We start from the raw sequence: 142,659 nt of genomic DNA on the forward strand, positions 1-142,659 counted from the left end.
AACCTTGTCACTTGCAATGGAAAGAGTCTTGATAACAATGGGAGAGCCTGAAGTGGGAAGGGGAATGGGCCCTCTGCAGCAGTCAGATGAACTTCTATTCATCCAGCAAGACCCAATGAAAATGTTACAATCTTTGTTCAACCTTCCAACCACTCCTCCCTTCATAGCTAGCTGCTCCCTCCCCTCTTCCTTGCCTACTTAGGTTTGCACACATCTCTATTATAATACCTTCTTGTGCTAAAATTGTCAGGGTGGCTGTTTCTGCTATGAGGCAGTGAATAATTTTCCTAAATTGAATTCATTTGTGAATTTTTAGTCTTTAGGAAAAGGCCTGGCATAAAGTTGACGCTCACTGAATGTTTGTTGAATGAATAATCCAGTGAATGGGACCAAGGCAGGAACAAAAGGAATGGGCAGGAGGAGATGGATGGGGGGGGGGGGGGGAGGGGAGGCATCTCTGCAGTGCCAACAAAAAGTAATAGCAGCCTTAAATCTTTTTTTTGGAATAGACAGGCTTGAGATTAATATTAATAACAAAGCGTTATTTAGTTGACTTGGACAAAAATCCCTGGAGTAAAATTAACAATAGCTGTGATTTATCGCATGCCTTATGTGCCAGGTGTTCTGTGCACATTCAATTTAATATTAACTCCAGCTTGGCGATGGAGGTGTGCTGAATGTGTGGGACTCCACTACAACCCCTTTATCCTGGGGAGTCAAAATCAACTCCAGGGGAGTATTCTCATGGTCAGTCATAGCAATTCCATCCTCCTGGCCAGTGGCTAGTTCAGGGATGGATTGGCCTGCACCAATGAGGACCAGTAGGATAAAGTTTATTGTCACGAGAAAGGATGTGAGATAAGGTGCTCTCTCTTGCTGGATGCAAATGTGGATGTTTGTGGTTCTGGCTGTTCCTGGCATCCAACTTGAGGACAAGACAGATCCACTGAGGAGAGCAGAGTCAAGAAAATCCTAGAGGAATGGATGCAGGACTTCCATTACTCCCAGCATGAATCTGACCTATTTCTTTCCTTTTTTTTTTAATTAAAAAAAAAATTTTAGTGAGCTCCCTGCCCAATGTGGGGCTTGAACTTAGGAGCAGCCAGTCAGGCGCCCCAAACCTGAACTGTTTCCAGATGTCTGGTTATGGGAGTTACGTGAGTCAAAGGCATACCTCTGAGTCTGAGTTGAATTTCTGTTATTTCATCCAATTACACAGTGAGGAAGCCAAGACTTTGATTTAACATACCTCAGCTAGTGGTAAGAGCGGGGATTCCATTCCAAATCCTCTTATCCTACAGCCTTTGCTCATCCCACTAAGCCGAGCCAAGAAAGGTCAAGGCACTTGATCTCAGTTCTGAATCATCCATTTACCTTCTGATACGGATTCTCTAATACATGCCGTTTCTACTGCCTAGAAAAGTCTATGCCTCCTCTCTTTGCCCAGCAAACTACAACATGCCTTTCAGGCCTCAGCTTAAGTAAATGTCACTTCCCGACATCCTGCCCCTTCCAACCCTGGAAATCAACTTGGATCCCTTGGCCTTTAATTCTCATGGTGGTTTGTATTTTTCTTTCACACTCTTGCCACAATTATAATAACTATCACTTACCATATAATACTTTAAAAATAATGTCTACTTCAAAAGGGCACACGTGTATCTGCTTCCTCTGCACTGAATCCTCGGAAAAGTGGATGCCAATAAATATTTGATGAAGGAATAAACAAAAGCTGTTGCTTTCTGCGGGCTGGAGTTCTGGGAGCGGTTCTCCAAGCGTGGTCCCCAGGACCCGCGAGCATTAGCATCACCTGGGCACTTGTTGGAAATGTCAATCATTAGGCCTCACCCAGCCCTAGAGAGTTAGAGTCTCCGCGTTGAACAAGCCCTCCCCTTGAGTCTGGTTCTCTCTGGTTTGCAAGCCACTGGGTTATACAGATTTGCTCTCGTCTATGCAGCGCGCACACCCAGGGCTCAACCTCGTTTGATGGCGGGGGGGGGGGGGGGGGGGGGTCTCTTTCCTGCTTCTGTGTCTTAAAAATCAGGACTTTCACAAGTAGAGCGGTTTGGAGGATAGAACAGGAACTCATCATCACATGTCAAGCCCGCAGAACCTGTGCAATTGCTGTTCTTTCATTTTTTATTTTTATTTATTTTAAAGTCATCTCTATTCCCAAGGTGGGGCTCAAACGCCTAACCCCGAGGTCAGCATGTTCCACCGACTTGGGCCAGCCAGGCGCCCCCCACCCTTCCTTGGGCTTTTTTTTTTTTTTAAATAAATTCACTTTTTATTGGTGTTCAATTCGCCAACATACGGAATAACACCCAGTGCTCATCGCATCAAGTGCCTTCCTTGGGCTTTGATCCCCATTCCCACGACGGACTTCACATTCGCACCCCTCCCCGCCGCTGGCTCGTGGCGCTCAGAACCTTCAGGGCGGGCGGCCCTTCCTTCCGGCGCGCTCCTCCGCCTCCCGCCCGTGCCCCGCTGCCTGCGGCAGTCCCGGCTCGCGGGCCGGCAGCGCTAGCACGTGCGTCAGCGGAAGGGCTGTAGGGCTCCACGAGGGCAGAGGCTGCGGGCCACGGAGCCCGGGGCGCGGAGGGCGCGCGTAGAGGGCCTCCCTGCACGGCTGCGGAATGAATGAACGGGCCGCCCAAGTGAAAGGGAAACCGCCCCTTTACTAAGATGGCAGGCCCGGGCCCTTTACCAACATGGCGGCCGGCCCGCGTGGAGGGGCGGAGGGCGGGGCCGGCGGGGGCGGGGGGCGGGGCCGGCGGGGCGGGGCGGGGCCAGGAGGGAGCCGTCAGGTGCGGCTCCGCCCCGCGCGCCCCCCCACCTCCCCTCCCTCCCCGCTCGATTCCGGATTGGTCCGGTTCCAGCGCCGCAGCCCGGCGGCCGCGCCGTGGGGCCGCGCCGGGCGCTCGCCACTTCCGGCGCGTTGGGGCTGTTGGTCGGGGGCGGCCGTGCGGCGCGAGCGGGCGGCTCCGGGGCGGGCGCGCGCAGGGATGCTCCGGGGGGCGGCGGCGGCCGTGTGGGCTGAGGCGGCGAGGGCAGCGGGGGCCCCCGGGCCTCGCCCGTGAGCCGGCCGCCGAGGCCCGTTCAGCCCCCGCCTCTCCAGCCTCGGGCCGGGCCCGCAGCCGCTTCTGAAGGCGGAGGCCGGGAGCCCCTGCCTGGGCCCGGAGCCTCCCCTCGGGGGTCGGGCCCGGGCGGGGGGCCCCCCCGTCCCCGAGCCGCTGCCCTCCGAGCCCCATTTCCTGCCTTTTTTTTTTCTTTTTTTTTTTTCAGTTTCCTTGGGGAGGGGCGGGTGGGTCTAGATGAATCGTTCCCGGGGTCCTGGATGAGGCGGGCCGGGGGGCCGCGCTGTTTTTAGAGGGTCCCCGCGGGGCCCGGGCGGGGCCGCGGCCGTGTCTGCATGGGTGGGGGACTTCCCGATCCGGCCTGGACCATGACCTGAAGTGTGCGAGCGGGACGTGTCCGGAGCTCCAGAGCCAGCTCACCTGAGCCGCCCCTCCCCCGGCCAGCATGGTAAGTGGGGTCCGAGCCCCCTCTCCCCCCGGGGCGGGAGCGGGCCCCGGGACTGCTGAGCCATCGCTTCTCCCCGGGGCGGGGAGAGGCGCGTGCCGAGCCCGGCAGTGACACATGCGTGCAGGCAGGCTTTGCAGCCCCGGCTCCGCGCTCCCATCCCCCCCTCCCCCTCCCCCTCCCCCCCCTCCCCCCAGGGATGCCTCAGGACTGGGAGGGACCTGGAAGCGCAGCAGGCACTACCCTCGTGTCCGGGGTTCGCCCCTCTCACGGTGCAGCTGGTTTGACAGGAGCCCTCCTGTGCTTACGGAGGGCCTGCGCCGAGTGGTGGCTGGTGTTGCCTAATGAGCCCACCGGCGCTCTCCTGAAGTGGGGAGACCGAGGCACGGAGCCACCGACTTACCCAGCTCAAGGTCACTCAGGTGACAGTGGCACGATTGGGAGCTTCGGCAGTTCGACTTCAGAGCTTCTGTTAGACACAGCACGGAGTGGGAGGGGGTCTTGCTGTCGGTTTATACCGAAGGAAACACAGGCTTTGTGATTTGCAGAGGTCACTTATCCGGATCGTTGCAAAGTCAGGAACAGGAGTGTGTTGTTTGGACTCCCCAGTGTGCTGCTGTTTCTGCCTCATGCTCTGGCCCTTTCCCCGCTCGTGCCTGGAAAACTCATCCTTCCACATTCAGCTCAGAAACCACCTCTTGGCTTTCCACGCTTCTTCGGACCCAGAGACACTCTCAGTACTCCCTTAGATTTGTGTACTCACATCTGCTTATTAAGCTTTTGTCTTTATGGTCATCATTGTTTCTGCACCTTATCTCTCTGCAGCAGTAGGTTCAGTTCCCTCAAAGATGAAATTGTCTGAATCTTTTTATCTGCCCCAGCCCCTGGTACATGGTAAGCCCATGGGGGAGCGGTTGATTGCACTGCGTGTGTCTGAGCACCTCCAGTGAAGGAAGTGTTCTTAAGGCTGTCCATTTTACCCCTGTTAGAGATTTAGTAGAGAAAGGGACATAGTGATGACATCTGTGATGGAGATGTTTAGGCCGGTGGGATTTTTATTTCTTTTAAATTTTTATTATTTTTATTTTTATTTTATTCTTTTGCCAGTGGGATTTTTAAGACATTCAAGGGGCCTGTGGGTGTTGTGTTAGGTTCTGGGCATAAAAAGAAGGCCCGCAGTCATGGCCCTTTGTCCTCATGGGGTCACAACCAGTGGGGTAAAATAGACCATGAATGCTGAGCAGCACCGTGTAGTAGATAATGTATGTAGTGTAGTGGCAGATAGGTTAAGCTCTCTGTGTCCCAATTTCCTCATCTGTAAAATGTGGTGTTAGGAATTCCTTAATGAATAATCCAAACGTATGAGTTGGGACATTTAGTGAGTGATGAAAGTAGTACTCTACAGTATTCCTTTTTCCATTTACTCTTTTCAATTAATTTTCTTGTTTCTTTTTAAGTTGTAAAATACACAGAACATAAAATATACTGTTTTAACCTTTTGTAAGTGTTACAAGTCAGTGGCCTTAATTATAGCTGATCAGTTGAACAACTCGGGGGTCATGGGCACTGACACCCGCGCAGTGGAAAATTGCGTATAACTTTTGACTCCCCCAAAACTTGACTGTTTGTTATTCTACTGTCGACCAGAAGCCTTACTGGTAACATTAACTGTCGATTAATATTTATTTTGTGTGTTAGATGTATTATATACTGTATTCTTAACAAAGTAAGCTAGAGAAAAAGATCATTAAGAAAATCATAAGGGGGCAGCCCCGGTGGTGCAGCGGTTTAGCACCGCCTACAGCCGGGGTTGTGATCTTGGAGAACCAGGATTGAGTCCCACGTCGGGCTTCCTGCATGGAGCCTGCTTCTCCCTCTGCCTGTGTCTCTGCCACCCCCCCCCCCCCTCAATAGATAAATAAATAAATAAATAAATCTTTTTTTTTTTTTAAAGAAAATCATAAGGAAGAGAAAATACATTTACAATATGATGCTATGTTAAAAAAATCCATGTATAAGTGGACCTGTGTGGTTGAAACCCATGTTCAAGGGTCACACTGTACATTCATATATTGTTGTGCTTCCATCCCCAGAACTTTTTTCATCTTGTAAAACCGAAACTGAACAATAACTTCATTCCCTTCTCCCTCATCCCCTGGCGACCATACTCTATTTACTGTCTCTGACAATTTGAGTATTCTTGAGTATCTCATGTAAGTGGAATCATACAGTATTGGATCTTTTTGTAACTGGCTTATTTCACTCAGCACAATGTCAAGTGTGTTGTAGCATGTGTCAGAAAGTCCACTTTAACGCTGAATAATGTTCTGTTGTGAGTATATACCAATTTTGTTTATCCATTCATCTGATGGACACCTGAGTTGCTTCCACCTTTGGCTGTTTTGAGTCATGCTCCTGTGAACAGGGGGTGTACAAATCTTCAGTGAATTTTTTTTTTTTTTAAGATTTTAAAATTTATTCATGAGAGACACACGGGCAGAGACACAAGCAGAGGGAAAAGCAGGCTCCCTGCAGGGAGCCCGATGCCAGGCTCATGATCCCAGGGCCTGGTGATCATGAGCCGAAGGAAGAAGCTCAACCACTGAGCCATCCAGGTGCCCTCTTTCAGTGAATTTTAAGTTGCCACTAAACACCAGGCTCTGGGGAATGTCGGATGAGAAAGCAGAGGAGCTCCTCCCTCCAGGGAACTTGCTGGGAATGTGCTTTAGGACCTCTGGGCAGAATTTTATTGGTTTTTGACTCAGCTAGCCAAGCACCCTTGAATTCAGATTTCATTTTAATTAGCAATCAGAGCATTATGAAAATGGCCACTTTTGAGCAATCATTGTAAAGTAGTTGACTTCAGATTACAATGTACATTTTTTTCTTAGGGGTAAGTTTTGAGTCAAGGTTTTTGTAAGCTAGACCTCACATGCTTAAGCACACAGGGGGTGGCCACAGTGGCTGTGACGAGAATAGGACCTGCTAATCATGTCCTTTCTTCATTACTGACACTGGGGGTTCATATCCTGTAGGTGTCCCAGGGTCAGGGGTGTGGGTGGGGCAGGGCTTGTCCCCAGAATACAAGGAAGCTGTTCCCTGGTGTGTATCTTACAGGAGGAGGAGGAGGAGGAGGCGGCGGCCGCGGCGGCTTTCCCTGAGATCACATCTCTTTCTTTAGTCCAGGAACTTTTTCCTATTTCTTACTGACTTAACATTTTTACTTTTAAGAGTATTAGTTGACACGTTTGAGCCTTTTGAGTGCATGTGTGTGCACAAACGGGGTGGGGGAGGGTCAGAGGGAGAGGGAGAAGGAGACTCCCCGCTGAACAGGGAGCCTGATGCATTGTGGAGCTCTATCCCAGGTCCCTAAGATCATGACCAAAGCTTAAGTCAGACCCTTAACTGACTGAGCCACCCCTATTTGAGCCTTTTTTTTTTTTTTAATTTTATTTGAGCCTTTCTAATGTCTGTAAAACTTCAATCAGAATGAGGTAAAAATGGTGTAATATGATCAAACTACCATTTATCATGTGTCTTTTGTAGGGTAGCTGTTTCTCATTTGTTCATTTTTCTTATAGTCACTCAGTATCTGTATCTGCTCTGGTTAACCAGACCAACCCTGCTAGGTTACATTATGCCAGTTTTTCCAGAGGGGGAGGTGACACACCGACCAGCTGTAGGATACCTGGGTGGAGCCACATTTGGACCAAGGCACTCTACTCCAAATCTTGCGTTTTTGGCAGGATAGATCTTCCTCAATTTACAGTGGGGTTATGTCCTGATAACTTATGGGGACGTAAGATATCCCCATATCTTGATCTTATGATAGTTTCAACTATCATAAGTCAAAACTATCATAAGTCAAAACTGCATTTCATATACTTAACCTACCAAACATCATAGCTTAGTCTAATTTACCTTAAATGTGTTTAGAACACGTAAGTTAGCCTGCAGTTGGGCAAAACCATCTCACACAAAGCCTGTTTTATAATAGTGTTGAATATCTCATGTCATTTACTGTATAATGTACTGAAGGTGAGGAACAGAATGGTTATAGTTGTATTGGTGGTTGACCCAGGTGATTGTGGGCTGATTGTGAGCCGCAGCTGGCTGCTGCTTCCCAGCATCATGAGAGAATTTCGTACTGCATGTCACTAGCCTGAGAATAGATCCAAAGTCAGAATTTGAAGTATGGTTTCTATTGAATGTGAATTGCTTTTGCAGCCTCCTAAAGTCGAACCATTGTAAGTTGGGGTCTATCCATACATGTGCAGATCTTGCGTGGAAGATCATGGAAAATGATTGGGAGTGTCATCCAACTCTATTTTGTTTGGTTCTGAGGTAGATAGTGATGAGGGCTGGAGAGTATGGACATTCCTGTTCCTAGAAGAACAGTTTAACCTGCAAATTTAGAACCAGTTAAAAAAGAGATTTCTAAGGGCGGCTGGTTGGTTCAGTGGATTAGGCATCTGACTTAGGGTAGGGCCATGATCTCAAGTCCTGTGTCTGGCTTCCTATTCAGTGGGGGAGTCTGCTTGTCCCTCTCCCTCTGTTCCCCCCCTGCTCGTTCTCTCTCTCTTTCTAAACTAACTAAATAAAAATCTTTTTTAAAAAAAGATTTTATTTATTTATTCATGAGACAGAGAGAGAGAGAGAGAGGCAGAGACACATACAGGCAGAGACACATACAGAGGGAGAAGCAGGCTCCATGCAGGGAGCCCGATGTGGGACTTGGTGTGGGACTCGATCCCGGTCTCCGGGATCCGGCCCCGGGCTGAAGGTGGTGCTAAACCGCTGAGCCACCCGGGCTGCCCAAATCTTTAAAAAAAAGAGATTTGTCGTTGCAGTACAGAATTACTAGAACAGCTATACTGTAACTACATTTTATTAGATTATCGGGTTTTGTTGAATTCCCATGGGTTCTTTTTTTTTTTTTATTTAAAGATTTTATTTTATTTATATATGAGAGACACAGAGAGGCAGAGACACAGGCAGAGGGAGAAGCAGGCTCCATGCAGGGAGCCCCATGTGGGACTCAATCTCGGGACTCCAGGATCCTGCCCTGGGCCGGAGGCAGGCGCTAAACCGCTGAGCCACCCAGGCGTTCCAAATTCCCATGAATTCTTAAATGATGTAATATCTTAGAGGTTCCCACTACTCTGAAAAGTTCTTAATATTGAATGAGCTGTTGGTTATTATGGAAATTATGTGCAAAACCAAGTTCTTAAATTAGTGTTTTTCTAGTTGTTTGGAAAAACTGCTTTGGTTACAAAGACTTACGTTGGAATGTCCCCTTCTGTGACATTCCTGATAACGAGTGGTCCCTATAATGGAGGCAAAATCAGACCTTAGGTTTGGCCACTCAAATGGTATGTCTTCCACTTGTTCATCAATGGTGTTACATGATGCCGCATGCTGTAGGAGGCGTGAAGAAGCCATGGTAGTGTGGGGAGATGCCAAGGAAAGGTTCCGCAGTACTCAGAAGTTCTGTAGGCAGTCCCATAGTTAGAGCTAGGCCAGCTAGGAGGCTGGTTCCATGATCAAGAAATGACTTTAACAGCTTTTGAGAAAATTAGACATGTATGATTCAAATGATGGAATTACTTTACTGGTAAAGTAAACAAAAACACAATCTGTAATGTATAGAGAAGTAGTTCTCTACAGTAGGTGAGAGCTTTTTAGTGCCTCAGTTTATTCACTTGTGAAATAATTTATTGATCTATGTCAAACTTATAATCGTAGGTACTGTGGGTACAATATAATAATACAATAGTTAATATTTATAGAGGTTAGATTAAGCCATGTATTTTACATATGTTAACTCATTTACTTTTCCAGACAATGCCAGGAGGTAGAGACTAGTTTTATTTCTCATTTTATGAATGAAAACATTCAAGACCCTCCTACACTGCAACTGCGTGATGGACCTGGGATTCAAACCCAGGCAGTTTGGCTCAAGAGTCAGCAGAGTCAGAGCTCATAACTGTTAAACTTTGCCCCAAGAGGGTTAGCAGTGCCCTGCCTTCTAGGAGTCAGTTTAATGAGGCAGATGAGACTATTTTCAGGCTGTACAGAGAGGCTGTAATGAGGGGGATAGTAGAAGAATGCATTGGTACAAAGGTAGCCTATCTGAGATAGACTCACTGAGGAAGAGGGGCCAGGAAAGTTTTCCCAGGAGGCATATTTGAGTCTTGAAGGGTTAGGAAAAGTTGTTTGCAGATAGTTACAAAGATCAGATACATATCAGTAAAGATCACAAAATCATAGATGTCAAGGGAAAAGTGAATGAATTAACATTTGCTGAGTGCTTAGGACTTTTTAGGGCTTCAGGTACTTACAGGACACAAACAGGTTATGTCTTCCCATGGTAAATATCTTTACTGCTGCTACCCACATCAGCGGCTGCTCCATTTCTTTGTTCCCCTTTTCAATAGGGCTCTCTGATTTCTCACCTTCCATTCTAGCTCATGAATCAAGGTCCCTCTCTGTGGGTACTCCAGGTGGTGGTTAGTTCTCAAGTCCTCTCCAGAGCATCTACTCCTTCATATCCGCTTTACTTCTTTTTGTAGCATTTACTTTATGTATTTATTTAAAGTAAGCTTCATGCTTAACGTGGGACTTGAACTCATGACCCTGAGATTGAGTCGCGTGCTCTACTGATTGAGCCAGACAGGCCGCCCTGTGTAGCATTGACCATTTTTAAACATTTTACATACATAACGTTATTTATGAGATCTATTTTTATCTCCTTCGGCCAAAATATTGACTCCGTAAAGCTAAGGATCTTCACTTTGTTCATTGATGTGTCCCAAGAGTCTGGAACAATTTTTTTTTTTTAATTTTTATTTTTTTATTTATTTATGATAGTCACAGAGAGAGAGAGAGAGGCAGAGACACAGGCAGAGGGAGAAGCAGGCTCCATGCACTGGGAGCCCGATGTGGGATTTGATCCCGGGTCTCCAGGATCGCGCCCTAGGCCGAAGGCAGGCGCCAAACCGCTGCGCCACCTAGGGATCCCGAGTCTGGAACAATTTTTGGTACAGGAGACAGTTATGTTGTGGAGGTCTTGATGTTCAAAGAGGCCTTTAGAAGGTGGGAGTAAGCGAGGTTCCCTATGATGAACAGAACTTGCAGAGAGAGGATATTTCAGAAGAGAAGGGTGGAACTACTATAATGTTCAAACCATTGGCTAGACTGGTTTGACTGTGGTGGGTTTTGTCAAGTAGCGGTAGTTGGAGAGAAAGCCATAAAGATAGTTAATGGCTAGATTTTTGGAGGGCCTTCGTTACTACTCTAGGGAGTTTGGCTTTGTGGGCTAGTTTTTCCTACAAGGAAAATGAATCCATCTGCCTTGTAGAGGTTACGTTGGTATGGGAAACTGATGGGACATATTATGTGTATGGATGTGACAAAAGTTGGTTTTTGGGTGTGGAATTAGGGTGAGGAGAACTTGAGCAAGAGAGTTGTCCCTGCTTAAAAAAACTGATCCTGGAGTCAAGGGATAAAGAAAAGGGAAAAGCTCAAGCTGATTTTGGAAGCCTCTAACCTGGCAACTGGAAATAGTGTGTGTGTGTGGGGTTGTTTACTGAATTGGTGATTTGGATTTGGTAGGAATGGAGGAGATGACAGGTAAAGAAAGTGACAGGACGATAATATCGTTACGTGAGGTGGGCCGTTGCTGCTGTGTTGAGGTGCAAGTGATTGGCAATGGGGTCCTGATGATTTTGTGAAGGTGGATTGTCGACATACGTATCCAAGTCAAGGAAGATGTGACAGTACAGGGTGGGGTGAAGAGGGGGGGAGCTCCTGAGCTTGTAGCTGCTGCATTCAGCCTGCACTTTTGACAACCCATGGCGGATTGCCCTTCTGTCTTCACTGCTTTTCAAGATCACCTATAACTTCTGTGTGTGGAAGCCAGTATATATGGCTTCTTTTCAGCCGTTATGCCATCTGATTTTTCCCTTTGGCCCTTGGCAACCACTGGACTTCTTTTCTTTTCTGAAACATTTTTTTTTTGTTTTTTGTTGGCTCCCATGATATTACTGCCTTGGTTCAGTCTCCCTCGGTCTGTCTTATGGCTTCAGTTAGGATCTGGTGCCACTGAGAGCTCAGCCCTACTTCCGTTGACATCCACCTGAGCATCCTGTAGACATCAAATTAAACATGTCTAAACCAAGTCCATCATCTTCCCCTCAGGTTAGTGCCTCCTCCCCTGTGCCCTGGTTCTGTTCATGACTTTATTCACTTAGACTCTCAAGTGGTAAACCTGAGTCATCTTTAACTTCCTCTTTGCCTTCAGTCCCCACATGTAGACTTGTGGATGCTCTGCTGACTTGTGTTCTGACCCCAGCCTTTCCTTCCATTTCTCCCCCACTTTGGTCAGGCTGTGTCTTTTGCTTTTACTCTCAGTGTCTTGACAGCTTCCACGTCTCCCCCTTGCAGTTCATCTTCTATATTCCTGCTAGAGCCCCCTCACAGAGCTCAAGTGGGAGCATGTCATATGACCCCAAATCATTCAGAAATCATTCAGAGCAGAGAATCTCCATTGTCAGAGACCAAGTTGCTTTTTTTTTTTTTTTCTTTTTGAGAGAGAGTGGAAGGGAGGGAGGAGGGAAGAAGACAAGGTGGGAGAGGCAGAGGGAGAGAGAGAATCTTAAGCAGTCTCCATACCTAGGTGGAACCCCAACTTGGGGCTTAATCTCAGGACCCTGAGTTCATGATCTGATGTGAAATCAGGAGTTGGATGCTTAACTGACTGAGCCACCTGGGTGCCTTCAGAGACCAAATTTTTGGTCATCACAGAGTGGTGGAAAGCGCTTGGGCCCTGGATTTTCATAGTTTCACTCTTAGTCCTCTTGGTACGGATGCAGATGAATTATTAAATGCTTAAAGTGATTTATTTGGAATGTCTTTTAAAGACTTCTCAAATTATACCTGTTCTCTAGCCACAACAAACTGTCATTTCCAGAACATTGAGTACACTTCATACTTCTCTGCGCTTGTTCAGTGCTGTTCCCTCTGCTCTTCTGTCCTTTGCTTCATTTTTACAGGCCCTTTTGAGGGTTTCTGGCTATCATCTTTGATATAGTTAGGTTTTTTCTTTTGGCTTTTATTATTTTGATATATTTGTTTTTACTGTATAGGAATTAAAAGACTACGCTACATGCTTCTAGTAAGCGTCAAACAGTGCAGAAGTTTGAAGGGCACAGTGTGAGAGACTCTTCAGCTCCTGGACCCTCCATTCAGTCCCAGTCCCACTCCAAGCCTGTGGGTGGGGAGGATTAGTTCTTGCCTTTTTTTTTTTTTTTTTTAAATTTATGATAGTCACACAGAGAGAGAGAGAGGGGGGCAGAGACACAGGCAGAGGGAGAAGCAGGCTCCATGCACCGGGAGCTCGACGTGGGACTCGATCCCGGGTCTCCAGGATCGCACCCTGGGCCAAAGGCAAGCGCTAAACCGCTGCGCCACCCAGGGATCCCCATAGTTCTTGCCTTTTTAAGAGTCCGTATCAGGGTGAGTCTCAGGCCTCTTTGCATTCCCAGTGCGCCTTAAGCATTCTGCAGATAGTGAGGCAGTCAAAAAGAGTCAGGTGTGAAAAAAAATTCAATAAGGTCAAGGCAGGTGCTAGAACTTAGTAAATGACAATGATGGTATTTGAGGAGTGTGGTAAGATTGAAATAAAGGATGAATATAGTAAGCATCCTGCTTTCCCCAAAACTCATGCAGCCTGCACGCTCAGATTGTGGCATTTTTCCCCTGGGCAGGTGGAGGCTCAGGGACAGATGAGGAGGGGAAGTTGTTACAAGAAATGCTGTGTAGATGCCTGCTTCAGGGGAGGCTCCAGACACAAATTGCTGCTGCAAGAACTGCTGGACTCAGTGGGGATTGGGTGTGGTGAGAGAAGGGTTGTGGATGCTGAGGAAACTCAAAGCGCAGAGGGAAGTGAGTTAGGTGCAGGAGGCTGATGAGAGAAGGAAGGAAGCTGGGGGTCAGGGAGCAAAAGGTCTACGTGTTTCATAATTACGCTCGGCACTTGGCATTGTTGAGGGACCCTCGTATACACTGCATACGGTACCTCATTTAATTTAATGGCAGCCTTGCAAGGTAGGTCTTCTCTGTTCCCATTGTACGTTTGGGAAGATGAGGGTGCTGAGACTCCGGGAAGGTAATGTAAGGAGCTTGACCAAAATTGCACAGCGAGTTGATGGGGATGGGACTTGGAGCCAAGTTTCTAACTCCACAGCTTATGTTTTTTCTGTATCCGTAGGTTTCTCCGTAAGCCAGTGCACATTTACACAGGCATATATACTTGAAATATAGTCCACCTGGGTGTATTGTCCCAGGAAAAGTAGTACGTCTAGTCATCTAACCTTCAATAATTATTAGCTCTTGATAAATCCCTATAGGTTAAGGAAAAAGATCATGAAAGGCATTAAGAGGATGGCATAATTTTTATTTTACTTATTTTTAAGTAAGCTTTATGCCCAACATGGGGGTTAAACTCAATGACCCCAAGATCGAGTTGTCTGCTCTCTACTGACTGAACCAGCCAGGTGCTCCAAGAAGATGGCATTTTTTTTTTTTTTTTTTAGAAGATGGCATTTTTAATAAATATATTTCATGTTTCAGTTCTAGGTAATATCAGTGAGCTTAATATTAGGAAAAATAAGAACATTTGGACTCCTTCTCTTTACACCTTCTCATTCTTGGTGGTTATTTATAGTCTGTTCTATAACCATAATGTCTTTAGTATTTAGTTTTAGTTTTTAGTTTAGTTTTAGTTTTTTTGTTTTAAAGGATTCAGTGTTCCCCACTGGTTCTTTTAACTGTGGTCTTTCCATATCTGAAGTCTTTAATTCATCTTCCTGTTGGCTAGATTTTACTGTCAATTTTGATTGTCACTTAAGTGGTGAATTAAGAATGTCTACTTTTATGCTTAAAGGACATCTTGGCTAGGTATAAAATTCTTGGTTTGCACTCTTTCCTGCAGATCCTTAGATATTGTTCCACAATCTGTGGTTGAGTGTTTTATTGACCCTTTTAATCTATTCAGCATTGATTAGCTGATAATTTTTTTCAAAAGTTTATGGTTATTCTCTGAATTATTATTATTATTTTTAGAGATTTTATTTATTTATTTATTTATTCATTCATTCATTCATTCATTCATTCATTCATTCATTCATGAGAGGCACAGAGACATAGGCAGATGGAGAAGCAGGCTCCCTGTGGGAAGCTGTTGTGGGACTTGATCCCAGGACTCCAGGATCATGCCTTAAGCTGAAGGCAGTTGCTCAACTACTGAGCCACTCAGGGATCCCTTATTTCATGTTAGAATATGCCTGTTGTCCTTGTCCATAAATGGTAATACTCATGGGTCATATATTCTTTTCCTAAGAATTTTGTTGATATTTCTCCATTGTTTTCTGCCATTGAGTGATGTGTGGAAAAGGATGGTTAGCCTAATTTATATAGTGTTGTCCCTTTACCCCAGTTAGAGATAGCTCACCTTTATTACATGGTTATTAGAAGAAATCTGTATTGAAGTTCAGTAACTCAATTAGGATATCTTTTAGTGTGGATTTTTAAAAAGAGATTTTATTTACTTATTCATGAGACACACACAGAGAGAGAGGTAGAGACACAGGCAGAGGGAGAAGCAGGCTCCATGCAGGAAGCCCGATGTGGGACTCGATCCTGGGACTCCAGGATCATGCCCTGAACCAAAGGCAGATAGATGCTCAACTGCTGAGCCACCCAGGTGTCTCAGTGTGGATTTAAAAAAAAAAGATTAATTTGTTTTTTAGAGAGAGGGAGCAGGGGCAGAGGGAGGAGAGAATCTCGAGCAGACTCCCCACTGAGTGAGAAGCCCAATTTGGGGCTGGATTTCACAATCCTGAGATCACGATCTGAGCTGAAATCAAGAGTCAGATACTCAACCGACTGAGTGACCCAGGTACCCCACATGTGGATTAATTTTTTGTCATTTTGCCCTAAAACATGCCTGCCTTAAGGTATTTAGCTAATTCCCTAATGTTGGCTGTTTTAGATTTCTAGTGTTTGGTGCTAATGCTGTAATAAACACATTGAATATATCTTTGTCTGCTTTGTGAAACTGTAGGATAAGTCTCTAGAAGAATTGTGGGGCAATATCAGTTTTTACTCTCATTAGTAGAGTATTTCCTATTTCTCTGCCCTCTGGCTGACCATTAAAACTTTTTAATTTGAAAGGCGAAAATGGCACATCAGGCACATCATGTGTGAGCCTTTCTTTAGTTGTGAGTGAAGTGGAACATCTTTTGATATTTTATTGCCATGTGTGATGTTTTTTTCCCCCATGTCTGCTGACCATTCCTGGTCTCCTGATCTGTGTATATTTCTCAGTTGGGTCAGCCAACAATTAAAAAAAAAAAAATGTAATTTGGCTCTATTTTAGAATCAATAAAGTTATGTTTGGAATGGCTTCCACATTTGGTAGATGAATCTCATACTGCTGATTTTATTCAGAAAAAGAACACTAACATTTCATGTATATTGATATTGTGGACTTGACTAAAGTGAGTGTTTCAGTGATGGGACTGCATAACCTGATCGTTTTCTAAACTTTTGTCTGGTGATCCATGCAGTTTTTTTTTTTTTTTTTTTTTTTGATCCATGCAGTTAAAACTTCTATTCTTCTCCACACAACTTCATGGATGTCATAACATCAAGTAAAAACATATTTAATTATAGGAAAGCAATTCCATTGCCAGAAAGCTGTGGAGCTCACATGGTGAAGTGATTTTTCTGGTAATCATTTGTTAACTGGGTTTATGAACCAGAATGTGAATTTAGAATGCTAAAATATATATGAAGTAATTTCGTAAAGGAGTTTACCAGTCATGTGTAGTATGTCTCTGATTTTATTTTTTTCTGAAACTTCCCTGATGGCAGAGAGCCCTACATTGGTTAAAGGAAGGCACCTGTCCTGGGGCTATATCAAAGCAGCTCTTTGTAAATATGACATTTCTTAAAACTCTTGGGTTGTACCTTAAACATTTTTTTGTTTAAAAGTCAATATATATATACACTTTTTTCCTCTTATCTCTCCTCCCTTTCTGCCCTCCCCAGTCTTCACAAGCAAATTAAAGACCCAGGCACATATGTTATTTTTGAGGACACCAGGTGGCCTTCATATCGTTTTACTGTGGGAGTGACTGGTCCATGTTTCCAGACCTTTGTGGACAGATAGACTTGGCTGAGAAGTGCTGAAAATTCCCATCCTGGTGGAACCATAAAGGACAGTTCTTCTAAAGAGAAGATGCCTGAAGGCTTTTAAAGACCTTGAAGAAATGTCCGAAAACATTTTGAGAAAAAGAATACCCCTTTATACCTCAAAAACAAACAGTTTGAAAGTGAAAGGGCTTTGAGTGGACTGCTTTTATTGGCACATGCTCTGTAGACCCTTGACATTTGATGCTTTGGTTTTGATGATTGTCAGTGACCTTCAAAGTCTTTGATAAATCATTTGTTATTTTGTAAAGGTATGTCTTGCAGTGTCTAGAACAAGTCACTTAGCCGGCTAGTGAGTGGATCCAGCTGACCTAGCTCAGGGCAGCCTAGGGGTGCTTTACCGTTCGGGATTGTGACTTGGGAGATGTAAAAAAAAAGTCTACTTTGTGGAAGATAAACCCCAAAGAAATTCAACTAATGGAACTGATGATACAAGTGAAAAGATAAAAGGAAGTTAAAATTCTTAGTAAGGAAATGAAAGTTAGGGATAAGTCCAAGAGTAGAAAGTTCAGTTTGGTGGTGTCTTGGATTCACCATGCCCTCCGTGTAGAGAGAAAGGAAAGCAGTTCCTAATGTGGGAGGAGTGCAGGGCTGTTGCAAATACTGCTGATGATGGAGGGAAGGTTGAAAAGACTTTTAACTAATTAGGTGCCTGGGTGGCTCATTCAGTTGAGTGGTGGACTCTTGGTTTCGGCTCAGGTCATGATCTTGTGTTTGTGGGATCGAGCCCCATGTCTGACACTGTGCTCAGTTTCTTTTTGGAGTGTGCTTCAGATTCTTTCTCCCTCTCTGTCTCTCCCTGCTTGTGTGCGTGCGCGTTCTCAAAAATGAATAAAATCTTAAAAAAGGAAAGAATTTTAACTTGTGGTATGAGTCTATGCATGGATAAGTGTGTAATTTGTAATTGTTTACCAAAATGGAAAGTAAGGGGGAAGAAGCATTGCGGGTGAATTTAGGGGCTTGCTTATAATAGAGTTTGTGAAATAATTGGGGACTCATCTTGAGTTAATTGAATGTGAGGATGGAAAAGAGTGAAGAGAAAGTCTAGAAGTTTATAACTTCTGGAAGTTTCTAACCCTGGATGAGGATATATGCATGTCAACAAATGATTGCTGTGCTGGGAGATAAGTGCAGAAATAGAGCCTTGTAAGAGGTACAATTGTACTTAAAAAAAAAAAAAAAAAGCCTGTCCAAATTGGAGAGTTGTATCAGGGAAGGCTTCCCAAAGGAGGTGACACTGGGGTAAGATTGCAGAGCAGAATAGGAAGTCACTGGGCAAAGAATTGGGGCTTAAAGTGGAGAAGCAGAAGGGCCATTTTTGGTCAGATGGAGCCCCACATACATGCGGAAGAGTGGTCAGTTCTTGTAGACTAAAGTTCTGAAATACTGAAGAGTGAGCAGTCCTCTAGGCAATACCTGTAATCTCTGTGAAGGCATCCACTCCAGAAAAGGCTTTTAATTCATGACAAAAGGAGCCCCGTGCTTTAATCCAGCCCAGGAAATTATTCATCTGCATTCCGCATTCTGTTTTGAGAGAAAAATAAGTGGTTTTCCAAGGATTTATTATTTAACTTAAACATCTTATTTTGGAAGTACTTTTAGACCTTCAGAGGAGTTGCACAAATAAGGGGTTCCTGCATCCTCTTCTCCCATGGGGATTTAGTTTTTTTAAAAAGCTACTAAAAAAATAATCAAACCTTCCAAGATTTGTGGCCAGTGAATTAGCTCAGTTTCTGTGGCTTCTTCATTCTCCTGCATTTGGTGATTGAATTAGGTGCTGATGTTATCATAGAGTCTTCTCTGCCACCTCTTGATTTTGCCTAGTTATTTTTTTCCCTGATGGTAGTATTTTGAACTCTGTAGCCTACTGTGATAAAGTAGACAAGAGCTTACTGTCCTCTGATTCAGCCTCTTGGCTTTTGTTTCCTTCTAGTCTTTTTTCCTGTTTACCTTTTAAATATGGCTGAGATCACACTGTAAATGCACTTTTTTCCTTCTTTTTCCATGTAACATTATAGTATAAGTGGCTTTCCAAATGTTCAAATACTTCATAAATATATGCAGTGGCTGTGTAATATTGCATTGGATAGATTCTTGGGCAGTTAGATTGTTCCATTTTTTTTTGCCATTGTAAATAATGTGATTAATGTTTTTGCAAAGAGCTTTTTCTGTATTTCAGAAAATTGCCTTAGGCTAGATTCCCAGAAGGACCCAAGGGTATGAAGATTTTTAATAAACCTTTTATTTTAAAATAGTTTTATTTTTTTTTATTTCTTAAATTTTTATTTATTTATGATAGTCACACAGAGAGAGAGAGAGAGGCAGAGACATAGGCAGAGGGAGAAGCAGGCTCCATGCACCAGGAGCCCGACGTGGGATTCGATCCCGGGTCTCCAGGATCGTGCCCTGGGCCAAAGGCAGGCGCCAAACCGCTGCGCCACCCAGGGATCCCTTAAAATAGTTTTAGATTTACTATGAACGTTTTTAAGGTGTGTCATCAGATATTTTCCAGAAAGTTTACACCAGTTTACTTTTCCCATCAGCATTGGGTAGTCTTAAGAAAATTGTTGCAAATTTCATAGGTTAAAAAAATAGGGCAGCCCCAGTTGGGCCCAGGGGTTTGGCGCTGCCTTAAGCCCAGGGTATGATCCTGGAGATCCGGGATCAAGTCCCTCATCAGGCTCCCTGCATGGAGCCTGCTTCTTCCTCTGCCTGTGTCTCTGCCTCTCTCTCTCTCGCTCTCTGTGTCTGTCATGAATAAATAAATAAAATCTTAAAAAAAAAAAAAGCTTCATTGTTCCATAATATCTTTTTGTGCGGGGTGTAGGAAAAGTTATCACCAACTTAGATTTTATTTTTATCTGTTTTTTGGATTTTTGTTTGTTTTTGCTACCTATATCCTTCCCTATTTTTCTCTATAGGATTTATAGGTCACATTTGTAGGTTTATTTTTATGTTTATTTACTATTTACTTAAGCATTCTTTATATTTAATGTATTAGAAATGATGCCTTAACATATTTTCCCCCACAAAATAAACATAAAATTTACCATTTTTACTTTTAAAGATTTTATTTATTCATGAGAGAATGAATTACTATTTATTTAAAATTTACCATTTAAAAAATGTACAGTTCAGGGACTCCTGAGTGGCTCATCAGTTGAGCATCTGCCTTCAGCTTGAGGCATGATCCTGGGGTCCTGGGATTGAGTTCCACATCAGGCTCCCTGCAGGGAACCTGCTTCTCCCTCTGCCTATGTCTCTGCCTCTCTCTCCACATCTCTCATGAATAAATAAAATCTTTTTTTTTTTTTTTTTTAAGTACAGTTCAGTAACATTAAAATATGTACATTCACGATGTTGCATCTGTGTCCTCATTCCTAGCTTGGCGTTCGTTCAGGGGATTGTCACCTGTACCCCAGGTGGGAGCAGTATTGGAGCACATTCTTCTGAGCCCTGTCTTCCCCTTCTCATTTTTTCTTTCTCACAGGAAGGACGTATCTCCTGATTTATTTATGATGGGTGTTGGGGAGAGCCCACCACCATTGGCCCACATTTCAGGTGTGAGGTCACTGGCAGAACGATGCCTAGCTTTGTCCTTGGACTTCTCTCACCTGCTTATCTTCAAGAGAAGCTTGTTTCCTGCTGTACCTTCCTATTGTTATTAGGCCTGGCTGGTCAGTTCAGGATGGGAATGAGGAGGCATTGCGGCTTTGCCAGTCGTGAAGAGGACAGTGCACTTTGATCTGCACTTGATTGCTTGAGCCTATGTAGCAATTGGATAGAACCTGGAAGGGAGTAAGGAAGTGATTATGCTCCTTCAAATCCCAGCAGTCTGTAATACAGTCTGGAGGTTTTTTTGCCAAAACGAAATGTTATTTTAACTGATATTTAAAATGCCAGTGCTGTCGACATAATTGAGGATGAAGGTGTCATGGGTTTTACAAGACTTGCTCTTAAACAGTTGCAGGTAGTAAGACAGCTGACATGAAACCCTTTATGTGTGAGCTGTAGTGTTGATTGGGATTTTAGATTTGCAGTATGCGTTTATAGTGCTCTATCAACTTCATACTCATTCATTCCCTGCAAGGTAATGCCAGCTCACTCATCATCCTTAAAGCCCTAGAACTCTGTGTCCTTTAAGGGGGAGCTGTCGCTGAGGACTCTGCTTGGCCCTCCTCAGGGCCTTCACTTCACCAATAGCTGGTTGATTTTGGCAAGATACTCTCTCTGAGCTTCATTTTTGTCCTCTGTAAAAGGAGGTTGGGCTTGCTCTTCTCTGGGGATTGTATTTCTCTCTTAAAAAAAAAAAAAAAAAAGAGTTTGTAGTTCTGTTTTAGGATTTCTTGATAGCATGCCTTGTGTTAATGTGCCCGGTATCTCTTGCATTTAATTGACTAGGCACGCAGATATAAATATTCATCCTCCTGGGAGAAGTACCTGGGAAAATGCAGCAGATGGAATTGTGAAGAGAGAGCCTATTTTGGGCTCTATTACTCAGTTATATCTTAGACAGTTTCTTGCAGAATAACTATTCTTATCATTTGCTTTTTTTGGCTGTGTAATTAAAGCTTTCCACTATAATATAAATAAATAAGCATATCACTTATATGTATTTTAGCTGCTAGTGGGATATGCTTGCTGCCCAACCAGCAGATGCAAAATTTTTAACGCTTAGGTTATGTACTCTCCTTTTTCAAAAACTGTGTGATCGTAAACCTGGCATCTAAGAACTATCAGTTTCTCTTGCCTGTTGTATCCTTGTCTCACTTTCTCTTTCCTCTTTGCTCAGCTGGCTTGGAGCAGTGAGGAGCAAAGTGGGAGGGTACTAATCCAACAGAATTTTTTTTTTTAAAGATTTTATTTATTTATTCATGGTAGACATAGAGAGAGAATGAGAGAGAGAGAGGCAGAGACACAACACAGGCAGAGGGAGAAGCAGGCTGCATGCCAGGAGCCCGATGCGGGACTCGATCCTGGGATTCCAGGATCTCACCCTGGGTCAAGGCAGGCGCCGAACCGCTGAGCCACCCAGGGATCCCCCTCCCACAGAAGTTTTAAAAAACTTTTATTTGGAAATAATTTCAAGCTGACAGAAAGATTGCAAGGAATGAATAGTACGAAGGACACTCATACCTTTACCCAGACTCCACTATTGTTAACATTTTGCCCTATTTGCCTTATTATTTTCACCTTTTCTCTATATACACATGCACATACATATATAAACGTTTGCACACACATTTCTTTTTCTGAACTGTTGGAGAAGAAGTTGCCTACGTCATGGCCCAATGACTCTATGTAGTGTATTTTCTATCAGGGATATTCTCTTACAAAGCAGTTATCAACATCAGATAATGTAACATTGATTCAGGACTTTTATCTGATGTACCATCTGTATTTCAGTTTTGTCCTTTGGCCTAATTATGCCCCTTATAGCATTTTTCCTCCCTTCAGCACAGGATCTACCCTTAGAATCAAGTGTAGTATTTATTTGTCATAACTCCTTAATCTTCTGTAGATTTGTTTTACATTTTTGAAACTAGTGTTCCTGTCCAGTGGTAGCTAACTGGTTCTTCTGTTTTTATATATTGGCCAGTATAGTACATGGATAGGTTTTCCCAGCATAAAACATACTGTCCTCTGTGTACAAGATGTTTCCTCTAATTGGTCCCTGGGGGGACAGAAAATGCTGCATCGTTATCACCATCACAGTGGGACCAGTTGGGCTTTTTGGCCTAGATGCTTGGCAGTTATCCTTCTTCTACCTCCTAGTCCTCAGCAGTAAACAGACCCCTTTTGTTCTTAGAAGAGATGGAGAATCAACGAAACCCAAGAAATTCTGTGCAAACCCAAGAAAACTGGGAAGTACTTTTTGCCATCGGTCAACGCAATGGTTGTTTTAGACTAAAGCAGAAAAGTGCTTTTTAATGATTAGAATTATGTTCAGATGTGGCTAAAGTACATGTTTTTTTTTTTTTGTTGTTGTTGTTAAAGTGCATGTTTTAATCAGATATTAATCTGATCATCATGCATCAGTATCTGCATGATGATACTGTACTAAGCTATATCCATAATTACTCTCAAAGGGGAAATATTTTCAGGGTTAAGCTGTAGGCAAGACAACAAGCAGCCCTTCTGAAGTGAATGCATAACTTCAATAGTTAGTTCCAGACATGCGTTCATGGAATCATGGTAAGTGCAAATCTTCCCTGGCCTTCCTTTCCCAGAACATGGCGTGTCTCCGTTTCTTTCCTATAGTAGAAAACGTTTTTTCCTGTAGCTTCTGTACATAATTTTTGGAGTTAATTAACTTCACTGTACATCTGTAACTCTAGATTACCCCTCTGTTTAGACTTGCCTCTACCTCTTTGTCACGGGCAGGCTAAGGGACACCTGGACACTGGCATGGATGCACTGGAATCCGGATACTTGGTTTGCTGCTCTCTAGCTGTCTGCATGTGAGCAAGACACCCAGCACCCTGGGTTTCAGTGCCTGCCTTTCTGAGTGCTGGACTTCCAAGGTCCAACTAGTTTCAACACTGTTTTTAGAGAAGTAAAGTGAGATTTCTACTTAATCCTGATGTGTGGTTTTGATTCGTTTTTCTTTTCTTTTCTTTTCTTTTCTTTTCTTTTCTTTTCTTTTCTTTTCTTTTCTTTTCTCTTTTCTTTTTTTCTTTTCTTTTTTTTCTTTTCTTTTTTTTCTTTTCTTTTTTTTCTTTTCTTTTCTTTTCTTTTCTTTTCTTTTCTTTTCTTTTCTTTTCTTTTCTTTTCTTTTCTTTTCTTTTCTTTTCTTTTCTTCTTTTCTTTCAGGATAGTATCTACCATTTGAGAGAGCAGAGACAGAAAAGTGGGAGAAGACCTGTGAATGTTGCCTTACTCACTGGGGCTTCCTCTACAGTCTTTCCTGCTTTCTAGAGTTTTGACCTGAGTGACTTCAGAGGGGCCAGAGAGATGTCACATTGATCCCCATCATGCCTTCTTTTAAGCTTTATATTCATGTTTGTACTCAGGCCTGAAGGCCAGACCTGAAGGCCAGACCTGAAGGCCAGAGGGACTTCTTTGCTTATCTGTTTTCTTTGCCATGAAGAGAGTAGGGAAGAAAGAGTGTTTTTTAGAGTGTTTGAACACCCACAATAATTGTGGTAGCTTCCCAGTAAGTTTATATGAGATTGAGTATCTTTACTAATAGCATCTATTGTAACACTTCAGGTATGCTTTGCATACTTTTCAGCTTGGTCAGCAGCTAGTACAGAATCACTTTTCTCAGAAACCTTTATATACAGGCAAATGGAATAATATTGTTCTGGATATACCACAGGATGTTTGAATGGGACTCTGGGATGCTGGTCCTCATTTTTTTTTAGCTTTGGTGTCAGGGATCCCATGAACCTAAATACAGGAGGCTTATGTGATTTACCTCTGTGTAGGATATACAAAATGTGGCTTCTGGAAAAGGTGCCAGAAAGCTTGAGAAAAGCTTCCTTAAAAAAGTCATTAAAAAAAAAAAAAAAAAGTCATTTTTTCCCCCAGCGTTGATTTTGTTGAAAGGTTATGCTTTCTGTTTTTATTTGTTTATTATTATTATTTTTCTTTTCTTTTTTTTTTTTTTTTAATTTTATTTATTTATTTATGATAGTCACAGAGAGAGAGAGAGAGAGAGGCAGAGACACAGGCAGAGGGAGAAGCAGGCTCCATGCACCGGGAGCCCGACGTGGGATTCGATCCCGGGTCTCCAGGATCGCGCCCTGGGCCAAAGGCAGGCGCCAAACCGCTGCGCCACCCAGGGATCCCTATTATTATTATTTTTAAAAGTAGACTCCATGCCCAGCATGGAGCCCAATGTGGGGCTTGAACTCAAGACCCTGAGATCAAGACCTGAGCTGAAATCAAGAGTCAGATGCTTAACTAACTGGGCCACCCAGGCACCCTACAGGTTATTTTTTAGAGGGGGTGTTTTAGAGGCAGTTAGATAAAACATTACAAATTTTAGTCAGAGTTTGAGAAATCTGTCATGTAGGTGCCTTAAGGAATAAAGCACCATTTTATCCACCTTCAGTCTCAGTGTTTTTTTTCTTTTTAAAGATTTACTTACTTACTTACTTACTTACTTACTTACTTATTTATTTATTTATTTATTTATTTATTTATTTATGAATGCTAGAGAGAGGCAGAGACACAGGAGGGAGAAGCAGGCTCCATGCCGGGAGCCCGACGTGACACTCGATCCTGGGACTCCAGGTTCGCGCCCTGGGCCAAAGGCAGGTGCTAAACCGCTGAGCCACCCAAGGATCCCCTATTTTTTAAGATAAATTGTTAGCAGTCTTCTATTTAAAAAAAAAAAAAAGAAAGAAAGAAAAGGTTTATTGAGTGCTTGTGAGCAAAGGTCATTGTGGTCAGAGGCCATAAAGGGGGAAATTTAAATAGATGTATCTTAAATTTGGAGAGATTACCAGTATTCCTGAGAAACTAAAAATGATACTGTCTTCTTGTTCCTTTTTCTCTACTAAATTCAGACTAAAATATCTTATGTACTGGTCCATGCTGGGTGTGGCAGAAAAATACAGATGTGGTAGAAAATAGCAGAATCTCTTTCCAGACATTTTATGTTCTGGTAGGGAGAGAGGCCCATTACTGAAGAAGTGTTAACAGTTATAGATCGGGGTTTTGGCCCTTACTTTATTCCTGGCAGTGTGTTCACTGTGTGCTTTAAAACAGATTATTTAACCCTTAGGATGATCCCATGCATTGGATTCTTTTATCCCCAGATGGGCACAAAAGGGAAAAAAGTGACATTAAATAACTAGGCTGAGGTTGAGGTACATTTGGATTCAAACCCAAGGAACCCAAGCCCAGAGCCTGTGGTGTTTCATCGTGCCATGTTGAGCTGACCAGAGGAGAGGGCCACGGGCAAAACTATGGTACTGATTACATGACAAGAGACACGAGATACAAAGAAGGGAGCCATGCTGTAAACTTGGGTTTTGTGAGAAATTTCATGAAGGTAAAACTATGATTGCAGATCTAGGAGCAAATGCAGGATGGGAATAGACATGTGCTTAGGAGGCCACGAGTATTCAGACTAGAGCAATGGCTTCTTGTGAGTGGTGGTCAATCAGGCATGCTTTCCTTCTCCTTTCATCCTAGTAAACTTCTCTACCTTCTTCAGAACCCAAAGTGTATTATCTCCTCTGTGAAGTTTTCCCTCTCAGACAGAGTTAGTTCCCTTTTGGCTCCTGAAGCCATTTATACATGTGTCACTACTAGATGATGTAAACCATCATATTCTTTTTTGTTATAGGCTCTCCCCATTTCTCCCCCAGGCTACCTTCAGTTCCTTGAAGTCAGGGGCAGTCTTACTCATCATCATTATATCTCAGGGGCCTAATGCAGTATCATTACTTAGTGAGCATTGAACTTGTTTGTTTAATGAATGGCGGAGTTTCTCAGTCCAGATTCAGAGACCCTTTAAAGCTAGAGTTAGAATAACTGGGGCAGAGAAACAATATTTAGAAGAATTTATCTGGTGATGAAGTATAGATTGGATTAGCATTGGGAAAGCTGACATCAAGGTGACCAGGTTAAGAGAAATTATTAACCTAGGCTGGAGGGGATTAGGGCCTGGTAGAAGTAGTGAGGGAAAAGGTACAATTCTGGAAGCCAATGTAAAGCAGGAGCCAGCCAGCCTGATGACTTTAGTTGTGGGCATAGAAGATATAAGGAAGAGTCCAAGAAGATTTCAGATTCTGTGATCCTTCCCCTTTTAGGTTTTTCTTGTCATTCATTAGGTGATTATGGGTGTTGGTTGACTTCGTTGTTCCTTAATAAATGAGTCAATAGTAGATAGGTCTCTGAACTCCTGAACTGTGAGCAGTACGATAAAAGGAGCAGATAAAGTCAAAGCAGGCACAGCTGAAAGCTCCTCCACTTCACAGATTTTTACTCTTTTGGAACAGAAAACTTTGGTTTATTTTAGATACACAGCTCTCTGAGAGTATCTTCTGAACCAGGTTTATTTTCTCTTCTTACCTCAAGGTTTTAATTTGCTGCTGAGGTAAGCCAGCGAACTCTTGGGGAAGCATACATAGGCTTTTGGGATTGTAATCCTTTGTGTTGTTACCCTAACAGCCCTAACAGAAAAAAACATAGGTGATTGCTTCTAGCAGTTCAGGAGTCTCCCACTCAGATGTGACCTGCAGGCCCCCAATTCCTCTCAGTAGTTGTGTTAATGTAAGGAAAAAAACACAGCTTCTAAATTCAGTATCTGAAATACCAACCTGAATGCTAAAGATAAGTAGGACGTTAGTTTTTTAAATAATGTATGTGCATTTACAGAAAAGTACGCAAATCGTAAATGTAAAGATTCTCCTTGTTTGCCTAACACTCAGATCAAGAAAATAGAATGTTACCAACATTTCAGACTCTCTTTTCCCTAAAGATAGCCATTATTGCGATTATAACGCACCGCAGGTTCATTGTGCTTGTTTTTAAAATTAACATATAGTGAATAATGAAGAATGTGTTTTGGCAACTTTTACTCAACGTTGTGTTTGTGAGATTCATCTATGTTGTTGCATGTAGCAATATTTATTCATTCTTGTTGTCTTATAATATCTCCTGATGAATAAACCAGAATTGATCCATCCCACTGGTGATGGTCATTTGAGTTCTTTTGACTTTTTTGAATATTATGAATGATGGTACTGTGGAAATTTATGTACTTTTTTTTTTTGGTACACTTGTACAAATTTCTGTTGGGAGTTATCAAGGAATAGAATTGCAGGATCATAAGGTATGCATTGTTCAGCTGCCACTGGTTTTCTTTTTAAAAATTATTTTGTTTTAAATTCCAGTAGAGTTAGCATACAGTGTACATACATATATTAGTTTCACGTGTACAATTTAGTGACTCAACACTTCTACACATCACCCTGTGTTCATCATGAAAGGTGCACTCCTTAGTCTCTGTTGCCTATTTTACTCCTCCCCTCATCAACTTTCCCTCTGGTAACCATCAATTTATTCTCTGTAATTAAGAATCTGTTTCTTGTTTTTTTTTTTTTTTTTTCCTGTTTGCTTATTTTTGTTTGCTTGTTTCTTAATTCCACATATGAGTGAAATCATATGGTATTTGTCTTTCCCTGACCAGCTTATTTCACTTAGCATAATACTCTCTAGCTTTATCCATGTTGTTGCAAATGGCAAGATTTCATTCTTTTTTATGGCTAAATAATATTCCATTGTGTATATAGGCCACAACTTCTTTATCCATTCATCTATCGATGGATTTTTGGGCTGTTTCTATAATTTGGCTATAGTAAATAATGCTGCTATAAACATAGGGGTGCACGTATCCCTTCGAATCAGTGTTTTTGTATTTTTTTGTATATACCCAGTAGTGTGATTACTGGACATAGGGTAGTCCTATTTTTAACTTTTTTTTTAAAATTTTTTTATTTATTTATGATAGTCACAGAGAGAGAGAGAGAGGCGCAGAGACATAGGCAGAGGGAGAAGCAGGCTCCATGCACCGGGAGCCTGATGTGGGATTCGATCCCGGGTCTCCAGGATCGCGCCCTGGGCCAAAGGCAGGCGCCAAACCGCTGCGCCACCCAGGGATCCCTATTTTTAACTTTTTGAAGAACCTCCATACTGTTTTCCACAGCAGGTGCACCAGTTTGCAGTCCCACCAGCAGTGCATGAAGGTTCCATTTTCTCCACATCCTCACCAACCCCTGTTGTTCTTGTGTTGGTGTTAGCCATTCTGACAGATGTGAGGTGATATCTCATTGTAATTTTGATTTGCATTTCCCTAATGATGAGTGAGATGAGCATCTTTTCATGTGTCTGTTGGCCATTTGGATGTCTTTTTTGGAGAAATGTCTGTTCATGTCTTCTGCCATTTTCATTAGATTGTTTGCTTTTTGAGTGTTGAGTTGTATCAGTTCTTTATATATTGTGGATACTAACCCTTTATCACGTGTCATTTGCATATGTCTTCTCCCATTCAGCCAAATAGTTTTCTAAAATGATCATACCAGTGCACACTCCCACCAGCAGCACTATATGCATATTCCAGTTGCTCAACATCCTTACCAATACTTGCTATGATCTTTTTAATTTTAGCCATTTTGGTGATGCGTAGCACTGTCATGTTTTTAATTTGCATTTTCCTAAACTGATGGGGTTGAACACTTATTTTCTTGTATAGGCTTTTTGAATACCTTACGATGAATTTTTTCCCTGTCAAAAACATGGAGTCATTTGTTTTTCCTTATTGATTATACTCTAAGCCCTCTGTTAGTTATCTGTGTTGGAAATACCTTTCCCCATTTTGTGGCTTTCTTTTGCACTCTCTTTGTTGTGCAAGAAACGAAGAGAGGTTGCACTCTCTTCATTTGGTGAACGTTCTGATTTATCTTTTCCTTTATGTTTAGTACTTTTAGGTGTCTTTAAGAAATTTTCCCTACCCCAAGTTCATGAAGATAGTCTATATTATCTTGTAGAAGCTTTATTGTTTTACCTCTCATATTTTATATCTGCAGTCCACCTGGAATTTTTTTGTGTGACTGTGCCTTTTTTTTTTTTAATTAAAAAAAAATTTATTCATGAGACACATAGAGAGGCAGAGACATAGGCAGAGGGAGAAGCAGGCTCCATGCAGGGAGCCTGACGTGGGACTCGATCCTGGGTCTCCAGGATTATGCCCTGGGCTGAAGGCGGCAGGCACCAAACCGCTGAGCCACTCAGGCTGCCCCTTTACTTTGTTTTAATTTAATCTTATCTTTCCTTTTTTCTTCCTGTTCTAGATCTTAACTCCTAAGCACAAGTTGAGAAGCAGTTGGGGGGTATTTGAATCCTGAGTGTGCTTTATAAATTAGTGCATTGCTTGAATAATCTTTGGGATTTGGGGCCTTCTCTTCCTACCACATGACATGACACTTGGTTTTTGTTTGATGTTCTTTGTCCCTTTATTGCTGGAAAGTGTAGTCTGCATTTATTATTACTCTTCTTACTTGCCTTTAATTCCTAAACCCATGGCAATCTGGATTTTGGCTTCACCACCTGCTTGAAACATGTGGCAGAGGTTCTGGTAGCCTTCTTGCCGGTTGAAGTGACTTCTCCGATATCCTTTGACCGTTTGCAGGTCTTGAGTCTATCCTTTATGTTTTTTTTTTTTTTTTTTTTTTATCCTTTATGTTTTTAACATCTCTGTTCTAATTGTATGAATTGACAAGGCCTCAGCCTCCTTTTTATCTCCTGTAAACTTACATAATTTCAATTCTGAAATCCAGTTGGAAAAGCCTCACATATAGATATGTTTGGACAAAGCACAGAAAGCCTGAGGATGTGAATCTCCAGTTTCAAAGTTGGCCCAACCACTTCTATTTTTTGTTGTTATTTTTGGTCTGTTTTCATTTGGTATTTCAGACTGAATGCAAATGATAGCAGCCATAACTATGAATTAGATAATTCTTTAGAGTTTACGTAGCAGCTTTACAGGGGTCACCGTGAGGTAGGTATTAGTACTGCAGTTATAGAAGTGATTGAAAATGCAAGCAACATGCTGTTTGTTCTTGTTGGGAAACACCTGGTGATGCAACTAGATTAGGTTTTTAGTTTTTGATGTAACCATCATTTGATGGAGAGCATCCAATCTGTGATCCTTGTGGATATTTTTATCTTTTTGCTTTTCTGCTGGAATGCTTTGGTTGGAGCAGGGGAGAGATGGATGGGACTGGGAATGGAGTTAAAATTGCATTCTTTGGAGAGATTGTCCTGAACTTGCCCCAGTAGCATTTAATGCATGGCTGGTAATTGTCAGGTTCACAAACTTCTGCCTCAAAAACCAGTACAAAATAGACCTTGACGGTTGATTGCCTGAATGTGATTAGTTCAGGTGTTTTCTAGGATCATCATTCTGAAATGATTCACTACAAGAAAAAGTTGTGGGGTAGGTGGGATTTGAAGATGTGTCCTTAGTTTTCAGGGACCCATTTTGGATCCAGAACTACTGATTTATTTTAATAGCTGACTTAAGTGCAACAAATCTCTTAATTTATGTTAATTTTAACTTTAAACTTTTTTGCCAGTAACTTGAGATTTTTCTTTGATTCTTTCAGATCTTCCCAGAAGCTTTATATTTTAAAAAGATTTTATTTATTTATTTTAGAGAGTGAGAACGTGCACGAGTGCATGAACAGGAGGAGGAGCAGAGGGAGAGGGTGAGGGACAAGCAGACTGTGCTTATTAGCACAGAGTTCAATACAGATTCAATCCCACAACGCTGAGATCATGACCTGAGCTGAAATCAAGAGTTGGAATTTGACTGAGGCCCTTCAGGTGCCCTGAAACTTTTTTTAAAAACACCAAATCCTTTTTTCTTTTTTAAAAATTTTTATTTATTCATGAGTGAGACAGAGAGGTAGAGACATAGGCAGAGGGAGAAGCAGGCTCCCCATGGGACTCGATCCCTGAGATCACGACCTGAAGGCAGATGCTCAACCACTGAGCAACCCAGGCATCCTGCAAATCCTTTTTTCAAATGAAATGGGTGTACCAGGTTGATTTATGAAACAGACCAAAGCATTCTTTTATTTATATCGATTCATTTTCAGAATTTGAATTTTCAGCATTTTCCTAGAAAGTGAGAACAGTGAGGATGTTCTCATCAATGCAAAAACCTGAAACAGGTTAAAAAAGTTCGCAGGTTTGTTTTAGCCTGACATTCCAGTTATTTTTCCATTTGAAAACAAAAATGTGTAGTTTTTTGTTTTGTTTTGTTTTTTGTTTTTTAAAGATTTTATTTATTTATTGAGACAGAGAGAGAGAGAGGCAGAGACACAGGCAGAGGGAGAAGCAGGCTCCACGCAGGGAGCCCGACATGGGACCCGATCCCGGATCTCCAGGATCATACCCCGGGCTGCAGGCGGCACCAAACCGCTGCGCCACCGGGGCTGCCCTTGTTTTGTTTTTAAGTAGGCTCCATGCCCAGTGTGGGGCTTGAACTCACAACTCTGAGATCAAGAGTTATGCGCTCTCTCAACTGAGCCAGCCAGGTGCCCTAAAATGTGTAGTTTTTAATAAAACAGCTTAAGTTCCGATCCAAGGATATTTTTCAGTTGAACTGATGCGTTGGTTTGAGAAAAGTAAGATTAGAGGGCTGATCTTGATCATAAATAGAAAATTCAGACAACTCTCAAATGCCAAAGCTATTATACAGTAATTCATCGATCAGCGTGTCATTGTGAGTTGTCATGGCACAGCTGTTCATATATGACCGTGGCATGGAAGAGACAGCTGTACCTGACACTGCTTGAGCGGAGGAGCCCCTGTGTGCTCTGCAGTTGTTTGCATGTGTTGGTTGATGTAGGCGGGCTGGTGTAAGCCTGCCTCATCCTCTATAATTAATACCAGTCCTAAGAGACTTCATCCACAGAGATATCCCAGGTTCCTCAGTGTCTTCAAAAGTCAGTTGTCAAGTGGAGGTTCTGGTAAATATTACAGTTTGATACATACATTTGAGTGTGGTCTTGTTTTAAAGTACAGTTTTCACAGTCTGACCTCACTGGGGGCAATGGAGAGGGTATGGAGAAGGGAGGATGAGGATGGTGAGGAGACCCGAATAAAGAGATAATTAAGAAATCAGAACTTCTCTTGATTATCTCTGGGTAGATAACACCAGTGAGGATTCAGAAATGGTCTAGGAATGCTCACCTTTCTGCAGACGGATGAGTGAAGGAGTGTGGATTCCGGACTCCTTGCTTCAAATGATCCCTCCTACTAGTGTCCGAGAAGAGTCGTAGATTTGGGGCTCTACATGGAAGAGCGAGGAGATGGGCATTGGGGTCGAGAGCCCCTCTCCTCATTTGCCACCCGAGCAGCTCTGCTGAGAGTCCAGCGGGCTGTGGTTCTGTGGCTAGGATGTGTTCATGTTGAGTTCCTGCTCCACTTGGCTCTCAGCTGCCTTGACCTTTGTCTCTGCTGGTGGCTCATGCCAGACGGAGAGTTGTCAGAACAGGTGACTCCTGACATGCCTTCAGAAACCCCCAGGATCTAGGCAGCAGTTTAACTGCAGTTCTGAATCAAGAGATAGCTGATTATTTAGACTTGGGGCAAGTGTAATATCGACAGGAAGTCTATAGGGAGCCCTCACCTTCTCCCTGAGTCTCTTCACTTTGCCTGTTTAGTCAGGACCAGGGGCTATTAATTTGTCTTTTTTTTATTTTTATTTTAAGATTTTATTTATTTAATCATGAGAGACAGAGAGGGAGAGGCAGACATAGGCAGAGGGAGAAGTAGGCCCCCTGCAGGAAGCCCGATGCAGGACTCAATCCTAGGACCCCGGGATCATGACCTGAGCTGAAGGCAGATGCTCAACCACTGAGCCACCCGGGCATCCCTGTTAATTTGCTTTTAATATGTTTCCGGAATTAAATTTTGAGGTATTTGTTCCCTTTTCCTTAGCATAAATAATTGAAAATTGGTTGCACAGTAATATGGATTTATAGAGTATACTCAAAATTTGGGTTCTGAGCCAGCTGGGAAATTCCCTTCAGTTTTTCTGAATCCCATGCATTTGAAGAATGTTGAACCAAGATGTTTGAGGAAGTAAATTACCATTGCTGTTGAATGTGACCTGGAGGGAAGTGAGGAAAGTAGCACTGATACAGTTACTGATTTTTTTTCTTTCAAATTCTTTTGTTAGGCATCTGAAGAAGCCTCCCTCAGGGCATTGGAAAGTCTGATGACAGAATTTTTCCACGATTGTACAACCAATGAAAGAAAACGTGAGATAGGTAAGTGTTGAGTTGTCAAGAGTCACTTAAAATGAAAAGGCCCTAGTGAGGAGGAAGGAGTTTATTGCCTGGGCTGGTCAAGCCTGCTTGTTTCCCTTGGAATTCTTGCTTTTTTTGCTCTTGTTTTGCTGGTCGGTGGCATCTGCGAAATCTAGCTGTGTAAGGGCTATATACAGTCCATGGGCCCACTATAATCCGTAGCGATGGATTTTCTTTCCTTTGGCTAAGTGTGGAAAACCCTTCCTTCTGCTTTGTTCCTAATTTCAGGATTGTTGAACTTATATAAGAGAAACCTGAGACTATTAACTTAAAACTCACAAAAGTGTCAAAATGATGTAGTTTTGGTGTGTGGAAGTCTAATCCAAACCTTATCTAGTGTCCAAAGGTCCTTTAACTGGTATTCCTTTTGGGGGCTTCTTGCTGCTTTTTTCTTATCTCTACTATTGTCTGTCCCATTCTGTAAGTTTAATGAATAAAGGCTTCAAACAACAGAGAGATATAGATAAAATTACCTTAGGTCTTCTGGGAACCGTTAGCACCTTCTAGAACATCCTTTTGAATTTCATGTTTATTTACATGAACAATTCATTAAAGCATACTGTAAACTAGAATGTGTATTCAAGTGTCAGAGCTCTGCCTCGGAGACATGCTGCACTGGTCCTAGAGTAATCTTTTTTCTCTCTGTCCTCACTTAACCCCTGAATTTGAAAACAAAAAATGTTTTCTTCTCTATCCCAACCTAAAGGCTTTTCCCCTTGGATGTCTGGCTGCTCTCTACTGACCTTACGTTCATTGCTTTCACCTCTGGCGAGGCCTTTTTTCTGTCTCTAGGACTCTGGAGGCCCATCTCTCTGCCCCACTTGGCTTCTCTAAGTCTTTTGGCCAGTTGACTGTTGGGGCTGATTTCTTCCTTTGGTCTAAAACTTGGCTGGAGTCTCCAGACTTCCAGGTGGCCAGTAGACCTTTGGCTGTAGCTCATTTTCTCTTGGCATCTCTTGCATCAGCTCCTGGTAGATGTGAATTTCTTACTTTTTTTTTTTTTTTAATTTTTAAACTTGGTGGTCTCTTTTAGGCCTGCCCTATACATGCCTGTCTTTTCTGAGGGAGTATACTATAGAGAACTAGAACATTTATAACGGGATCGCTGACAGAAGCTGCACCCAATAGATAATCAGGCATTTGGTGTAGAAAATCCACTCTGCTTGCTTCCCTAGATTCTCTTACTACTCAGTTGAGCTAACTGTTCTACGTCCAGAGTCATCTTGTTAGGTTTATGCTACCAAAGTTCTTTATACTTACAGTAAAAATATCACTGGTGATTTTTACCAAAGCAAGTGAAGGATCTGTCCTTTACATCAGTCTGCTATATCCCAACACTGATATCTTAAAGTCCTATTTTTAGCTTATTAATTGAAGTGCATTTGGTTTTTCTCTAAATTCTTTGGTTTGCAAAGCAAACATTGCTCACCCTCAGTGTTCATGAATTAAAAGTGGAACCTCTGCACTTAAATCATATTCTAATATGATTTTAAAATAGTTTTAAATAACTAGATACTAAACTGTCTAATTTAAATGCAGGCTAAGGGGAAATCCCTGGGGGTTTGGTTCTATATGGTGTATGTGTGCCTTAGTTCTTTGTACCTAGTCTTTGGAGCTTTGTCTGAGTGTGTGGGCTGGAATGACTTGCTGCTTTTTTTGATATCTTAGGATAAACTGAAGGCTTTCCTAGCAAGGTGGGAGAAAGGAGGGAGGCGTTTTATTACCGGAGCTCTACTCACCCTCCACCAGAGGCGTCTTATCAGTGCCTAGAAGTACAGCTGTTTGTAGGGAACCTCAAGGGAAAATCTGGTCATTTTCACAGTAGAGCCTCAAAGAGGAGCAGTGATCACCAGGAATGAGTGGCAAAGTCTCTGGCCCGAAGTTCCTCATTTCCAGCCAGAACTCATTCTCTCTGGTGTGACTCCTGCTCTGGGCTTGTTAACAGACTTACCTGGTTGAAAGACTAGGCCATCAGCTTCCTTGTATGGGATTTTCAGTGAGGCTGCCTTAGTGCATTTAGCTTGTGTTGTAGAGTACTAGCAGAGCAGTAATTTTAGGACTAGAATAGGCTGCTGTACTTGTTTCTTTTCCAGGGGCTTCCTAGAATCTGTTGGGGTTGTTGCTATTTATCTTTTTTTTTCTTTTAAGTTTTTAAGTTAATTATTTTTTTACCCTTTTAAATTTATGTTTGTTTTGATTTTTAAAGTTTTCACCCTTTTTGTGTTATATTTCATGATCAGTGTAGCAGGTCAAGGTGATTAAGGGGCAGCGTGTCCAGAAGCATGGTGACAGACTCTTAGTGCTTGCTGTCTTGGGGTTTGGGTTTATGCTACCAGCAGCCTAAGGAGGAGGAAGATCATTTCTCAATGATTTGGTGTGAACAGGGCTGCTCCTGGCAACCTCTATGATTGCTACTCTTATTTGTAGACTTTTTTTGGTGTGGTATTTTAAAATAAAACCATATGGAAACCAAATAAAGAGAATTAGCTGTCTTTAATTCTCTTGCATTTTTTCTGTCCTGAATTTATAAAGTTAGCCTTAATGTTTCCTTTTCCTTTTTTTTTTTTTTTTAAGATTTTATTTATTTATTCATGAGAGACACACACACAGAGAGAGAGAGAGAGGCAGAGACACAGGCAGAGGGAGAAGCAGGCTCCATGGAGGGAGCCCGATGTGGGACTTGATCCCGGGTTTCCAGGATCATGCCCTGGGCTGAAGGCAGCGCTAAACCACAGAGCCACCAGGGCTGCCCGCCTTAATGTTTTCTTGTCCTGCTTTTGTAGCCATCATTTTGTGTTTGTGTGAACAGTGTGAGCCCTAAAGAAATATAGCTGGTACCCCAGAGGAAACAGGTTAACAATTAGCCATCATTTATAAGGTGAAATGTTTGTTTGTTTGTTTGTTTATTTATTTATTTAGAAATGATACTTTTGTAACTGTATGTCTATACTTGGGTTAAGTAAGAACTTTTCTTTCTTTTTTCTTTCTTTGAGGAGGGAGGGACAGAGGGATGGGGGTGACAGAGTCCATGCCCAGTGCAGAGCCTGATGTAGGGCTTGATCTCACAACCCTGAGATCATGACCTGAGCCAAATCAAGAATTGGATGCTTAACTGCCTTAGCCACCCAGGCACCCCAGGTTAAGTAAGAACTTTAACAAGCGAAAGTTTTTCTGCCTAAATAAGTGCCCATAGGCTATTGGATTGTAGATGGCTGAACACACTGTCCATGCTCATGGTCACCTCAGAGTCAGAAAAATGTTATATGGTCTGTCCTTTCTATCTTGAAGACACAGTTGGATTTTTTTAGTTGGTTTTGGCATTATTCACATGATATGGAGAGATATGTGTTTAAAAAACTAGTGAGACAGCCCAGCCTTGTGTTGGTTTCTTGTCTTTTCATAGCCTTCTTTTGTTGCTATTTAACTTTTCCAGAGGAGCTTCTTGATAACTTTGCCCAGCAAATAGGAGCCTGGAGACTCTGCCTGTACTTCCTCTCCAGCACTAGAAATGACTATGTCATGATGTACAGTTTAACGGTGTTTGAGGTAAGTTGTCAGATGACTTTCTGCTGTTTGGAGAAGTATTTTGTGGTCACAGTGCTGGGTTATTGTCACTAGACTTTAGCTTCAATGTGTAGAAGGCTGGGAAACAGTGGTAGCTCTGCTCACTGCCTCTTTCAATATGTCTGCTGTTCTGGGGCAGCTTTCTGTCTCTGACCTGAGAAAGGTGAGATAGGGCTGGGTCAGTAGGTGGGTTTTTTGCTGTAACATGTAACTTTTCCTTCCATGTTATCATTTTAAATAGAAAGATAATGAAAGAAAAACAGTTTGGGAGGAGAGAGATGGTACCCATAATACTGTTATCTCAACCACAGACATTTTCATTTATTTCAGCTCTCTGCCAATTTTTGTCTTTCAATTCACATCTCTTTTTTTTAAAGCCTAATTACAATCATATCACTCATGCCACCAAATGATTATACCATTATTCACCAAGTCATTCTCCTCTATTTTTGAACATTAAAATTGTTTTTTCATTTTTTGGTGGCCATTAGAAACAGTAGTGTTGTAGTATAGAAAGTTTTTGCCCATTGTAGCCTTTTGTTTCTGGGAAATTATTTAGCAGATCTTTCTAGCAATGAGATTGTTATATCACAGGGTTTGAATATTCCTAGTACTCTTATTGCCAAATTGCCCTAAACCTTTGTTTAAAAGCAGAGTTTTTTGTTTGAGATGATATAGCTAATCATTGGATGAAGACCAGTTATTTTTGTGTCTACATGGTTAACTAAAAAGATGTATATTTGTTTTTCAGAATCTGATTAATAAAATGTGGCTTGGGGTCCCCTCTCAAGATAAGATGGAAATCCGTAGCTGCCTGCCCAAACTCCTTTTGGCTCACCACAAAACCTTACCTTACTTTATCCGGAACAAGCTCTGCAAAGTTATTGTTGATATTGGCCGTCAAGATTGGCCCATGTTCTACCATGACTTTTTTACAAACATTTTACAGGTAAGGATATACCTAAGGAAACCTCATCTCATAAATTGTTTGTTTGTAGAAGTGATTATTTCCTTGTCTTGAAGAAGAGTTTTAAGATTAGCATTTTGGAACCATAGGAGCGAGTTCATTGTAGGATAAATGATCTCATTCGCTTAACTTTGCATTCTTGACACATGTTGTACCTTTGTGCAGTGGTGAAAGAGGAGGGAGAAACCCAATCACTTTGTTAACCTCCAGTGAGGTTTTGTTCAGCAGAGATTTGAAAGCCTGTTAGGTACTGTGCCAGGTGTTGGGGTACAAGGATGAGACCTCTAATAGTTATAATTTTGTGGGGGGCTAGCTGTGCAAACAATAATTATCCAGCACTGTGGTAATTACTGTGTGGAAGTGTGTTTGGAGTGCATTTAGCTTCCAGGAGCTGAGGTATTTTCAGTATTGTTGGGTGAGATGTGAGGTGGTGGGGTGCTGGAGTAAGTGGCCAGGTTGTGATGGGCCGGGGCCAGACCAGGCAGGGCCTTGCTTTTACATGGGGGCTTCAGTTTGTAATTCATAGTCCTTCTTTGGGAGTGAATGAAAAGTGTGTAGAACACTTGGCCACATTGTTGTGTTGGAAAGACAGCGATGGAACATTGAGGGTTGCAGAGGGGCAAGGCTGGTGCCCTGAGGCTGCTGTTGAAGTGTGAGTGAGACAAGGAGGACCTGGCCCAGAGACCTTGCTGCTGGATGGAGGTGGGGCACTTATGAGCCTAAGTCAAGAGCCTTTGGTCAGTGACTGAGTGGTAGGGGTGAAGGAAGGGAGGTTTCTGGCTCAGATGGCCAAATTTCCAGGCCAGGGGTTGATGGAGGAGGAAATGGATTTGGTTGGAAGATGGGGAATTCAGTTTGGCAGAGTATGCATTCAAGATTTGTGTGTTCTGCTGTGTATATCTAGTGAGACGTTGGGAGCTATGAATCTGGGGCCCAGGAAAGAGATCTAGCCGCAGGTCAGGATTTGGATGTCATTAGAGTGAAGGTGGGACTTTAAAGCCAGCCAGGAGATGCTGTTATTCATTTGAATCCTGTGATGAAGTTAAAAACATTTTTATATTACTGAGTTAGTCATGGGTATGCAGGAAATAGGTATTACATACAGTTCATAGGAGTAAAATTCTCTGAAAATCGGTATCTCAGTGACTGTAGGTTGAGGATTTTCTAGAACAGTACCATTTTCTAACCTTCTGTCTGCTCTCCCGACAAAGCATTTGAATGATGGGCCGCTGAAAAAAAAATACAGCATCCTTATAGCTTCTCCCAAATTGCCTCAAAGTGGCACAAAAATTCTTCATTCAGTTTTTTTTTTTTTCAGTTTTTTTTTTTTTTTTCTCTGTATAGCGATCCATTTATCTAGGGATTTGTTGGACTGATACTGCAAAGGAGATTCATTCATTTATTCAGTAAGGTATTTGTTGAATACCAGCCATGTCCAAACCAAACATGTGGTGGGGATATGATAATGAAACAAAAACAGCGTCCTTGCCTTTGTGGAGCTTCTGATCTCAAAGGGCAGACATCCATAAACAGTAAGCAAAAAGTTTATAGGTAGTTATAAGTATGATGAAGAAAATTAAATCCAGAGTAGGGAGAAGGGAATGTCAGGGGTTGTTATGTAGATGGGATGATGATAGAAGGCTTTTTTGGAGGGGCAGCCATTTGAGCAGAAACCTAGGTAGAAGTGATGGAGTGAGCCATGTGGGTATCTAGGGGAACAGTATTTGAGGCAGAGGGACTAGCAAGTACAAAAACTCTGAGGAATGGCAAGGAGGCTAGCAAGCCTAGAGTGGTAGGACATGAGGTGAGAGGTTTTACTGGCTTTCTCTGACACTCTTGCCTTCACTCCAAGATGAGGACAGTTGTGGTAACTTTCCACGGCCCCCCCGGAGGGAGAATGCATTCCCTGGGTTGGTTAGTGGCATGCCCTGTGAGAAGAAGCAGTGGCATGTGAGCTGGACATGCACTGTCCTACCAGTAGCCAGGTGAGGAGGAGAACAGACGATTCCTGTCTACTCTTGAAGTATAATTCATAGTAACAAATATCAGTTTGGAGTAGCATTTTTAGGTGAAGTGCTCATGGAGGTTTAAAAAGGCTAGTTTTCTTCCTCTGTTCTCCACGACTTCCCTCTTTCCACCCTTCAAAAGTGACTCCATTTACCTCATGCAACTCTGACTTTGAAACACCCCATCGTGGCAAGAGCACTGGAGGGAACAAGTGGGTTTGGGATTTGCATCCAGTTTTGTCACAAATCATCTTTGATTTTAGCAACACCTGCCAATTATTGGAGCCTCCATTTCCTTCTTTGTGAAACAAGAGGATTGGACTAAGTGATCTCTAAAATCCTTCAGTTGTGTTATTCTCTGCTTCTCATTTATTCATGAGAACCAATCAGTGGCATGAAAGCCATGTCAACAGTAAAGGTGCTCAGTTCTAACATTTCTGATAATGATAAAGTGAGCTTTTCTTTAGGTAGTGATAAATAAGAACAAACAGTTCTAGAGTCAACCTCACCTTCCTACAATGCTTGTTTTTTGTTTGTTTGTTTTGTTTTGTTTTTTAAATAGGCTCCATGCCCATTGTGGAGCACAATGTGGGGCTTGAACTCATGGCCCTGAGATCAAGACCTGAGCTGAAACCAAGTGTCGGATGCTAAACTGACTGAGCCACCCAGGTGCCCCCATCATACAGTCCTTTGAATAAGCCATCTGAAAGGTTTTTTTTCTGGCTCAGTTTCATCATGGCCTGCTTGCTGTCTGGGGTGCATAGTTGTTTGTTTTCATTTTTAACTCTGTGATGGTTGGTTGGTCGTCTATCCAGTTTCTGCCATCAATGTGGTGACCACCATAACAGGCAAGAGAGGAGCTGATTCAGGGCCCCAGAAGGATACTTGCTGCTTTGTGTGTTTGTTCTACCCTTTGTAGCCACTAGAGAAGGAAGTAGTTGAAGTTGAAATTGACCTCTGCGCCCACCTCCCCCCAAACACTAGCCCAAACGTCACACCTTTCAGGAGTCTATTACTCAGATTCCGGAAATCTGCTGAGCTGGACCTGTGATCACATTGTGCCTGGGACCAGATAATGAAGGGTCAAGCAGCATAGAAAGAATTGCCATTTCTTTTCTAATACAGTGGTATAATAAAAATTATTGAACCTTTTAAGAAGCTCACACTAAGAACCTGAACTTCAACCTAAAAGTGCTTATTCTCTGTTAAAGTAAATTGCAGAGAATTACCTGTAGTATGAGCTGAAATTATATATGTGATGATGGTGAAGGGAAACACCATTTTACTAACAAGCTGGACACAAAGCTAGTGAGAAAAAATATTTGATCAGGCTGCTCTTTCAGGTAAAGAATAACTTTCATATTTTGTTTTTTTTTTTTTTAACCTGGCTGCCTCCCTTTTTCCAAATGATGCGAGACTGGAGGGCTTTCGGCTGCACTTCCTATGGTGTAGGAATTTTTTACTTCCGGGAGCATGGAACATTTCTTATCTACAGGAAAATGTATTGCCAAATGGAATATTTGGTAATACAAGACATTCCTAGCTGAGGGATGCCTGGGTGGCTCGGTGGTTCAGTGTCTGCCTTCGGCTCAGGGCGTGTTCCTGGAGTTCCAGGATCGTGTCCTGCATCGGGTTCCCTGCATGGAGCCCTCTTCTCCCTCTGCCTGTGTCTCTGCCTCTCTCTCTGTGTCTCATGAATAAATAAATAAAATCTTAAAAAAAAAAAAAAGAAAAAAGAAAAAAACCTCAAGGCATTCCCAACTGAGAGAGTAAGAATGAGGGCTTTGGGGGAAAATAGTGACAAAAGACATAAAGGGGAAAGTCAGAAATGCAAGGGGTGGGGGAGTAATAAAAAAGTTTTATAAGTTTATTTTTTCAAAAATTTTATAAAATGTTTATTTATTCATGAGGTAGAGAGAGAGAGAGAGAGAGAGAGAGGCAGAGACACAGGCAGAGGGAGAAGCAGGCTTCATGCAGGGAGCCCAATGTGGAACTCCATCCCAGGTCTCCAGGATCAGGCCCTGGGCTGAAGGCGGTGCTAAACTGCTGAGCCACCTGGACTGCCCGATTTTTCCAAATTTTTATTTATTTATTTATTTATTTATTTATTTATTTATTTATTTATTTATTTATTTATAATTTTTATTTATTTATGATAGTCACAGAGAGAGAGAGGTGCAGAGACACAGGCAGAGGGAGAAGCAGGCTCCATGCACCGGGAGCCCGATGTGGGATTCGATCCCAGGTCTCCAGGATCGCGCCCTGGGCCAAAGGCAGGCGCCAAACCGCTGCGCCACCCAGGGATCCCTCCAAATTTTTATTTAAATCGTAGTTAGTGAACATACTGTGCGATACTGGTTTGAGGAGTAGAATTCAGTGGTTCATCACTTACATACAACACCCAGTGCTCATCCCAGCAAGCACCCTCCTCAACACCTGTTGCCCTCAGAAATATTTTAAAGTACAAATTGATAACCCACAGACCTCTGGGTGGAAGGAGATGTTTCTGAAGCCTCAGTTCTTTATTCTGTAAAGAAAAGCTGCTGCAGGGATTTCCTGTTCCTCCCCTCCTGCATTTTTTCAAGTTGTTAGAAGTAGCCCAAACTTGTGCAAAATGAAGGAAAGCTTGTGGAGGGTGTATTTGAAGTGGTAGCCTTTAAGAGAATTGACATAATAGCATTTTCAACACGCCATTACTGGCCACTGTTTTTACATCGTGCTACTCCCAAAGGCAGTTGAATTTTTCCTGAGTTCCCACCATTGAAGGCATTTCCTGCTCTTTGGGATGAGCTTTCCCTTCATCTGCAATGGGGAGAGCTGCTTTCAAGGGAAGGGCAAGTGCCCTGTACTGCTGGAAGCGGTGAAAGATATTCTGTCTGGCTGCAGTTCCTGGCACCCTCCTGTTCCCTCATTTTGTGGATTGAATAAGCAAATGGCTCATCTGTATCTGAGAATGAACTACATTTAAAGTTAATTATAAGCGAAGAAGATGGTCAGGTGTCTGTCTCTTCAGTTGTGTGCCCTCACATAGATTGTAGCCTATAACACAACAATTTTAGTGGCAACTTGCTTTTACCATTTCTGGAAACTAACCGAATTGAATAGTAATTGAATTTTGTGAAATCGATTAGAAAGCTCAAAGTAGTGTTATGGTGTTGAAAGTGTACCTTTCTCTGTGTCTTGCTTAAGGAAACTATTACAGCATAGTGGATATTGCAGGTGATAGAGTAAACTAAAATATGCTATGTCGGCGTTGGCAAAATCATAGCCATGTTCTTGGGGTATGCATGTTTCTGTTCTGCTACGTGTTTAATCTCAAACTTTCATAAAGCCTGTAAAGCATAGAAATGTAAAATTGATTTAACACCGGAATGTTGAAAAGATGTCATAAACTGGTTCACCCATTTCTCTGTGGCTAATACATAGATCGAGGCAGAGTGACCAAGGCTCTATTAGCAATGTAGATGTGTAAAAAAACTGTCACGTTAGATGTAAAAGAGCGTTGTGTTCACGGTTAGAATTTTGTCCTTAGAATAAGATGAGAATATACTTTGAATGGTTAAAAAGTTACATAAATGGACTATAGAGTCCTGAGTGATGTGTGGCCCGCTCCTGTGAGATTAAACGCGTGGAGGGACTTGGAGGGCTAATGTTCCTCTGTCCTCCTTGTATCTTTGTCAGCCTGACGGCCTTGCTCAGAACTTCCTTTTCCCCGCAGTTGATCCAGTCCCCTGTAACCACCCCCCTTGGGCTGATCATGTTGAAGACGACTTCGGAAGAGCTGGCTTGTCCCCGAGAGGACCTCAGCGTGGCTCGGAAGGAGGAGCTGCGGAAGTTGCTGCTGGACCAGGTGCAGACTGTGCTTGGGCTGCTGACAGGTGAGCATTGTGGTGCTGGCAAGGGGTGTAGGTGTGGGGAGCCATTTCAGGCTCATTTTGAGCAGCCATTTCAGTTGGACCAGGACAGAACTGAAAACCAGCAAGAGTGTGGCCTGTACTGTGTGCAGTGGGCGCAGTGTCCAACACTTTCTGAAGTGCCCTGCGAAAGTGCTTGTCACCAACTTCCTTTACTGTCTATCTGGATTGGGCCATCCTGTGACTGTGATGAATGAGGTATAGGTCAGACCACAGGGGTGGGATTGAAATGCTCAGCACTGCATTCTTATTATGGTGGGTGGCAAACACCTTATTGAAAATCATTTGACTTTAAGATCAGGAGAAGTTGGAGGAGGGGAAGATGGGAAATGTGTAAATTCTATGCAGGGAAGCAAGATCAAGTGTTGAATCAGCACCCTGTGCACTAGGTTGTAGTTGTAAGTAGCATTTTCTTCGTCATCTTGTCTGTTTTATCAGAGCCTCATGACGCCATGTGGGGAGTAAGAAACAGAAAGCAAAAGTAAACCACAGAATGAGACAGGAAGGTGCGGTGAGGACCAAATGCTTTGGCCCAGCAGGGCCTCGCTGCTTGTGAGGAGGAGGCACAGGTGCAGCTCTGGTCCTGGCACCCTTGAGGTGCAGAGGGCCTGGGCCTGCTGCTTGAGGGGATTACTGTATTGAAAAAAGTCTTTTTGTCTCCAGCTCCTCTGCCTGGCTTTCCTCTTGGGTGTCTAGGAACTTTTTTCTTTCGTAGGGTTACAGAAGTGCTTGGCATGCAGTGGGCACTTAAATCAGTGAAGAATGCTTGATCAAAGTGAACTTGTCATTTGCTCTCTGTTCTTCCCCACATCCCCAGGGGAAACCCATACCTCAGAGCAGTTATTCATTCACGGCACATTTATTGATGTCCCCAACCAGAGGCTTACATTTCTGTAGTCACGGACTATGTCTGATACTTCTGTATCCTGCTATGTGGACATTAAAATGTATTAAATTGCGATTAGTTTACATAGCATAAAATCCACCATTTTACAGTGTTACAACTTGGTGGTTTTTAATATATTCTCCAAAGTGAATGCAGAATGATCATACCATCTAATTCCAGAACATTTTCCTTACTGCCCTTCCCTCTTGAGCCCCTGGCAACCACTAATCTGTCTCTCTATGGATTTTCTTATTTGGCCTTTTCATAAAAAGAAATCATACAGTATGTGGCCTTTTGTGTCTGGCTTCCTTTTCTTAGTGTGATACTTCAAGGTTCATCTTCATTATACTATTAAATATTTTGAAAACACAGTATTTTCAAAAGCTTTTACGATCCATCATCTTATGTGGTAGGTTCTGTAAAGAGACACAGAGGAGAATAAAACAGTCTCTGCCTCTAGGTTGGGGTACTTTAGTAGGGGAGAAAGACAGCTCAAACCAGTGTGTTAAGAGTTCTAGTCGAAGCGTGTTTTACTCACAGGCAGAACTGAACAGACAAGATTTCTGGGAACGATGACAGGTGGGTAGAGCTCTGAGGGGTAGTTAGTAGCAGTGAGTCTGGCAGGAGTAGAAGGAGGAGAGGAGGTCAGAGGTTGATGTGGAAGAAGTAGCACCTAGGTTGGCATGTGCAGCCTTGTGTGGGGATGTGGGCAAGGCCAGATGGGCCAGCAGAGGCCTGAGGCTGAGATCGTGTGGGCTGGTGCTGTGGGCTAGGGGAGGAGCATAAGAGGAATAGTGGTGAGTTTGTGGGGGAAGATAAATTGAGTTTAGAACATCCAAGTGGTGTTGTCCAGGAATGTCCAGGTGGACATACAGTAGAGAGAGAGATGTTTAAATACTGATGTTTGATCAGGGATATCATTTTTCTAAATCTGATTTTCATAGGTTAGACTTTGTTTCTTTCTTAAACTCAGTTTCTCCTTTCTTGATAGGTATCTTGGAGACTGTCTGGGACAAACACAGTGTCACTGCTGCCACCCCACCACCATCCCCGACCTCAGGAGAAAGTGGTATGGTCTGCCCACCACATATGATGTTCCTCTTTTTAAATGCAGTTTGGGGTCTTGATGGGGTAGCAATTGCTTATCTATGTCAGATACATGTGCTGATTCTTCCTTAATCTATTTTTGGTCTTTCTGCCCATGTTTTCTGAGGAGCTAGCTCTGCTTAGTTCTTCGTAAGTACTTGTACTTTCTAATACACTTTGAGCAATGTATACTATTTCTTCCTTATCCATCCGAAAGATGGCACCTTTGATCTGTCATCCACCTCCATTCCCTTCAGTTTACAACCGTTGTTGTCCCTTCTGGTTGGTTTTTTGCTTTTTCTCAGATTTCGTGGCTGTATTGCTCATGCTGGGGTTGGCATGCACCCATGGGCTTGACAGGTCTGCTGTTCAGTTACGCAGGGGTCAAGGTTGCAGGGGCTGGTTAGTTTCCTGAAGGGGTGTGGGCAGGGGGAGGAAGAGGATGTGTTTAGTGCTTGCTTCCCTACTGGGCTGGGGGAAGATGGGATCAGTGTGCAGTAATCAGCATTGACTTTATATCTGTTCAGAATAATAAAGTATGGGCACATTTGCAGTGTCACTAAGTAGTTTACTGGTGGTTAATTATTCACAGTTATATTAATACCTTTTTTAAAAGTCCAAGTGCAGTTTGCCTAAAAATGGCTGCTTTCAAGGATAGATAGAAAGAGGAAATTGTGTCTGAGCAGAAACTTTTAGTTTCCAAATGCTTGTGTTTACACTGAATGATCACAAATGCTTTTCAAGTAGAGTACATCCTGTGAATTGCACACATTTCTTCCTCTACTGTAAATATTGGTATGGCTAATGAGAAAGATTTCCCCATCTTTCTCCTTTACCCTAGCAAACAGGCTGTTGAAATCAGACATTTCCAACCCTGAGCTGTTTCATGTAGCCTGTTGTTGTTAATAAGTGGAAGTTGAAATTCTTGCAGAGCTACTGTAGGGCTGAAAATATAGCATGACATTTTAGGGACGGCTCATAGTATACTAATTTATTCCAAATTCCATTTATCATAGTTGGTTTAAAAGCTATTAGAGAGTCATTTGTCATACTTGTTAGATTAAACACTTATTACAGAGCTTGAGAGTGTGTCAAAAATCAACAGGGATTTGAACTTTATTTGTACTTGGTGGCAGACTTTCATTTTCAACGTGAATATTTGAGATGACTTAGCAGATTTATATTTTGCAATATTTGATGTTTAAAGAAAAAAATTGCAAATGAGGTTGAGCTTTGATTTTTTTTTTTTTTTTTAATTGAGTGTACGCTTTTGAATCTTCTGCAGTTTGGCTGGTCTTAAAATGTGTCATTTCATTTAAATTATAGTTTACAAAAAGATTAGTTCTTTTGAATTGGATTTGGTTTTAGGTAGGTGAATACTGACTTAGCATCCAGTTCCAGTTAGCAGCAGTTTAGTAAAACTTGTTTCTCAGAGATCATTTTCCAATGCCAGAAGCTGTATGTTTTAGTTGGCTTAGTTCAGCTACATCTTCTGAATGAACTCCGTTTCTACTTTAATAGACCTATTTTCCTGGAGGCCGGGCTGGGGAATATCAGAATCAAAAATATATGCTTGCCTCCCTTCTGTGTTGCCGAGGTTTTGTTGATGAGGTGAGGTAAAATACAGTATGAACTGACTTGACATTTCCCTATAAACAAAACCTAACAGTGTGGTGCATACTTCTTGAAAATTGCCTCTTAGGCACTGTTAAAACATTTTTGAAGTCATGAATTTTAGTATTTGAGAAAAGGCAAAAAAAAAAAAAAGGAGACTGTAGGAGGCCTAGGAAGTGAAGTAGGCTTTTAAGCTGGCATACTTCTTAAAAAACAATAGGTTTACACGTTCATGTGATATGCCTTTTTTCCCTTTATGAGAGTTGCAGGCGAAGCTGTCAGATCTTGTTCCATTATTTGGACAGTGCTGATGATTTAATATTTATTTTGATGGTTTTGCTCAACTGCCTCTGTGCACTGAAGATACCAAGTGAAGCAGTAGTAAAACTTCTAGAAGACTGTTTAGCTTTGGTGACCATAAGCTCACTGTTCTAGAGGAAAGTCATTCTGAGAAAACTTAGGGCCCAGTGAGTAAACCAGATACCCCTCCCCTCCCCCGCCCCATCCCATCCCATCCCAACCTCTAGTCCGTGTCCGCCTCTCTCTGCCTGGCTGGATTTGCATGCAGCTCTCTGGCAGCCCCATGGCTTTTGGCATTTTTTTTCCCCTCATATGCTTTCTGGTAACATCGTTTTCAAAGAACAAACAAGGGCAGCCCGGGTGGCGCAGAGGTTTAGTGCCGCCTGCAGCTAAGGGTGTGATCCTGGAGACCCGGGATCGAGTTCCACATCAGGCTCCTTGCATGGAGCCTGCTTCTCCCTCTGCCTGTGTCTCTGCCTCTCTCTCTCTCTCTGTGTCTCTCATAAATAAATAAAAAATCTTAAAAAAAAACAAAAAAAACAAAGAACAAACAAAGCCCAGGTACTGTCCCTGCATCCAGACTCTTAACAGTCTGGATGTAGAAGAAGCTCTGAAGGGCGCTTGTGGTCTGCTTCTCAGAATAGTTCCTCATATTGTTGCCTTATCTTTTAAATACGCCTCACTAGACCAAAATCCTGTGAGGTAGATGACGGTTGTATCAAACAAATGGGCTCATGGGGGGATCCCTTTGCCAGTAAGTGATGGAGCAGGGAAAGAAACCCGTCCGAGCTTAGGTGCCTGGTCTTCATCCTAAATTTGCTTTCTCGTCCTGCTTCCTCCTCCCCCTGATTTAGAGCCCTAGCTCTGCCACGTACTTAGTGTGCCATCCCTGACCGCTGGCCCTGTGGGTTGTGAAAGGCAAAGAATGGAGGACCGAGTATGGGGAAGGCGTGGCTGAGCCCTCCGTATGCTGGGGTTGGGGCTGGGGCTTCCTGCTGCATTGGAGCAGCCTCAGCCCTCTTCCTTCCTCAGCCTTCTCTTGTTCTCACCTCTTTGCTTGGACAAATGAGGGGGGCAGGGAGGAAGCAGTGAAAAGAATGAAATGAGGTAAATACTGCAATTCTGAGTTCTCTCTCGTCATTCTGCAGTAAAACTTGAGACCATGGCATTCCCGTCTACAAGATGCATACTGTTGGATATGGATCTGTACATAAACGGACAATCGCAAGTTTCTAGAGTACAAGTACATTAGGGAGCTCAATTGATGGAGACCAGTTTATGCCTTCCTGTTTTCTCCTAGACTTTGCAAATTGCAGGTCTTTGTACACTTCCAAATCTTTTCGAGTATCCCCTTATCAGCTACTTGTAGGCAGATGGGACTGGGGAGGGCCACTCAATCCTGTGAGCTCATTTTCCCATTAAGGCTCCTTGAATGGAATTACTCCACATTTTGCTGAGGCCGCAGTGAAATCCCTGGTTCTCAATTGGGGTGATTTTGCCCTGCACGGGTTCTTTGGCAACATGGAGAGATATTTTGGCTAACATAACGAGTGGAGAAGGTACTACTGGCATCTGATGAGTAGAAGCCACGGATACTGCTAAATGTTCCATGATGCGCAGAACAATAAAGAATGATCCAGCCCCAAATATCAGTAGTGCTGTGGTTGAGATACTCTTGAGTTAGTAGATGTAGAACTGAATAGGAAACATGAAATTTTAATAATTAAGAAAGTAAAAAAGCCAAAGGGATCTTCGCATGAATGCTTAACACATCTGGATTGCTTCCAGGTGAGTAAATACACCAGAGTTGTCCACTACCTCTTGGCAGGGGTACGTACTGCTGCCAGAGCCTGGCCCAAGTCAGAGAACCTGAAGTCTCTCACAGGCTTTGTAAATTTGAGTTGTACCCTCTTGCACAGGTAGCTTATTTAAAGCTCTCTTAGGTTTGCATTGGAAATATTGGCAACGTGAAGCAGAGTCCCTCTGTTCTGTGGAAATTCCTTCCGCTTTGATTAAAATACAATTTTTGAAAAACTTTGTAACCTACTAAAATACTTTGGAACATTTAAAGTTGAATAAAATCATTTTCATTGAGAGCAACCTTAAAAGATTCTTGTTTTGAGGGGAAAAAAAGATAATAGGGATCATCTTATGCACTTAAATAATCTTTACCTTTGCATAATCCTGTTCAGCATTTGTCCTTTTGCCTATATCGTCCTACAGTTGCCGTCACGGTGTACATGCTGGTTTATTTAGGACTTCAGATCAAGCATATTTTTCTGCATTTGAATATTAGCTTCCTTACTGATCTCTTTTTCCTGGCTGCATGATCTTTCCAGTTGACCTGCTTTCTGGGAAGGAGCATAAACTTAGGGGCCAGGCTTGGATTTCCGTTTTAGCTCTACTTATTTATTAGCAGGGGAACGTGGGGGAAAGATTTCATCTCTCTGTGTCTTAGTTATTCTAATAGTTTGTAAATGCAGGTAATACCTGTCTTAGAGCTGTGAGCGTGAAAGGAGAATGTGTATGTAAAGTGCTTAGTGCAGCACCACGCATATAATAATAGCACATCAAATGGGAGCTGTTCATAATGTAATTATTGTTGCTTTGCTTTTCTTCGTCCCTTTAGCAATCCTATTCTGGAAAAGTTCTTCTGAACTAAAGAGTAGGGGCAACTTTTTTGTTTGTTTTCGTTTTTAAAGCCACAATTTATTTCTATTTAAAAATGTTCAAGAGACTTTAGAAAAAGGTCCAAGGGTCCAAAGATGTCCAGGTTTTTTTTTTTTTAAAGATATTTAGTTTGAGGCTTTTTTTTTTTTTAATTTTTATTTGTTTATGATAGTCACACAGAGAGAGAGAGAGAGAGAGAGAGAGGCAGAGACACAGGCAGAGGGAGAAGCAGGCTCCATGCACCGGGAGCCCGATGTGGGATTTGATCCCGGGTCTCCAGGATCGCGCCCTGGGCCAAAGGCAGGCGCCAAACCGCTGCACCACCCAGGGATCCCAGATGTCCAGGTTTAATAGAAGATCATACTGAGATGGTGTCTGATGGATGGTTGCTCCTTTGCTAAAGCCTCCATTTGATCCTGCTTAATTATCCACCCCCAAAATTCTTCTAGTTGGAGAGTGGAGAGTGGTGATTTCCTCTGACTCCAGCACCTTCCATAAATGGCCACTGGTCCTTGAACAATGAGAAAAGCGATACCAGAAACAGTTACTGTCATTGAATGAGAGAAAGTTGTACATACAGACTCAACTGAACAGCCACGGCAACAATTCAGAAAATAGCCTTATTAATCCAGTAACGAACTGGATAAATATTTGTAGATTGTACTTGAACATCCTTCTTGCATAACTCTTTGAAACTAGGTCTTCTGATTATCAGCATGGGTTGCTGAGATCATGATGAGTTTCAACTAGTATTAAATGCAGCTATTTCCAGGTGCCTGGGTGGGTCAGTCATTTAAGCGTCTGATTTGGCTCAGGTCATGATCTCCTCGGTGGTGGGATTGAGTCCCATTTTGGGTTTTGTGCTCAGTGGGAAGTCTGCTTGGAGATTCTCTCCCTCTGCCCCTTCAGTGCTCTTTCTCTTCCTTTATCTCAAATAAATGAAATCTTAAAAAAAAAAAAATGCAGCTCTTTCAGAATAGAAACCAGTGAACACCATACAAGATACGATGCCTAGGGACAACTTTTTAATCTACTTTTAACAGTAGAAATTAAGCCCCTTATTAATAAATTACAAGATCCTCGTTTTAATGGCTGAGGAGATGAGGCTGAGAAAGGTTAACTAATCTGTTCATATTCATCCTGCATTAGTGTAAGGCGGGAGTTCTCAATAGATCTGGGAGCCCTTTCAGGGGTCCCAAAGGTCAAATACACGTTCATAAAAGTACTAAGATGTTATTTGTCATTTTTACTCCTTCTCTCATGAGTATACTAAATAAAACTCATTCAGATCCCACATTGCAATTAACCTTTAAGAAATTACTACTAGTAAAATTTTTATATATTAAAGAACAGCTCTAATCACCTAGAAAGGCCACAGAAACACTTTAGTCTTTATCAGTTGCATATTTGTGTGAAGCTGTTTCCTTCATATACTTCAGCGAAAACAGCATATTGCAACAGATTGAAGCAGATGAGAGAGTCTATCTTCTTTTGAGCCAGACAGACATTATAGAGATTTCCAAAAATGTATAGTGCTACTCTTCTCACTTATTTTTTTGGCAGCAAAATAGTTTCTTCATTTAAAAATATTTTATGCTTACATGTCAGGCATTTATTATTAAATGAGTATTTAAAATATTTGAAACTTCAGTTTTAATTTCTATGTGATGAATATTAATAGACATAACCTGCATAAGTGAACGTTCTTTGGCTGGGCACCTGGGTAGCTCAGTCAGTTAAGCGGCTACCTTTGATTTGGGTCATGATCCCAGGGTCCTGGGACAGAGCCTCCAGGCTGGGCTCTGTGCTCAGTGGGGAGCCTGCTTCTCCCTCTGCCCTTCCCTGCTACTTGTGCTCCCTTTCTCTCTCTCTCAAATAAATAAAATCTTTTAAAAAAGTTCTTTGGCATTCTCAGTAATTTTTAAGAGTACAAAGGGTTCTGGGACCAAAATGTTTGAGAACTGTTGCTATAAAGCACAAAATACAGTATAAAAATTTAGCCAATATTCCACCATTCAGAAATTACAGCATTCTAGACTCCTCGTTATATGTAGTTGCAGTGAGGTTAAGCTAAATAAAAAGACAAAAAGTGTCATCCTACATTTTAATGTTTTTTTTAATTTATCTTGACCCTATCTAGAGCAAGAGTCTAATACTCTTCTGACTGAGCCAGCCAGGTGCCCTCAGTTTTCTTTTTAATAAAAACAAATTATAGTTTTACTTGAATTTAATGGGAGGTTTTAAAAACAGTAGGAATTGCTGACCTTGAGATACTTTTTCCACAGGGAATATTAGTTTGTAAAAGATAACCTCTAGGATTAAGAAAAAAAGAGGAAAACCAATTTCTTACTACGTGTTTTAATTCTAGCCCATATTATTTTGAGACTTCTTGCTTGTGAAAGAAAAAAGTTAGCTAGCACACCCTCTGTGATTCCTACATATATTTAGTCTTGATTCTACATTTAATTCAGTGCTTGCTCTAGTCCCCTTGCACAGCTGCTCCATTCCTTAATTCTGCATTTTTATTTATTGCTTTATTTATTGCTTTATTTGGTTTCTCTATGCAGTTTCCTCAAGAAGAGTTTGTGGAATGGGACATCTGGGTGGCAGTCAGTTGGGTGTCTGCCTTTGGCTCAGGTCATGATCTCAGGGTCCCAGGAATGGGCCCCTTGTTGGGCTCCCTGCTCCCGCTCCCAAGCAGGGAGTTTGCTTGTCCTTCTCCCTCTGCTCCTCTCCCATTCATGTGCATGCTCGCTGTCTCTCAAATGGATAAAATCTGAAAAGAGTTTGTAGGCAGTATATTATTTGAGTTTCTGTGTTTGGGAAAATGTTCCCTTCCCTTGTTACTCCAAGGAGAGCTTTGGATTAAATCATTCCCTGCCCCACCACTTGTGGACACAGTACCACTATTGTCTGGCTTCTTGTATTACTGTGGGGAAGTCTGAATTGGGTGTTTTCTCCTTTGTGTATGTGCTTGTTATACCTACATCTCTTCCTTATTCCTAAAAAGTCTTAGTATCGATTAGTCTTTATCACTTCTTCTTGGGGACAGAATAAACCCCTTTCTTTTGTATATACGCCTTTTATTTCAGGAATGTTTTCTTGTTATAGTTTTGAATATTTGTCTTATATCCTCTCTAAAATCCTTTTATAGCTTTTTGCAATCCCATTTCATTTGCATGATTTCTTTGAGTCTGATGCTTCTCAGAAATTAAGCATGTTGGAGGTTCCTTAGAAAGTTAAAAATAGAACTACCCCATGATCCAGCAATCACATAACTGAATATTTACCCAAAGAATAAAAAAACATGAATTCAAAGGGATAACGAAAGGGATAACGCAGTCCTATGTTTATAGCAACATTATTTACAATAGCCAAGATATGGGAGTCTATCAAGTTGATGAATGAATAAAAATGTGGTGTGTGTGTGTGTGTGTGTGTGTGTGTGTATGTATGTATATTGCCTACAATGGAGTACTATTCAGCCATCAAAAAGAATGAAATCTTGCCATTTGCAAAGACATGGATAGAGCTAGAGGGTATTATTCTAAGTGAAATAAGTCTGTCAGAAATGGATAAATACCATGTGATTTCACTCCTATGTGGCATTTCAGAAGCAGAACAAATGAGGAAAGGAAAAAGAGATAAACCATGGCTGGGGAATGGGAGAAATAGGGGTTGGGGAGTAAGGAGGGCACTTGTGATGAGCACAGGGTGATTTAAATAAAAACTTAAAAACCACTGAAAAACAATTAAGAATCACCTCTTGGAAAATGTGTAAAAACAGGTTTCTGGGTGACACCCCTCCAGGATCTACCACAGTACATGTGGGGTGGGGCCCGATAATTTGTATTTCTGACAAGCTCCCAGATTGTGCTGATGGTGCAGATTCACAGACCTAACCTAGCTCTGTAGTTCTCAGAGTTTTAGTCTCTGGACCCCTTTCTTCTTCTTCTTCTTTTTAAATTGAAATATAATTAACATGTAACACTGTTAGTTTCAGGTATACCACATAATGATTTGATAGATGTTAAATATTGCAAACTAGGGCAGCCTGGGTGGCTCAGCGGTTTAGTGTCGCCTTCAGGTCAGGGCCTGGAGATCTGGGATCGAGTCCCACGTCAGGCTCCCTGCATGGAGCCTGCTTCTCCCTCTGCCTCTCTCTCTTTCTCTCTTGCTCTCTGTGTGTCTCTTATGAATAAATAAATAAAATCTTAAATAAGTAAGTAAATAAATAAAGCAAACTGATCGTAACAGAAAGTTGCGATCGCAACATCCATTACTACACAGTTAACATTTTTTTTCTTACTGCTGAGAACTTTCAAAATTAACTCCCCCAGCAACTTTCAAATATACAGTACAGTATTGTTGACTAACTGTAAGTCCCCACACTGTACATGACATCCCCAGGACTTCTTATAACTGGAAGTTTGTACTTTTGATCCCCTTCACCCATTTTTGCCCACCCTATTACCCAGGACCCCTTTACTCTTAAAGATTATCGAGGTCCTCAAAGAGCTTTGTGAGTTACATCTATTGATATTAACACTGAGAGCATTTATTTACGTTGATTCATTTAAAAACTGTCGTGAACTCTGCATCTAAACAAATGATATGTTCTCATGAAAAATACATTACCCAAAGCAAACAAATTTACTGAGCACCGAGAGGTGTGAGTGACATTATTTTACATTTCTACAGATCCCTTTAGTAGGGAGCTTAATGAAAGATGGCTTTGGCTTTCTCTCTGTTGTAGGTAAACTTATTTGTAAGAGACTTGATAGCGTGTGTTAAAGGCTTTTTGTATTTCCAGGTGACTTACTGAGTAACCTGTTGCAGAGTCCTAGTTCAGCCAAACTGTTGAATCAGCCAATCCCCATCCTTGATGCGGAGAGTGAGTATATCTGTTCCCTGGCCTTGGAGTGCCTGGCCCATCTCTTCAGTTGGATTCCTCTGTCTGCCAGCATCACCCCATCCCTCCTAACCACCATCTTCCACTTTGCGCGCTTTGGCTGTGACATCCGGGCCAGAAAGATGGCATCAGTTAACGGCAGCAGCCAGAACTGTGTGTTGGGTCAGGAGCGCGGCCGGCTTGGGGTCCTGGCCATGTCCTGCATCAATGAACTCATGTCCAAGAACTGTGTGCCTATGGAATTCGAGGAGTATTTACTACGTATGTTCCAGCAGACTTTCTACCTCCTGCAGAAAATCACCAAGGATAACAATGCCCACACGGTGAAGAGCAGGCTGGAAGAACTCGATGAGAGGTAATGAAAACAGATGTGGAATCGGCTGTGTTCTGAAAAGGGGCCGTGACTGTTTATCACGCGGTGTCGCATAGTGTCTGTAATCCTCTTTGGTTTCAGAGTTTGGGGCTCCTGACAAGGAACGGACAGGTAGGTGTGGACCAGTAAGTCTGAGCGTAGCTGGAAGGGCTAGGGTGGCTAGAGGGATGAGTCAAGCTGGGAACATGCCTGTGAATTGTGTAGGTGTGTTGTCTTTCCCCCTCTCTGCCTCCTGTCCTCCCTTCCGCCCTCTCCCCCACCCCATCCTCACGATTCGCCTGCAGGTCTGAGGTGGCGCAGGAGCCGAGTCTGCTGCTCGTGCGTAGCCAGGAACGTGAGAGGAGGCCTTGGAGGTACAGGAGCTCTCATCCCCCTTTTCACTTGATATTGCCTGTCAGTTTTTACTACTTGACTTTTCCCAAGTGAACATCGTGCAGTGTATAGGAATGTTATTACCATGAGCTTTGCACGGATGGCACACTTCCATCAAAAGAAAAGAGATGTGGAAGAGGGCACGTATGAATGTGGCACACACTTGGGTTTCTTTGTTACCTCCTCTTGCTTGGAGCCAAAAATGACCTCGCTTTTCTTTCTGAAGTACTCAAAAAGATGACTCCATCACAGTACGCTGAGGCGTGGTCTTCTGGTCTTCCTCTGGATGATGCCATTATCTGTCCCACAGCTTTCATTGATGCGATGCCACTGCTGTGTAACAGCAAGAGGGAAAATTAAAGCATCATGTTGACTATTCAGAAACTTCCAGGTGGATAAATTGTATTGAGTTAGAAGATATTTATTGATTGCCAGGCAGCAAATGTTGTTAATATTTTAATCCATCTTTCATGGCTTGTTTTTTGTTATTAAGCTACACCGATTTAAGCCATTTTCCTTTTCCTTAGAGTAAGTAGCAGATATAAAGTCAAGTGCTTAAAGACTGTTTTAGTGCTTTTTTAAATATAGCAGTTTTATTAAGGGTTTTCTGAAGTTGAAAATGTGGATACAAAGATTCTTTTGGTTTGGTTCATTGTAAACAAGCTTTGTGTGAAATTTTCTTTGTATAATCACAAAAGAGCTCATAATCTCGTATGGTGGTATGTTGGTTTTATTTTCCATTATTTTGTAATCGCTTTCTGTATGAATTCAAAGGCATCGGTATGCAAACACACAGTTTTATATCCTTTCTAGCTTTGGGTTAAGAAAGGCCATATTTTCATATGTTAAAAAGAAAAGTTCAGCTGCTCGTACGGAGCGTCAGGTACCTGGGCTTTGAGTTTGACATGTAGCACAATGTTTGTGATGGCTTATGTTCGGGTGGTAAAGAAATATTGTCACCGGTTATCAATATACTGTTTTTGTTACGTGTAACCCTTGTGCTTTTGGTTTTATATTTCAATCCTATGCTTCCTCTTGCCCTGAGAAAGCTGAGAGGTACCCAGAAGCAGAAAGGTGACCTAAATAGTACTGTGTGCTTGCTTCCTGGCTCTTGAGCCCCTGACCACTAATTCTAAACAGCTAAGTCCATTCTCAGTTGTTTAGGAGCTTTTGACCCAGGGCCTCTGCTCCTGTCCTTCTCCCTCTAGTGCCTGTTTCACACCTTCCACTGCTCATTAGCACCTGTACCAGAAGGTGGGCAAGGGAAAGAAAATGAGGTGAAATAAAATCTAGACTTTCAGCTACCAAACAGCCATTGTTTGCTTAAAAAATTGGGTTGGAGATGAAAATAAAATCGAGGCAGTATGGCATTTACCCAAGACTTCTCTTTGTTTATGGGTGGCAGAGATTTGAGGGTGTCTTCCTAAAGAGCAGTAAAGTGGGCGATGGCTCAGAATAGCCATGGCTGAAGATCATGTGATACGTGGAGCAAGGAATGAGGAGCTCCTGCTCTTGAGTATTCATGATCTGAGGCATCAGAGAGAAGTCTCACACTTGACTCTAAAAACAGGCGATTTGAATGCCTTACTATGTTTCAAGTACTTGGTCCCATGATCCACAGAGACGGCCATTCTCCTTATCAAGCAAATTAATGTTTTTGTTTCTGTTTTTTTTTTTTTTTAACTGCACATGCTTACACATATGTGTTAGCTAGCTGTGCAGAGGCCAGATAGCTGGGTTGGCTGCCTCCAGGGTGCTAGGTCTCAGGAACAATACAGGACATTTTGTTTATGGGCCAATTTGCTCTTCTGAGTAGTAGTCTTTTTCTCCCCTTTTATTATTGCATAATCCTTGCTTTTAAAAAAGCTTTTTGCAGTGGTGAGTTTCAGAGTTGCCTGTAACCATGATTTAATTTTTGACTAAGGCCTGTAGTGAGTCTTTATATTGTTTATTGGTCTCCGAAATGTGATTTATGGAGGTATGTCCATCTCATTTTCTAATCACCTTTTGGTATCAAGGGGCTTATAATGCAGTTTCTGAAATGTGAGTGATGATGTGCTGTGTGTTTAGTAACAGCAGTCTCTTATCCTTGCAGCTGGGACTCACTCTCCTCTGGGAAATGATACTGGGAATACACATGAATTGGGGAGTCACTGTGCTGTGAAAGGAAAGAGCACTGGCGTGGGAGTGGATGGGGGGTCCCATTCTGCTGTGAGCTGGCCCAGCAACCTCAGGCGGGTCACTTTATCTCATTGGGCCTCATCTGTCCAATGAAGCACCAGACTAAATTGTCCCCGAGGCCTGTCCAGCCTGGGCAGCCCTCCTCCCTTATTTTTGCAATCACTTTCAGAGTGGACCAGGATGTACTTATGTTTAATTAGCACCAGGAGCTAGAGGGCGGGGTAAGGAGGTGGGAAGAAAGAGCATTAGGTTGCAAGCCTGCATATGCCTTACCTGGATGCCATGTCTTTGGTCTAGCCTTGTTTTGTTTTTGTTCTTAGCACATTCATTTTAATATTTTGGCCTCATAGCAAAGCCTCCCAGACTTGCCACATTGAAATGATGCACATGCTCTGCCCATCAACTTTTTAGTACCATTTCCTTTCACTTGAATGGGGTCATAATATGAAGGAGTTAGAAACTCTGAGAGCACTAGTTTATAAGATGCCTTACGAGATAGTGTCTGAGGATTAAAGTTGCTTTTCTGCTATGTTTCAGGTGGTAATGGAATGAAGGGTTGCCTGACCTGTAGGTAATTGTTGCAGGCCTTTATATTTTTAACTGAAACTATATTTTAAATCTATGTAGTTCTGTACTGAAAGAAATTTGGTTTGAATTTGAGTTCTTTTCTAAGGAGATGGCTGGGTTTCAGATTGTCACCCCTTGTCTTCTTGTCTTACTAGCTACATCGAGAAGTTTACTGACTTCCTCCGGCTCTTTGTGAGTGTTCACCTGAGAAGAATCGAGTCCTACTCCCAGTTTCCCGTGGTGGAGTTCTTGACGCTTTTGTTCAAGTACACATTTCATCAGGTAAAACACCAGAACTGCCCATCCTTTCCTCCCGCAAGAAGTCTACTCTCTCGTTTTCAGGGGAAAGAGCTTCTTTACCTCCCAAACATTTAGATAGTGCTTACTTACTTTGTGAAGATGAACACGTGTCTCCTTTACAACAGCTGTTGGAGGTGGGTATTATTAACTATCTCCATTTTCCAGATAAACCGAGGCACAGGGAGTACCTTGCTCAGGGTCATATAGTCAGTAAGTGATGGGGCCAGGACTTGAACTCAGAGTTTGTGTACTTAACCACTGTTTTGCTGGAGAAGCAAGAGATGGAAATAATCTTTCGTTCTATTCTGTAACTGTTGTTAAAACTTCCGATAAGGATGTTAAGTAGTGAAGCTCTCGAGAGTTAAGTTTTGGTGGATCCGATTTTTTTTTTTTTTTTTTTTTTTTTTTTTTTTAATGATAGGCACACAGTGAGAGAGAGAGAGAGAGGCAGAGACACAGGCAGAGGGAGAAGCAGGCTCCATGCACCGGGAGCCTGACGTGGGATTCGATCCTGGGTCTCCAGGATCGCGCCCTGGGCCAAAGGCAGGCGCCAAACCGCTGCGCCACCCAGGGATCCCGGTGGATCCGATTTTTACCTGCACTGGACAGATACTTTTTGAGCTCATCTTGTATATCAGGGGCTAGGCATATAACCCTCACAAGCAAAGTCCATGCCTTAATTGAGTTTGACCCAATGTCTTTTATACACACACACACACACACACACACACACACACACACACATTTTTTAAAAGCTTTATTGAAGTGAAATTGAAATTTACATCTTATGAACTTCACCCATTGTAATTGTATAATTCAGTGATACTCAGTTTATAGACTTGTGCAACCATTATCACAATTTGGTTTTAGACATTTCTTTTTTAAAATTTATTTTTTATTTTTTATTTATTTATGATAGTCACAGAGAGAGAAAGAGAGAGAGAGAGAGGCAGAGACACAGGCAGAGGGAGAAGCAGGCTCCATGCAGGGAGCCCGACGTGGGATTCGATCCCGGGTCTCCAGGATCGCGCCCTGGGCCAAAGGCAGGCACCAAACCGCTGCGCCACCCAGGGATCCCCGGTTTTAGACATTTCTATCATGCCCTATCCCTTATGCATTTGTGTGTGTATGTGTGAGATTTATTTTTAATTCCACTATAATTAATGCACAGTGTTACATTAGTTTCAAGTGTACAATATAGTGATTCAGTAATTCTGTACATTATTCAGAGCTCCTCCTTTTGTGTCTTTAGAATAAGTTTTTTATTTTAAAGATTTAATTTTTTATTCATGAGACACAGACTGAGAGAGAGGGAGAGACACAGGCAGAGGGAGAAGCAGGCTCCTCGCAGGGAGCCTGATGCAGGACTCAGTCCCAGACCTCAGGATCATGACCTGAGCTGAAGGCAGGTACCGAACCGCTGAGCCACCCAGGTGTCCCATAGAATAAGGTTTTTACTGAAATATCACACATAAACAGAGAAGCACACAAGTTATACATGGATAGCTTGGTGAATTTTCCCAAAATGAATAAATCCATGTCACCACCGCCTTAATCAAGAAATAGGACTTAGTGCCAGCACCCCCCTGTGTCCTTTCCCAATCACTTCTTCCCCTCTCCCAGTATGTAACCCCAACCCTGCCTTTAACATCCCAGATTAGTTTTGCCTGTTTGAGAACTTTTCTAAATGGAAGTATCCAGTATTTGTTTTGTCTGCCCTTTTCATTCAGCGTCAGTTTGTGAGATTCATCTGTGTTGTGTGTGGCAGTGGTTTGCCCTCATTGCTTATAATAAGTCATTATCTGCAAATCCATTCCACTTTTGATTTGGGTAGCTTTTGGTTTTCGGTGATCAGGAATGGTGTTGCAGTAGACATTCTTGTACATGCATTTGGGTGTACCTATATAGCTCTTTCTGTTGGTGTATCCTAGGGATGATTACTGGGTCAGTTAGGGCATGTGATTTTATAAATAGACTGTTTAGGTGGTTTAAACCACTAACATTGTAGCTTAATGAAGCTGGAAGAGAAACATGGGCCTAGGCTAGCAGGGGTGTGTATGTGGTTGGGAATTTAGAGCGAGGTTTTGGTGGTGAGCTAGGTTTTCTCTCAGGGCACATAGAAGTAGTGCCCCCAATGGGTATGGGTGAACTGTTCCTGGGAGCAGCAGGGAGGGTGCAGGTGGAGGAGGACCAGGGCTGAGGAAGTGTCAAGATGTCTGATGGGGCCAGTGGGTGTGGAGCAGGAAGGGCAGCATGCTGAGCTCACCAGACCTAAGAAGGAATGGAAGAGGTGTTGAGAAGTGGGAGGGTGAGGAGATAGGAGAGAAGCATTCAAGGTGGGAGTGTTGTGAGATGGATCCAAAGAAATGGATGCAAAGGGACCAGGAGGAAAGGATTTGGTAGATACTTAAGAGTCTGTAGCAGAAATGAAAGAGATGAGGAGCAAGTGGTGCGGTCAGGAAGAAGGAGTTTATGTGGAAAAATGGAATGAAAATATTTTGCCATTTTGCTCTATGTAAAGTTTTCTATCTTTTATGTGCGGTATAGAAAAAAGCTAAATACAAGTTTTAAAGTATGTAGGTCTTATGCCTACTTCTTTGGACCTGGACCCAACAAACAGTTCAGAGTTTGAGCTCTGGTTATTTCTTTGAGGCTTGTGTCCTTGGATGAGTCTTCTTAATTTCCTTAGATTAGTTTCCTCACCTAAGAAGATTGTGGTGGGCATCTTCACAATCTGGCCCAGTGGTTATCTTCTGTGATCCCCTCTCTAGAATCGTATGTGTTCGTTTTCCATTGAACTGTAGTGTCAGTATATATTTATATGTGTTGTATTTATATAGTGGGAAAAGAAATGGGTCTGGTCATGAAGCAAACAAGCTTCTTTCTTCCTCCATTACCTGAGTTCACTGTTAGCCAAGCTCCTTTGTACTCTCTTGGTCCGCTGTATGTGAACCTTGCTTACTAGGCGCAGGCTCTTACTCTGGGTGTCGGTGTCCTTTGAGGTCCAGGCTGAAGCGGATTTGAGCATCCGGTAGAGGAGCAGGAAGCTGGAAGGTGCTCTGTGCAGTTTGCTGTAGGCTGGGCTGCCCCTTACTGGAGAGGCAGGGTTGAAAAAAGGTGGCAGTGTGCACTCCAGGATCAGGAGCGAGTTCTTTGGGGTAAGATTTAAGAATAAGAAATGAAGTGCTCTCAGCTTTAAGTTCTCATCTATTCATTAACTGTGTGATCTTATTTTATTACAGTTTAATTATCTATGAAGTGGGAAAATGTTCTTTCCTCTTGTCTAAAGGGTTATGAGTATACTCAAGTGTTTCTGCCTTTTGTTTCTGAAATTCATAGAGAGGTGCCTGGCTAGCTCTGCAGTAGAGCATCTGCTGTCTGACACTTAATCTCAGGGTCATGAGTTCGGGGAGCCCTATGCTGGGTATAGAGATGACTTAAAGAAAATTCATAAGAAATTTTAGTACTGGTCATCATATATTGAAAGAATAGTAATGAGACAAAGATGATGTTAGTATCTTTCTGTGATTCTTTCCTCTCATTTCCTTTCCTACAATTTTTTTTTTTTTTTTAACCAAAGCATCTTGCTGCAGTGTCTCTAGCCCCTTGGGCTGAGCAGATATTTGCCTCCACCGTTGCGTTCCTTGCTGAGGTGTCCCTAGAAGCATCTGATTTCTGTCTTATTTCCATCTTCCTGCTCCTTCTCTTAGCATATCGTCAGCAGGGCATTCTTGGTCTTGCGTTTTTCACCCCCCACCCCACACCTGCCTGTCCTTCTTAAAATAGTGCCTGGGGTAGTGTGGCATGGGGGCGAGGGCTCTGGACCAGGAGTCTTAAGTTCCATGTTCTAGTTCTCTTTCTGTTTCTTATCTCATCACCTTGAGCAGGTAACTTTGTTTCTGAGCTTTGTTGTCTTTATCTGTAAAATGGGAAGAAGAAAAACACCTGTCTACTTTCCAGGGCTATTATGAAGATCAAATAGACCAATGCAGATAACCACTGTAAAGTGCTTGGAGAGAGAAGGGTGGTATCACTACCCTTCTTGAAGAAACTTGTTTGGATCTTTAGTGATTAGTTAGCCCTTGAGCATGAAAAATAAGTCTGAGTATAGGTACATTTTTAAAATGGGTCTGTGAGGGTTCTGAACATTGGATGACTGCAAAAGTGCAGCTTTTGGAGGTCATCTATGTGACCTTAATGATCTGTATCCACAGCAGTTGTCAAAGGTGAGATTGTGGGCAGCACACAAGGCCTCACAGCGGGCCCTGCAGTAGGAAGAAGTTTCAGGTCCTGCAGAGGGTGGATCTGCCCACCTTATTTTCTGGTCTTGAGCCACGTGATATATCCTCAATTCAAAGGCATGGAGAGGATGTGTGTAACGGTAAAGTACATTGACATAACCATAAGCCCTGGGTTTGTGTAGTGACTTTTACCAAAAGCACTTCCATATGCATCTGATCAGTTATGTTCTATGGAGGGGGGAAGGTGGGTGTTCTCAAACCAAGGAGGGACAACTGAGTGATTGACCTACAGGAAGCTCATCAAGCTGCAGCTAGTAAAGATTCCATCTCCTGGCTGTGCAAGTTGAGTGCCTGTCTATAAGCTACCCATATTATTTCCACATGGCTTATTGTTTTTTCTCCTTATTCTGGCTCATTTCATGTCCTGGATATAGTGGGTTTTGCAAAGGATGAAGTGGAGACAGGAAATGGTCATTTTGTTTTCTTGAGGACGGTCCTGTCAGTGGTCCTTACTGAGCTGTGCATTACAGTTCCAGGGCGACCCTGGGTGTTTTGAGGTTGGACTCTCTCCTAGTCTGCTCCTGAATAAGTTAGTTTTTCTGTCTCAGACTCAGCCTGGGTACAGAACTCCCATCTCATGCTACCACCCAATGCGTAAATCCCATATATGCCCTCGTAAGCCTCTGGATTTCCTAGTGGATCTGAAATGGAAGGAAACTGATCCCAGAAGATGATGGCATTGTTTCTTTTCCTGTCTGATCCTGCCACCAGACATGTGGTTCAGTGATGTAATCACAAAACCAAAGAGCTCTCAGAGGTAGCAAGAAGTTGAGTGAATATAGAAGGGATTGAGGGTCACAAGTTGAAATAGAATATGTGCAAGAAGGACTAGATTTTGGAGAATATAGTGTCTGGATTTTGCATGAAATAGAATCTGAGAAATCAGAGCATTAGGATCCTACAAAGACTTGCTCTTCTCTCTTTACTTTGTCTTTATCAACATCTGTTTAGAGCTTGCAATTAGTCTGTTGGACTACCTCTCCTTCTGCAGAGGATTTGATGCCCGAGGGCCAGACTGAAGCTCATTTTCGGTCTGCTCTGTAGGAACACTGCAGCTGTTACTTTCTTAACCTTCAGATATGTGAACTTGTCACCTTTGGAGCCACTGGAGCTTGTTTTTGGTTTTGTAAGGGTATGTATTGGGAAGAGCATTGGTTGGGGGTAGAAGGACCTGCTTCTACTCCTGACCTTGAATAGATTGTGTCTCTGGATCTAAGTTTCTTTTTCTCTTAAAACAGATTTGAATTGGATCATCTTTGAGGGTCCCTCCCCCCACACCCCAGTCAATCTCAGATTTAAAGGTTGGCGTCTGCTCTGCTTATTTTGTAATTTGGTTGTCCTGCCTAATGATGTGTTTGTTCCATGGCACCCTTGTCTTGTTAGGATCACCAGGGCCCAGTCATGAAGACCATCTAAAAGACACCAGTTGTGGTTACCTGGAAGCAGAGGGAATCTAGGCTTATGGTTGTACCATTCTGGTGGAAATAAACACTGGTGGGTGTGTTTCTAAGGAGGAGTCGCATTAAGTAATCTCATTGTCTGGATTTCTTTTGCATCATAGCCTACTCATGAAGGTTACTTCTCTTGTTTGGATATCTGGACGCTCTTTTTGGACTATCTGACAAGTAAAATTAAAAGCCGTCTGGGAGACAAGGAAGCAGTTCTCAACAGGTAAACCCCAGAAACATTGATAACTAGAAATAGAAAATTTTGCCAGTTTTTCCTGTGGCCTGAAGGGGCAGCCATGCAGCCCAACCTCTTCAGTGAGACCAGGTCACATAAGCTGGTTAGGTAGTTAATGTCATCGTGCATATCTGTATTCTTTTTTTTCTCCCTTTTATCTCATTTTCTTAAAACATTTTTTTTTACTGGTTAAAAAAGTCATTTGTATTGTTAATGTTTTAGATATGACAGTGTTTTCATGAGTTTGTTTTTAAATGGCCCTATTTTAGAGATGAAAAACTGAAGTATTTATTAGATGAAATGATACGACATCTGGGATTTGCTTTAAAATAATCCACTGGGGATAGAGGGAAAAGCAGGTTGGCCATGTGTTGATAATTGATGTTGACCTGTATTGATGCTAACTTGGGGTTTATTATATTCTTGCTCTTTTGGTATGTGTTTGAAAATTCCTTAAAGTAATAAAGGCTTGTTGTGAAAAATAAGTATTTTAAAAACTAGGAAAAGATAAAAAAAAATATAGTTACCCATAATCCCACAGTCCAGCGATAGCTACTTTGTACTTTTTATTGTATTTTTTAAAAACAAAATGGGGGGCAGCCTGGGTGGCTCAGTGGTTTAGTGCCACCTTCAGCCCAGGGCGTGATACTGGAGACCCTGAATCGAGTCCCACGTCGGGCTCCCTGCATGGAGCCTGCTTCTCCCTCTGCCTGTGTTTCTGCCTCTCTCTCTCTCTCTGTCTCTCTCATGAATAAATAAAATCTTTAAAAAACAAAATGGAGAATGTTTCTTCCCCTCCATGTGTTTCTCAGGTCATTTTTCTTACTTGCAGGCAGAAGGTGTATTTCCTGTATATTATAGTTAATTCATTTCAGAAATGAAATAATGAGCTAATGTATCTAGAATGCTTGGCACATTATGAATGTTTGCTCAGTAAATGGCATCAGTGGTTGGTGGTGGAGACAGTGAACACCCCTTCCCCAAAAATATGCCAAATGGAGATGGTGAGGCGAATCCCTATTTGGGAAGAGGTTGGACTGACCCTCTTAAAACGCTTTGTATTGCTGAGGTTTTATGAGTTTTAAACATTCTAAACAGATTATTTGCATTCCAAGTTTAAAATTTGCACTTTTGTTCCCAAAACATTATTTTTGTGATTGCAAAATAGCTTCTAAGTTGCTATGGTAACGGGTCAAATGTGCTTTATGGGTAGTATACTCCTGTATCTGAAACTTCATTACATAACAGTAGATCCTGTTTTTGGTGAATTTGCCAGCTATAAGTAATTGTGTTTTTGAATGAGATTCTTCAAAGAAAAGGTATTTCCGCCCTATTCTCTATTTTGTATGCTGAACAGTTGTGTCCTTTAGTTCTGGGACTGTGCCTGATTTTGCTATATTTAGTGGTAGATATTCTTTCACATCTCCCAGGCTTGTTGGAAGAATAAACTGAGGAAATGATTAATATGCAAATGCTTTTTAAAGCACAGTACAAATGTGTTTTAGGTGTGGAGAATATGGTTTCATTGAGAAAGTATGTGCTGGCAGATTATTAGTATTAAATATACACTTGTGCACATTATTGTACCAACAGAAGAAGCAGTGGTTTAGAATTTAAATTCCTTTGCTGCTTCATGGGAGCAGTATTACTTTTGGTCAAGTTATATACTGATCACATTTCCTGTTGCAAAATACGCATGCTGATATCTCTTGCAGGATGGTTAGAATTCAAGGAAATCTTGTATATAAACTGCCTGGCACAGTATTTACCCTGTTTAAAGCACTCAATCATTGGTCACAGTGATGCCCACAACTGTGATAATAAGTAACAGGAGATGTTGCTGCCCTTTGCCGATGACTGTGGAGTTAAGTGATTGGGCCCTCTATCTGCACATGTTGACCTGCCTGCGCAAGCGTCTATCATCTGATGTCACAGTTGTCAGGGGCGATGACTGACCACTTTAAACTCTAGGAATTTTTCTCATTGATCGTTTGATCATCATTCTAAATGAGACTTTCTAATTTTTTATGATATTTAATTTAATTTAAATTTTATTTATTTATTTATTTATTTATTTATTTATTTATTTATTTATTTATTTTTTAAAAGATTTTATTTATTCATAGAGAGAGAGAGAGAGAGAGAGAGAGGCAGGCAGAGACACAGGCAGAGGGAGGATAAGCAGGCATCATACAGAGAGCCCAACATGGGACCCGATCCAGGGTCTCCAGGATCATGCCCTGAGCTGCAGGCGGCACGAAACTGCTGCGCCACCGGGGCTGCCCTGACTTTGTTTTTTAAAGTATATACACTTAGAATACTTTTATGCCCTTGAAAAAACAAAACAAAAGCCCCAAACCTTCAAAGCTGGTCTGTGGGTTTTTTTTTTTTTTTTAAACCATTGAATAATAACCATCACCCTGGGAACTGGAAACTGTTGATCAGACATTGCCTAGGGTCTAGGGTTGCAGGCTGCAAAGAAGGGTGTATAAGGTAGTCCCCTGAGGGGCACAAAGAAAATAGTTGAATTTTAATGTCTATATTTTTCCTGTCACCTCTTACACTATATATTTATGCAGATGTATGCTCAGTTCTTTAAATGAAAGTTTTGAAATGTGGCAACCACTCTTCTAGGTTCTAAGAGACCCTAATATGTCAGAGATGTATTGTTCTGCAGAGGTAGCTGATAAAGAGTGCTGTCTACTGGTAATGACCCACTCATTTTAATAAAGCTCATAAATGGGATCAAATGTTTTTCAGCTGACAAAATTCATCTGAAAGAAGTTGAGGTGCTTTTGGAATCACATTTGTGGCTTGTGCCAGAATTTTAGAAGCAACTGATCTTGCAGGAATTAGTCAAGAATGTTTTCTTGGTGTCTTAAATGGGAAACGTAGGTGTGGTTAAGTGACAGAGGCAGCACTCAGTTCCTGTCCCTTGTGGTTTATAGGTTTTGCATCATTCATCACAACAAAGTGGTGTAGGCATTGTAGGCTATAAATTTAGAAGCACAAATGTACATGGATTTATTTTTGGACCTAGGAGCATTGGAGCTGTGCATGTTCTTTATTCACTGAGAATGCTCCAGAGTTTCTTGATCAGAGCTGCTGGGGACTTGCATCCCACTGTCAAAGGAATGTGTTCAGTAACATTGCCAGCTGAACAAAGCTACTGCTGGAGTTCATTGTCCAGATTGACCATTTTCAGGTGGTGGTTTGAGAAGACCTGAAGTTCAGGCTCCTTTTCCTCTGCTGTACTCTGGGGAGGGTTGTGCCTACTTACAAGCTGTTGAGAAAAGGAAGTGAACCAGTACATGTTTGGTACCTTGGCTGACAGTAGGTGTTTTGTGAATAAGTTCTGGTTTTCTTCTGTTCTCTCTCCCTCACTCCCTTCTCTGCTTGTCACTGTGAAAGCAGCCACCTGTGTAGAAACTTATTTTTACAGGAAGATGAGGAAACCTGAAGGGAGTTAAGCAACCTAAAGTTATTGAGTCATGTCCTGTTAGCCCCTTTGTCATGAGAGTACTGGCAAGTACTAGCCACAGACCATCCAGGGATTCCGGGTGACACTGGGTTGGACTGTAAACAACTGTGGGTGAGCGTGAGAAAACCTGCTGCCCTTTCTTTCCGGGTGGGTTTTTCTGCTTAAGAAAAAGGAAGTGCCATTACAGCACATGGCATTTTGATAACAGTTAATATAAGGTGTTAACTAGTTAACTAGGTTTGTGTCAGGGCTCTAGTAGATTTCTAGGTCCTGTGAGGAAAAATCCATGCTGTTGATGGCCCCAGAGAGTAAATGAGTAGAGTCTTGGTTATTTCTTTGAGTTGAGAAAGTGGTCCAGGGTTCTGCTCCAGTCCTTTGTAGTCACCTGATTTAGACTTTTGTCTGTTTCTTGCCTGTGCATTTATTCATTTTTTTTGCTCATTTGTACTTTGACTTATCATTTGTTTACTGAACACCTACTATGTAGTTGCCCCACCATGTACAGCTTTTTTTTAACTCAGACGTTAGAGTGCTTTGGGATCATATTTGTGGCTCAAGGCACACAGATCTATGGGTTTATTTCCATTGCATGTTTAAGCATGTAATGCTACAAATTTCCCTCTGAGCACTGCTTTAGCTGTGTCTACCAGATTGTCATATGTTCTATTTTCCTTTGTTTGCTGAAGAGATTTTCTGATTTCTCTTGGGCTCATCTCTTTGTTTAACTTCCAAATATTTGATTTCCCATCTATCTTGTTACTATTTTCTAGTTACTGTGATCTGCAAAGATAGTTTGTATGATTTCAGTTTTTTTCAACTTGCTAAGGTTTGTTTTATGACTTAGTTTTCTTGGTGATTGTCCATACTGCACTTGACAAGAGTGTGTATTCTGCTGTTGTTGGGTGAGGTATTCTGTAGATGTCGGTTAGGTCAGGTTGGCGGATGGCATTCTGTGTGTCCTCTGTCATGTTCTGTCAGCAGGAGAGAGGCAGGTTCTCTGGGTATAATTCTGGATTTACAATGTCTTCTTTCAGCCCTATTATTTTTGCTTCATTTATTCGGAGACTCTGTTAGTTTCACACAAATTTAGTTTCCCTTTTCAATTTTTTGTTGTTTGATGATACCTCTGAGTGTTGTAGAGGTCACTCTGGTATTATAGTATATCTGCTTTTCACATTAACATTTCACTACTGCGAGTGTATGTGGAAACTTCACCACCACATAGATCCTTTGCCCTCCCTTCTTTGTATTGAGGTTGCCATGTTTTACATCTATATTCATGGAAAACACCATCAATGTTTTACTTTTGCTTTCATCCATCATTAATATTTTTAAAGATCTTAAGAGGAGCAAATACTAGAGAAATGATATTTACCGAAATACTTGCCAATTCTCTTGCTTTTGTCCTTCATTCTTGAGGTTCCAGGTATCATTCTCGTGGTCATTTACCTTCTGTGTTAATCAGCTCAGGCTGCCATAACAAAATACCACTGGCCGTTTTATAGGCCTTATCTCCAAAGTTAAATGGGGTTAAGGCTTCAATGTAAATATTTTGAGTGGACCCAATTCAGTCCCTAGCACCTTCTATCTGAAAAGCCTTATGGAGGATGGTTGTAATAGCTGCCTTAAAAGTCTTTGGTAATTCCAGTGTGCCATCATCTTGAAATCAGCTTCTGTTGGTGGTTTTTCCCTTGATAAATGGTCAGTGCCTCCACATTCTTTGTATGTTGACTCATATTCTGGGTCCTTTTACCTGTTTATCCTACCAGCCTCAGGCATGACTTCCATCTCCAAAGTCACCTTGTGGTTAGAAATGGATGCTGCATTTACAGACCCCATACCCACGATTCTGATTCAGGTAGCAGGAATGAGAAAGGGAGAAATTGGACAAAAGATGCTCTGAAAGAGGCTTGGCCTAATGACTTCTCTTAGTTATATCCTCAACCACTGCCATCTACAGGGGAGGCTGGGAAATGGTAATCTTCCAGTTGCCTCAGTGCCAGTTGTCTAACTGAAGTGCCTCTTTCAGTTGTCTAACTGAAAGAGAAAGGAAGAAAGGGTATTGGGTAGGTCACCAGAGTCTGTTACACCCATACACTCTCCCCGCCTTCATCAAACACTTTGGGGGAGCAGTTACTATCTAAGTGTGCTTTAGCCTGGTTCCTAGTTGGGTATAATTTTTTATGTGATAATTTTTTTTTCCCCCCAGCTAGAGTTGCTAACTGCCAGTAGGGTTTTAGGTCTAATTTAGGATTATCCTATGCATACAAAGTCTTTAAATTCCCTTTTAGCAAGGTAATTTGTAGATGACAAGTTTCATCTGCCCTTTAGTCTGAAGTAGATTTTCTTTCCTAGAAAAATTGTGAAAATGCATTGGTCCATCATAGCAATTTATAGCATAAAACTTCTATAACTAACTTTAGGAATTTTTTGTCTGAGCAAATGGCAAATATAAGCTCCAGGCTTAAGTGTTTGATCTTAACTTTCTCTGAAGTCTACTGAAATAGGATTTTGAGACTATTGGCAATTTTTCCTTTAGATACTATTTTTTTTAAGATTTTATTTATTCATGAGAGACAGAGAGAGAGAGAGAGAGAGAGAGAGAGAGAAGAGACACAGGCAGAGGGAGAAGCAGGTTCTATGCAGGGAGCCTGACATAGGACTCGATCCTGGGTCTCCAGGATCATGCCCTGGGCTGAAGGCGGCGCTAAACTGCTGAGCCACCTGGGCTGCCCATTTTATTAGTGATAGTGCCAATAGATACTGCCTATTTTATTAGTGATTTTCGCTGCCAGCATTTGTTTCTGGGGCATGTTCAGTTACCCATCTAGCCTAGGTTGTTAAATCATTTGCAAACGCTGAGGGGGAGAGGTGGTCAGTGTTTCTGTCTTAGTGGAAAAAATGTGCTCTTACACTCACCAAACTGCAATGTGACAGTTCAGGAGGATCCTAATGGAGTTTTTAGACTGTCTTTAACGTGTCTCATTACAGGAGTTGTAACTTAGACTAGATGGTGTATTTGATCTTGGCATTAAATACGTTTTAGCTTTGGTTAGCTTGTCCTGGTACTCACCTGCATTGGATTAGATGGTTTATTAGGTAGGGTCCTGTCAGGAAAATGGAAACCAGACTTAATTATTTTAAGAATTCAGTGTAGGAAATTACCAGTTTCACTGGTGTTGGAGGATTGGAAGAGCTAGAAGGAAACACCGAGATTAGGCAGATAAAAACTACAGGGAGCAGCCCCACTCGAAGGGCTGAGGGTACAACGAAAGAGGTGGAGTTTTTAAAATCTAGATCAGAGGGATAGGCCTCATGCAGCCAGAGCTCAGGTCTCTGAGGAGAGGGTAGCACCCAGCTGCCATAGGAGCTCAGATGAAGGGCCCCATGGAGCTGATATTCAGAGGAGGGAGTGCAAGCTGGTATCTGCTGGTACCTGCTGGTACCTCTGAAAGTGCATGAGGCTGGTTCTAGGAATGGGGAAGTGGAAAGTGGAACCATTTATTACCGCCAGGTCATGGTTGACTGAAGCAGTTGTGCCAGAACAGGGAGCCCACAGGAGGATTGGTGTGCCTGTGCCCCCTCTACCTCTGGGTCTTCCTTCAGTGCCCCTGCTGCAGAACCTCCAGGCAGAGAAGTGTGCTCTGTGCACTCTCAGCCCCCAGCATCCCTAGGTATGCGGTAGATCGGTGCTGAGTGCCTGGCATGGGTGCCCAGCTTTATGAGTGGGAGTAGTCTCTGAACCTACCTTAGAAATGTTTCAGGACAGATAGGCAGCTGGTTTGTTCTTGAAAATTAGTGGTTTGTTGGTCCTTGTGGTGCAGTTGCTGCATATAACTTGGTGTCTTCTGAGGTGGGTTCTTACCACATGTGGGAAATATCCAGGCCTGGGGCTTTAAATGTTTCTTTGAGGAGTTCTTAGATATAGGTCAAAGGGCAGGGTTTCCCCAGACTTTTTCCATTTTTTACTTTAGGTTTTAAGTGTTCTGAAAAATTGACTGAAGGTAAGGTTTTGGGGAGTGGGTGGAGCAGGATCAAAGATCATTGTTGGTTTATGTGGAGAGCATGGAATGTTGAATTCTGGAGCCCCAACTTCAAATCACCTAGCTTGGTGACCTCAGGCAGTTTACTTAACTTTTATTAATTCTGATTTCCTCATCAGAAAAACACCAGTAGTGACACCTACTTCTCACAGGTATTAAAAGGATTGAATTATTGAATTGAATCATATATTGAATTAGTATAAGTTGATGTTTGTATATAATTACCTGTAATCCCCAGAGCAAACCATTGAGAAAATAACCCACAAATGCATGGTGAAAGAAATGACAAGAGAATGAAAACGGCACACTAGGAATTATCGGTAAACAAAAGGAAGGTGGTCATAGAGGAACAGAACAAAAGCTATGACTTGGAGGAAATAGGTAGCACAGTAGCAGAAGTCCCTCCTTTTCAGTAATGACATTAAACGTGCAGAATTAACTTCTCTGGTTTAAAAAGCAGTGATTGTCAGAATAGATTAAAAAAACATGTTCCAACTACATGTTGTCTATAGTAAGATTCCAGTTTCAAAGACGCAAATAGGTCGAAAGTAAAATCTGTTCCATGCAGGCAGTAACCAAAAGAGATTCAGGCTATGCTAATATCAGGTTGAACAGACTTTAAAATACGAGTAGCTGCTGGCAGGGCAGGGTGGGGGGTGGGTGGGTCGGTTAAGCATCCAACTCTTGATCTCAGCTCAGGTCTTATCTCAGGGGTGTGAGATGGAGCTCTGCATCGGGCTTCATGCTGAACATAGAGTCTACTTTAAAAACAAAAAAGTGGCTGCCAGGGAAAAGGAAGGATATCATCTAATGATAAAAGGTTAGTCCATCAAGAAGGTGCCGGAACATAGTGAAATGAATAACTACCCCTGCTACCATTGCACTTAGCCCACAAACTAAATCTAGTTAACATGCTGTTTGTATGTGATAATCCAACAGGGATGCTGTTCTTTCTCATAGTGCAGGAGACCCTTTCAAAATCCTAGGCTAAAAGCCTGCTGTCACCTGATGTTGAATTTCTCCCTGCCACATAGGTACGAAGATGCTCTAGTCCTCTTGCTCACGGAGGTGTTGAATCGAATCCAGTTCAGATACAATCAGGCCCAATTGGAGGAGCTGGATGACGAGACTTTGGATGACGATGTAAGCGGCATGTCCTAATCAACCTTAGTCATTGTCGTGTTTTGGTGTGAGTCCAAACGGAGACTTGGAACCTGTAAGCTCTCTGCTCTGGAGCCAAAGTAGCCTTACAGTTTGAGTTGTGCATATGAAGGTTACAGATGACCTTGAATGGTGCGGGGCTTAGGGATGCTGACCACCTGCAGTTAAAAATCTGAATATAACTTTTGACTCTCACACAACTGCTAACAGCCTAATTATTCACTGGAAGGCTTATCAACCAACGGTCACTTAATCTGTATTTTGTATGTTATATGTATTATATATGCTGTATTCTTACAGTGAACTAAGCTAGACAAAAGAAAATGTTATTAAAATCATAAGAGAAAATAAATTTCCAGTATTGTACTGTTTAGTAAAAAAAAAATTCCCATATAACTGGACCTGTACAGTTCACACCCCTGTTGTTCAAGGGTCAGCTGTATATCCTAGGCATCTTTTTGGGTTAATTATAAAAGGAAGTTGACAGGCATTTTTATCTGTATGAACTAGAGATATAAGCCGAGAAACCATATGCACAATGAGGAGAGATTTAGTAAGGGCTGTGCCCTCCTCTAGTTCCTCTGCCTCGCACCCACACCTCTGCTCCCCATTCTGGGGAACAAACAAAAGTCAGGTGGATGCAGGTGGAAATAAAGAACAACTTAAATGGTAAGCCTAGAATGGTAGGAAGTCTCTCTTGAGTATGTTTTGTAAATCAGTGTCTTAAAATCAATCTTGAATTTATTGATGCTGGTGTGCCCATCATGGATAAAGAAAATATGTTGAAGGACATAATTCTTATGATCCTTTTTCTTAACCACCATGCACTGTAGAATTTTCAAAATAACAGTGACAGTGGCATGGTTGAGACCTTAAGGGTGGCCATGTTTGGGTTAGAAGGAGCCTTATACTTGAAACCCAAAGGCCTTAGGCCCAAAGGAGATAGACATGTAGGCCTTCAGTATCTCTGAGCCTTAATCTCCTCTCCCAAAAGGAGAGGAATGTGTCTGACTAGCCTGTGCTGACAGTTATATGATGGTAGCTTATAGAAGGATTGGCTAAATGCCTGGCACATTGTCGGTGCTTGGTAAACGTGAGCTTCACTTCTTGTTAACCATATGATTTAGTACAGTGCTTCTCATATTTGAGCATGGTTAAAAATCACTGGGACAGCTTGTTAAATAGACTTTGCTTTGGAGCTGGGGACCACAGAATTTGTATTACCTATAAGCCCACAGGAGAAGCTGGTGCCGCCCAGTCTGTGGACCATACTTTGAGTGGCATTGATATAGTCCGTATACTGATTAGGAAGGTAGTGATGGACTATCTCAGAAGTTAAGGAATGAGTGACCACTTCCTATAGCTAGGACGTCAGAAAGGAGGCTTGAGCACTTCACAGGAGCTTTTTAAAATATCCATATTCCTGTGACCGTAAGAGAAGAATTAGATCATTCTTTGTGGATTCTGTGCTGAGGGCATAACTTTTTATGAATTCATTGGATTGAAAAAAAGTACTCTAGATTGATCTTTTTAAAGTACTAAATAACCCAGTGCCATCATAAGCCATTTCTTTAAGATCTTATGTCTGAGAGTGGACTTGAGGTTGTGGATAAATGGGCAGGGGAGATGACAGGACTCTGTCTTTCTGGGAGAGCTGATCCTTTTGTGTTTCCCCCGCAGCAGCAGACAGAGTGGCAGCGGTACTTACGCCAGAGCTTGGAGGTAGTGGCCAAAGTGATGGAGCTCCTTCCCACACACGCCTTCTCAACACTGGTAACTCACCACTTGGAGGGGAATGAAGAGCCTATTTCTTTTTCCCTGAACATGTAGCATGAGTAGTAAGCTTTATTGCTCATGGGTATTTAAAAAATAAATAAATAAAAATAAATCTATACACACGCACACACACACATTTTATGTGTGTGTGTGTGTGCATATATATATATATATATATATATATATGAAAGAGAATAATAATTACCATAACCGACCCTCAAGTTTAACAAGTTAACATTTCCCCCCAAATATTTTAAATCAGCTTTTAGAAGCACTGTTTTTCTTTCCTAAACTCTTGGATGTAATAGGAATTTTCCTAATGCCTTCATGCCTGCGTCAGTAACTCAAAAATGGCCAGGCCACGTAGAAGACTTACTTAAAAGCATTGCTGGAAAGTGAGCCTTTTGTAAAGCTCATCGCTAGCACTCTGCCTATATTTATGTGCTAGAATCTTAGTCATAAGGACTGCTTTCATTCACTAAGTGGTGCTTGTTATTTGAGGAGATTTCACTAAGCCCAGCTCTTCTTCAAGGGCAAGATGATTTGGGGGGCTTGTGTTCTCTAGGAGAAAGTGCTGTTGTGTTTTGCCAGCTGCCTTTCATAGGGGCCTGTCACATTAAAGTCTGATCTTTATCTTAATATTGAGTTAGCAGCTTTAGAAAGAAAATACAGCTTTGGTTATGAGGGTCCTGTCTGCTAAATGAGTAGGGGAATCTGACTTCCAAAAAATTTGGCCTGTCTTTTCATTTTGCCATGCACTTCAATAAGGCATATCTGGTAGTTCTTTCCAGAATAGAGTTTCCTTTGGAATTGAAGGGAGATAAATAGACCCTGTCTCTGAGCTATAGAAGGTATAGATCATTTGGGGTTTGATGTCCTCTTTTAGGAACATTGCAGTTATGACAGCCATACCCAGCATCCACTGCTTCACTTAGTTAAAGAGTATTGAACTGATATGTTGTTTTCTTTTTTATTCCAAACATTAATTGGTGGTGTGAATTGTAGAAATTGTTGAGAGCAGGCACCAAATGGAGACACTTCTGCTTAGCTGCCTGTGAAGGTTCCCAGAGAAAAGTTTCTTTTATCTGATGCCCCCCCCCCATAGATGATTGTAATGTTTTAATGTTAAAATGCTATTAAAATTTGCATTTATGTTTTTTTTTTTTTTTTAATCTTTGTTTCTTTGTTTTCAGTTCCCAGTTCTTCAGGACAATTTAGAAGTTTATCTGGGGTTACAGCAGTTTATAGTTACTTCAGGGTCAGGTAAACTGGTTTTTATTTTCTAATTTAACCAACATTAAGAAAAATACTGGGCTGATATTTAATTACTGCTGTCTTTGCTGTTGGAACATGATTTCTCTGCTGTTACCTCCCCACCAGAATAGAGTTTCCTTTGGAATTGAAGGGAGGGAAGTTATCTCTCCTCACTTCTACATAGGGAAAGCTTTTTAAAAGAATCATGGTCAAAAGGAGCTGTGGGGGGAGGTAAAAGATGAGGTTTTGACAGTGTGTTCTGAAGAGGTGGGGGGGGCGCTAGTTTGGAGCAGAGAGAGGGAGGACTTTGAAAACCCCCCCAGCAATTAGAATATTTACTTATGTCTTTTAAACCAGCAAGTACGCTAGGGAAAAATAGCCTTGGGCTTCTGTGCTTTGTGCTCTTTGCTCCCTGGTGTTCAGAAGCAGGAGGACCCAGTGGCTCTGGAGGAGGCACATGTTTCCAGCTTGTAACTCTCCTCTTGTAGATGGCCCATGGGAGGCCTGGTCATGGCTGGGTTGAAAGACTTAGGGTGACCTTTTGTAGGCTTTGCCTGCCTGGTGTTTAGGCTCTGCATTTTGGGGTTATTTTGTTGATAACAATAACAGCTTCCGTTTGGAGAACGTGCACTACCTGCCTGGCACTGTGTAGTATTGGTCTATGTTCTCCTTAACTCTTTTGGCTGTCCTGGAGCTTAGAGGACTGATACCACTGACTCCTGTTTTGTGGAAGAGGAAATTGATGTCCAGAGATGTTCATTTTTCCCAGGATGGTGTAAGAGGGAAGGATTGAAGAGTTGAATTAACTCAAATCTGACAACAATTTTGCTAGCTGCAAACACGGGAAACTTAATCATTGCACTTGCAGATGCACCTGTGCTCACCCCACTGCTCAGCCAGCCACCCCCCCCCCACCCCCAATCTCTGGTGGCCATGTCCTACTGCTCTTCCTCACAATGTCTCCCCTCTGGGAGTTGTGCCTGGCCTTGGCCTCCAGTCCCTCTGTTGTGTAACTGTTGTCTCAGCCTGGCACACAGCCGCCGTGGGTACAGACAATCTCCTGGACGAGCTTGTTATTCATGGCAGAGCCTCCATAAGAGGCTCTTTTGGAGGCTGCCCTTCTTAGTGGCCTGTGACGTTTGTTTCCATGACTCTATTAGCTTCTAAATAATCCACTGGGCCCCAGGAGGTTGATGGGACTTGGCATGCCCCAAAGTTTGTAGATAGGCTAAGAACAACTTAAAAAGAACTTTAAAAGACCACTTTTCAAAGCAAACATGCATGTAAAATATTCTGTCAACATTAATGAAAATCCTTTGACTGTGTACCAGTGCCACACGTTTCCAGCATCCATTCTTGGGGAAAAAATTGTGCCCTGGTGGTCTCTCCCTCAGGGCCACTCATCAAATTAGAATGTACTCAGCATCCTCAGTACATTATTCTTGATCTTTAAAAAAGTGGAGCAAACACCCCTCTCCCCCTGCATTGACCCCTATGTTCCTTTTCGGGATTGTAGCTGCCTTCTTTATGTTACATTGAGTCTGTCTTCAGGCAAAAATCTGAGTGATTCTTAAATCCTTTTTCTGAGAGGTAACTGGTAACTTAGAATTTCTCATCCGAGAAGGATAAGCTGATTTATTTTTCCCTACATGAAATATCATATACCTGGTTCTCATTGAGAGCCATTTACTGGCAATTTCACAGTGTACTTGGTATTTCCAGATCGTTTATAAATCTTATCCCTAACGCTGACCTTGGTGCATACTCCAGGGGCAAATCCTCTCAGGCCAAAGAAATATTTCCCATTTTAAAACAAGCTCTCTTATCCATGGCAAAGCATTCCCCATCCCTTGTTGGCTCCAAAGCCAAGTTTCCAATGCAAAGCCTACTAAAAAGATGGAAACTCTGAATACATTTTGTTCTCTGGTTCCCATGGTCATTCACCTTCTCAGATAAGCTCTGTGTTGTAATGGCAGCCTTACTGCCTCATAACAAACTGTGGTGTCTTCCTCTTGACAGGGTGCCCCTCACGTTAACATGTACTGCTTCTCACCAGCCTGTAATTCTTGGGTCTCCCCTGGAGCCCGTGTAGACTGGAGTCTTACTGCTTACCACTGCTGGTCTTCTACCTCCATGTCTCTGATTAGGTCCAAGGCAAGACATGTTGTCGCTGTGGTATCTCAGTGGCTACACATCTCTTCCCCTGGGGGGTCACTCTTTGCTCCCGTTGTTGATTGTTCTCACCGTCTGTGGGTTGAGAAGTCCTGTCTTTGGTTGTTGTGTATCTTACATTCTTTGTTCTGCTGGGGTTTATATACGACCTACTTGTTCTCTCAGAGTGAAATTCCTCAAATGCCGATTTTTACACCCCTACTTCCCCACTCCCCAACAGAGAGAAGAGTGAGTTATATTTCACATTAAAATGTTTTTTTCTCAGGGCAGTGATTTGCCAGGGAGCTGTCCTTTGGACGTGGTAAAGGGTGCATCTCGACAGCTTCAGGGTGATTTTGCTTTATGGGAGAGAGAACTTCAGTGTGGCCATGATATTTTCTCTTTCAAAAACCTCTGTAGCAGTAATTCCCCTCTGAGGGTTCCCCTTTGCAGATAATTCTTTGCTATTAGAGGGCCATCTAAGCCTTCACCAAATAGAATAAGATGTGGGTGGTTTGGAACAGTTTTCTCAGTGGGAACTCAGGCCTGCCCCTCGAGTTGAGGTGATTGCTTGCAGTGTTTTGTGCTACTGGTAGTATGAGGGTTCTAGGCCAGGGGGTGGCAACTTTGATTTGGGGTACTTCCTGTGCACTTGTCTGCCTTGCAGCTGCAGTTTGCATTAATGTGAACCTTCCATGGCACATGTGTATTCAGTTTAATTATATGGAATTGCAGTTTTGGTTGGTCAGAAATGGTTAAACATCAGGAATTTCTTATGGTTCAGACTAATAGTTTAAAATCACAGTAATCCCAAGCTGTTTTTTATTCTAAGTACTGCTCTTTGTTTAACAAATTCAGGTGGGTTTTAGGGGAACGGGTCAGGATGTCAAGGATTCTCAGTAGAGGGTGACATGGGAAATGAAGGGACCCAGGGGTGTATTTCAGCCAAGAGGAGAATCTTCTTCACCTCTCCCCAAGACTGCCATATGTCAGTCAGCAGGCTTAGGCTTGTTTTGTATTCCCTCAAGGGGTGGGACCAGGTATGATAATAAGGAATTGGCGGGTGTGGGGTTCGAATGGGGGACACTTTTCCCCTCATTGTTTCTGACCAAGCTGTTTTTTTTTTTTTTTTTTAAATATTTTATTTATTTATTTAGGATAGTCACAGAGAGAGAGAGAGAGAGGCAGAGACACAGGCAGAGGGAGAAGCAGGCTCCACGCACCGGGAGCCCGATGTGGGATTCGATCCCGGGTCTCCAGGATCGCGCCCTGGGCCAAAGGCAGGCGCCAAACCGCTGCGCCACCCAGGGATCCCCTGACCAAGCTGTTTAAAGATGGAAGACTCTCTGGAGAGGCATCGGGAACAGACCCCAGGGGCAGTTCTGGGAGGAGGCCCTGCCTCAGGTGTATTCATGTGGATCAGGCACAAGGGGACAGGCCTGCTCGGGATGACTTAATGACTATTAGGAACTGTACTCCAGTGGAAACCTACTTTAGGGTGGTATCTTGCTTTGGTTTTTAAAAGAGAAACAGAATGTTCCCCTTCGTGTTTATTTATTTATTTATTTTTAAAGATTTATTTATTTATTTATTCATGAGAGACACAGAGAGAGAGAGAGGCAGAGACAGGCAGAGGGGAGAAGCAGGCTCCACGCAGGAAGCCCAATGTGGGACTCATTCCGAGTCTCCAGGGTCACGCCCTGGGCTGAAGGCAGGCACTAAACCATATTGCCTTGGGGAAGGAGGGCTGGCCTTGTCTCTTTGGCCTCTACTACCCCCACATCCAGTTCCAGGGTAGAGTTTTCTTTTTCTTTTTTTTTTTTTTTCAGGGTAGAGTTTTCTTAAAGCTTTATTTCTACAGCCTTAAACTTTGTTGGTATGCAAAGGAAGAACACATTTTAGTTTACCCTGGGAATCAGTTACTTAGCTGTAACCTGAAAATCCTAGACATTCAGAAGGTACATAATTGTGGTGCTTTTGTTAGCTGGGAGAGGAGAGGCAGTGTTCTCTGCACGTGACCGAGAATACTTCTGGTTCTGTCTGTTCCCTGGGTTCATCTGGCTGGCCGTGTGGGGTAGCCAACCTCTTGTGCTGACTGGAAGAGCTGGCTTGCTCTCCTCAACGCCCACCCCCAGGCCTGGGCAGTGCTGCCTACAAGCTGAGAATCCTAGTTGTTGTTTACTGTTCCGAGGTGCTGCTCCCAGTGCAGGGTGGAGGGTGGAGGAACAGGTGATTTGGGAGGCAAGCAAAAGCCAGCCTTTGTCACTGGCTCTGTCTCTGAAAGGTCCTTCCTTGAGTTGCCCCTTCCTTTTGTTCTCCTGATCCTCAGGATGTGACCCACACTCTTATCCAGACTCCTGTCTGCCTCTGAGGGCTCTGTTTCCAGTCTCAACACTTGGAAGTCAGTGTAGGATCTGAGGCATCAAACTTGCTACTTCCCAGCACTTTCTTAGGTGTTCGGCCTTGCTATTTGCATTTCCACAGGTGTTGGTTATCCATAGTCAGGTTTAAATAATCAAGGGAACATTCCCAAGGGCAGTATGAGGAACTCCAGCACACCCTCCGCCCCAGACTCCCTGTCCTGCTCTAGTTTGCTCTGTGTTCTGTGGTATCTAATTCATTCATTCAGTGTGGCCACCTATTCTAGACCCGGCACTGGGCTGGATACTGACCTCAGCTCTTCACAGGGAAGAAGTTCATAGTCCATGAGTGGACTTGGAGATCCTTGATTTATTCCCATAAGCACATGAGGTGTCCTGGAGGGGAAGGCAGGGAGGGAGGAAAGTGTACATTCCTTCTGTTGGGTAGTGCAAAGGGAAGGCCTCCCAGAAGATATAGTGCTTATGTGAGTGTGGAAAATGTGTAAGAGCGTGCAAGGTGTGAGTGGCCAGATATGCAGTGGGCAGTCCAGGCAGGGACCTGAGGCACCAGGGGTTAATGGTGGGTGCAGGGAGAAATTGGAATGGCAGGAGGCATTGAGGTCACAAGAGTTCTAGAATTGATGCTGGGGGTGTTAATGTTCTCCTACAGAGCCAGGAGAGAGCCCCGGGAGTTTTGGCACCTTGCTTAAGGGGAGCTGTGTGCTTAGGTCTGGGTTCTGGGAAGATGTTTGTGGAATGGATGCCTTGGGAGGAGGGTTGCCTTTAGCCAGTTCTTGTCTCCTAACAGAGAGGAAACTCCTGAGATGGCAGTGGGACGGGGCTGGTATTTCGGGAGTGGTGGCATTACAGGTGCCCTGTGGGCAGGGGCAAGGGTCTCCCCATTATCGCTACTCTACCCTCCCTCTGACTGGGTGAGGACAGAGAACTTTTATCCATTGCAGAGCGAGCTCTCCCAGTCAAGCAGTTCCCACTGTCTTTTGTGGACCTTGGTGAAGAGGGGTCCACAGGGAGGGGTGGCCTAATAGCAGATATTTTTGTCTTTCTCCTTTGCATCTTCACTCAGTGTGAAGAAATCTTACTAAAAAGTAAGTTTCAGGCCTTAGAAAATCACAGGCTCTTTGTTATATATAATTATTACAAACATTAGTGATGCTTTATAGTTTATAGGGTTCTGTATATATTTTAACTTTGCCCTCACATTAGTGAATTTGATGGGAGCATTATTTTCCATTTTAAAGATAAGGAGCTAAGACTTAGAAGGGCTCACTGGGGCCTAGAGCCAGCAGGTGGCAGGGCACCTGTGTCTTCTAGGCCTTTCTTCCAGACTGCTGCTTGGGACCTGCTGACTACACCCTATTCTGTGAACAGAGGTGAATTCTAGCTGTCAGCCCATGGAGATTCCATTCTGTGACAGGGCCATGTGTAGAAGGCAAGCAGGTTTGCCGTTGAGGAGGCTTACCCTAGGATACCAGTTCTGCCCCAGAATCATGACCTGCATTGGGCAAATGACTGGACCTCCCTGCGTGTGTTTCCTTGGGTGTAAGATTGATGCTGTTACTACCTCAGGGTCAAGAGGAATCACATCAGACACTCAGTCCATGTTCTCATACCCCAGGCTTTGTGTCCCACTTGTGTTCACTCTCTCTGGCCTTAGAGTGCTTGTGGATATGGGTTTGGGTGGAGACAGGGCCTTGCTGTCCTGGCTGGTTACTGAGACGCAAAGCAGCATGTGGGTTGCTGTGTTTCACAATTGTTTTTGTTTTTTTTAAGATTGATTTATTTTAGTGAGAGAGAGACTGTGTGTGTGCACACGTGCAGTAGGGGGAGAGGCAGAGGGTAAGGGAGAGAGAGAATCTCAAGCAGACTCCCCACTGAACACAGAGCCAGATGCTGAATGCAGAGCCTGATGCGGTGGGACTTGATCTCACAATCCGGAGATCATAACCTGAACTGAAATCAAGAGTCTGACACTTAACCAGCTGAGCTACCCAGGTGCCCCTCAAGAATTGGTTTTGCTCACTGTAGTCTGCCTGGAAGAGCTATTCCCTGTAGTGGTAACTAAAGCATGTTCTTCCCAAGGGAAACCATTTGTGGTATTTATGTTACAGGTCACAGGTTGAACATCACAGCAGAAAACGACTGTCGGCGATTGCACTGCTCCCTAAGAGACTTGAGCTCCCTTCTGCAGGCTGTGGGCCGGCTGGCCGAGTACTTCATCGGAGATGTGTTTGCAGCGCGGTTCAGTGATGCCCTCACAGTTGTGGAGAGGTAGGCGGTGGTTCCTTGGCACCCTTCCATCTTCAGAACCCAGTTGTGCTTCTTGGGCAGCATGTTGCCAGGCATGAGGTGCATGTGGAGCAGATAACCTCTGAGAACTCAGGTCTGTTGTCTGTAACTTGGAGGGGGACTCTGGTATCTTGTAGCTTATTGTGAGAATTTAATGAGAGGAAGCACTTAGCACAGTGCTACTAGTCAAAGATTGAGTCTGTAGATAAAAGACAGGATTAGCCTCAGAAGAAACGAAGTGAGGTCAATCTTATGTCTCTGCCTACAAGGTAAAGAGACAATAGGAAAACTCTGGCAGGAGACAAATAGTCAGCATCTTCTAATTGGACAGCCATATGCCAGAGGTGGGATTTTTCTTAGTTCTGTTAAAGATCCTCAGGAGTTTAAGCTGACCCAAGAGGTGGCTGCCAACCTCTCCACCACCAGGCTTCTTTCATTACTCCTCCCCTCGGGTGCCTCTTAGGGTTGATAGCTGCATTTATTGAGGACCACTTCCCACTGCTCAGGCTTTCCCCGCCTCCCCCCTCATGAACTCATATGCTTAAAAAATCAGATGCTTCAAATGTGATAGGTTTAGATTGTCTAAAGGTAACGTGGATTGATTAGATCAAAATTGGATGGATGTGGGTCCAGCCAGCCCAAAGTCGAGACTGGATTCTTTCATTGCCCCATAGCCATATCATTGGTAACACACCAAGCAGAGCCAAGCCCGAAGCCAGATTAATATTAATAATAAAAGTAGCATGCAGTTGGACATTTTCAAAAGTGATTTTGTACATTTCATTTCATTCTTTACTTTGAGGGATGGGGATTGTCATGTTATCTGTGAGCAAACTATGGCCCAGAAATGGCAGGTACCTTGCTTCAGGTCACACTGTTCACAGGAGGGAACACATGGATTGTAGCCAGTTTCCTGCTCTTTCCAAACCACAGAACTCTTACCTACAGTGCCCTTTTTCCTCTCTTTCCAGGCTAAGCCTGTTTCCATTAATGGTTAGGAGGAGTGGGATGCGTCTTTCTTCCTATATGAAATCCCAATTTTCAGACTTTAGAGTCCCTACATCATTATTTTTTATAGGTCCTTATATGTACATTTTTCTGCACTGCTTGGGTTTGCAGGCCCAGTACTTGAAGATACTGTTAATTTGTCTTCATTTAGAATAAAGTGTGGGAGAAGGCTCCTTGTTATGGCTACGTGATCTTCATAGCCAGTGTGATTAGTTGATTTTTCACTTAGAGGTTACACACAACAAACGTACTAGTGAAACTGCAAAATGTAGAAATAATGAACGACACATTTAGAAGTCCATTTTAAGTGTAGAATAGCACTAAAGAATGCTGTAGAATGTGAAAACAGAATGTAAAGTCAAACGTGGTATGATTCCACTTATGTGAGGTACAGAGAATAGTCAGAACCAGAGAGAAAGGGGAATGGCAAGCACCAGGGTTAGGGCAGGGGCAATGGAGTTTATCTTTAGTGGGTACGGATTGTGGGTTTTATAGGATGAAAAGGTGAAGGAGACGCGTGGCAGTGGTTGCACACAATAAGTATATTCAGTGCCACTGAAATGTACACTTACTGTGTACAGAATGTAGAGCAATTTAGAGAATTAAACGCCAGCTGCACGTTGGTGCATCACTATGTTAGCACCCTGGTCCCTTCCCAGAACTTCAGATTGAGAGCCCTTGGCTCTTTGACCCTCACTTTCTGACTGCTCCTCCCACCTTGAATGCTTTGGGACTTTAACCTTGTGGTTTTCTAGGGAAGTCCTGCTTTCTGCTCCCTTCAGAGAAGAGCAGTTTTCAGAGTGTGGTCTGCATGCATGGAGCCCTGGATGTTTTTCAGAGATGCAGATTTCTGGGCTCCTCACAACCACGGGCTTGTACAGTGACAAGCCTCCCCGGTGGATTCTTTGGCTCATTGAAGCTTGAGAAGCTCTACACTGTACCTTGGGAGAAGAACACCCAATGTCTTCCCTGGCATCTGCCTCAGACCTGCTCCTAGGCTTCTGTAGAGAGCCAGCACAGACAGAACTTTTGCTGGGCCTCCAGCTTCTTCCCTTTGCCCAGAAAGGAACGTCTGTCTCTAAGGAAAGAGGCATTTTCCATTTCCCCTTAGAGCTGGCTGTCAGTTTGTATGCAGTGAGCCCTCGGGCAGCCAACGGTCTCAGCGATTTGCTTCTGAAAGGATTGTGCTCAAAGTTAAAAACCCCTCAATTTGGTTCTAAAAACTTATACTTCATGCTCTGCCCCTTCCTTCAAACATTTTATCATGAACATTTTTGAATCTTCAGAAAAAGTCAAATAATTATATAGTGAATACCCATATATACTGATCACTTAGATTCTATAGTGAACATTTTGCTATGTTTTCTCTCGCATATATCCATATGAAATGTTTATTTTTTCTCGAATTTTTTGTTGTGGTGAAACACACAACATGAAATATTTCCATCCTAACTATTTCTATTTTGTATATTGTCTATATTTCCCGGTTATTTATTTTGTGATCAAAAGTTTTTGATTCTGTAAATCATGCTTTAGTTAGTATCCTTGTTTAAATCTTTATGTACATCTAAGATCAGATCTTTGGGATAAAATTGAAGGTCTAGTCTTGATTTCTTATTTGGATGGAAAAATACCTATCCTCAGGACCTTGTTGGTGCCTTGTCAATTTTGTCTACTTTAGTCCATAAGCTGAGTGTTTTCTTTTTCCTATTTCTTTGCCAACAGGTTGGTTAAAGTCACTCTGTATGGATCTCAGATAAAGTTGTACAACATTGAAACTGCTGTGCCATCAGTACTGAAACCTGACCTCATCGATGTGTAAGTATGGAGCTGTTAGTGCATCCTCGGGTAAGACTTAGTCCCCTGTCATTTTATAGGTAAAAAGGGACACTGGTGGCTGCCATGAAGAAGAGAAAGACTCCCTCCTCCAAACCTAGGAAGAGAGGGTTGATTGGGGGTGGGGGTGGTTGGAGTAAGTAGAGTGCATCAGGTGGTGAGAGATGAAAGCAGAGGGCATACGGAGTGGGCATTTCAGGAGGGAGGAGCAGCATGAGCCAAGGCACAGATGAGTTGCAGGGTCCCGCAGTCAGGGAGGCTGTGAGCAGTTTGTGTGGTAGGAGAGGAGGCTGGATAGTTATGGGAGGACCAAGGTGGAAACAACTCGAGTGCCAAGAGTCTTACCCTGTAGGCCATTGACTGAAACTGTTGGGTCTGGACTTACTCAAGGAACACATTCTCTCAGAGCTTCTGACTGCAGCAGGAGGGCAGAAGGCTTCTTGGGTGTTCGTGTGTTACATAAGAACATGGGTGATTTTGAAGGGCATTCAGGGACCACACTCTTAGAAGCTTTCTGGATTCTGGGGAGCCATTAGGAAAGTGACTTACAGAAGGGATAGAAGAATGGGGACTGGAGATGGGGCCATATCCCAGAGATTACACTGCCCAGAAGCCTTGCAAACTATATCCTGTACCAAATCCGGCCCACTGCCAGCTTTCATAAATTAAGTTTTGTTGGAACACAGCTGTGCTCATTTATTAACATATCATCTGTGACTGCTTTTTGTGCCACAGCGGCAGAGTTGAGTAGCTGTGATGGAGAGAGAGTATATATGGCCTGCAAAGCCAAAAATATTTATACTCTGGTGTTTGCAGAAAAAGTCTGCTGATCCCTGTTCTAGATAGTTCTTTAGCTACGAATTAAGTAAATGATAGTCTTATTTACTATAGTGGTTTAGGTTTTTTTTTTTTAAAGTATGTGTGTGTATATGCATGCATATATGTGTATATATATGCGTATGTATATATATATATATACTTTTTGAGACTTTAGAGAAAGCTGTGAAGCTTTTGCTGAGAAAAATGCTAATTTGCTCATAAACACAACATCTTGCACACAATTTCAGGAAGTTTTGGAGCCTCCTCTCTTCAGCTTTGTGGAGCTCTCTGAATTTGATAGATTGACTAAAATTCCTAGACCCTAAAGGCAGACTTAGATGTCTTTTTTCTTAATTTGGTACTCAAGAGCTTGAAGGGTAAAATGATCAATGCATTCTAAATATAAAATACAAAATAACTTCTGGGTCACCATGAATTACTTGTATTTTCTTTCTTTAATGTATTTAGGTTAAAGGTATTAACCTTTTCTTACCTAACTTCTTATCTTGAAAAAGTTCCCATCTTTTGTAGAAAGGGGCAAAAATAGAATGAACACTCTCACACTAGATTCATCAGTTATATATATTTTGGTATATTCGCTTTTTTTTTTGTATACACAGGAACACACACTTTTTTTTTTTTTTTTTTTAGGTGAACTATTTGAAAGCAAATTGCAGTCAACATGTCAATTCACCTATAAACCCTTCAGCATGTTTCTCTAGGAGCAAGGTCATCTTCCTACATAACCATAATATCATTTTCACCACTCAGAGACTTTCACGGATACAATAATACCTATATCTCACTGCTCCTAGGACCTTTTAGTAGACAGAGGATCTCAGATAAAGCATTTTTTTTTAAAAGATTTTATTTATTTTAGAGCAAGAGAGAGAGCACATGCATGGGGGCGGGGGACAGAGGGAGAGAATCTCAAGCAGCCTCTGTGCTGAGGGTGGAGCCTGACATAGAGTTCAATCTCATGACCCTGAGATCATGACATGAACTGAAACCAAGAGTTGGATACCAACTGACTGAGCCACCCAGGCGCCCAGTATGTAGCATTTTTAAGAATATATATGTGTATATATAATATTTTTCCATACTCAGATTTTCCCAGTCCTCTCAGAAATGTCCTTTATATATATATTTTTTTAATCCAAGGTCTAACTAATCATAATTATGTATTATATTTATCTTCTATAATCTAGACCAGTGGGGAAGCAAGGGAAGGATAGAGAGGGAGAGAAGGAAAGAGAAACTGATTAGAGATTTAGACATTATTTCTTTTTCTTTAAAGAAAATCTTAAAGTCAGGATTTGTCTAGTTGTTTTTGTACTGTATGAGATTGATATTTAACATTTTTAGCAAGAACACTAGATAGGTAGCAGTATGTTCTTCTTGCATCCCATCTGGGGGCACTTGAGGCCAGTTTACCCTCCTGAATTGATACTCCATTTGATTTCCATGTGGTGTCTGCCTGAATCCTACCTCTCTTTCTACTAAAAGGTCCTAGGAGCAGTGAGATCCCAGAGAGAGTGCTCCCCTGAGTACTCATGCTCTTGGTTTCTCAAGTGCTTTCTCCACTAAAAGCCACAGCGACTTAGAGAGCTGATTGCTTTCTGTGTAAGAGGTAGTGGTAGCAAGGTTTAGATGATGAGTTTCAATGTTTACGTCCTACCTGAGCAAGTAAATTATTTCTGTGCTGTCACACGTGTCTTAGAACAACAAATGCACTGGGTGGAATTCTTCCTTCCTATGAAAACGAGTTTAATGCTAATGTATTTTGGCCTTGACCTTGAAAGTTGCATCTTTTCCCCTTTGCAGGCATGCTCAGTCCCTGGCTGCTCTGCAGGCTTACTCTCACTGGCTAGCACAGTATTGCAGTGAAGCTCATCGGCAGAATACACAGCAATTTGTTACGCTTATCTCCACCACCATGGATGCAGTCACACCTCTGATCAGCACGAAGGTCCTGAAACAGCAGAGGCTACACTTTGTAGCTAACTCTTTGTCCTTCTGTCCTACTTATTATAAAATTAAAGTATTGCTTGGTGTTAGATCCATAATTCTTACCACTGTGGTAGAACCATATGTCATTTCAATGTTCCTTTTGAGCTGTGATCCACATAAATTCAAATATAACTTTATTTTTTTAGCTAAGTCCCACACTAATAAATACATGCTCTTTGTGAAAACATAAAACATTGTTCAAATTTATAGACCAAAAAGTTGTGGTACTCTTTAATCCCCTCCTCCAAAACACTGCTGTTCCGTAGTGGGGATGTTTTATAATTTTCCTTTTGATGGAAGTGAGTTCTTGGTGTGTACATCCCTGTAGGATGGATCCTGGAAAGTGGATTTGCTGGGTCAAAGATGTATCCAAGTAAATTTGATAAGATTCTACTGGGTTGTCCTTCGAGAAGACACTGATTTGTATTATGTAGCATATAGAGATTTGTTTTTTTGTAGTTTTATTTTTAAAAGATTTTATTTATTTATTCACAAGAGACACAGAGAAAGAGAGAGAGAAGCAGAGACATAAGCAGACGGAGAAGCAGGCTCCAAGCAGGAAGCCTGATGCGGGACTCGATCCTGGGACTCCAGGATTACACCCTGAGTCAAAGGCAGACACTCAACTGCTGAGCCACCCAGGCATCCCTTTTTTGTAGTTTTAATCAGGCATAGCATTCTCTTCTGCTCTTAACAGAACAATGTATTGTTTTCTGTAAATTTTTGTTGAGTTTGTAATTGTAATTTGTAAATGAGTTACAATGTCCCATGAGGGGGATTTATATAATTTATAATATACCTAGTCATTGCTGGACTTTATAGTTGCCTCCATTTGAAAAAAGTTATCCTAGATAATTCTGAAATGATGTACTCCTGAACTTAGCTTTATCCTTTTGGATGATTTTCTTAGAGAAATTGGGATTAAAGGTGACGGATAGTTTGTGGTTCTAGGAAATTATAATATTTCTTCCCAAAATAATTCTACATGCCCACGACTCTTTGATGTGTATTTTTTTTTCTACCAGCCAGCACTAGGTCCTGTCTATAAAGAATTTTCTCTTGCTAATTTGAAAAGGGCAGATGGTCCTTGAACTTAGTTTTTGATTGGCACACCGAGGGGAGGAAGCAAGAGAACCTGGCGTGACTGGTGGAGTATAAAAAAGGCAGGTGGAGAGAAAGGTTGACTTGGTTGGAGCTAGAGGAATGAGATGAACAATGCCGAGTAATTTGAATGGTATGCCAAGAAATTTGCCATGGGATTGTGGAGCTAAGAATTGACTGAGTCCGGAGGTGTTGGTGACTATGGACAAGAGAAACCAGAGGTGGTGTTTCTGGCCTGAGGTCAGGAGCCAAGATGTAGCACAGAGGAGGGTGTTGCATTGCTGGGCATCGTCCCCAGAAATTTCTTTGATATAGAACCCATGTGGGTAATGGCTCCCAGAGCCTTATTTGGCTTGTGGCTGCCTCATTAAAGTTCTAATACTAGGCTCACAGGAGAGTGAGCTGACATGTCCCCTTCTGTCTCCAGGTCCAAGACAAGTTGCTGCTATCTGCGTGCCACTTACTGGTCTCCCTGGCCACCACTGTGAGGCCCGTCTTTCTGATCAGTATCCCCGCGGTGCAGAAAGTATTCAACAGAATCACCGATGCCTCTGCTCAGCGACTTGTCGATAAGGTGGGAGACCCCAGGGCCACCCTGCACTGGTCCTGGAGCCGTGTGGCTCAGACTCAGGGAGACCTTTCTTATGCACTCGGAGCTTACAGCCCATGCCAGCAGAGACGGTTTCTTTACGTGTGGCACTTAGGGCAGCCTCAGCACTTTCTCATTAGGCCCTTCGAACACAGGCGGCAGGCAGTATGTGGATAAGGATGTAACACATTCCTCTTGGTAGGCACACAAATGGTGCTGCTTTGAGAGCTGGCGATTTGACTGGAGTTGTCAAGAGTCCCCTTTGCATTCTTTTTGGTTTGAAACAGTCTGTTTTTATTGTTATATTTATTTTCTTAGGGTTGAGACACTCCAGACAAAGATTTTCATAATCTTTAGGAGGCTCAGGCTAGAAGTTTAAAAACAAAACAGAGGTGGTGTCAGAGGGCAGTCAAAGCAGTTACTTGAGAGCACCTGGGATATGAACATAGTGCTTTGGACACAGCGCTGAGCATATGTCCTAAGAGGTTTTTTTACTGCCTCACACTCTCATCCCTGTTCTGAGCAGCTTCTCAGAGGGTGTTGAATGCAGTATCTGTGACTTTTCCCTCTGTAAGTCTTCTGATACCAGAATTGAGGGGAAGTGATGGCACCAAGAAAGATTATTAGGGCTGGGTCTGGAATGTGTTGGACCCAGACTTGTTGTTACTGCTTCAGTTTCTCTCCCCTCCCTGCATTACCTTTGGCTGGGCCCAAAGCTCCAGGCCCAGTCTGGGGGAACAGAGCCTGGAGGCCTGAGCTGTGTGTGCCCATGCTAGGTGCCAAGGCCATGTAATGTGCACTTGTCTGTTGCTCTTTGCCCTCTGATGGATGCCCATGGGGGTCTCTTCCAGGCTCAGGTGTTGGTGTGCCGAGCCCTCTCTAACATCCTTCTGCTTCCGTGGCCAAACCTCCCTGAGAATGAACAGCAGTGGCCCGTGCGTTCCATCAACCATGCCAGCCTCATCTCTGCACTCTCAAGGGACTATCGCAACCTGAAACCCAATGCTGTTGCCCCACAGAGGAAGATGCCACTGGATGACAGTAAGTATCCCCTAGGCAGGGACAGCCTGGGAAGACAGGTAGGGCAGCACTTCCTTTGTGGCTGATGAGGTATTCATCTGTCTGTTGTCACATGGCTGCTGGGTGGGAGAGCCAGCCTTGGCTGGTGGAATCCTGCGTCTCTGGAATTCTGTGAACCCGTCAGCTGGACGGGTTTCCTGAATGTAGGACACCTCCTTTCTTAGTTAAAATGTCAAAAGTAAGTAAACCATTGATGGTGTCTTCTGTGGATAAAAAGTCTACAATGACTAATTGATTCATTTTAGATACTTGTATAAGCAATCAAAGCAATTCACCTCTACACACTGGGAAAAATGGATTTAAGTACTGTCTTTTAAAACTATTTTTAACCTTTCTCTAAATGCATGTGTTTCAGAGGCTTTGAAAGAAGTTGGTATCTTCATTATTGGCACTTCAAATTTGATTGTTTATATTCAAAAGGGAGGAAAAAGATGAATCAAGAAAACACAGTTCAAATAGAAGGCATCAGATTTCTCTGAAAAATCTTCCAGAAAGTACAAATTTTGTAGAAATACTTTAAAAATACAGTATTTTCACACACTATTTTCCAGAAAATACTGAAATGTTGGATGACATTTATAGAATGTCAACAAAAACGCTTTGTGAAATGTTAGAAATAGCAATAAGTACTCAACATACTTTCTAAGAACATTATTTTTATAATCAGGAACATTAACAAGTGCTCATTTTACAAAAATATTAGGAACTGTAAAGAATGGAAAAAATCTCTTAAATCTCCCATTTCAGTATTTTAGAAAGTAACCATTTTAGCAATCTTGTTGTCTTCCTTTTTCTCTGTTTCAATGTCTTCTCTAGTTCTGTGGGTGCTTAAGAGTGGCAGAGTTAGGGGCACCTGGGTCTGTTAAGGGTCTGCCTTTGGCTCAAGTCATGATCTCAGGTCCTGGGATCGAGCTCTGCGTTGGGCTCCCTGCTCAGCAGGGAGTCTGCTTCTCCCTCTCCCTCTGCCCCTCCCCACCTCTTGTGCTCACTGTCTCTCTCGCTCTCTCTCTTGCTCTGCTCTCTCTCAAGTAAATAAATAATATCTTAAAAAAGAAAAAAAAGAACAGAGTTAGTGAGGGTGCCCTATGCACTGGGCACCTGCCTGGGTGGTCTCCTCATCACCGCATGTCTGGCTGTGCCAGCACCACCCTTCACGGTCTAGTGTTTGTTGGGTCCTGGATCTCAGTGTTTTGTGTTCAGTAATTTAATTCCCAGATCAGCCTTGAGTTAGTTACTGTTGATATCCTGATTTAATTCCTGAGGAAACTAGGGTAAGGTGAAGTGGTTTTCCTAGGGGTTACGTACAGCTAGTGTCTTTTCTCCCTTTATCTTACATATACTTATTATCAGTCAGTGTAAGCTATGTGGTAAATAATGCCAAAATCTTAGTGGCTTAATCCAGTAACAAGAGGTATTTCTTGCTCCTACTACATGTCCAGCTGGGATCAAGGGGGTTGGGAATGTCCTGCTTGTTGTTCTGGTCACTTGAGGCCCCAGGCTGCTGAGGCTGCTATACAGTTTGCGCTTACACTGAGGTTGGGGCGTGGGGGATGTTGCAGTAGTGCTCCAGGAGCTGGTCTGCAGGTGACACCTGGCCTCTGTATTTCTGCTCACATTTCATTGGCCAGAACATACGAGTATATGGCCACAGCTTCCCTGCAGAGTGCATGCAACTGTGTGCTGGAGCTGTCTGCTGAACAGAACCAGTGATTTCCACAGGGAATATACTTAACAGCAGAGTTAACATCTGTGGCATGTTCACTGTGTGCTGAGTGCTAGGCTGAGAACTTTCTACACGTTCCTTCATTCAGCCTTCCCTGCAGCCCAATGAAATTTGTCTTCTCCTCTTCTATGAGTGATAACACGAAGGCCTGGAAAGCTTTTCCCATTGCAGCTTAGTACACTGAAAAATTTTGATACCTACACAATACTTGAAAGACTTAAGCAAAGGAACAACTGTCTCTCTCACTCGAGGATTTACCACTTAATATTTTGCCACACTTGTCTTCTTGCCCACCCCACACTTTTAACAGAGCCATATAAATAGAGTAAGCTGCTTACACTGACACTTTATCCTGAATTCTTAACCTTGACTTTTGAAACATGATACTCTCTTATATAACCCAAACACCATGAATACAACCAGGCTGTGCAGCCTTGTAAATGATAATGTCATTTTACATATAGACCACATTCAGATTTTCCCCAGGTGTTACCAAAGTGGCCTTTTTGCTTCTTAAAAATCCAAGATATAGTCAGGGATCATGTATTCTAGTTGGTTGTCCAATCCTTCCAGTCTTTTAATACAGAAAAGCATTCCTGGTTTGTGTTTTATGTAATCTTGACATTTTTGAAGAGTCCAAACCCACATTCTTGTAAAATGTTTTGTAAGCTCTTCTGACTGTTTCCAGCAGTTTGGGCAGGAATACCACTTGGGCAGTGTTGTGTCCTTTCTGTTGCATCGCTTCCATGTGCCCCATTATTGGCCTGCTCAGTGTGGTCACCTGCTGGAAGCAGGGCCTGCCAGTTTCTCCATTGTAAAGTGCCCTTCCCGTGTGTGTGTGTGTGTGTGTGTGTGTCTGCACCACCCCCGCCCCCAGCTCGCAGGTGTAGGTTGCTTAGGATCAGAGAGAAGGAATGGGGTCAGGAATCAGCCTTGCATCTGAGTGGCTCCAGATCCTGATTCTTTACCACATCGCCCCTTTGTTCTTGAAAGAATTGTTTTTAATGGTCTGGTAACATCCTATCCTGTGGAATACCACATTTTATATACCTATTCTCCTATTATTACATATTTAATGGTGCTTTTAGTTTCCCCTTGTATGTACATTTCTGTGAATGTACTTTGGTTACTGTTTCAATTTCCTTACACATCAGAGGTCAGATTTTGGTCTCTTGACTCTGTTAGCTTTTCCCCCTAAACTACTTCTCCTGTGCCTTGTGTATTCTTGGGGAAACATCTAACCCAAGTACAGTTTCCTGGTTTGGTTAAGTCCCTGTGCTTGGAGTAGTGTTGTGTGAGTGGCTCCTTCAGTATGATGCGTGTGCCTTTGGCTCACATGCCTCGTCTGCATGACCAGCCTTTAGAAGACCAGGAGTGTCGTGAGTTGTTATTTTCAATTACACTCAGTCCTTTGAGTGAGGTGGTTTTATCTATCTATCCACACTTTCAGATGAGAAACTGAGACTTAGAATCTAGTGGAGTTAGGAGTCAGTCCTGGTTGCATCCACTGCCAGACATCGATTCTTTCTGCCGTACCCTTCCCTGGAAGCCGCTTCAGTCTCCAGAGAGGCTGGTGAGCATGGGGGCCCAGGGAGTGTGGCCAGGTGGAGGCCAGCTCTCAGCCTTGTCCTGGTTCAGCCTCCAGAGCTCCACCAGGGCTGAGTCTGCCCAGCTCCCTGAGCCATGGGGGAGGCAACTCTGTGTGTAAGGGTGAGAGCCAACTCCACCAGTGCTGGGGAAGGATGACAGCTTCCCTGTACCGAACCTTCTGATATGTCAGGTACTTTGCTGAAACATTCTCAACCTTGTCTATCATCCTCACAGCAACCCTGCAAAGGTGGAGCTGTTGGCTATCCCCAGTGTCCTGACAAGGGGCTTGCCCCGGTTCTAGAGCCATCTAGTGCTCATCTGTAGTTCTTCTCTAGGTTCCTCTGGTCTGGGCCCTTGCTGTGTCCTCTTAGCTCCTGCCAGTTTGCTGGCCACTGCCTCTGCTTTCTCTGTGGAGGGATCACGTGAGCATTCACATCAGGGTCTCCTTAGAAGTGTTTGTGGTTAATAACACAATATCATATGATAATTGTATGTATTGTCAGGCCACAGGCACAGTGGGCAAGAATTGATCAGATGGTCTATTCCTGAGGACAGCAGCAGCACATGTGCTGGCAGGTGCTGGTGTGGATTTCAGGAGATCCAGATATACCAGAGGTATATCTGGAGCTGAAGGCGTGCTTGATCTGCGTGTGTCCATTCTTGCCTGGGGTAGTTGCCTTGTGAGTTTCTCACTCGTCCCCTAACCAGAGGCTGCACTTTACCTTTCCCTCTCTGTGGACTGGTTTCTGGTGGATAGAAGCAGAAGAGAGGCAAAAAACTGAGTGGGCAGGCAACTGGAGTCCTGACAGTAAAAGGGCAAAAAGAGAGAAAAGGTTGTATGGAGAAAGAGAGAGAGATGGATAACTCAATCAAGAGAGACAGTGTTCCTTTAGCAAGACTTCTGCAACTGTCCTCTGAATACCTGTGCAAATGTCCCCCCTTCCCGTGTGTTCCCTTACCCTGCTTTATCCTCAGACAAGTTGTAACGTGCACTGAATCTCAATTTGCAGCAAAAGTGATTATCCACCAGACACTTAGCGTCTTAGAGGACATCGTGGAGAATATCTCCGGAGAGTCCACCAAGTCCCGGCAGATATGCTACCAGTCGCTGCAGGAATCCGTGCAGGTCTCCCTGGCCCTCTTTCCAGCTTTTATCCATCAGTCAGGTAGGAGCTGGCGGCAGGCCCCCTGGTGGCTGGTGCCGGCAAGTCCCAGAATGACTGCTTGGCTCTGCAGAATGCATGGCATGGGCAGTGCAGGCCTTGATGCTGACAGTAGAGGGCAGGGATGCTTATGGGCAGACCTTACCTGGACCTTGCACCTGTGTCATGTGGCCCAGAGTCAATTTGGGGCATCTTGCATAGTGTTCACTTCTGAGTCTTTGCCTTCTCCCAGAGTGGAATATGAGAGGATGAGGTGATGGGGTCATTGTACAGAAGAAAAAACTTTTCCCCATGAGTGCTGCTTATTTCCTTAAATGGCAAGATGGGTTTTGCTGACATGGATCCCTCTCTCCCTCTGTCAGTGTCACCAGTGAGGTGCTGTGGCACAGTGACTGCACATGGCCTGGCTCTCAAAAGGGAGATAGTGGGGTTTGTCAGTCAGGACGCACTCCATGATTGCCTCTTGTAAGCAGAGTGTGTGAGATTAGAGCCAAAATGTACTGTACAAGATGATTGTTTAGATCTGCAAGTGGAACCAGACTAAATGTAACCAGTATTTTCTGCAATTAATCCCTTTAATGGACTAGGGCCATGCAGCCTGAATACACCCTCATTATCCACTTTTAGCCACTTAACCCCTGACCCGAGTGCGAGGATTAGTGGTCAGAGAGAAATGGTAAGAGCACTCAGGTGTTGGCCCAGTTGAATGGCTCCATCAGAGTGAGCACAAAAATGATCTATCTACATTGAGAATTCAGTGCTGGTGGATGCCGAGTGGTGAAGGAGGCTTCCTAGTGACCTTCACTTCTCTAGTGAGCCGTTGTCAACCAGAGGTTCATGACGCCAGACTGGTTTTTTTGGCATGTCCCTAGTTGTTTCCCACTTTCCATCATGGACTCCAGTGGTGTTGGGGAAGCTTCTTCCAGCAGGAAGTCTTTGGGAGAGATGGTGGTGCAGCTTGTAAAAGGAGGGCTCCTGTTGATATCTATGCATGTGTCTCTGACTGTTTGCTTTGTGCCTTTATGTAGATGTGACCGATGAGATGCTGAGCTTCTTCCTCACCCTGTTTCGAGGCCTTAGAGTACAGATGGGTGTGCCTTTCACAGAGCAAATCATACAGACTTTCCTCAACATGTTTACCAGGTAACTGCAGATCTACTGTCCTTGGCTTCCAGATTCCCAAGGGAGAAGTAGTGGGGCCCGGCTACAGAGCCTGGGACTTTCTGTTCCTTTTCTTCACTTGCCTCAAGTGTTGGTTTTTGTGCTGGCCCCTGAGAAACATTCCCTTGGCTACCGTGTGCTTCCCCTTGTCTGTAGAGAGCAGTTGGCTGAGAGTATCCTCCATGAAGGCAGCACTGGCTGCCGGGTGGTGGAGAAGTTCCTGAAGATCCTGCAGGTGGTGGTCCAGGAGCCTGGCCAGGTGTTCAAGCCTTTTCTCCCCAGCATCATCTCCCTGTGCATGGAGCAGGTGTATCCCATCATTGCCGAGGTACGAGAGGCTGGGCCGGTACCCTGTACTGCCTCCTGTGTGCCCCTGGGGACAGAATGAAATCATGAAGAAAATGCATTGCATTTTAAAGCTAATTTGTTAGTTACTTTTCTTGTAAAATAATTTTTTCCAAGAAAGAATGCCTTTAGCTCGGTCCAGTCTGTTTATATTGGTTGTGTGAATCTGAACTAGTCTAGTGAAAGCATAGCAGGTTAATTGCCACCAGGTTGGTTGGTAAGATCAGTCTCCTATGGCAAACAATTCATAACTTTAAGTGAATATGTGGTTTTCTCTAGCAAACATTATAACAAATGTATTATCCTAGTAAGAACATTTCACTGATCTCAAGGATATTAGGCTAGTTTTTGGAACCATGCAAAGGTTCTGTTGTTAAAGGAATGCTCTTCCTCCTTTGAAAATAGACATTCAGCATGACAAGATCCAGAATAAGTGTGGATTTAATTGCATTTTATGTCATAGTTAAATAAGAACTAACCTTTTTAAGTGCCCCAACTAAGGCTTAAATAAGTCAGTTGCTTTGCATCATTAAACACACTTGGGTCCTGTAAGGATTCCTGCCATGGGAGCTCGTGCCCTCTGGTCCCAATTTAATTTTAATCAAGGCTGAATTAAATATATCCGGACCTTACAGTTTTGAATTCTGCAGAGACATCTGGAATATTGTGACCTGGCATGCCCCTCAGTGACTTGGAGATTTTTGGTTCAATTCGAAAATATTGCTGAGTCTATCTTCCCCTTCACCCCTCCTCTCAGAATCTTGCTACCAGTGGCTGGGGAGATGGGCCCAGAGTACTTAGCCCTGCACGCCGCCTCCCCCTGGGGATCCTCTAGTGTGGCTGTGGCTTGTAGGTGCTCCTTGAACTCCTGTTCCACAGAGGGCAGAACTGCTTTTAAGACTTTTTACTTGTTTTGCATAAGATCAGCAGGTTAGCTGGGACAGCAGTTTTTATCCTGGGAAAAGGAACAGCACGACCAAGAAGATGTGGCAGGTCACAGCAGCTGCTTTCTAAATAGGAAACCCACATTCCTACTTGTTCTGCCATTTGGTAGCCTCTTTCCCCAGCTGAGAGGACTGAGTGCTTCTGACAGAAAAGAGGCCCCTTGGGGCACCTGGCTGGCTCAGTTGGTAGAGTGTGCTACTTGTGGTGATCTCAGGGTTTGAGGTTGAGCCCCACTTTGAGTGTAGGTTACTTAAAAATAAAACATTTAGGGAAAAAATGTAAAATAAAGGGCCCCTTGGAACTGACTCCAGTGTCGTGTCTCTGGGGAAGTTGGCCTGGTTTGAACTGCTGGCCCGAGGGGAACTTGACTGGACAAGAGTGTGGGTGGGACGCTGACACTCTGTGTGCTATTAACTAGGCATCGCTTAGGCCTCTTTGTTGCTCTGAGCCAAGGCTGTGAGTGGCCCCCTGAGCCGCAGGAAGGGAAGGTTTGAGGGTCTGTGTGTCTCCGCAGCGCCCCTCCCCTGATGTGAAGGCTGAGCTGTTTGAGCTCCTTTTCCGGACGCTCCATCACAACTGGAGGTACTTCTTCAAGTCCACTGTCCTGGCCAGTGTCCAGAGGGGGATCGCTGAGGAGCAGATGGAGAATGAGCCTCAGTTCAGTGCCATCATGCAGGTAACGTGCAGGCAGAGCTGGTGAGGCTGCCATGCAATCCCAGGATGGAGAGGCCTCATTCTGGACACCACCTGGGTCCTTTGGCTGTCTATCCCTTGGTTTGCTTCCCTGGCATATGAGGAAGCCATGTAGCTTCTGATCAGAGCTTAGTGCTACCACTTAGTACTTGGGAAGTTAGTTAAGTTCTTGGAGCCTCTGTCTCTTCATCTGTAAAGTGGAGAGAATGCTGCCTATTTCATGGGTTTTAGTGTGAGGATGGACTGAGTTAGTTTCCACCCAGCAGCTGGCGCCTGCGGGTGCTGGATAAATACCTGTCCATATGCCTTGTAGTGGGTGTTTCCCAAGTGTGAGGGGACTGCCTGTAGTACATTGGGGCCCACTTAACTAGAAGCTAAGTGAAGTCCCTTGGGGAGGGGCCCAGGGATCTGCATTTTGTAAAGATCATTCTGGCTGGTACTATACTGGGGAAACACTGTCCTATGAGCAGGCTGTCTTGGGGGCTGACTGGACCCTGCTGTAGGAGACCAGGGTACCCCCCCTTGCTGGGGATGGCCGGGCTGCCTAGTGGCTGCTGCTTGGTTGCTGTCCTCATTCCACACTTCATCGTATAGCTTTTTATTCTAAGCCCAGGTCGAAGTAGAACGTTTTCCTTTTTTTTTTTTTTTTTTTTTGTCACTGCAAGGTTTTCTTTTTGGGGTAGCCAGAGAGATTCTCCCCTTCTTCCCTTGAGCTCCCTGTGTAGAGATTCTTCTCTGGATAAACACAAGCCCTACCCCTGGCCTCTTGCTGCCCTGCTGTCTCCAGTGTGGCTTTGGGTGTGGAATATTCGTGTGCTTTCCTCCTCCCCCCACCTCAACCTTGTTTTTTAAGCCTTCTGGGGCAGACGGATGCCTGGCCCCCTACTCAGGATTGTGAAAGCCACTTTGGAAAACAGCTTCATAGTGTCAGTTTCTTATCAAGTTGAGCATGTAGTCACTACCTGATCAAGAATCCCACTTTCTAAGCATTTTGCTTAAGATAAATGAAAATGTATTCATGCCATGTGTCTGTAGGTGTTTATAGTGGTTTTTTTCATAATTGCCAAAATCTGGAAATAATCCGGGATAGCCATCAGCTGAGACACATGCATGTAATGGACTGCTACTTAACAGTAAAAAGGAACATGTTCTTACACCAAGACCAGCATAGATGCTTCCAAATATGTTATGCTGGGTGAGAAGCCAGATCCAGAAGGCCCCAGACCATATGATTTCCACTCCATCATGTAACTTTCGAAAAAGGCAGCACCAGAGGGACAGAATGAGCAGTGGTTCCCTTGGGGTAGGGGGAGGAGACTGTGAAGGGGACATGAGAGAACTTTTTGGAGAGACGGAAGTGTTGTGTGTCTTGTTTGTCATGCTGGTTAGATGACTGTGGGTTGGTCAGAATTGCACAAGGGTGAACCCCAAAAGGGTGAGTTTTTTTTTTACTCAGTGTCATACTTCAGTAAACCCAAATTAATAAATAAAACCATTGGGCATCATTGGAAATCTCCCTGCTGCATCAGGCCTTACGAGACTCTTCTTGTAGCTCAGGGGCCTGGACGCAAAAGGACAGACAGACAGCAGCTTGTTGGGGGTGGGAGCTTACACATCATTGGCTTTTTTTTTTTTTTTTTTTTTTTTTGCAGAGGAAGGGTATTACTTTTTGCCCTAGAACTTGTAACTTTTATAGTCCAGAAACTCAAAGCAGTTTAAAAATTTGTTGCTTAACCCCTAGGCAGAGGCATCCAGTTTGAAGGAGCCTCCCAGGATTTGTGGTTTATAAAAGTTGGGACACCAAGGAGAGGGTGTGTGGCTTCCAGAGGTGAGGGGTTGGCTTGAGAGGAGGCAGCAGGAGTCTGCTGGGATTGCTGAGGATTTGACTAGAGTCATTTGACCAGCTTCTTGCTTCAAAAGTGGAATCCATGAAGGGATCTGGAGGTTTATTATAAAAGATTAAGGTGAGACTAGTATGTGGAGTTAAGCCCAGTGCGGGAGGACTGTAGAGCTAAGACTACACAGGAATATTCCAAGATCTGACCAGGAGAATCAAGGCAGTGGATACCCTTGTCCTGCCATGGGCATGAGGAACCACTTGTGGGGTGTGGGTTCTTTTGGTGGGGAGTGAGGGTGGGGGCCCAGGAGGGCTGGGTCTGAGATGGTTTAAGTGCTGCTCATCACATAGTGGTCTTATTTCCTAGGCTTTTGGACAGTCCTTTCTTCAGCCTGATATCCACCTATTTAAACAAAATCTCTTCTACTTGGAAACTCTCAACACCAAGCAGAAGCTGTACCACAAGGTTAGCACCCCCTCTCAGAAAGGGTCCTTCATCAGAGGTGTCAGTGGGGTGGGTGGAGTCCCAGTCTTCTAGGGCCACAGCTGGGATGCATGGCAGGAGGCGGGCTGGGGCATAGATGGGCCCCCGGGGGCAGAGTGAGCCCTTATACCCTCACTCAACCCAGCCTCTCTGTCTGCAGAAGATCTTCCGGACCGCCATGCTGTTTCAGTTTGTGAACGTGCTGCTGCAGGTCCTGGTTCACAAGTCCCATGACCTTCTGCAGGAGGAGATCGGCATCGCCATTTACAACATGGCCTCTGTGGACTTTGATGGCTTCTTTGCAGCCTTCCTCCCAGAGTTTCTGACCAGCTGTGATGGTGTGGATGCCAACCAGAAAAATGTGCTGGGGCGAAATTTCAAGATGGATCGGGTGAGGAGAGAGAGGCTAGGCTAAAGGGAAGGGCAAGCATGGGCTTTCACCCTGGTGCCCACTCAGTGGAGAAAGGGCAGGCCACTTCCCTGTGTGGTCTGTACCTGCTGATGGCTCCTGATCGACTTGGGGCTGTGGCTGGATGTGGGAAGCCCCCCCCCCCCCCCCCCCCCGTGTGGGGGGCAACACATGTGTTCTTCATCTCAGCCACTGGCCCCAGCAGTCCATCTGATGGCCTCTGCTTCTTTGTGCTCACTGCATCCCGTCGAGCATCACCCCCCCACTGGGCCCAGTCATCATTTCCTCAAGTATCCTGAGCAGTTGTAGCCTGAACTTGCAGATAGGCTGGGAAGACTGGTGCTCAGGAATCACATCTTCTGAGAGCCCAGGGTTAGGGATGGAATTGTGGGCTCTGCCCAGGCCTTTGGTTCAACATGGGCTGACCTGCTGTTGGTTCCTGGGATGAGCTCCCACAGGACTCACCCTTGTGCCCCTTGCTGTCTGCCCAAGGAGCATGGGGAGGTGGGAAGGGGGCTGTGATAGTCCCGTCCCCCCCGTCCCCCACCCAGTCCCGTATAGCACCTTAGGTAGGGGCCGGGGTGAAGGCGCTGGATGCATATGGAGCCATCGTTGCTGGTGCACATGCCATCTCCTGTCCCAGGGTGTCCTGTCAGGGCTCTCACCTGCCCTCCTTCCTCTCTCCACCATTAGTTCTCTGCATTTGCCTACTAGGCTCTTTCTGGATCTCTTCCCATGGGATGAGTGTTTCATCCCTCACTGCGTGACAACGTGGCAAAATGCAGTCTTGTTCCATGCCCTCGTGCTGTCCCTGCCTTGCCTCCCATGCTGGAGTAGCCAGCCCGCAGGCCTACTGCCCTCTGCCAATTTACACATTGCTCTTGCTGGAGCAAAGTCTGCTCACTTTTTGCTTATCACATCTGTGATATGTGTGAGGGTAGTTTCCTTTTAGAGTCAGTTCCTGTTTTCCTTGGTCTTGAAATCTTTTTTTTTCCTTGGGATCTATCTTGTCTTCTCCTAAGCTTCTGGAAGTTCACTTCAGCCACTTGGGTAGTTTCCTTCCTGTTCCTTGAGGCCAAATCCTCATATTTAACCCTCCATTTCTAATGATATTCTTATCAGTCAATTCTTGACTTAAAGTAGCAGCTTCTAAATCTAGTTATATGTCAGTGCACCTGGAGGGGCTTATTAAATATACAGAAACGTACTCTTGTGTTCCACTCAGGAAATTTGAATTTGGCATTTGTGAGCCACTGATCTAAAAGACACCCCTTTGGTTTGTTTTCTGAAGGATGAAATAAGTAAAGGAATCTGTGCCTTCATTCATCTGTCTTGCTGGATCATGGTAGAGTTTGGGGTTCTAGCTGCAAGGGATCCACTGGTGTCTGTGGCCTGTGGGCTCCTGGGGTGTCTCTCTTGATTGATAGGACCTGCCTAGAGCCCCAGATAGGGAGGAGGAGTCTGTGGACGCCACTTGGCTAGCTGTGGCAAAGGAGAGGTGTGCATTGGCAGATGTACCCATGTTCATGAGAGAGTCTAGTCTGGACCCCCTTCCCTTCTTTCTGTGGAATCTGGGGCAAGCTTTGGAATATCTCTGTGCTTCACTTTCTTCATCCTTCAAATGGGAGTACTAATGAAACCTGTATCTCAGGCTCGTGGCAAAGTTTGAGTGACTTAGTATCTGGATCCCTCGTGGCAGAGCCTGGTACATGGTGAGCACTAGGGGAGTGTTAACTATTGTTCTTTTGCTCCTATAGGACCTTGGCTGACACATGGTGCATGAATGAGTAGAAATTTCGAGTTTAATAAAACATTTGCAGACCTCTGAGGCTCACCCTGGGATGGAAAGAGCTGGGGTGGGGTGGGGGTGGGATGATTTGGGGTGTTAGATGGGGCTGGGTTGCAGCTGTACCCCTGCCTTCCAGGACCTGCCCTCATTCACCCAGAACGTGCACAGGCTGGTCAACGACCTGCGTTACTACAGACTCTGCAATGACAGCCTGCCCCCCGGCACCGTGAAGCTCTAGGCACAGCCTGCTTGCCGCCAAGGGACTCGAACTCCTGCTGCTGCCACCCGCATCACCTCTGCCCTCTGCCACAGACGGCTCCCAGACAGGCCTCGGCTGCTCCTTGGATTCTTGCACCCTGAACAGTGCTGCCTGCCCCCCTGCCCCTCTCCACGCTCCTCTCCTGCTGCCCACCCAGCCGAGCTGGCTTCAGGGTGCATCTTAGCACTGGTTGGAGTGCCCAGGGCAACGGGAGCAAGCAGAGGGTCATGTGGCCAGGTTCCAGGGAGGCCCCAGGGAATCCTGTGGGCTGGTCTGCGCCACTCCCTTGGACATCAGCCATGAGGCAGAAACGCCAAGGACTGCTCATGACAGTGCCACCTTCTCACCATTCCACCCCCATCCCCGGCCCAGCCGGCCTGGAGAGACTTGATGCTGGAACTGTTTTGGCACTTCTGTCAAGCCTCTCCTGCCCTCCCCTCCGATTGCCTTGAAGTCTCTGCTCTTCGTCAGAGATTTGCAGACTCATGGGTTTTTTTTGTTCTTGTTTTCTCATCATTCCATTGTGATACTAAGGAACTAAGAAGCTTAATGAAAAAATAAAATGCTTATGTTGTTGTTATATAAACACTGGTCAGGGAACGTGTTTCCCCTCAGCCTCTTGGGGCCAGTATGCAGGTGGAGAGGCCATCCTGGTGGGGAGCTGGGCAGTAAGGGATGAGGCCTGTGGCCGTGCCCTGGGAGAGCACAGCAGAGGAGGGCCGGCTGGGGCAGGGTCTCCTAGACGGCCTCTCCATTAAAGCTACGGGAAGACATAGCGCCCCTTTTTCTCAGAGTCTGATGGTAGGGACTTGCCCTTACAGTTCACCTGTGGTGGGAGTGGGTGTGGAGCCCAGGTGCTCATCAGGCGTGGGCTCACACTCTTTCTCCCCCTAGGAAATGGATCTTTGCCAAGAGACTCAGCCGGGTTATTGCCTATCAGTGGACCAAAGTCTCTCTTGAGGTCAGCAGCAGGGTGGAGGTCTGAGTAGGTGGCTTATCTGAGAGGAGGGGTTGAGGAGGGAGGCTGGAGGTGGGCGAGGGGTGGTGGTGGGTGGTGCTCAGGGCTCACTGGTGTGTCTGAGAGCTGGGCCTTGTCAGCCATTCGTGTGTGGAAGTAGTGCTTCTGAAGTTTTTGGGGTGATGTATCAGCGGCTCCTTCCTGCCTTAAGGACCAGTGACCAGACTGACAGGACTAGGCTAGATTCTTTTTTCTTAAGACTTTTTTTTTTTTTTTTAAGTGATCTCTACACCCAGTGTGGGGCTCGAATATAACACTGAGATCAAGAGTCACACACTACCTACTGAGCCAGCCAGGCACCCCTGGACAAGGCTAGATTATAATGTGGAATCCCACACCTGGCAGGAAGAGGCTTGCTCGCCTGAAGTGAGGATGGCCACTGGTTGGTGGTAGAATTGGGGAGGAAGGGAGTTGGGGGCTGATGGCTTCTGAGGCCCTTACAAGAATCACTGTGGGGGCTGAGGGGGCGGGTGAGCCTGGGCCGTGCGTGCATGTCAGTCATAGCCTCTCAGCTGCAGCTAGCCCCACTTGAGAGTTCGCAGAGGAAGAAATTGAAACTCCAGTCACTCTTCTGCAGAAAGGAATTAACATCCAATTATTCCTTGGTTATAAATACCACCTCACCTGCCTGTCGGAAAGGCCTGAGTGTGGTCTATGCCTGAGCAGGTGAAAAGGCTTTTTGAATGCCCACAGATGGAAGGGGCGAGAGGATGGAATCTGTCGCCCAAGAGCTGCACCCTTGGACAGAATTTGAGATAGGATTTAGGGTGGTAGGGGAAAGGCTGCAGGGGAGTAAAGTGGGCCTAGCCTGTGTGGGTTGTAGTGAGCTCCTAGTCCCTGGAGGTGTGCAAGCAGAGGGTGGTTGACCTGCAGAAAGGGTCTGCTTCCCTAGTCCTCTGACATGATCCCTGCAGTGCCCACCCACCTTAGGGCCTGGCAAGAACAGGCCCTTGACAAACCCAAAGACTGTGTTCTGAGGGACATGATGGGGAGAGGCAGGAGATGGACAGCAATGAGCTGCTTGCCCTGCCACCTGCCACCTTTGAGTGCGGGGAGGCTGCTGTAAAAGTCCGTACCCAGGCAGCCTGGGTGGCTTAGCGTTTTAGCGCCACCTTCAGCCCAGGGCGTGATCCTGGAGACTCAGGATCGAGTCCCACGTCAGGCTCCCTGCACGGAGCCTGCTTCTCCCTCTGCCTGTGTCTGTGCCTCTCTGTCTCTCTCTCTCTCTCCCTCCCTGTCTCTCTCTCTCTCTCTCATGAATAAATAAATAAAATCTTTAAAAATAAATAAAAGTTCATACCCTGCTTTTCCTCTGGTTTCCATCAGTGACATCCACCCGAGGCATAGCCACTGGCTCTGGGAAGGGGTCTGATGAAATGCTTTCCAACTTCCAACTTTTTCCTCCACTTGTCTGCTGTCAGCCTCACGCCATGAAATGTCACCTTTCTTTTCCATAGCCTTTTTTTTTCACCTCCTGACTAACATTGTAGTGGAAAATGCAAGGGCGCCTGGGTGGCTCAGTCCATTAAGGGTCTGGCTTCCGTTCAGGTTGTGATCCCAAGGTCCTGGGATTGAGCCCTGCATTGGGCTCCCTGCTTGGTGGGGAGCCTGCTTCTTCCTTTCCCTCTGCTGCTCCCCTTGCTTGTGCGCGCGCTCTCTCTCTCTCTCTCTCTCTGTCTCTCTGTCAAATAAATAAAATCTTTAAAAATAAATGTGGAAAACTGGAAAAGTCATCTAATCCTGCTCAGAGCCACTGTTAATATTTTGGTGAATTTTCTTTTCCAAATATATACAAATATATATGGTTTTGCTTTTTCCTTTCCCTTTTTTTTTTTTTTTTTTTTTTTTTTCCTTTCCCTTTTTTTCTTTGTAGAATTGGGCTCATGTTGTTTTGCAGTCCCTTTTATTCACTTAACGTGTTAGGATCATCTTCTCATGTTACTGTTCTAAAATGTGATTTTTAATGGCAGATGGCATTCCAAGGACATGCTTTGTTTAGTTTCTCTTACTACAAAACGTGCTGCAGTGAGCGTCTGTGCATGTTAAATTTTGGTGCTTGTCTGAGGATTTCCCCATGTGGACTTGATGGCACTAATATTTTCGAGGCTTGTGATGGACATAACTAGGCCCGATTTCTATTCTGAAGAAGCTGAGTTACAGACTTAAGAGTTGCAAAACGTCTGAGCTTGTAAAGGCTCCTTTGAGATCATGTGACCAAATCAGCCCCTGCTCTTGTGGATCTTGGGGACTCTCCTGCCCGGGTAGTTGTGGGGTCTGATTGGGCCTCCTGCCCACTTCTAAGTGCTGCCATCATCCCAGAGTGACATCTCTGTAGGGCACCTGGGACCAGGGAGAGGAAAGGTGCTGGTGGTTCTAGCTGACTCCTGGGCCCTGATTGATGGCAGTGAATTTAGCAAATGTTATTTACCAAATACCTGTCTAAGCGAGGTGCTGCGTTACAAGTGAAGGACTTGGAGGAGGCTAATACGGCAGTGGGTGCCTGCCAGGAGTTCACAGGCCCAAGAGATAGGCTGTTGCAGAGTGGTGTGCTAAGTGCAGTGAATGAGGTTGGGGACCCCGGAAATGGATGGAGGGCTGAGGATCAGGGGGCTTCCCTGAGCGTGAGGACTCCTGGATAGTGTGAGGAACTCACCAGTGGGCAAGTGGGTGAGGACACAGGAGTGAAGGTGTCTGAAGGCTGGTCGGCAGGCTGGGGCAGCCTGGATGGAGACTGAAAGTTGCGAAATTGCCATGAAACTTTGATGGGGAAATGGGTGGGGTGACCATCAGTTTTCTTTTTCTTTCCAAACAAGGATGTTTGGAGTTAAAACGGACGGTATCAGCAGTAATCCTGGGCTAGCAAGGGTGAGCTGGGATTTTGGTCTCCCTTGTCCTTGAAGAGAACGCATCCGGTTCCGTGGCTTGGTGCGTCAGCACAGATGGGAGACGAGGAATCCCACCACTTTCTTCTTTCAGGTGCGAATGCAGCTACCTGATTCATGGGATGGGGGTGGGGTACTGTGGTCACCAGCGTGGAGACACACAGCTGACTGGCAGCCTCCTGTTTGTGCATCGAGCGTGCAAGAGGATGTGGTCTGATGGCCCTGGGGGAAAGCGGAGGTCTTCCCCGACCGCCTCCTCAGGAGCTCCCCTGAACTCACCTTGCCAGCCAGGGCCTTCCTCACTGCCCCACGGCACCTGCGGCATCCCCCGCCCAAATGAAGGCTGGACATGGAGCTCTGCCCACAGCGGGTGCCCCAAAATGTCGAGTGTGCGAGGGTTTTCCAAATTTATCCAAATGGGTTTCTCCTCACAGGAGGAGGCCTGGAGTCACTCGGAGGTGTCTTCTGATGAATTTTTTAACATAATGAAGCCTCGTCCTTGGTGCCTGCTCAGAATGCCTGGCCTTACTTTGCAGGGCTCCTCAGGGAGAAGCTCTCGAGTGAACAGCTCTAAAGTGGAGGTTTTCTTTAGTTCAAGGACTCCCTTTTCTGCTCTTCCCTGCTTGCATCATTAGAAACATCTTTAGAAATCCATGTTAATTAATTAGCTCCAGCCTTGGCGTTGGTGGGGTAGCATGGTTGATAGCTCTGGTCAGGTGGCCTTCCAGGTTGGACCTGAAGCTGGCTCTGAGCCCTGCTGACCCCGAAGGGCACCAGAAGCTCTTGGCTGAGTCCACATTGGGTCCCCACCTGGAGTGGGCTGGGGGTTGGCTGAAAGAGTATTTAAATGAAACATAGGCCAGACATAGCTGGGCATTTTGGCAATGGGTAGATTTTTCTCTTTAAAAATAAGCCTGGGTGGCTCAGTCGGTTAAGCGTCAGACTCTTGGTTTCGGCTCAGGTCATGATCTCATGGGTTGGGGGATGGAGTCCCGCCTCAGGTCTGTGATCAGCACCTCAGCGCAGAGTCTGCTTGGGATTCTTTTTCGCCTCTCTCTCTGCCCCTCTCTCACTCACGTGTGCACACACGCACTCTCAAACAAATACAGATCTTTAAAAAAATAAAAATAGACTTTGTTTCTCTCCCCTTTATTGTAGAAGTAATACATGTTCCTTGAAGATAAACAACATGAAAATCTACAAAATCATATAATAATGTTTCAATGGGTGGCCTTCCAGACCTTTTCTTGCATTTATATATATATATTTTACTTATATATATATTTATTTATTATAAATATAAATATTTATTTATTATAAATACATATACACACACAAATTCTACATTTATATATATATATATCCATACATACACCTCTTCTTTCAGCAGGAATTAAGATTGCGTTACATTTGTGGCAGCCTCATTGCGTGCGCGCACGCGCACACACACACACACTCCTTTGAGTGAGCCGTATGGTCCCTAGAGACCCCAGCTCTCTGTGGCTATTTCAGCTGAGCCATGGCAGACCAGTTAGGCGGAAGTGACCTCTAGAATATTGCAGGAAGTTAATCTGGTCCTTGTCTCTCAGACCCACATTGGTGTCTGGAGCTGGGGGCTGAATCCAGAGGCTCACCCAGAGGTGCATCTTCTCCCTGAAGAGTCTACAGCGATAACCACACTGTCATTCTTGGAGCCGCTGAGGAAGGCATAATCCCCATTTTGCAGAGGGGCACCCTGAGGCTCGAGGCTACAACTGGTCCTTGTCCTTCCTCTTCCCCACTTGTGTCCCCATGCTGGAGCTGATGACTCCTGAGCACTCCAGGAGTGGTGGCGACCTTGCTTCCGGCCCTGGAGGGCACTCTAGGAGTGATTCAGACTCTAGAGAAGAATGTGCAGAGCATCTCAATCTTCCCTGCTGAGCCTGCCTGGGGTGGGGCCAGGAGCTCAGAGGAAGCTCTGGGGGCTTGTATTATGTTGACGATCTGTACTATGGCATTTTCCCAAATGGTTCCCTCTGCCACTGCTATGCTAGAAGAGAGGAAGAGACAGGCCGTCACTGCCTCCCAGATGCAGCCGGGTTTGCCTTTTGCAGCCGTCCACCCACCCCCTTAGTATTCCCTGCCTTCAGAGCAAAAGCTTACAGAGGAGAATATCGTGGTTCAGAGAGGGAGGTGACTTGCCCAAGGCCACACAGCAAGTCACTGGCAAAGCTAGGGTCCGCTTTTAGGTCTCTGTGGCTCCAGAGTCTGGAGAATTCCACATCCTGCCCCGATCGCTGCCAGAGGCACTGTGGCTGCTTGACTCTGTTTTCTGCCTCCTGACAGACCTGAGCGGAGGCACTTTGTGGGCAGAGCTGCTGGAGCGCCTGAGCTGTGGGAAGAATAGGCAGCTGAGAGCTTGAAGTCTGGGTCCCTGTGGGTCCTGGGTTCACGGCATCGGCCCATCGCATCCCCTCCCTGGGCCCTGTCTCTTCGCACCGTGTGTGGAGGGGCCTGTTTCCTGGCACTTGGTACAGTAGGGCTCCATATCCCCTGGGCCCTGCTCCCCCTGCCCTCGCGTCCCAGGGGCTTTGAGAGCTGTTTGCAGGTGATCCAGCTGGGGCTGCACATCCAGGAGGCCCTGTGTGCCCTGGCCCCTCCGAGTACAAGGTTCCTTGGGGTTTCTACCTGGACGGGGCTTGTGGGATTAAGGACCAGCTCTGTAGGTTTCCCTCACTGTGACGATGCATGTTTGACTCACCCTCAGCTCACATACAAGTGTCAGTGACAGTCTAGTCTTCTCGTTCGCCATTGGACATGCACTGAGGGATCAAGGGCTAGGCATGAAGCAGGGATGACACAGGAGTCCTGCCCTCCGGAAAGGGAGGGGGGATCCTATTGTGTGCCACATGCTTTACATGGGTATGTGTGTGTGAGTGCACACACTCGTGTGTTGGGTGATGGACAGAATGTACTCCATGCTCAGATCAGAGTCAGATGTGCACGAAGTCTACCTCCTTCTGTAACTGATCTCATTTTGCTCTGGAAAGCTGGTGGCATGAAAAGTGTATTTTTTAAAAATGTGCTGATTTAACAGAACCCATTCTCTTCAGATTTAAAACAGGCTCCTCTGGATAAAATGTTCAGCTGAAGTTCAGACCCTAGACAGGCTTTGTGCGAATTTCAAAAGGCACCTCTTCCTCTGAGCAGGTGTGACTCTGTACCAAGGAGAGTGGAAGGCTGGCACGACTTCAGCCGGTACCTTCCCCTCAGCTGGGCCTTCTTGGACAGTGAACAACTGGCACAGCTGTCCATGGTGGATTTGTCAAACTACCCATCAAAACTGTCTTTTCCAAAAAAAAAAAAAAAAAAACAACAACAAAAAAAACACCTGTCCTTTCTCAGATGGTCTCCCTTCCCCTTCATCCATCCTCTTTCCAAGATGCCTTCAAGGGGTGGGGGGTATAGCTTATGTGTCTATAGGGTTGTGTGAGACCCTCTAGCCCTTTGTTTAGGACTTTAGACCCACAAACCAAAAGGCCACAATTAGACGAGGCTGTCTTGAATATCCAAAATGGACTCACTCCTGCATCCGAGGCCCTGTGAGTCTCTAGGCCACACTCCCATCTGTAACACCTCATCTCCACCAGGATGCAGTAGGTGAATATTAATGAAAGCTGTCACTGGCATCTGCACTGTCCCTGCCGGCTGGGGATGACCTAGAGGCCTCAGTGCTGTTTGGTGCCACAGCAGAGGAGTGGGTGTGGGGCAGCCCCTGCCTTCCCAGCCTCGCCAGACTGGGGGTGGGTGCTGCAGCCACTCCCCTACCGGGCCTCCCCACCACCCCTGGCCCCTGTCCCCTCCCTGGTTTGAGTGACTCGGTGGCCTCCCTCCAGTCCTCCCAGGCCCTGGGGGGTGTAGGGCACTCCCTCCCACTGTCAACCACCCCACCTCCTGGAGCCAGCTCCCACTGCTCTTTTCTAGATAACCCTGGCAAAAGCCATGGCCATTAAAAAGGGAGTTGGCAGCGAGAAGTGATGTCAGAGGGGAAGAGCCAGAGCACAGGTGGGCATCAGCCCTGTGGGTCGGTCCCTCGGCAACATGCTGGCTGCCGCCCACAGGAAGTCCTCAAGGGGCACCAACGAGAAGCTCAACTGACGCGGCTCCCAGGGGTCTGAGGCTCACTGGCCAGTCCTCACTCTGGCCGTGTGGACGTGACGGCAGGTGAAGGACATAGGGGTGGTGGCCGCAGGTCCTCTCTTGGGGAGGTCTGTCCTGTTCCTCCTCCTTTGATCTGTCTACCCTCTCCCCCTCGCATCCCCTAATTTCCTTCAGCCTCTCAGGGGCCGAGTTTAGGGGGACAGCCCTGGACTCACATGCTTGGGGAGGACAGGAGCTTTGTGGCCAGTCGCTCACACTGGGGAGAACCAAGGGACTTTCGAGCATCCTAGGGAAGGTGCTTCGTTGCCATACGCAAACGGCCTGTCACCTTCCCGTGCCCACCCGCCCGCGGGACTTGTCGGGACATCCAGCTGCTCAGGGGTCCTTAACCAGCCTCGGAGCTCTACCACCAGGGGCCACGCTCCAGCCGCCGGACAGTCCTGCCACCTGCCTTCAAAGTCTTGGCATCCTTCACTGCGCACACTCTGCCTCCCGCTCCGGGAAGCAGCTGGACTCGCTCCTGAACTGGATTCCTACGTAGCACATCTGGTGAAGCATGAAAATCGCCGTCTACACTGGGGAGACAAGACTCCCGATGCCCGAAATTTCCCCGGATGCAAAGCCTGTTGCCAAGATGGATGGCAACTGCAAGGTGACCTGTGCCCACTAGGTGGCCACACAAGTATTTCTGATCCCCGGGCCTCCTACAGCCTCGCTGAGAGTGGCCGGCCTGGGCCTTCGGGGGACCCCACCCTTTGCCTTCTCTCGGTCAGCCCGGGTCCCTCTGGAGGCCACCGGACAGGTGGGTGTCTGGGGGCTTGGTGGGCGTCGGGGGCAGGCGGGGGCTAGACGTGGGCGGACCTAGGTTCAAGTCCCCACGCTACTGCTCAGTGACTGCAGGGTCAGACCCCGAATGTTGGAGGCAGTGTAGTGCCGACAGCCACCCCTAAGTAAGTCCAAATAAGACCAGTTCTAAGTGCATTAGACCAGTCAATTAGTAAAACGGGGAGGTGAGCGGGAAACAAAAAACAAACAGAAACAATACTAAGTCACAGAATTAGCTTTACTATTTGAAGTGAGGTTTTTTCACTTCTATGGAGGCCGATTTCTGTCTCTTGGGCATCTAAGCACACGTCTGTCCGCCCAGCTGTGTGACCTTGGCCAAATCACTTAGGCTCTCTGTGCTCGGCCCTCGTCTCTAAAGCAGAGTTAGTAAGAGTTCCTGCCGGGGACGTCAAAGGACGTGTGACGTCACAGGCGGTGATAGATGCCAAGTATTCAGCTTTGAACCTGGGACACAGTAGTTGCTCAATAAAAACAGGGATCCTTTGGGTTGTTGGAGTGTATTAGCCACAGTGCTGGAGGCCTACTGTTGGCTGGTCAGCAACAGGCAGGGGTGGCTGGGGCGTTCAGCTGCGACTTGATCTGGAAAAGATGGAGACACGAGTCAGGGGTCAGGAAAGGAGACTGTCCCAGGCAGGGCCCCGGAGGTTATCTCTTGGCTTCCCCCCACGTCCCTCATGCATTCCCCAGACACTGGCCACTGTAATAGGTGGATGGTTATTTTCGCTTTCAGGGGCAGAAACTCAGAGACTCTCAGAGAGGACCTGAGACTTGCCCGGTGTCCTGAGCACCTCTGCCCTGAAGTGCTGGCCGCAGGGTCCTGGGCTCCTCTGTGGCCTCCTCCTGCCTCCAGACCTTCTGTTCTGTTCTAGGTGGCTGCCACCCCTGGGGAGACAGCCCGTGACTTGGATGCACATGCACAGAGATACACACATACGTGTGTGCACACACAACCGCTGTGGAGAGCAGGAACTAAGGGAGTGTCCCGAGAGGTGCTGACACACCCACCCCGATCCTAGCCAAGTCCAATGCCCTTTTTCTACAGCTCAGAAGTCTGAGGCCAGAGAGGGGACCTGGCCAGCTGTGACACCCAGGGTCAGAGCCAGGGTTAGAACCTAGGATCCCAACTCGGCTCGCTTCTTTTCTCAGAGCCACTGTGTGCCCCTGGAAGGGGTCACCCTGGCAACGGGGGCAGTGGTTGTGGTTAAGGTCACCGGTAATGAAAGCCAGGGACTTAACATTTCTTGAGCATCTACTAAGTGACTGGTTTGTTGGGGCATTTAACGAACTGGAGTAGAAACATGAAATGGTTTCATTTCTTTAAGAAAGGAGATAGCTGGGGATCCCTGGGTGGCCCAGCAGTTTAGCGCCGCCTTCGGCCCAGGGTGTGATCCTGGAGTCCCAGGATCGAGTCCCACGTCGGGATCCCTGCATGGAGCCTGCTTCTCCCTCTGCCTGTGTCTTTGCCTCTCTGTGTGTGTGTGTGTCTCTCAGGAATAAATAAAATCTTAAAAAAAAAAAACTATTAAAAAAAAAGGAGATAGTATAGCTACAGACTGCCTGGGGTCACATCTGGGCTCCTTGATTCCTGCTGTGTGGCTTTGGGAAAGTTTCTGAACCTCTCTGCCTCAGTCTCCTCATCTGTAAAATGGAAATAATAACACTCTGATGACTAATACGCAGATTAGGTGACACCTGGGTGGCTCAGCGGTTGAGCGTTTGCCTTTAGCTCGGGGAGTGATCCCAGAGTCCCAGGATCGAGTGTCTGGATCGAGTTCCCACATCAGGCTCACTGCAGGGAGCCTGCTTCTCCCTCTGCCTATATCTCTGCCTCTCTCTTTCTCTGTGTCTCTCACAAATAAATAAATAAATAATCTTAAAAAAAATACCTTCCATTAAAAAAAAAATAATGCAGATTAACAGTTGCTAAATCGAAAGCACTGGAACTGTGGCCTGTGTGCAGGAAGCAGTGTGTGTGTCAGCTGCCATTATTACATTCATTCTCTTACTCTTATTATTCACACAGTTGCCCAGAGCTGTACTCTATGCTTCCGTGGCAGGTCAGCCAGATTCCGTAGCTTTCGTCTCTGCCGTTGGAACGGTCTCGTTTCAATAGAAGGCCTCAGAACTGCTTGCTTGCAAACCTGTCTTCAGTTCCTTTGGGGGCTCTCGGAGCCAGAGCCCAGAGCCGGGCCCTAGGGCTGCTTGTGTGTGCCTGCCTGTGGGGGCACATTAGGCTCGACCACCCCCTCCTCCACCCTCTCCCGCCTCAGGTTTGGAGTCACCGAGGTCCCTACAGACGGGGTCCCACATAAGTCATGGGGCAGAGGCCAGTCTCGCCTCAGAACCCTCTGGTACTGAGCTGGCCCCCACCATGGCTCAGTCCTCAGCACTGTGGACTGAGGTCCAGGTCAGGAGTTGGTACCATCCGAGAGCTCCGTGGTTGCCGGAATGGTCCTGTGATACCCTCTTCTCTAACTTCTGCGAGGACAAAGGGGATCCTAACTTACCCTTCTTCTGAGGGCCACAGAGAAAAAATGTAATTTCCCCTTAGTCCCTCCAGGTGCAGTGCAAAGGCCCTGAGGCCTTCAAGTTGAGATCACCTATGGGCCTGGATTTCTGCAGTGGGCCTCCCACCTTCAAAAGTCGCTGGGCCAGAAGTGCCACTGGTTCCCAAGTGTACCCCCAAATCCTCTGTACAGTAGAGTCCTATCAGCCCTGGTTCGTCCCCTGCTTCATGCTTGCCCGTTGCCTGTGGCTTGCAGCTCTTCCACTAAAGAGGAGGAATTTGTTTCCTACCCCTTGACTCTGGGTTTGACCATGTGACTTGGATTGCCAGGGACTTGGGCTTACAGGGGAAGGTGGAGGTGACCGTGTGCCAGTTCTGAGCTGAGACCTTCAGAGCCTCACGCTCCCTTCCTTGTCTGCTGTTGTCAGGAAGAGTAGGCAGGGATGGCCCCATGGTCCCAGGACGGGGGTGGAGCACACGAGTGGAAAAGCCGAAGCCAGCCTGGATGGCTCGCACTAGCCAGCTGCAGTCACCTGAGCGGGTGGGCCAAGCTCAGCAAGCTGCCTGCCCTGCCCAACCCGGCCTAGATCCACCCCAGACAGGTGAGCAGGTGTGGCCAAGAGAAGGAAGATGCCAGCCTCCCCCCGCACACACGAGTGGGACCAGTGGAGATCCGCAGAGCTCTCCAGCCAGCACATTCTAGATCATCCGGCCCCAGTGAGCTGCTCTTCCTGAACTAAATAAACATATGTTGTAGGCACTGACATTCTGTGGCTCCTTGTTATATGGGATTGTCACGGCCCCAGCTGACTGATACACACCTCCATCTTCTGCCCCACCATGGTAGGGAGGGAAGGAAAGTAAAAATGCACAACTCACCTCCCCAGGCTCGGAGGAAACTCTGCTCATGCTTCTCTCTCTCTCTCTCTCTCTCTCTCTCTCTCTCTCTCTCCCTCTCTCTTTTTAAAATTATTTATTCATGAGAAACTCACAGAGAGAGGCAGAGACACAGGCAGAGGTAGAAGCAGGCCCTATGCAGGGAGCCCGATGCGGGACTCGATCCCAGGACCTCAGGATCACAACCTGGGCTGAAGCAGGTACTCAACCGCTGAGCCACCCAGGCACCTGTCCATGCTTCCTTCTGAAGGAAACACTGGCTCGGGCCTGTGCGGCCTCGGGCTCAGCCACCGTCCAGTCGGCATCCCTAGGCTGTCTATGCTGTTCTCTTTCAGAATGTGGGGTGCTCGACATGATGGCTTTGGTCCTCGGCTTCGGCCTTAGCTACCAGGTGGCGACAAATATCTCACTGGGTGGCCTGTGACCTGAATAGTATCTTAATTAATCCTCACCTCCTCTTCGAGACCACTCCGGCTTTACAGGTGAGGAAACTGAGGCAGCGGTGGCGGAGTGACCTGCCCAAGGTCACAAGTGAAGGATCCGGGATCCCAACACACAGGTGTCTGACCCGGGTGCCTGTGTCCCTAGTTACCTTGTCCCACCACATCCCGAGGGAAAGCATCTCAGCTGGGTAGGTGGGGCCAGCAGCCCTGTCCGGCCACCTCACGGAGTCTGGGCTGAGAAGGGCTTAGGGCATCTGGAAGTAGCTCTACAGGGTTCCCCTCCTCCTTGCGTCTCTTGTCCCCCAGAAGAATGGCTGCTGTGCCTGTGTCAGGTTTGTGGGTGAGGCCTGGGCTCCGATTGCCAGGGACGGAGTAAGGAAATAGGTGAGCAGCCATGGCCTGGCTAACTGTCCCTTCCTTCCTTCCTTCCTTCCTTCCTTCCTTCCTTCCTTCCTTCCTTCCTTCCTTCCTTCCTTCCAACAAACAGTGAGAATCCACCAGGCCCCAGGCTCTGCTCTGGGAGCACGGGACTCACCAGTGAGGACCACAAGCCTGTCCTGCCCTCGTGGAGCTGGCAATCCAGTGGGGGAGACAGAGGAGCTGGTAAATGAATAACTGAGAAATTACACGTGGCCTTTTCGGAGGGTGCCAAGCGGAGGACATTGTGTGGGTGATGGATATATACAGGCACAGGAGAGAGCACCTGTGGATGGATGGTTGGGAGGGGGCCTATCTGAGGAGGTGACAAAAGGAGAGCTCTTCGGGCAGGAGGAACAGCCGGGCAAAGGTCCTGAGGCAGGAATCAGCTGAGTATGGTAGAAAACAGAAGGAGGACCAGCATGGCCAGAATTTAGAGGGTGAGGGGGGAGTATTATGAGGTATTACTTGATTGTATTATTTTTGATATGAATTTTAAACAATATCGGAATGTCCACAATAGTAGAAAACAGCCCCCTGCCCCTGTGGTCTCCTAACACCGCCCAGGCCGGAGCTGACAGCTTGTGCAGCTGCCGTGCTTGCCAGGAGCCTCAGCCCTTCCTCGGCAGCTGGCTGAGCCTCTGTACCCCCACCACAAACTCAGGCAGCCTAAAAGTGGCCTAGACCCTCGAGCCCCAGACAGGGCCTAGGGGACAGAGAGGCGGCTCAGAGGGTGTGCGCTGGTGCCGGCGGGCCTGGCGGCCTGACACAGGTCACACAGGACAGGTTTGCCCACTGGAGCACCTGTCCTGAAGACTGTTTCCCACGACAAGGGACCTTAAAAGTCAAAGCTGGACATAACCGGCCGGCCCCTCCTGAGCTCTGGCCAAGCCTCCCGCCATCCATTCTGTAATCTGGGTGAGACTCCTTTCCATTCAAGCTGATTCTCCCCTTTGTCCTGTTTTAAGGCAGCCCCACAGAAGGGCTGTGAGGAGTGGGGGGATCCGGGCCTGGAAGTGATTCTGGGGTCAAAGCCCTGCTATCCACGGGCTAAGTGGCCTCCCACGGGTCACCCCAGCTTACTTATCCAAATAATGGAGGGAAGGAGGTCAATTGGAACGGTTTCCAAGTTAGAGAACTGTGTGGAATTAGCTGAGGTTGTCCTCACAAGACATGGGTACATAAAAAGAACCATAGGAGGGGTTAGTCCTGCTGGCATGTGATGAAGGACTGGACGCAATAGCCACTTACCTGATGGGACCCAAAGCTATAATCCTTCTCTTCCTGTCTTACCCACTCCCCTCCAGCCACAGGGGGACCCCTGGTTGCTCCTTAGGTGTGCCAACATTCTTCCTTTTGGGGGCTCTGCACCTGCTGGCCTCTCTCCCCGATGTCTGTACCCCACTTCCCTGGGGGTCTGTTCAAGGGGGTGTAAACAGTAACCTCCTCCCTGCTGCCTGTTCTCAGCCCTCACTGCATCCTTTGTGGCTTCTCATCAACACCTGACCTGTTATGTTACTCATCTTTATTTTTGAGGGAAAAGGGTTGTCATTAGTCTCCTTTCAAAAGAATGGAAGCTTCTAGAAAGCATGAAATGACTTATAGTGGGTTGAATGGTGCCCCCACCACCACCACAAAGATATGTCCATGTCCCAGAAACTGTGAATGCAACCTTACTTGGACAAAAGGCTCTTGAACGATAGAATTAAGGTTCTTGAGATGAGATCATCCTGGATTGTCCAGGGGGCCCTAATTTCAATGACAAGTTCCTTATAAAAGATCCACAGAGGAGCCACCAGGAATGTCACAACCACCAGAAGCTGGGATAGGCAGGGAAGGATCTTCCCTTAGAGCCTCTGGAGGGAGTGTTGTCCTGCCAACCCCTATGATCTCAGATTTCTGGCTTCCAGAACCATGAAAGAGTACATTTTTGTCGTTCTAAGCGGCCCAGTTTGTGATGATGGGTCATGGCAGCCCTAGGAAGCTAGACCACTTCTGTATGGCCAATACCCAGAATAGGGCCTGAGATGCCACAGAGCAAGGAGCAGCAGGCTTTCTCTGGAAAGGGCCGGATAGCAAACATCTGAGGCTCTGCAGGCCGTTTGTCTCTGTCTCAACAACCCAACTCTGCAGAGAGAGCATGAAGGCAGCCACAGACAACATGAAAACCGAAGGGCTGGATTCCAATAAAACTTTATTTATGGATGCCAAAATTTGAATTTCACAGGATTTTCCTGTGTCACACAATATTCTCATTTTGATTTTTTCCCTCCTAACTATTTAAAAATGTAAAGAGCACATTCTTAGCTGGTGGGTCGAACACAAACAGGTGGTGGGCTGGATTTGGCGTGCGGGCCACCGTTGGCCGCTTCCTGGACACGTGCTGGAAGAGTATTTGCTGAAGGGTTGAAGAAACATGTGAGGAGGTGGTTGGAGGCTCCAGTCAAATAGCCCAGGGACCGTGATGAAGCCACGTGCACACCGAACTCCCCGAGGATTAAAATAGATTTGGATTCTGGAGCTCCGCAGATTGGCTGGGGACATTGTTCCCAGGTCCTCCGTGCTGGTCTGTGCCACGAGGGCTGAAGTGACGGAGGAGGTGGAGCGTAGCCACAAGCACTCCCTGCACAGCTTGGATGTTGAGCTATGGAGTGGCAGGAGGTGTGGCAAAGTGGGGAGACAGTCTCCTGTCTTCCAGCAATTACCCAGCTCCAGCTAATTCTGTCAGCTGGGAATGAAAGCCCAGGTGCTCGCTGAAGTTTAGATTGGTCCTGAGAAGGTGGAGAATCCAAATGTTTGTATGAAATCTGCTTTAAAAACTTGGCTTAAAAAAAAAGTCATGCCAGGAGCTTCCATATGTCAAATGTATATTGTTACACCCATCTTATGATTGTTTGGGGAGGCCTGACCAACGGCGCACAGCTCGGACATGGCCAGTGCTGGTATCAGTGACCTTGCAGTTTTGTGAGCGAGGGTTCCCTGGGTCTCATTCATGGGGTGGAGGGCAAGGGGCTCAGAGGGTCTCTCTCCAGCTGGGATGGCTGGGTCCCTATCACCTCCAGTCAGAGAGGGCAGAGGGTGAGGTTCAGGTTCCTGGAGGGACGAGGCCACACGTGACTCTCCTCGGTTAATGGAGAGGTGGCCGGGCACACAACCCTGTCCCTGTATCTGATGGAAGCAGCTGTCACTCATGTTTGCTAAGGAGCCAGCCCTTCATCAAAGAAACCTTGAGAAAATGGATATCCCTCCATGCCTGTGTCTTAGGGGCCCGGGAAAGCACTCTGCATGTGCTTAGCGGGCTAGACAGCCCTCGTGCAAACCACTCCTGCCTGCATCGTCTCAATTCACAATCCCATCAGACTCGTCACCTGCTGTAGTGGAGAAGGATTTGCTCTTAATGAGTCTGCCCAGAATTGCCTTGTTGTCTCGGCGTTGACAAACTATATCCCTTAATAAAAGTTTCATGACTCAATTTAGTAAGGGAGACATGTAATCCCAGCCCCTCCTGCCCTGATCTCAGAGATTATCCCCAGGTGTTGGTCCCGGGAACATTCCTGTGTCTGACACCAACACCGTCTTCAGGGCCATTGTCCACCAAGATTGCCAGGGCACCTGTGGGTGGAGAGAGCCACCCACTCCCGCCTCTGCCCTAATGACCTGTAGCCGAGTGTCCGCAGATCCAGCAGCCCTTTGTAACTTGCCCTCTCATCAAGAGATTGGATCTGTTTGTCTGCCCCTGAGGTCTGGCCTGAGGTGCTTTGACCAATAGAATGCATTGAAAATGACTCATGTGAATGCCTAGGGCGGAGCTCCAGGCGTCTTGCAGCTTTCACCTGGGGGAGGGCTCCTGAGGAGGAGAGCTGAGATACCCTCAACCAGTTCAGTGTCAACTGCCAGATATGCCAGCGAAGTCATAATTGACCCCCAGCCCCGGTCGAGCCCTCAGAAAACTGCAGCCCATGAATGATGCCAGGAGAGAGGAGCAGGGCTGCTCAGATTCCAACCTGTAGCATCATGAGAAATAATTGCTGTTTTGTGCCATTGAGTTTTGCAAGTTTGTTAAATGGCACTAGATGACAGCTTTAGCCATCTCTTAGTCTCAGCCATGACCTATGGGTGGGGGCTGACCCACACTCAGCTCCAGAGGTGTGTCCTGACTGGCATAAGCCAATTGGATCATCCCATTCTCCTTGTCCATGGTGAGGCATCCGGGACCATGTGCTGGGGCTTCCTAGAGAGAGAAATCTCCCCACTGCCCAAGAAAGAGCTGGTGTGGTGTGAAAATGTGAGGTTAGGAATCAAGGCAGCCATTTTGGGGACTTCCATGTGGAGCCAAGGGCAGAAGGGTGAAGCTGATACAAAAGAAGATAAACCAGAAGGCTGAAGAGGACCCAAGTCCTTGACATCTTTGAGCTGCTCGATCAAGCCACGCCTAAAGCAAGACTTCCCCCTGGGTTTTTCAATTTTATGAGCCAATGAGTGACCCTTGAATGGTTTAAGCCAGCTCTAAATGACATGCTTTCCTGCATATGGGGCACAAGAGCATCTAGGGGATGTACTTAGAGGTTTTGTTCATTTAAGACATTGGGGCACAAATAGACGAAGAATTATACTAAGGCGTATGCATTCGAGTGTTGTTTCTATTGAAAAACTGGAAATAGGGGTGCCTGGGTGGCTTAGACAGCTAAGCATCTGACTTTGGCTCAGGTCATGATTACTGGGGTCCTGAGATTGAGCCCCTCATTGGGCTCAGCACTCAGTGACAAGTTTGCTTCTTCCTCTGCTCCTCCCCCCACTCGTGCACACACACACTCTCTCAATAAATAAAATATCATAATAATAAAAAAAGGAAAACTAGAAATAACCTGATTGTCAAACAATAGGAAATTGTTCCATAACGGTGGGACATCCACACAGTGAAACACTCTGCAGCCATGAGAGTACATTAGGGGCCATCAGACCTGAATTGAAGTCTTGATGGTGTCATTTGTCTCATGTGTGACTCTAGGGAAGTTATGTAACCCTTCTGAGCCTCAATTTCTTCCTCTATAAAACTGGTACAGTAATAAATGCCCACCCATAGGATTTTTGTGCAAATTAAATGAACTATGTCAAGAACTTAATATAGTGCCCAGAACATTCCTAAATATTTAATTACTGGTTATTATTATTAACAACATCTAATGACATTGAGCAGTGATTATGATATGATTTCAAATGTAAAAAGCTTGATACAAAACTGAGCATGCAGTCTTATTAAATTTTTATAAAATGTACATAAAATTTTGCATGAAAACACCAAATTATCCCCCAAAATGAATATGAAATCATTGTGAAATTATAGGCACCATAACACTTTTTTGTATTTCCTGAAGTTCTGACACTATCCTTACATTCAGAAAATAAAGCTATTTAATGGTAGAAAGAAAGGAAGGGACAGAGAGAGGAAAGAAGAAAGGAAGGAACGGAGAAAGAAAGGAAGATGGCTCTCAAATCATAAGATAATTCCAAGAAGATAAAGGAGATCTTCTGTGGACTGGTGTTGGATGTTGACCAGGCGGCCTGCAGCTTCCAAGATGGCCTGTAATGATCCCTGCCTTCTAGTCACATTTCTGAGTAGTCCTCTCTCACACTGGTATTGACATGTGTGATGCTTTGAATATTATAGAAATGACAGTGTGACATCCAAAGCTAGATCACAAAAGACATTGCAGCTTTCACCTCATTTTCTCTAAGACAAATGCTCTGAAGAAGCCAACCGCCATTTTGTGAGGGCGCTCAAGCTGCCCTACGGACAGGTCTGATGGCAGAGGTCTGTTGCTTTCTGCCAACAGCCAGCATGAACTTGCAGGGTAGTTACCTTGGAAGCCAAGACTTCAGACACTGTATCCCTGTATCCCTGGCCAATAACTTGACAGTGGCCCCGTGAGAGAACCTGAGCCAGAACCACCCCGCTAAGCCAATCCCAAATTCCCAACTCAGAGACATTGTGAATTAATAAAAGCTTCTAACTGCTTTAAGTGCCTACGTTTGGGGTAATTTGTTACACAGCAGTGGCCAAGAGGGAGGAACCCGTGTTTATTAAACCTTTGTGTTCTTCTAGGAATCCACAAATATCTTATTGTGAACCCCTCAACAGACTCTCACGTAGTGTCTATTATGAGTCAGTATGATTTGAAGTATTTCCTATAAGTCTGTGAGGCAAAGGCTACCATTATTCTTACTTTACAGACAAACCAAGACACTGAAAGACTAAACGGCCAAGGTGACATAGTGATTGGTGGGAGAACTGAGATTCAAACTCACATAGCCTGGCTCCAGGAGCTACTCTTCTGCCCATTGTGCCATGTCGTGAGAAGACACCAAGGCTCAGCAGTTACAGTTAGCTAATGTCCTTGAGTTCCCTTCTTTTCTTCCCTCTTGTCCATCACAAAGGAATGGTTTTATGAAGACATATCTTATGAACATCTCTGAGACAGACATATGTTGCCCATTTCTCTACATTCTTTGCAGTTCTCTTGATTCTATATACTTTCTTTTTGGAGAAGCTTAGTGAGTTTTAATGGGGAGATGTCTCCACTTAACCTTTCCCATCTTCCTGATGACCCAGACTTGCTGCACTGGATGCCTGGGACCACCAGTTTCCCATCTGTGTCTTTCCTCTTTGAGGGTGTGCCTCACACAGGTCATCAGAGAGAGGGCTGGGGGCTGGAAACGTGGGAGAAATAAGGAGAACACAAATGTCCACTGTGTTGGTTAGCTTTTCTCCAAAAATCCTACATAACAAGTGACCCCCCAAGTCAGTGCCTAAAGCAATACTTGCTTATTTATATAGACATGTGGGTTGGTTGGTTGACCGATCTAGGCTACACTCGGTGAGGGAGTTGGTCTTGGCTGGGCTCAGTCACCTATCTGGAAGTCAGTTGAGGTGCTAGGTCTTCCTCCTGGGGCTAGCTAGCCTAGCTCAGGCGGGTTCTTATCCTGGCAATGACAGAAGGCCAGTGGGAATACACAAGGTACCTTGAGGCCTAGCCTGGGAACTAGCCCATCAATACTGCTAACTTATATTATTGGCAAAGCAAATCACATGACCAAATCCAAAGTCAAGAACCAGGGAAGTAGGCAAATAGTGGAAGGGCACTCCGATTACATGGCAAAAGGTACAGAAATTAGTACCAGAGCCAGAACAACTCCCCAGGCAGACGGCCTACAGTAGCTTCAGACTCCACTGTATTTCTCCAAAGCCACCAAGAAGGCAGGCTCTACTTCTCCCAGGGCCAAGGTCCCTCTGCTCTGCAGCCAGGCTACCAGGTATATGGGAGGGGGCGCACTAAGTCACAACCACCTAGTCTGCTTCCTCCCCCATTGATTATGACCCCGTTAGACTTAGTGGTACCAACATTCCCGAGTGTGAAGACTTACTATAATCCCTTTGATTTATAGCCCAAACCCATCCATTTGTGTGCCCATCCTTGGTTCACTGGACATCCCTGGGGGGTGCTGGCCAGGGTAGATCTTCTCTCAATAATATCCTTAACCCAAGAGGGGGCTCCATTCTTTCCTCCATGCTTCACTGACTTCACAATGTCGATGAAACCCTCTTCTAATACAATAGATTGCCTTTCTTGTCAAAAACTTCCAACACACAGAATGAAACTGGCCATTCAGAGGGTTCCTGGGGAGGCCCTTTCCAGGTCAAGGTGTCCTGGGCCACTGGAGTCGGAGTCACACACTTGGGGTTGAATCTTAGCTCTTCCATTGACCTTGGGCAGGTAACTTCTCTGACAGTCTCAGTTTTCTTATCTACAAAATGGGGATAGGGGACACCTGGGTGGCTCAGTGGTTGAGCATCTGCGTTCAGCTCAGGGCTTGATCCCCGGATCCTGGGATCAAGTCCTACACTGGGCTCCCCTCTGCAGGGAGCCTACTTCTCCCTCTACCTATGTCTCTGCCTCTCTCTGTGTCTCTCATGAATAAATAAAATCTTTTAAAAAATAAATAAAATGGGGATTAAGGGTACCATCAGGGTCATGTGTGTGAAGCTCTGGGTACTTTGTGTGGCATTTAGTGGATATTCTCTCTTTCTTTTACTTGGAAGACTAAATCAATGAAAGGAGGGTTAGGCAGGTGTGTGTGTGTGTGTGTGTGTGTGTGAGAGAGAGAGAGAGAGAGAGCATCTGTACTGGTTAACAGATCATGTGGTAAAGATAAAAGGGTCCAGAAGATATGTCTTGATTATAAACCCAAGGAAGACAAGGCAGTGCTCAGCAGCACAGGCAAGGCTCACTCTTTTCCAGTGAGTTCAGTGCCCCTCAACTTCCATGAGAGTGTGGGACTCAGGCATCCCTTGCACAGGCCTGGACTTTAATTCACTAGAAACCCACAGTGTCTCCTGTGTGGTGGGGGAAGCTCTGGTCCCTGATTCAAGGGTCCCCATGTTCTCACCCTGGGGACTCCCCCTTGCCTTCCCAACAGTCTCCTTTTGGACAGTATCATCTATCACAACCACAACAGTAATGTCCTAAGAGTGCTTTCTGGTTGACCTCTCCCAGTTCTGTCCAGTTCTGTGCCTCAGTTTCCACCTCTGTCAAAGAAGCCTAGAGCTGTGTCTACCTCATAGTGTGGCTTGTGGGTATAATGAGTTAATGGGTGGGGGAGCCTGCTTCCCTAGCTCCTGGCACAGAATCAATATTTTCTATTGTTGTATTTATCACTTATACTCTTACTGCTAAAAACAAGACCTTTCCACAGAAGACTTCCCAGTGATCCTTTCTTATGAGATGGGGAGTGACCCTGAGGGTGACTTTCTATAGCTGCTGAGCCTGAATGTGAGTCTCATGTTTTTCTTTCCTGAAAAAGACAAGTGCCCACATTAGCTGACCTCTTCTGGGGTGACACGTGACTGTCAGCTCTTCGTCCTCCAAAAAACAATGCACCTAATCTGCTCTTTCAGGAGGAAGGTGACTTTTAAACAATGCGTGAGACTAATTGCTTTTTTGAGAGGAACTCAGGTGTTGGGAAAAGCATTTTGAAAGCAGATGTTTGGAAACGCTTCCATTGTCATGAGCTTTTGTTGCCAAAAAGCACGGAAAGTATGTTTCCTTTAAAAACTCTCTGAGTCTGCATGCTTTAAGAACTCGAAAACAGAAAATTCGGCCAATTCCAAAATCTTTCAAAAGAAAACTTTTAGGGAGACTTGAACCCACTTGCTAAAAACACACCAACACCAATCTGCTGATTTGTCTACAAGACTAACTGATGGGCATCAAGGGAGATCGACATACCTTAGCCAAATTCCACTAAAAACAGTTCCTTATTTTGTGAATGGGACTCAGATGTGAGTATCGATATGTAGAAAGCATAGCCCACAAGGCACTTCTTCCATTCAGATTTATCAATCTTTGTATAAATCAAAAATTCAGCATTGCTTTCATCTTCAATAGCCACTTGAATCAAGTATGAAAAGAACCTTCCATAAAACCAGACCCTTGACCTACTGTAGCGCTGTGTTAACCAATGGTTTTCAAAAAGCGATGAATAAAACACATGCAGTTGCATTGCAAGCAACTAAAATAACCCATTAAGAATGTTTAAGTGAGGGATGCCTGGATGGCTCAGTGGTTGAGCACCTGCCTTTGGCTCAGGTTGTGATCTTGGGGTCCTGGGATCGAGTCCCACATCAGGCTCCTTGTGAGGCACCTGCTTCCCCCTCTGCCTATGCCTCTGCCTCTCTCTGTGTGTCTCTTATGAACAAATAAAATCTTAAAAAAAGAATAAGTGAGGGATCCCTGAGTGGCTCAGCGGTTTAGCGCCTGCCTTTGGCCCAGGGCGCGATCCTGGAGACCCAGGATCGGATCCCACGTCGGGCTCCCGGTGCATGGAGCCTGCTTCTCCCTCTGCCTGTGTCTCTGCCCCCCTCTCTCTCTCTGTCTCTCTCTCTCTCATGAATAAATAAATAAAATATTAAAAAAAAAAAGAATAAGTGAAAATCGAAAGACTTTTATGCTGTTAGTAAATAAAAGAGAAATATTTAAAAGTAGTGTTTATGCAGTCTTTATGCTCTTTCAATTTTTCTAGTTTTTCTATGTGTGCTTTTATACTGTTAGCTCTTTGGTGCTGGGTGGAGAGGTGGGGGCTTCCTTCCTGGTCCAGGAAGCAAGGCCGGCTGTGCTGCTCTTGGCCCCTAGGGGGCAGCAGAGGGAAGCAAACAACAGCTTGGAAAGGTCTACTCAGAAAAAACAGCCCAAGAAGGGGCTGGTCCAGGAAACACCTTAAAACGTCTGTTTTCTCTCCAATCTCCCTGTCATCCCTCCTCAGGACTGCAGAAAAAGAAGAAAGAAAGAAAGAAAGAAAGAAAGAAAGAAAGAAAGAAAGAAAGAAAGAAAGAAAGAAAGAAAGAAAGAAAGAAAGAAAGAAAGAAAGAAAGAAAAAGAAAGAAAGAAAGAAAGAAAGAAAGAAAGAAAGAAAGAAAGAAAGAAAGAAAGAAAGAAAGAAAGAAAAAGGAAGGAAGGAAGGAAGGAAGGAAGGAAGGAAGAAAGAAAGAAAGAAAGAAAGAAAGAAAGAAAGAAAGAAACCAGCTTCAGACCTCGAGGACTGAGGAAAATCCCACTGATGCTGAGAACGAGGAGGAGGGTCAGTGAGTGAAGAAGGAAGGTTCGTTTTGGGCCAAGGGGCTGACACTTGATTCACCCGGAGATGTCAGGGAGACAAGCCCTGGATTCTGATCCCTGTCCCGCTCCTTCCTGAGATTCAGTTCCTCCCTAAGAATTCCCTAAGGGTTCAACGATATCTTTTTGACCGAAGTGCCCAGCATGCAGTTGGTGCCACATAAATGTTTACAGGCTCTGACTTGAGTGAGGCTGGGAGGTGGCTTCAGTGTGTGGCATAAACCTGGCACATCTTCAAGATGCCTTACCTCCCAACCACCTTCCCTCCTCATCTCCCACTGGCCCCCTGGGCCACCTTCTGGAAACACAGCCCTAGGTCCCATCGTGCCCCTGCTCCACAGTCATAACGGGCTCCCCGGGCTCAGCACATACTGGTGTTCCTGTCCCCCACTCCTATTTACAGATTTGAAAACAGAGGCTCTGAGAGACAGATGTGGCCCACATGTGGCCCCACATGGAAAATTCAGACCTTCCACCCTTGGCCTGGAACACCCAACACTCTCCAGCTCCAATGCCCCTCCTTAGTGAGGCCCCCGGCTGCTCCTTCTCCCATCCTCTTTCTGTTGCTCTGTTGCATATACTACCACGTGCAATTACCGAGTTTATCAGCGGTGTCCGTGTTTATCATTGACTCTTTCTCAAGAACATGAGCCCCATGGAATCAGGAACCTGGTTTGTCTTGTTTGCCCAGTGCCTAGCACAGAGCAGGGACCCAGTAAATTCTTCTTGAATAGTTGTTGGAAGAGTTAAGGCCATTTAATGAAGTTGGTTCCTTTCTCCTCCGGAGAACCCACCCCCTGGGACTTTGACTGCATGGAGCTCTGGGGTCTCTTCCTCCTGTGGGAGCACTCACCAGCCCCAGAGCAGCAAGTAGCCTCTAAACACAACAGCACTGGGGGGTGGGGGGAGTGGCTTTCACGGAAAGCCTGGAGTGGTGTCTTTACCAGGGGAATAAAGAGGGTATTATGCTTAGATACCTTGAGAATGAATGTTTCAAAAACCTCACCGATAATTGTTAATTGACTAATCCTTGGCTCTAATTAGGAGGGCCCAGGGCCAGGGATGCTCTGGTTTCCCAAGCTCCACTTGGAAGGTGTAAGAAACAGGAAGGGACTTAGGAGGCCCAGAAGCTAACCCATGTCTTTGTATCAGCCGACTTTGAGGAAAAGTTGGAAGCAAAATGCAAGTGGGCTATGTCCGTACAATGCATATTTATACTTCCTGAAAAGTAGTACTTTCATTATGAATAGCAACATTTTTTTTCTGGACAATTTTGTTGAATATAAAAAAGGGCGCAATTCCCAACTGTATGGCTCTGTGAGTTTTCATAAACTGAACACCTGTGTGAGGTCGGGCCACCTGGCCCTCCCAGACCCCGGGCCACCTCCCCAGCATAACCATCATGCTGACTTTCAGTACCAGAGGTTGGTTTTTCAAAATATTTTGGGCTTGGATTCCAGGTTCTCAGATTCAAATGTGTCCCCCCAACCCCCTCCCACCCTGGGGCCCCTGACAGGTGTCCCTGAGGATGGAAAGGGCCTCAGGCCCTTCGTGTCCCCTGCACAGGGACTTTTTTTTTTTTTTTAAATGCTTTAAATCGCTCCTCAGGTTTTATTTTTTTTTTAATTTATTTATGATAGTCACAGAGAGAGAGAGAGAGAGAGAGAGGCAGAGACACAGACAGAGGGAGAAGCAGGTTCCATGCACCGGGAGCCCGACGTGGGATTCGATCCAGGGTCTCCCGGATCGCGCCCTGGGCCAAAGGCAGGCACCAAACCGCTGCGCCACCCAGGGATCCCTGCACAGGGACTTTTGCCAATGGTTAACCAGGCAAAGATGCAGGCCCAGTGTGGGCATGTCATTAGATCTTGCAAAAGGAGCTAGAAGTCTAGATTTTTATATGAAATCTCATGATTATTGAACAGTGGTAACTCATGAAAATTTAACACGCTGTGGAGACAAGTCCATGCAGGCCAAACAAAATACACTTATGGGCCAAATTTGGCCTGCAGGCTGTCAGTGGGGGTGACCTCGAGGGGCCCTCAGACCTGTCAGGAGACAGGTGAGGACACAGGCGTCGCAGCGCAGAGGAGGCCGGGGCAGGGCCGGGAGGCCTCTGCAGTGGAGTGATGTTTAAACAGTGCTTTGAAGGCCAGCCGAGATAAGGAGCACAGGGGCACTCCTGCAGACGGAGGAAGGCGGGCAGGGGCCTGCTGTCTGGTCTGAGCACCGGGTGGTCAGAACTGCAAAGTGGCAGCGGGAGGAGCGGCTGAAGGGGCCAGGGATGCAGGCTGGAGCCCATCTCGAAGGACCAGGAACAGTGCTTAGATTTTGTCCTGGGGCAGGCAGTGCGGGGGGTGGGGGGCGGGTTAAGCAGAGGTGCTGGGCTCCTGGCTGTGGCCACATGCGCAGGGGAGGGAACCAGATGGGGGTGGACTGGGGGGCAGCAGGGAAGTGGGAGGACCTGATTTGTGGCTGTGGCTCAAGGGAGGGGAAACAGGAGCTTGGGCCCAGATTTCTGGCTCCCTAAACAAATCCCCCCCCACCCCTGACATAGACTCTCCTGGACCAAAGCAGAGTTGGATCCCTGAGCCCTCTTCCTAGCCAGGCCCTGACCTTGGGCTCTGTCCTTGGCCTGCTTAGCCAGAATCCCACCGCGTCAGTTTAGCAAGAATCCCTCATCCTTGGAACCCAGTCGGATTCCTCTTCTCCATCCCTGACATCTTCTCCCCCTGGGCTGCTGTCAGCGAGAGTCCTGTCCAGTCAGTTTAGCCAGAGTCTCATATCAATATTCCCCCCACCGACCCCCACTCTGTCCCTGGGCTGCAGATCCCCTCTTTTCCTTGTCTCGTTCAGAGTTGAGCCCCATCTCTCTGCCCTCAGGCCAACCCCCCATTGCTGTGACCCCTCGATAAAGAAAGTGTTACTGTCTTTAACAGGTGCCACGACGGAGGTTTCAACCCTCAGTGGCTATTTGAAAATACCCATCCTCTCCAAGGGGCGGCCTAATGAGTTTGCATTCATTTCAGGAAGGGTGCGCAGAAGGCAGGCCCCGTGGCGCAGTGGTTTAGCGCCGCCTTCAGCCTGGGGCGTGATCCTGGCGACCCGGGATCGAGTCCCATGTTGGGCTCCCTGCATGGAGCCTGCTTCTGCCTCTGCCTGTTTCTGCCTCTCTCTCTCTGTGTCTCTGATGAATAAATAAAATCCTAAAAAAAAGGAAGGGTGCGTGTGGCATAACCTCCACTGCCGTCCTTATCTGCATGAGGTCCAGTGTGGAATCAGCCAGAATTTCTGATCTTTCCGGGTGGCCCCCCACATCTGCTTCTCCCAAGGCTTTCTGTCTCAGCAAAAGGCAGTCCTGTCCTTGTAGGAGCTTCAGGGTTGTCTTTATACCCTACATTAGATCCTTGCACAAATCTTGCTGGATCTACTTTGAAGATGGACCCAGAACCTCCACCACCCTGGGCTGAGCAGCGGGCATTACATTGCCTGGATTTATTCACTAGCCCCTACATAGTCTCCGTGTTTCCACCCTTTTTCACTCAGTAGCCAGAGAGGCCCCGTTGCACCCTAAGTCAGATCGTGTCTCCCCTCTGTTCAGAGCCCCTTGAGACTTGCATCCTATTTGAAGTAAATGACACAGTCCTCATAAGGACCCAGCCCATGATCTCTTATCTTCTCCCCATCACCTCTGCACACTTGTTTTCTGCTAGTCTCCCCACTGCCCACTCGGCTCCAGCCACACTGCTCTCAGGGTTATTGCCCTACCTCAGGGCCTTTGCACTGGCTGCCCCCTCTTTCTGGAACCGCCTTTCCTGGGATGTCCCCATGGCTTACTCCCACTTTAACTTAAGACTTTGCTCCAATGTCATCTTCCCAGTGAGGACTCCTTGAAACCCTGCTTTAAATCACAACCTGCTACCCTCACTCTGTCCCCACCCCCTACTTTATTTCTCCTCTTGGCTTTTAATACTTGCATAGCCTACATCATAGGTATTAATGTTTGTCTTCTCTTTTCTCCCAGGTCTGCACATCCAGTGGGTGCTCAACGAGTGGAAGGACATTTCAACCCCCCCCCCCCTTCTCTGTGCTTCCTCTGGGTATTTCTGAAGAGGGTGTGATCCTGTGACTTATTTCGGTTGGGATCTGTTGGCTTGGAATACCCAGGGAAGAGTTCCCAGCCTGGAGGTCACTGAGTCCTGCCCACATGTCCATTGTCACAAGCTTCCATCTGAGGGACTGAGTTTCAAATGTGTATGGACACTCCTGTGATGAATATTGCACACCTATTTAGAAGTGTTACTGAAGTCCTTGCAACTTCTTGGCCATGATATATGTTCCCTGTCAAGCCATACCCTCAACTCCATGATTATTGCATGGAGGTCCTCCTCAAAACAGTTTGGAAGGCCTTGTGTAGGGCCAGAAAAGGGATCTAATGAACGAGGCTGGAGACCCCTGACCATCCTTCATATGATATCCTGCCAGGGACATTGCCCACAGTCACTGTCAGCCACCTTAGGCAGAGTAGCAGCAGCTGACAGCGAGCGCAGGTTCACCCACCAGAATAAGGCAATTCATACTCTGCTAACCTTGAATTCTGCAAGCCCTGCCATTCCCAAGCTGGGGGGGTGTTGGAGCAGCTCTCAGCTTGGGCAGAATTCAAATGAGCTCTTGCAATCAACATGCAATTAATTGTTATACACCTGGGCATCAGGGTCCCATGCACTGCTGGTGTGAAGGGAGTTCAGGTCATCTCAGAGCCGAGGTGGGGCTGGGGTGCTCAAAGTTGGGCAATCCCAGTTTGCGGGAGAGATCTCTGAAAGGTCAACCTTTGGGTTGCAAATGTGGTCAACCGATCTTGGTTCAGATGTTAATCATAGTGGCTAGCATTTACTGACCACCTACTGTGCGCCAAATCCTTTTCTCGGTAGGCCCGACTCCATTACAACAGCCTGATACTCCTCCCCTTTTTATAGACAAAGAATTGAGGCTCCCAGAGGTTACCTGACTGTTCAAAGGCCCCAGCTGGCCAAGCCCCAGAACTGCCTGACCCAAAAGTCAGTATTTTTGACCACTCTGCCCCCACCCCAACCTGGAAGAGTCTGAGTAGACAGCCTCTGCAGGGCATCCGTACCTACCAACTACAACTTTGTGTGTCCAGACCTCCTTGGGTCACGCTGCTCGGCACCTCAAGTGCGGATGGTCTGCGGGAGGAAGCCTCATTTGTCCTACACAACACATGCATCGGGCACGTCTTTGCCACCTTTGCCGCTGTTCCATGCCACAACAGAGAGCCCAGGCAACTGTGGGTTCCACCTGCCAGAGAAGCCCTTCTTGTTGCTTTAGGCAGTCTAAGTCCCCGGGGGCGGCCTCCAGGGAAAGCACAAGCCCCAAAGACTCTACAACCCTGCCTTCCTGGTGGGATGCCCCTTCTGATAGGTCCTGCGAGTCCAGGTCCAGGGGAGGGCATCCCTTCCGGGTGAGCTTGCAGCTCCGGGGCTGTGGGAAGCCCAGGGAACTTTGCAGTTCTGATCCTCTGGGGTTCCTTCCTAGGGGTCCTTCCTGCCGGCCCGCGTCCCTCTTGGGGAGCCCAGCGCGCTCGGCTAGGGCCTCTCTGGGTCTGGAGTAGGATGCCCTCTCCTGGCCGGGTTTGGGGCCCGCCCCCGGCCCCCGTGGGGGACCTCCTGCTCCGAGAGCGCCTTGCCTGGCGTTCTTCTGGCTTCTCAGCCCCTCCAGCCGGGTGCGGGGCTCCTCGGGGGCGTCCCTCCCCTCCGGGTCCCCCGCCCGCGCCCGGCGTGGGGCGCCCCCTCTCCCCGCTTGGGGCGGGCGCCGGAACAGTGTCGCCGGCCGCCTGCAGGTGTCTCCCCACGGAGGGGCGCGCGTCCCTGCGCCGTGGCCGCTGCCAGGCGCCAGCGGCTCCTCGCCGAGGTGCACTCGCGCTCCGGGCTCCGGGCTCCGGGCGCGCGGGAGCCGCTCCGCCGCCGCCGCCCGCGCCCCCCGCGCCCCCCGCGCCCCCCGCGCCGCGCCCTCGCCCTCGCCCTCGCCCCGGGTGGGGGGGCCATGGGCCCGCGCCGCGTCCGCCGCCGCCGATCGCAGGCGCCCGAGCCCCGGGGCGCGGCGGGCAGCGGCCGCTGACGCGGGGCGCCGGCTGCCAACTTCGCGCGCGGAGCTCCCCGGCGGCGCGGTCCCGGCGGCGCGGGCGGCATGAAGACGAGCCGCCGCGGCCGAGCGCTCCTGGCCGTGGCCCTGAACCTGCTGGCGCTGCTCTTCGCCACCACCGCCTTCCTCACCACGCACTGGTGCCAGGGCACGCAGCGGGTCCCCAAGCCGGGCTGCGGCCAGGGCGGGCGCGCCAACTGCCCCAACTCGGGCGCCAACGCCACGGCCAACGGCACGGCCGCCCCCGCCGCCACCGCCGCCGCCGCCGCCGCCGGGAACGGCCCCCCTGGCGGCGCGCTCTACAGCTGGGAGACGGGCGACGACCGCTTCCTCTTCAGGAATTTCCACACCGGCATCTGGTACTCGTGCGAGGAGGAGCTCGGCGGGCTCGGTGAGTGCGCGGCGGCGCCGGCGGCGGGGCTCCGGGCCCCCGGCCCCGCGCGCCCCCCGCGCCCCCCGCGCCCCCCGCGCCCCCCGCGCCCCGGCCCCGCGCGCCCCCCGGCTGCCGCCCGAGGGGTCCCGGCGCTCCGCAGGGCTCGGCCGCAGCCCGGGGCGGGGACAGCGGGGACAGCGGGGCCGCGGGGGCGCGGGGGCGCGGGGGGCGGCCGGGACGCGCGGCCGTGCGGGGCTCCGGGCGCAGCGGAGGCCCTTCCCGAGCGCTGGGCGCCTGCGGGGACGTCGCCGCGCCCCGGGGAGGCGCGTCTCCAGGGCCCCGGCTCCGGGGCTCCCGGGCTCCCGGGCTCCCGGGCCGGCGGGGCGCGCGCTCCTCTCCGCGCCACAACTCGTCTCCGGGCTCGCCCCCGCCCCCGCCGTCGTGGCGGAGCCCCGGCGCCCCGCTCCCGGCCCGGCCCGCTGCGGGGAGGGCGCACGTCCCGGGAGCCAGCGGCCCCGCGGGGGTGGGGGTCGTCCTCCCGGACGGGGCTCGGGCGGCCCGGGAGTGGGCGGGGGGGAGGGGAGGGGAGGGGAGGCCCCCCTGCCCGGGAGAGAGGATGCGGCGGGCGGGAAAGCGGGACTGCTCGGCCAGGCTCCAATCACATTGGCTGGGGGGTGACTGTCCAGTCGGCAGAGCAAACTGCCCCCGGGGCAGCCAGGGCGGAGGCAGTGCCCCCGAGGAGGGCAGTGAGGCCCTGGGCGTGGGCCGGGTGCGGGGCCACACCACCCACTGCCGCCCAGACCGGGTTGCTGTAGGTCCGGGCGCCGGGACCCTCTTGAGTGAATTGACCTCTCTCCCCAAGGTTAAAAGTCTGTGCATTCACGGACCGCTCTTGTGCGTCTATGTGAGCCCTCCGGTGTAGGTGGGGGTGGGTGACAACGGAGTTTGCCCTGGATGAGCCCTCGGCCTGTTCGCGTAAGGACACAGACAAGAAGGTGTAAGATAAACCCTGGGAGGCTGCTCCCTCTGCCTGGAATTCCCTTCCCCACAGCTTCCGGGGCCTCAGCTCCCCTGGGACTTGCCCACCTGTCTTCCCAGGCAGGGTCTTCTGGAGAGAAGATCTCCCCATCCCCTTTGGAGGCAGGGTCCCCTAACTTTGTCTCTCATCATCACCTTTATCTCCTTCATCAGACTCGGCACAACCTGAAATTTTCTGGAGCCTGCCTCTGGTCACTGGCTTCTCGTCCCTTGTCTCTGCAGGATGTCCCCGGTGAGGGCAGGGACTGGGCTGCCTGGTTCCCCGTCATCCCCCAGCCTGTGGGTAGTGTCCTCTGCATAGTAGGTCGTGTACATTTTTATGGGATTCGCATTGGATGAGACCTTGGGATGATAAAGCAGAGGTTTCCCGGGGTGCTCTCTGCTCTGCCTTGCCTCTGGAGGTGCTGGGCTGGACTTTTCTGTGACCACCTGTGTGACACTAGCCATGTGCCAGACACTCCGTGTTTGGATACGGTTCCACCTCTGACTACTTTCTCCCCATCAGACTCACTTCTGGTGTGCACTCAGAAGTCACATCTTTACTCCAGGTTGTAATTAAAACAAAAAACAAAAAACCTCAAAAAGCAGACTGGCTAAAATTCTCTGCGTTCCACTCAGCCTGACCCTGACCTTTTCCACGGAGGTCTTGTAGTGTCTTGTCCTGGAGAACATCCGCACCTTTTGGGGTAGAGGTCCCCCACACATCACCTTCACTTGTCAGCAAGTTTCTCCTTGGTGTAGAAATGCAGCCTCCTTGTCTTTCCTTCATACATGTACTTAAAAACACAACATTGTGTCTCTGGAGTTGCCGGGTCCCTGCGGTCCCTTCCTCCGTAGGTGTCCAGGCCCTCGATGACTGGCTGAGCCTCTTCACTGAGGTCTCTCTTGGCTTCTCCCTGAAGGTCACGGCCCCACCTCTTGCGGGTACTTCCCTGGTTGGAGCTCATCCGTGTCGCTCATCCAGGGCTTGACACAGGGTGTTTAAGCCGGAGCAGTTTTAAAAATTATTAATTGAAAAACATTTAAAGCAATGTTAGCTTACATTTATTGAGCTTTTAATGCGCACCAGGCACTGCTAAAACTTCTCACCTGCCAGATCTTGCTGACTCCTTGCCAAGGCCTCCGCGGCAGGCACTTCTAGGGTGCCTACTTTCAGATGAGGAGTTGGGGGTTCAGAGAGGCTTCTGTGTCCAGCTGGCAAGGGGGCCCCAATTATCTTTGGAGACAGAAAGGGATCTGGGTGGAGTGAATGATGCTGTTGGGGGATCTGGGACGGGCGTCATTTTGGGGGGTGGCACTCAGCCTAAGACCCTCATCCCCAGTCCTGTGTTCGTAAAAACATGGGTGGTTAGTTTGTTGGGCAAATAATGCAAACCCACAGTTTGTCCTTTCCCTTTGATCGCTGTTGGCTAGAGATCGCCCCTCCCAGAAAATCACAATTTTCCTCCCCGAGAGCTTGGAAAATAGTTATCAGCCTGTCAGAGCCGGTGAGAAATTTGGGAGGTCTGAGCCAGCTTGGATGGCTTCCCTGGCTGATCCCACGGTGCCCAAATCCTGCCTTTGCCACCTCTGTGGTCCTGAAGGGATGTCAGGAAGTACCTGGCCTCAAACTTTTGTTGCTATGACAACACTTCTTCTGCGTTCTGTGACCATTTTTTAAATTTATTTTTTACTTGAGGAGGGGAAAAAAAAAAACCCGCCCCCAACAACCGCCCTCCCTGGCCCTAACAAAACCCTGCCCTCCTATCTGCCCACCTCTGAGACATCGCAGACCATGTCTCTTTTCCCTCCCTCCCAAACTACAGGCAAGGCTTTCTTTCCTTCCCAGCGTTTCACGTTCACCCCAAAGAAAACGCCAACCACGAAATCCTGACCTCTCCGTGAGAAGCAGCTGCTAACTGCTCCTTCCTCTCCAACGCCTGATCGGTAATTTCTTTCTGCGCCCAGAAGAGCCTCTCCCCACTCTGTGCAGCCACAGGGAAATCTAATAAGCCCTTTTACCCACATGAAAAAATCTACAGCGTTCACAAAGAAAACTGCAGCCTGTCCTAAACAGACACAATTTCACCAGACCGGGCACAAAGAAAGCTTTTCTCCTTCCTCCAAGAAGGAGCATCAACCTCCTTCAACAAACAGAAAGGGAGCATGGCCTTGACACAGAATTACCCCGAGCCCTTCACGCAAATTGGATTTCTCCTCTGGATTAGATGCTCAGAAGGGCTGGGTGGTTGCCCGTTGTAGGCATTCGGGGGGCGGGGGCAGCGGAGGAAAGGTCCGGAAAAGGAATAGTGTGGTTCTGGGGGTGGGGGTGGGGTGATGGGTGGCCGGGCTGTGTGGTGGTGCTAACTGGGAGCACAGGTGAGGATGGACTTCATCCGGTGTGTGTTTGAACCCGAGGAAGGAGGAGACTCGGGAAGACCGATGGGGTGGCAGGGCAGGGTCGGGGAGGGCTCCCGGGATGCCTGGAGGGAGGTGAGACATCCCTGGAAGGAGGTGAGATGGAGGCAGCCCCAGGGAAGGGCGGGATGGGTCACGGGAAGCAGGAGCGGGACCCTCTGAACCCACTCTTTCCCCTGGGATGGAGCCCATCCTCCTCTGTGAAGGATGGAGGCTTCCCGAGTCTCCTGTTAGCAGCGTGGCTTGGGCAAGAGCCTCAGTTTGTTCCCCTCTAGAATGGGCATCAGAGCAGGTGGCACTTGCTGGAAGTGGGAATATTCAGTGAAATAGTGTGGGGAAGATGCCGTGCCCCTGCTGGGTATGGGAGCGCCCCTTGCCACCCCCCCCCCCCGGTGCTCTTCTGCAGTGGTCACCCTGCTTCCACCGTTGACCCCACCACCCCAGTCTGCTCTTCACCCAGCCCCACAGCAGCTGCCAGATCCTGTCCCTCCTTTGTCCAGCCCTGTCTGATGGCCCCACTGTCACTTACAGTCAAAGTCACGTCCTCCCATAGCTCCTCCACAGCTGTGCCACTCCTCTGGGCTCCTCTCCTGCTCCCCTCATCGTGGTCACTGACTCCTGCCACACTGGCCCCCAACGCCAGCACCCAGAGTCTTCGCACTGGCCCTTCCCTCTGCCTGGACAGCTTTCCCCCCAGGTGGCCACAAGGTTGTTTCTAGAAACTTCTTCAAGACAGTGCTGAGCTCTCTCTGAGCACCCAGTTCAAAATCGATCTCCCCACACGTTCCCTGCTTGATTTTTCTCCCAGCACTTGCCACGGGCTTTGATCTCAGTGTTGCTTGTTGGTTCTGCGTATTGCCCACCAGCTCGGTGAAGGTGGCGGCCAAGTTTATCTGCTCCGGTCGCTGCTGGTTCCTTAGCGCTCGCAGCGCCGGCCCGTACTAGGTGCTCCCTGAACATCCGGGGCTTGAATGCTGGTTGTCGTTAGGAGCACTGCCCCTTCTCAGGCTCCGGGTGTCTTCTTACCCTGCAGAGAGGCGGGGGGCCGGCTGGGGACCCCTCCCCGTTCACGAGGTGCCTGCTACACACGACCCCTCCCTTACACAGGGTGTACGTGGGGTGCGTGTGGGTGGGGGCGTGCTCACCAGGAGGAGAAAGCCCCTTGCTGACCCCCCCATGCCTTTCTTTGCTTTCCCATCTTTTCTATGGAAGAATTTACCTCTTCTGCTTGTTCCCTTAAATTATGCCGATAAACCTTTTTCACCAGGGTGAGGACCGGTCTGATGTCCCCGCCCAGGAAGGTTCTAGTGTTGGGAGTGTGTTGGTGTAATATCGGATGGGCTTTGTGTTGGGATCGCCCGGTGGGTGAAGACTCGGACTTTGAAAGGCATGGCTCTAAGTCCAAGACCAGCGTTGTTTCCTTCCACTTCAGGAACGCGTCTATGGCAGCCAAGTGCCATGGTGACACCTGCTTTCTGGGGCACAGAGAGATAAACTGACTTGCTCAAGGTCACACAGCTACTAAGTGGCAGAAGGTTCTAGAACCCGGCTCTTGCCTGCTATGCTGCACCACATCCCCACCAACCCAATTCGTTCAGGCACCCTGGGCTCCTCCAACAGAGGGGAGCTGTGCGCCGGGAGTCATGAGCTCCAGGTTCGAGGCCAGGCTCTGCCGCCAGCTTGCCAAGTGACTCTGGCTAAGTCCTACTCCTTCTCTCGGGCCTTTTCTTTACTTACCTGTAGAATGAAGATTTTGTTTGTTTTTGGTCTGGCTGATGGAGGCAGCAGAGCACCCCATGATGACAGGCTTCAGGGACAGACAGCCCAGGCCCCAGCCCTCCCAAACACCACTCGCCTGCTGTGTGGCCTTGGTTGAGGCGCTTATCCTCTCTGGGCCTCAGTTCCCTTGGCTGGGACACAGGGATGATAACAGCTGCCCCATAGCCTGGCTGGGACATAGGGATGATAACAGCTGCCCCACTAGCCTAGCTGGAGTTAAAGGTGATGGTGCGGGTGCTCTGTGGGCGCATAGCAAACCCTCGGTGATGGCACTGGCTGTGACTGACCCTGTGGCCTGGGGGTCCGCTCCGAACTGTCCATCTGTTTTGTTTGGCCTTACAGTGTTTACAGTCTTGGAGTGGGTCACCAACATTTGCAAATTGAGACACTGCACGGAAACATCTGGATTTATGGCCTTCCTCAAAAGCCTGGCAGGTCTGTGAACACTGGGCCTGGGATCCCACGGGAGAGGCACCGGCCTATGCCTGTGGCCTCCCCCTCATGGGAACACCATCTGCCCCCTTCCAGGGGCTCAGGCCCCAAGCCTTGGAGTCCTCCAGGACCTACGGCTCTGCCCTGGCCTGTGCCCCAGTGCCCAGCCCCTGGACTAGGACAGTGGCGCCTCCCTGGGCTCCCTGCTTCTGCCCTTGGCCTCCATGGTCTGCCTTCTAGCTCAAGTGAGATCGCCTCCCTCCACTCTGCGTGACCTCACTTAAATTCAGGGCTACCCACTTACGGGGCCCGGGGCCTGCTGTGATGTACCCACATTGCCTCTCTGACCCCACCCCCTTCACTCCACGCTAGCCTCAGGGGTCTCCTTGCTGGTCCTGGAACAGAGCAATGCCCTCCTGCCCCTGGGCCTTTGTACTTGCTGTTCCTGCTATCTGGGGTCTCTTCTCCCAGGCAGGTCTGGGCTCAAATGTCCTGTTTCCCAGAGGCCTTCCCTGAACACTGGCTCTCAATCAGTGACCTCACTCCCGCTCCCCAGCACTGGTCTCCCACCTTCTCCCCCCATGGCTGTAATTGTTGTCTTACTGACTACATATTGTCCTCATTGATTTTGTTTATTATAATCTCTCCCCTTCCCACATGCCAGCTCCGTGGGGGCAGGACTTGGTCCATTTCACAGGATGCCACATTCTGGGACCTAGACGAGCTCATCTGCCCTTAGTAAGGGTGCACGGACTGTGTTGAATGCATTTAGGATTCTAGAACTTCTCTGGACTTCTGGGTACAGTGAGAGGCCCGGGCTCTGTGCTCCATGCCCGTCATTCCCATGGGCTTGTCGTTCGTTCTTTCTTTGCTCCCCCTCTTCCATTCTGCTCCTGAGAAGCAGTGCTCCATGGGACCCTGTGGGGAGCTGGAGGGGTTCAGAATAGTCATCACCCCTGTTTAAATTCTAGGGCACCAGGCTCGGAACCATCTATGACCTTGGGCTTCTGTGTTGCCTGCAGGACTGTGATGGTCCAAAGTGACAGAAGTGGACTTAAGTCCCAGTCTGGAAAAAGGCGTGTTTCAGAGAGGCTGCTGTGCCCCACAGCATCCAGGCGGAGAGGCCATCTCCAGGCCCCGCAGCTCAAAGCCAAGGCCACCCAGGCTCCTGCAGCTCCGAATCGATGGGCCCTCCTGCCAACTAAAACCCTACAAGGGCCAGCCCGGAACAACAAGAGAGTGTCATAGAGGGCGTGGCGGGGGCTGTGGGGACCTGGAGACATGTACCTCAGCCAAAGGGGCAGCTGCCGAGCCCCAGACGACCATCCTCATTGCAGGGTGGAGGCCCACAGGGGGCCCACTTGTCCATTTTGTCAAAACTCCAGGTGTTTATAAGAAATCTCTTGCTTGTGTAAAATTCAAGAACTGATTCAATTAAAAATAAGCCTGCCCTGTGGGCCAAAAGCAAACCCTTCTGAGGGGTGAGCAAACCCTCCTCTTGCTAGTTTGCAATTTCTAGAGCAGAGCTCCGCTGGTAACAGGATTCGATCCCATGTCTGTTGGTTCATGGTCTTGAGAGAATCTGATGTGACGGCGTGGGGCCGGGGGCCGAGGCTGGTGCCATCTGCCGTGTTCTGGGAGGGGGGTGTGGGATCACACAGCCGGTCCTGTGGGGACAGAGGACCGGAACTGGGGATCAGGGGAACAGATGGCACTTGGGCAGATACTGAGTTTTAAAAGATAATTTATTTATTCATTTGTTTGAGCGCGAGAGGGAGAGAGAGCTCAAATGGGGGGAGAGGCAGAGGCAGGGAGACCAGCAGACTCCGTGCTGAGCTCCAGCCCGATGCAGGGCTCAATCTCTGCGATCATGACCTGAGCCAAAATCAAGAGTTGGACGCTTCACCAACTGAGCCATCCAGGTGTCCCCCTCCCTTTTTAAAAAGTAATCTCCACACCC

General features: G+C 45.9%; 2 protein-coding genes across 10 annotated transcripts in view; both read left to right on the forward strand.

The window, feature by feature from the left end:
- The first annotated feature begins 3,286 nt into the window (after positions 1 to 3,286).
- XPO6 (exportin 6) lies at positions 3,287 to 105,291 on the forward strand. 8 transcript variants are annotated; one of them, XM_038539974.1, is made up of 25 exons: positions 3,288 to 3,525; positions 33,506 to 33,596; positions 37,039 to 37,181; positions 37,951 to 38,148; positions 43,891 to 44,050; positions 45,964 to 46,041; positions 55,456 to 55,909; positions 56,212 to 56,280; positions 59,203 to 59,329; positions 65,210 to 65,319; positions 73,890 to 73,998; positions 75,700 to 75,789; positions 76,986 to 77,055; positions 83,687 to 83,846; positions 86,598 to 86,690; positions 89,352 to 89,496; positions 91,066 to 91,212; positions 92,079 to 92,268; positions 96,631 to 96,786; positions 97,812 to 97,926; positions 98,101 to 98,272; positions 99,749 to 99,910; positions 102,132 to 102,230; positions 102,409 to 102,639; positions 104,583 to 105,291. In XM_038539974.1, the coding sequence occupies exons 1-25, from the start codon at positions 3,523 to 3,525 to the stop codon at positions 104,682 to 104,684; spliced, it is 3,474 nt and encodes a 1,157-aa protein (XP_038395902.1). In that variant the 5' UTR covers positions 3,288 to 3,522; the 3' UTR covers positions 104,685 to 105,291. The 8 variants fall into 8 exon arrangements, with proteins under 8 accessions (XP_038395908.1, XP_038395902.1, XP_038395905.1 ...); XM_038539973.1 differs by having other exon boundaries at positions 3,289 to 3,525; positions 75,697 to 75,789; XM_038539975.1 differs by having other exon boundaries at positions 3,289 to 3,525; positions 37,069 to 37,181; positions 75,697 to 75,789.
- Positions 105,292 to 134,725: 29,434 nt separating this feature from the next.
- GSG1L (GSG1 like) overlaps positions 134,726 to 142,659 on the forward strand; it is a 231,142-nt gene continuing 223,208 nt past the window's right edge. For both annotated transcript variants that reach the window (XM_038539981.1, XM_038539982.1), the window contains exon 1: positions 134,726 to 135,071. In XM_038539981.1, the coding sequence (XP_038395909.1) occupies positions 134,726 to 135,071 (346 nt within the window). The remainder of the gene's footprint in view (positions 135,072 to 142,659) is intronic.

This window comes from Canis lupus, chromosome 6, assembly GCF_011100685.1.
Source record: "Canis lupus familiaris isolate Mischka breed German Shepherd chromosome 6, alternate assembly UU_Cfam_GSD_1.0, whole genome shotgun sequence".
Lineage (NCBI taxonomy): Eukaryota > Metazoa > Chordata > Mammalia > Carnivora > Canidae > Canis > Canis lupus.

Excerpts from the sequence above, each read along its gene's own strand:
- XPO6 (XM_038539973.1), top strand. Across the intron at positions 37,182-37,950 it reads ACAGTTTAACGGTGTTTGAG|AATCTGATTAATAAAATGTG; the intron begins GTAAGTTGTCAG and ends TTTGTTTTTCAG. Across the intron at positions 98,273-99,748 it reads TGTATCCCATCATTGCCGAG|CGCCCCTCCCCTGATGTGAA; the intron begins GTACGAGAGGCT and ends GTGTCTCCGCAG.